Here is a 144179-nt window from a genome sequence, read left to right on the forward strand (position 1 = left end):
GTTAAATATTTCTGGCAAAGTATTTCATTGATGGTGCTATAAACTTAATATCTCCTTTACATCAGGAGTTAGATAAGAGATCTTTAATTTTGATTGAATAATTCATCATGGTAGAGAAGAAGTCCCAAAGGATCCAGAGAGCTGTGGCAGCAGGAACTCTGTTCACAATCATAAAATATTCTTGTCCATGTAGTACTGTTAGATCTTTCCCGCACTTCTTTGAAAACTTAATTCTTGTCCCAGCTTCACCAATGAGTTTTTATTCAGCTCTTTTTAAATGATGATGGTGTTTTGATTTTCTCTTTTTAATTGACAAGTTAAAATTGTATATACTTATGGTGTACAATATGATGTTTTGGTATATGTACATGTTGTGAAATGACTAAATGTTTTATTTATTTATTTATTTATTTATTTATTTATTTATTTATTTATTGAGATGGAGTCTTGCTCTGTAGCCCAGGCTAGAGTACAGTGGCGTGATCTTGGCTCACTGCAACCTCTGCCTCCCAGGTTCAAACAATTCTCCTGCTTCAGCCTCCTGAGTAGCTGGGATTACAGGTGTGCACCACCACACCCGGCTAATTTTTGTGTTTTTAGTAGAGATGGGGTTTTGGCATATTGGTCAGGCTGGTCCTGACCTCAGGTGATCCACCTGCCTTGGCCTCCCAAAGTGCTGGGATTACAGGCATAAGCCACCGCGCCCAGCCACTAAGCTTTTACCATATGCATTAGCTCACTTTTGTGTGTGTGTGTGTGTGTGTGTGTGTGTGTGTATCTGGTGAGAACACTTAATATCTACTCCCTTAGCAATATTCTTTTTTTTTTTTTCGAAGACAGGGTCTCACTCTGTAGCCCAGGCTGGAGTGCAGTGGTGAGATCCTGGTTCACTATAAACTTGACCTTCTGGGATCAAGGGATACTTTTACCTCAGCCTCCTGGGTACCTGTGACTACAGGTGCACGTCACCATGCCCAGCTAATTTTTAACTTTTTAGAAATAAAGACGGGATATTTCTATGTTGTTCAGACCGGTCTTGAACTGCTGGCTTCAAGTAATCCTCCCACCCCAGCCTCCCAAAGTGCTGGGATCATAGGTGTGAGCCACTGTGCCTGGCTGAGCAATTTTCAAGGATACAATACAGTATTGCTGTGTGTAGTGGCTTGTACCTGAAATTCTAGCACTTTAAGAGTCCAGATGGGCAGATAGCTTGAGCCCAGGAGTTTGAGACCAGCCTGGGGAACATGGTGAAACCTCATCTCCAAAACATTTTTTAAAATACAAAAGTTAGCTGGGCGCAGTGGCACATGCCTACAGTCCCAGCTACTCAGGAGGCTGAGGTGGGAGGATCACTTGAGTCAAGGAGGTCGGGGCTGCAGTGGGCTAGGATCACACCACTGTACTCCAGCCTGGGTGACAGAGCAAGACTCTGTTTCAAAACAGAATAAAAGAAACAAACAAACAAAAACCAAAAAAGATAGTATATAAACTGCAGTTACAAGATGTGCAGTAGATCTTTTGAACTTATTCCATCTAACTGAAATTTTGTGTCCTTTGACCAACATCTCCCCAATCCTCCCACCCGCAGCCACTGCTAACTACTGTTTTTCTCTTCGTTTTTATGAGATCAATTATTTTTTTACATTCCACATATAGTGGTATTATGCTGTATTTGTCTTTTTGTGCCTGACATATTTCAGTTAACATGATGTTCTCCAGGTTCATTCACATCACAAATGACAGGATTTTCTTCTTTCTTGAGACTGAATGGCATTCCACTGTGTATTATGCCACATTTTCTTTATTCATCTTCCACTGATGGACACTCAGGCTGATTCCATACCTTGGCTATCATGAATAGTGCTGCAATTAACATGGGAGTGCAGATATCTCTTTGACATACTGATTTCATTTCCTTTAGATATATACCCAGCAGTGGGATTGCTAGATCATATGGTAGTTCTATTTTTAAGTTTTGGAGGAATTCCTATACTGTTTTCCATAGTGGCTGTACTAATTTACATTCTCACCAACGGTGTACGCGGGTTCCCTTTTCCCCACATCTTTCCATCACTTGTGGTTCTAATTTGCATTTCTCTGTTGATTAGTCATGTTGAGCATTTTTTCATACACCTATTGGCCACGTATGTCTTCTTTTCAGAAATGTCGATTCAGATCCTTTGCCATTTTAAAATCAGATTGTTTACTTGTTATTGAGTTATTTGAGTTCCTGATATATTTTGGCTATTCATACCTTATCAGATGTATTGCTTGTCAATATATTCTCCCATTCTGCAGGTTGTCTCTTTGCTCTGTTGATTGTTTCCTTTGCTCTGAAAAGCTTTTTAGTTTGATGGAATCCTTTTTATCTATTTTTGCTTTTGTCGCCTGTGCGTTTGGGGTCACACCCAAAAACTTATTGCCTTGACTAGTGTCATGGAACTTTTCCCTATGTTTTCCTTCTGTAGTTTTATAGTTTCAGAACTTGTATTTTAAGTCTTTCTCCATTTGGAGTTTTTTTTTGGCATATAGTGTGAGATGAGAGTCTACTTTCATTCTTCTTCATTGGATATCCAGTTTTCCCAGTGCCATTTATCGAAGAGACTGTCCTTTTCCTACAGTGTGTTCCTGGCATCTTTGCCAAAAATCCATTGACCACAAATGTGTGGCTTTCTCTCTGGGCTCTCTGTCCAGTTTCATTGGTCTGTGCATCTGTTTTTATGCCAGTACCATGCTCTTTTGATTTTCATCAAGCAAACGTACTAATCTTTTCACAATACCAAAAGAATATTGTCATGATTGATACTAATTAAGGAAAAAATCTCAGGGGAACAAAATACATAACACGCAACGAGCTAGTATTTGACTTCTAATCTGTGAGTTCTCATTCACTTATGTGAGCTATTTTGCTTTTACCCAGTGTTCCTCATAAGAAGATTCCTAAATATTGTGAGCCTATTGCTTGAACGTTAAAAATATATAACAAAAATGCATTTATCTAAGCAAACTGCATTATTAATCAGCATCATTTTGTTTACTAATTTTTAACCTACTTCAGAAGCCATATAAAGAGTTCTTCAAGAAAATAAATCCTTAAGCTTTAAAGTTTTTATTCTACCACTAAGCAATGACAATTGATTTAACTTTTGTCACTTAAAAATACTGTAAACTTACTTACTTTATGTTCTAAATGTTGTCTATCTTCAATAAGTGGATAGAAAGTATGTACCACTCTGTTTTGAGTTTGGGTTTTGGGATAGGGACCTGAGTTTAAATCTTGGTTCTGCCCTTTGTTAGTTTCATGTCTTTGAGCAGATCTTGCAATCTCTCAAATCAGCTCTTTCTCCACGTATAAAAGACATGAGCAAATAGCTCATGACGTTTGTACCAAGGATTAAATGAGGGTTGTTTTGTGAAAAATGTGGCATGAGCGGTCTTCATCTCCACTGAGCAGAGTCTGTGTGTTCACGGCACTTTTGGATCTTTGGTTTTAGATGACGAAATAAGGCATGCACCCGTGTTTATGGGTTTGGATTATCGCATAAAGTGAATATGTGTGCATGCAAATTTCTAGATTTTATGACATCTTTCTTGGAGCACGGTGACAAATTTGGAATCATAAAGCTATTAAAGTTTTCTGTTCCATGGCATATATGGGGTTAATCTGGGGTTGACAGGAAAAGGCACCTGAGGTCCCTAGTTAGAGACTTACCCAAAGCTGACTCCAGGATAGACCAAGTGGCATTTCCAAATGTATTTGTTCAGAATCCTGGCGCCTGGGTCTAGCTGGTGAAATGCTAACCTGGCAGTCAGTAGCTGGTGCTCTTGCATGTTGTCTTGTGGGTTTTTTAAGATCTGGAAATTGAAAGCGTGTGATTTCAAAAAGAAGCCGCTAATCTCTGTAAGTGAAGAGATGTGTTTATTTTTCCTTTGACTCCCAGAACGCTGCCTGCCCCAGAAGCTCTGGTTACACAATTCCTACCTGACAGGTAAAGCTTCAGAAACTTCTGAGACTCGCAGAAGCGGCAGAAAAATCAAGTAGACTTGCCTTCCCCCAAGAGTCAGAAAGTTGTATAAACATCTTGGGCTGGGCTGATCCCATAGCCGATGGAACTGGTTTAACCAGGTGCTTCTGCCTGAATGCCAGTCTGGGAGAACAACACTGCCTTTGATCTCAGTGTGGCTTTGGGAACAATCTAGAAAGCTACTGTAGCCTTCAAGTGTTTGTTTTAAATTGCAGTACTTAAAGGTAACCAGGAACTGCATTTAAACCCAAGTACTCGTTTAAACCAGGGAAGTAACTGCCCTAGTATGACTTCTAAGCAATTTATCATCTAGCTACACTTGCTATCCATGTTGTCTGTGAGGAGTTGGAAATGCTTCATTCCCTGAATTTCTGGCTAAAGTCCTGCTCCTTCAGTGGGACAGTATCCCCTTAATATGTCTTGAGGACAAATGTTATTACCTTTAAGTTTCAAAAGTCTGAGGCTCGGGACAAGTTGTCATGGTTATGCAGAAGTTTAATGTAATCCTTACAGGAATGAAGTGGAAAAATCTTTGACTTTGAATGAAGAGATTAACTCAATTCTAGTGGCTGTTCTCCTTATAATTTGGGGCAGGTTATTTAAATTTCCTGTGCATGCGTATGTATCGTCTGTGTACATGTCTGTGTGTGTGCTTGTTTATTTATTTCACAGTGCTACCACACGTATCTTGGTATATCTTTTTTTTTTTTTTTTTGAGATGGAGTCTTGCTCTGTCGCCCAGGCTGGAGTGCAGTGGCGCGATCTCGGCTCACTGCAAACTCTTCCTCCTGGGTTCACGCCATTCTCCTGCCTCAGACTCCCGAGTAGCTGGGACTACAGGCGCCCACCACCATGCCCGGCTAATGTTTTCTATTTTTTAGTAGAGACGGGGTTTCACCGTGTTAGCCAGGATGGTCTCAATCTCCTGACCTTGTGATCCGCCCGCCTCGGCCTCCCAATGTGCTGGGATTACAGGTGTGAGCCACCGCGCCTGGCCGTATCTTGGTATATCTCACTTTACTGGGTGCTAACTGTTGTCCATGCTACACTGGACATCTCCTGTTTTCTCCTCCAGATCTACTCTCCACCCTTCCCTCCTGCCTTGTGCTCTGGGAGGCTGACTTTCATGGATGGCACTTTTATGGACACCTCTCACTTCTGGTTGCTCTTTGCCAATAGGAGAGACACAGAAGAAAGATGTGTAAGCTGAAGGAGGAGAGTGAGATTGAAGCATTTATCTCGCCAGCTTCTGCCCGGTGGGCTTGTCGTGGTTGGCTGAAGCCCTCTACCGAAGGCCACAGCTGTTGTAGAGTTGTGTTTTCCATATACTTATTCTTTTTGGGTTCTATGAAAGTTCCAGAAACTTCCATGTCACTTTGACCTTGTAGACCTGGGGGTAGAAATGGCTCTCTGCTGTAATAGCCTTAAGATAATGCATGTTCTCTTGAGTGGTTTATTTTAACTTGGCCCACAACCTGGCAAATTGTCCCTCTATGAAATGCCCCTCCATTAACCCACTTGAATGTGTCATCTGTGTCCTGCCAGCATCCTGAATGTCACACATGTGATCTTATTTAATTCTTACAGCAGCCAGGAAGAGTTTTGTATTATTACCACATAGCACACTTGAGAAAGCCTCAGGGATGTGAAACACCTTGCCTGAAGTGACATACTTTGTAAACGGGAGGGCAGGACTCCAAAGGAGGCCCTCTGACTCAGCTCTCCTGCCCCTTGCTATGCTGAACTCTGTTGGATTACCTCTGCGAGTCTCACACGTATGGATTCACAGCCCCCTTTTCATAAAAATACTTGGCAAACCTCTTGACTTTCTTGAAATGAAATTAACAAATTATACAATTTATCTAAACACCTAATTTCCAATAAAATACATATATTAAAAATAAAAGGACGGTTATTTATAATAAAATATAGTCATGAACTGCATAACGATGTCTTACTCAGTGACTGACTGTATATACGATGGTGGCCCCATAAGATTACGGAGCTGAAAAATCCCTAGTGACATTGTAGCCATTGTGCTGTTGCGGTGCAATTTCTATTTTCCATTTTTTTTGAGACAAGGTCTCGCTCTATCACTTAGGCTGAGGTGCAGTGGTGCAATCACAGCTCACTGCAACCTTGACCTCCTGAGCTAAAGCAATCTTCCCACCTCATCCTACCCCTCCTCCCCATTACCCCCCAATCCCACCCCACCGCCCCCACAGTGGGACTACAAGTGCATGCTGGCATGCCCAGCTGATTTTTAAAAAAAATCTTAGTGGAGATGAAGTCTCGCCATATTGCCCAGGCTGGCCTTGAACACCTGGGCTCAAAGCAGTCCTCCCGCCTCAGCCTCCCAAAGTGCTGGGATGCAATTACTTTTTAAAAAGTAAAATTTGGTATAGCCTAAGTGTACAGCGTTTACAAAGTCTGCAGTAGTGTACAGTAACGTCCTTGGCCTTCACATTCACTCACCAGTCACTCACTCACTCACTCGCCCAGAGCAACTTCCAGTCCTGCAAGCTCCATTTGTGGTAAGTGCCTAGACTGGTGTAGCATTTTTTATCTTTTTTACGGCATTTTTTACTTTGCCTTTTCTATGTTTAGATATGCCTAGATACACAAATACTTCCCACTGGGTTCCAGTTGCCTTTAGTATTCAGTACAGTAACACACTGCACAGGTTTGTAGTCTGGGAGCAAGAGGCTATCGCCTGTAGCCTAGGTGTGTAGTAGGCTATACCACTGAGGTTTGTGTAAGTCCATTCTACGACGTTCACACAGTGATGAAATCACCTAGTAATGCATTTCTCCGCATGTAGTCCTGTTATTAGGTGACACGTGACTATATGTATTTTGTATGTAAATAGTCATGACCACATGGTTAAGTTATAATGAAATCATCAGAGGCATGGACTTTCTTATCAGAGTGCATTAGTACTGGAGATATGTAAGGCAAAATGGTTTTTTTTTTTCTCTTTGTATATGACTTTTTTTTTTTTTTTTTTTTTTGAGAAGGAGTCTCGCTCTGTCGCCCAGGCTGGAGTGCAGTGGTGCGATCTCGGCTCACTGCAAGCTCCGCCTCCCAGGTTCACGCCATTCTCCTGCCTCAGATTCCCGAGTAGCTGGGACTACAGGTGCCTGCCACAATGCCCGGCTAATTTTTTTTTAATATATATTTTTAGTAGAGAAGGGGTTTCACCGTGTTAGCCAGGACAGTCTCGATCTCCTGACGTCATGATCCTCCCGCCTCGGCCTCCCAAAGTGCTGGGATTACAGGCATGAGCCACTGCGCCCGGCCTGTATATGACATTTTGAGATCAGGGCTAAATTAAGATAATCAGGTCAAATCACCGAGGTAGGTTAGATTTTTGCTCAAACATATTTACTCTCTTCCCTCCGCCTCCACGGCAGGTGTGTGCTTTTACTTTTCCACCTGTTGACTTCGGGCTTGGCGATGGGGCCTGCTTTGGCCGCTTGGGCTAACAGCAGACAAGACTGAAAGCAAGCTTGAAATGTGTGGTGCAGGGAGGCTCGCTTTCTTGTGCCTCTGCCACTGTCATGAGAAGAGCCTCTCCCAGGAATCTGCGGCCCCATCTGCCTGGGCCCCACAATGAGACACTTAGAACAGACCTGGACCCATCACAAGCAAGGGGCCAAGCCCAGTTAACCACACTTGAGGCAGGACTGCCCAGCTGAGCCCAGCCAAAACCAGCCAACCCCCAGCAAACCCACCGATGCATGGGAGAGAATGATTGTTGTTTTGCTTTGGAATGGCTTATGATGCAAAAATTGCTGACAGACAAAATGATCATGAATGTAGTGGCTACAGATGCAGATGATACAGGCAGATTGTACTGGGAATTCAGATACCATGGGCCCTGGTGCTATTGCCTATGTGATTTTTCCACGATAGTGAGCATTCTGGATAAAACACAGTGTCATTTCACCTTCATATACACAGTAGTTGCATTCCTGAAATATTCAGATATATTAAAACTGTACAAAAATAATTTGCTTTTGTACAGTGTAAATCAAAGTTAGAGTCTAGGCTGAAGTAATTATAACAGCTTTTTGATCTACGTAAATGTTTGTGCAGACAATAAAAGTATGTGGGACGTTAGATGGAACTGTCCTAACCATTACAGGTCACTCAGCACCCAGCTGCCCTCCAAATACCAGAACTGTCCCGCAATTCTTGTGAAAGCCAAAAACACCTCCACACATTTCCAAAATCCCACCAGGTGACCTTGGTAGAAACACTAGAAGTCTAAGTGGTCCCTTCCAGCTCAAGTATTCTCAGATTTAAAAAATCCGATTATAGTAGTAATTTAATCAATACATAGATAGTAAATATTATGTGCCAGTAATTTTTTTTTTTCTGAGACAGGATCTTGCTCTGTTTCACAGGCTGGAGTGGCATGAACACGGCTCACTGTAGCCTCAACCTCCTAGGCTCAAGTGACCTTGCCACTTCAGCCTCCCATGTAGCTGGGACCACAGGCACACATCACCACACCCAGCTAATTTTTTTTTTTTTTCATTTTTGGTAGAGATGAGTGACATCTCACTTTGTTGCCCAGGCTGGTCTCGAACTCCTGGGCTTAAGCAATCTTCCTGCCTCGGCCTCCCAAAGTACTGGGATTACTGTGAGCCACTAGCCAGTACTGTTGATATAAGAAAAATACACAACATTGCTGTCAAAGGGCTTACAGCGTAGAGGGGAGCGCAAGCCAGCAATTAGGCAATTATAATGTGGAGTGATAATTCATACCAGGAGTGTACATTCAGGATGCTGCAGGAGCACAGCCCAGGAGCATCTAACCCAATCTTGGGGCTCCGAGAAGTCTTCCCTCTCCTGGGAGACGAGTAGGTGTTAACCAAGCAAGCAGCGGTGAGAGGTGGAACAGAGGAGACGGAGCAGGCAGCACACTCCATCCCATATAGAAAGGGTCATTATAATGCATCTACTGAGACTGCAAAAGGAGCAGCAGCCTCAGACTTGGATAGATTTCAGTTCAAATTCTGGCTCAACTCTAATCCTGAGCCATTATAATGACTACACTTTATTAATTGCTTATTATGTTCCAGGCTCTGTGGGAAGTACTTTATATGAATTATTACCCTTAATCCTCCCAACAGTACCTTAAAAGGGTAGCTACTATGGTTATCATCCTTATGTTACAGAGTAAGAAACTGAGGCACAGAAAGAATAAGTAACTTGCCTAAGCTAAGGAGTGGTGGAGCTGCGATTAGAACCAAGACAAAAAAAAAACACAAAAAACAAACAAAGAATGAAGACAAGGTGACTTGAGAGCCAACATTCTTTACCACCACCCCACAAGGCAACCTTCTCTGATCCTACTGCCTCACTGAGATGAGTGCAGTCACAGCTCCTGTGAATTTATACATGGATGAAGTGGTTTCTGTATTTAAAACACCAGACACATTGGTAGAATTTTCAAAAAATAATATAGTTATTATCCAAGTTCTAATTCTTCCATTATTGGTATCTTAAAAAATGTTTACCTGTATTTTTAAAAATGTGGCTTCTGAAAAAATTGAAATTACATATGTGTTTCATATTATATTTCTTTTTCTAATTTTATAGATTTAGGGGGCACAAGTGCAGTTTTGTTACGTGGATATACTGTGTAGTGGTATAATTCTTCCCTTTTTAAGGGAGGAAAGTAATCATTTGGAGAGTATACAGTGTATATCATTTTAGTTACAAATCACACCTTTTTTGGCCTTAAAAAAAAAACCAAGCATATACTGGGTTGCACGTAACAGAAAACACAAAATACAAGTGACTTAAACAGACAAGGGTTTATTCTTTTTTTTTTGAGACAGAGTCTCGCTCTTTCGCCCAGGCTGGAGTGCAGTGGCACGATCTCAGCTCACTGCAAGCTCCACCTCCTGGGTTTGCGCCATTCTCCTGCCTCAGCCTCCCAAGTAGCTGGGACTACAGGTGCCCGCCACCGCACCTGGCTAATTTTTTGTATTTTTAGTAGAGACGGGGTTTCACGGTGTTAGCCAGGATGGTCTCGATCTCCTGACCTCGTGATCCTCAGCCTCACAAAGTGCTGGGATTACAGGTGTGAGCCACTGTGCCCGGCCTTTTTTTTTTTTTTTTTTTTTTTTTGAGATGGAGTCTTGCTTTGTCACCCAGGCTGGAGTGCAACGGTGCGAACTTGGCTCACTGCAAACTCCACCTCCCTGGTTCAAGCGATTTTCCTGCCTCAGCCTCCCTAGAAGCTGGGATTACAGGTGCCTGCCACCACACCCAGATAATTTTTGTATTTTTATTAGAGACAGAGTTTCACCATGTTGGCTAGGCTGGTCTCAAACTTCTAACTAGGCAGGTGATCCACCCACCTTGGCCTCCCAAAGTTCTGGGATTACAGGCGTGAGCCACCACGCCCGGCTGGACAAGGGTTTATTCTCATGTCAAAGAAGCCGAGTTAGGTAGTCCAGGTCCTCCTATCTTTTTGGCCTCTATCTCCAGGTGACCTTATGATCCAAGGTGGCTGCTAGAGCTTCAGTCCTCAGATCTGCATCCAAGCTGTAGGGAGGAGGAGAGGGGAAAGAACAAGGAGATAGACCTAGTCAATTCCTTTAAGGGGCTTCTCTAAAGTCCCATGCAGGACTTCTACTTACATCTGGGATTGTGACAGGGAGGCTCACAGCCTGTGACTGACTGATAAAGGCGTATAAAAGCCCCAGCCTCAAAGAAGGCAATATTGCAGTGCCCAGAGCCTCCTGTATGAGCAGGCTGAGGCTGGAAGCCACACCTTCAGCTAAAACCACCTCTTGCCTCTCTCTTGCCTCAGTGTCTAGAGGAACTCTAGAAGCTTCTAGAAGCCTTTAGCTTCTGGAGACCTCAGGCGTACCTTGGCTTGCGGCAGATAACTCCAATCTCTGCCCACCTCTGTCTTCATGTGGACTTTGTCTCTCTGTGTCCTTTCCTCTTTTTTATAAGGACACCAGTCATTGGATGTAGAATTCACCCTAATCCAGTGTGATCTCATCTCGAGCATTAACTGATTATTTCTGCAAACAGCCTACTGCCAAGTAAGGTCATATATGATGTTCTGAGTGAACATGAATGTTTAGGGAACAACCCACTACACATGGCATTCTACTTTTCAGCAGATATATTTTTCTTTTTTGAGACGGAGTCTTGCTCTGTTGCCCAGGCTGGAGTGCAGTGGTGTGATCTTGGCTCACTGCAACCTCTGCCTCCCTGGCTCAAGCAATTCTCCTGCCTCAGCCTCCAAGTAGCTGGGATTACAGGGGGCCTGCCACCACGCCCAGCTAAGTTTTATATTTTTAGTAGAGATAAGATTTCATCATGTTGGCCAGGCTGGCCTCAGACTCCTGACCTCAAGTGATCTGCCTGCCTCGGCCTCCCAAAGTGCTGGGATTACAGGCGCGAGCCATCGTACCAGCCAGATGTATTTATCTTGAGGTTTCATTTCTATGCGTTTATAAGAAGTAGTCACGTACATACACACACACACACACACACACACACACACACACACACATTCTCTCCTGCACTTCATTCCCAGCTTTCACGCCAGAGAGGCATCATATTCAGGCAGGAAGACAGGGGACAGGGCAGCTCCTTAAGATGTGGATGGAGGAAGTCCCAGGAGTTCCATGCCACGGGTCATTATTGGCTTCTGAAAGGCCCGTTCCATCGGGGCTCCTGTCCAGCACAGCAGAAATGACCAGTGAATCTCAATAGCTTATCAGAAAGCGTCCTTAGTTTCAGGGTGTTTGGTTCAGCAGTGTTGTCGCTGTTTTTCAAAGATCCAAGGAAGGCTACACAGAGTCCCTTTGTATCCAAGTCCTTTCCCAGCCAAGTTTTCACAGTTGAGACTTTTCAGGGCTGGGAGAAGGTTTGGTGAGCTTTACTCTCGGAAATTAGAGAGAGGAAGTCAAGGGAGTTGGGGGGCCATCTTAGCAGGGGTGCCAGGATCCAGAACTGGAAGGCAGAGGCTGCCGGGGCAGGGTCTCTGCAGGTTTTATTCTTGTTGCTGGTCTTCCCTGATTGCTTTCCCCTTAAAACAGAACAACAACAACAACAAAAAACAGTTGTGAATGCTTACTTTGGGGCAGCAAGACAAAAGAGCGCAAGAAGACCAGGTTCCTCCACAAAGGCCGGAGAGGATGGAGGGAGGAAAGATGGAGGGAGGAAAGCAGGCAGGTCTACAGGGAGTGTGGCAGGGACAAGGAAGGTCAGAGTGAGCTGATCTTGATTGGGAAAGGACTTCAAGGACAGATACATCCATCCAATATTATGGCTGCAGCCATAGGGCATTAATCAGCATTCTTGATTATGAGTGATAGAACCAACCCCATCTCAAACTGGCTTAAAGAGCCACTGAGGAATTTATGACTCGTGTAACTGAAAACTTCAGGCATGGCTGAATCTAGGTGCTCACATGGTGTCCTCACACCTTCCTGTCTCCCGGTTCTGCTTTTTTCTTATTGGGTTCCTTCTAAGGCAGGTGCTCCTCAAGGGGTGGGAAGCATTGCCACTGGCTCCTTGGTTGCCCTGGTGAAGAAGACTTATGCAATCAATTGTGTCACGGACCCCAATTCTTCACCATTTCCTGATCACATTCTTTGCCATGTAACTTTGCAATGCTTGGTCCATGTGACTTACTTGAGCCAAAGCAATGAGATGGAAGTGAGAGTGGTGTAATTCCAAGCCCAGGCCTCGCGGAACTTGTCTGCTTCTGCTAGTTCTCTTGTGCATCTGCCATCCCCAGGCTGTCCTGGTGGTTCCAGGAGAAGGAGAGACACACAGAGCACAGCTGAGTTATCCCGGCCCCAACGCATTTATGCCTAGTGTTCCATTATTGGAATGCTAAGCATGTGGGAGTTATTTATATCCTAATGCTCAAGGTCACCGCCAAGGTCTGATTGCAAAAATTCAAAAAATTGCAACTTCAGGCATAAATGGGTTAAGATGATCCCGGATGAGCCAACCACTAGACGTGTGACTCAGCCCAGGCAACACTGGAGAGCTGAACCCCTCGGACACATGAGGAATCAACATCTTGAATGCCACTGAGATTAAAACATGTAACCATGACACCTTCTTTCTCAGCCATCCCAGCAGAAGCTGCAAGCCACCTGCCCAAATCCAAGCCAGTCCCTGCCATTTTTTACACCTCTCACACTACATGGGCTAAAATCGGGAGGGTTGGCTTCCCAAAGGAAAACTGGGGTCCTGTTACCAGAAGATAGAGAAGATGGTCAGATCTCCACTACAGAACTCTCCTCTGGCTTCAGCCATTTTCTCTGAAGGAGGTTTGGGAATTGAAGGTTTTCAAAAGAGACTGATTTGTTCCATTAATGAAGCCAAGGAAGGAGACAAACCAGCCCTCTGAGAAAGCTCACCAGTTTGGGCCAGGCGCGGTGGCTCACGCCTGTAATCCCAGCACTTTGGGAGGCCGAGGCGGGTGGATCACAAGGTCAGGAGTTCGAGACCAGCCTGGCCAGCATGGTAAAAGCCCATCTCCACTAAAAAAAAAAAAAAAAATTAACTGGGCATGGTGGCATGTGCCTGTAATCCCAGCTACTTGGGAGGCTGAGGCAGGAGAACTGCCTAAACCTGGGAGGTGGCGGTTGCAGTGAGCCAATACTGCTCCACTGCACTCCAGACTGGGCGACAGAGTGAGACTCTGTTTCAAAAAAAATTTAAAAAAAGAAAGAAAGAAAGCTCACCAGTTTGACCAGACAATCGGCTGGGAGAGTAGCTGAGTTCCAGCAATCTTAGCAGCCTGGGATCATGCTCTGTGTGATAAGTGTCTCATGCATCCATGTGAAGAGACCACCAAACAGGCTTTATGTGAACAACAAGGCTGTTTCACCTGGGTGCAGGAGGGCTGAGTCTGAAAAGAGAGTCAGCCAAGGATGGTGGATTATTATTAGTTCTTATACGTTTTGGGATAGGAGGTGGAGTTAGGAGCAATGTGTTGCGGGCAGGGGGTGGATCTCACAAAGTACATTCTCAAGGGTGGGGAGAATTACAAAGAACCTTCTTAAGGGTGGGGTAGATTACAAAGTACATTGATCAGTTAGGGTGGGACAGAAACAAATTACAATTGTGGAATGTCATCAGTTAAGGCTATTTTCACTTTTGTGGATCCTCAGTTGCTTCAGGCGATCTGGATGTATACGTGCAGGGTGTAGGGGATATGATGGCTTAGCCTGGGCTCAGAGGCCTGACAATAAGTGTAATCTAGGTCTCTCCTGGTGCTTAGGCCTCGAGGGACCTATTTTCAGTTCTGTCTCTGGCTTCCTTTCAGAACCTTGCTGAATCTCTCAGTATGTTTCTACTCAAGCATTTTCCTGTGCAGACTAAAGACACTATCAGGAAATTAAATGAAACATGTATAACTTATTGGTCATATTCATAATCCCATCAGTAAATATTTAACACAGGCTATTTACCATATATATCTGAAAATAAGGTGAGTTTTTTTTTCTCCCCAAAATTATCCCTCTGCAAACAAAATGGCCTGATGTTTGAAACCTTCAGCAGCTCTCACATTTTGCAGTGCCCTCTCATTTACCTTATTTGGATCAACCTTTGTTGTATTTTTACTGTTTGGAGAAGCTTATCTGTAAAGGCTGCACATCTGTACTGGTTTTGGCTGCTTAGAGAGGTTGCCTCAAAGAATCAGCATTATTTAAAAGAGAAAGAGGAAATACGACTCAGTAACTCTGGTTTTACGAGTTACAAATTCACTTGCAAATTTTATAAACAAGTCTTTTAAGATCACAAATTTGTACATCTAAAACAAATTTGTAAATAAAAGTGCTAGAGTTCATGTGAGTAGGTAGTTAGGTCTTTTAGTTTTTATTCTGCCTAGGGCACTGTCTCAAGGGGTCCTGAGAATGTGTGCCCAGCTAGTTAGGTCTTGAGATAGTGTCCGAAAGTATCATCATCATAGCTGTAGAAAGTTTCCTATCTCAAAAGACCAGACATGTGCAGATAATATACACTGAAAAAGTGTGCTGGACAACTTGAAAAAGGGGACACTGGTACATCAAAGATACAGATGCTACTGGTGCAGATGGAGAATTTGAGTAAAACCATTACATGAAATATGAAAGAAAAACAGCCATGTTTTTACAGTAATAAACCATAGCACTCAATGTGTGAAGTTAACTAGGCACATGCCCCAATGGTTCTTTAAATAACATAAGAGACTATTTCATCTACAACCATAGACATGTGGCTGCGTCTTGATTACTGCACTATAAGACTTGAAATTGAGTAGGCTGATTCCTCCTGCTTCATTATTCTTTTTCCAAAATTGTTTTAGCTATTTTAGTTCCCTTGCCTTTCCATATAAATTTCAGAATATTGTCTAAATGTACAAAAAGAATCTGGCTGGGATTTTCATAGCAATTGTGCTACACCTGTATAAGCATTAAACCTGGGGAGAACTGATATCTTTACTATGTTGAGTCTTCTGATTTATGAGTGCAGTATGTTTCTGCATTTGTTTATTCTTTGATTTTTTTTTTTTTTTTTTTAAGACGGAGTCTCACTCTGTCACCCAGGCTGGAGTGCAGTGGCACAATCTCGGCTCACTGCAGGCTCCGCCTTCCAGGTTCACGCCATTCTCCTGCCTCAGCCTCCCGAGTAGCTGGGACTACAGGTGCCTGCCACCACGCCTGGCTAATTTTTTTGTTTTTGTATTTTTAGTATTTTTAGTAGAGACGGGGTTTCACGGTGTTAGCCAGGATGGTCTCGATCTCCTGACCTTGTGATCCACCTGCCTTGGCCTCCCAAAGTTCTGGGATTACAGGCGTGAGCCACCGTGCCCGGCTATTCTTTGATTTTTAAAAACCTTTAAAAATTGCTTATTTATTTTAGAGATGTCATCTCGCTTTGTTGCCCGGGCTGGTTTCGAACTCCTGGATTCAAGCAATCCTCCCTCCTTGGCCCCCCAAAGTGCTGGGATTACAGGTGTGAGCCACTGCACTCAGCCTTGATTTTTTTTAATCAAGCATTTTGGAGTTCTGTACATATTTCGTTAGATTTACACCTATTTCATTTATTTGAGTGATTGTAAGTGGTATTCTATTTTTTAGTGTTCTTGTGATCATTGCTAGTATTTAGAAATCCAGTTGATGTTTGTGTGTTTATCTCATATCCTGCAACCTTGCTGAACTCAGTTTAAACCGGAGGTGTTTTCCTGATAGATTCTTTCGGATTTTTAAAATGTGGACAATCATGTCATCTGCAAATCAGGACGGTTTTCTTTCTTTCTAATGTATAAATGTCAATGAGTATGCAACTATGATGTGCAACTTTCAGCGTTGTCCAAAAGTTACAGAGGATGATGCAGTGACTGTGACTTTGAAAAACAAAGAATGATCCTTAAATCACAGCTGCTGCAGCCATTTCAGCTATTTGGCAGAGGTGGTAATGCTGCCTTTTGGACCTACAATACAACCAAGTCTTTGTTCGAATCATCTCACTTCCTGGCTATATTCTTAAGAAAGGAGGGGGCTTCATGCGCTGAGCTCATGGCACAGGTCCCGCAAGTGACCTGCGAGCCCCACCGCTAGGGGCCGCTTAGGTGCAGCCCCCAGGTGGGCGGGGACTGCGTTTCGGGGCGTGGCCTCCGCCGCGGCAGCCCCCGCCCCAGCTCCTCCTAAGCGCCTGGGGGCGCTGTGGGTCGCTTTGGGTCGCGGGGGCGCTCTTTCTCAGCATTCTTGTTTCGTACTGAGGCTTTCGGGACGGCGGCGGGAAGATGGCGGCCTCCAGGAATGGGTTTGAAGCCGTGGAGGCAGAAGGCAGCGCAGGGTGCCGGGGAAGCTCGGGAATGGAGGTGGTGCTTCCTTTGGATCCTGCCGTCCCCGCCCCGCTGTGCCCTCACGGTGGGTCAGAGTCTGGGCTCAGCCTAACTGCCGGGCGCTGAGGGTGTGAGTTGGCTTGGAAGTGGCTTTTGGGGCTCCTGTATTTTTACCCGCCTCTTTCCCTCACCAGTGTGCTGCCTAGAAAATACTCCTTCCTCGGAACGCGGTGTTTTTCAACTTACTTGAGAAACATTCAGAGCAAGTCTCCACTCTTGTGGTTTTGGCTCCAGGACTATTTCATCTCTTTTTTGGGGGGAAGGGGCAGAAAAGTAGGCAAAGAGAAGAATGCATGGTATTGAATAGTTCTCGTTGACAAGTACTTGGGGATTTCATTTGTTGATTTGCTCTCCCTTCAAAAATAAAAAATTAGGGAGAAAAACAGTGTAATTCTTGCCTGCGAACTAGACTCAGTTTTTCTCTAACTTACAGAAAGTGGGCGTGTCCAGCTCAAAGCTCAGGTTTTCACTGCAAGGGTAACCGCGCAAGAGATGTCGAAGTCCTCAATTCTCTGAGTCCCTTCCTTGTTTTAGTCTCAGGTTTGTAATAGTCACAACGTAGACAGCAAATGTACCGACAATAGCATTTTCTTTCTGAAGAGACCAGTTTTCAAAAATTATTTATAAGTAGTCACTGCCGGAATGTTGTAACAGAGAGAAAAGAAACATTCATTAAACACAGAGAAGCCGGCGTGGTGGCGTGCACCTGTAGTTCCAGCACTTTGGGGGGCCGAGGCCGGCTGATCGCTTGAGCCCAGGAGTTTGAAACTAGCCCGGGCAAAAATGGTGACACTCCGTCTACAAAAAAACAAAAACAGCTGGGGACACGCAACTGTAGTCCCAGCTACTCGGGATGCTGAGGCGGGAGAATCGCTTGAGGCTAGGAAGCAGAGATCTCAGTGAGCCATGATTGTGCCACTGCGCTCCAGCCTGGGCGACAGAGGGAGACCCTGTCTCAAGAAAACAAAACAAAAAACCCTAACAAAACAAAAAACAACCAACCAAAGAGATGGATTTAATTATGATAAATTGTGCATAAAGCTCAAACAAATTTTATTTAAGGGTGGCGAAAACTAAGAACTTGACGTAGATGACCATTACTTGACACTTTTTTTTTTTTTTTCTATTCTGGAACTAGGACCCACTCTTCTGTTTGTAAAGGTGACCCAAGGGAAAGAAGAAACTCGGAGGTTTTATGCCTGTTCAGCCTGTAGAGATAGAAAAGACTGTAATTTTTTTCAGTGGGAAGATGAAAAGGTATATCAACTTTTTGGATATTTATTTTTTATTTTTGGTATATGTGACAATTTTGTTGAGAACGTGTAAACCAATAAAAATATGCGGTCTGAACATATAAGATAAATCTCTTAAGAGAGATGGAGATACTATGTTTGTTGGTTCAGAAAATGAGTTCATGTTTACTCTGATTACTGATATCTTAAACTACTGTCTCAAAGTCTTATTTCCCCATAAGACTCTCTGAGGTGGTAATATTGGGTGGGGCTGATCTTCTGGTGTTAGCTTGGGCTTCTGTAACAGAAGTACCATAGGCTGTGTGGCTTAAACGACAGACATCTGTTTCTTACAGTTCTGGAGACTGGGAAGTCCAGGATCAAGATGCTGGCAGATCTAGTGTCTGGTGTAGGTCCTGTCCTCTTCCTGATTTGCAGAGGGTCATCCTTTCTTTATATCCTCATTTCCCAGAGAGAGGAAGCAAGCACTGTCTGTCTTAGAAGGACACTAATCTCATTCCTGAGGGCTCTACCCTCTTGGCCTAATTACCTCTCAAAGGCCCCTCATTTAAATACCATCACATTGGGGTTAAGGCTTCAACATACGAATTTTAGGGGGCACAAACATTCAGTCGATAGCACCGTTGGCAGATACAGATTGCTTACTAAAGAGAAATCATGATCATTCCAGAAAGTGTTAAAAAACACTTTTTTTGAACATTTGCATTGAACATCCCTTATACAGCTATTAGATGACCAATGAAGGCACTTAGAGATATAGTCATGAGCTTGGTATCCTCTTGAACTCGGCTCCAGTTGAAGTTTCTGAAAACTTTGACCAGAGAATTTTCAGTTTTGTTAGGTTTATGGTAAAACAGTATTATATACCACTCTTCTGCAGACCCATTAAGGTGAACACTTGGTTTGTGTCCACCTTTTTGCTATTGTGGATGATGCTACAGTGAACATATGTTAATCTCTCAGTGCTTTAATATGCTGGATATTGCTTCAAGCTGCTCTAGAATTTTCCCAGTTTTCGCTGTTTTGTTTTCCCCTGAAATGAATGCCTGTTGAGTTGGTTGAATTTCTGACTTCTTGATGTCAGAATGTGATGCCAGTTCTTCTAGGATGATAGATATTTCACAGTTTATTCAATGGGTTTTGTACTCTCTTTCAGTTGTCAGGAGCTAGACTTGCTGCCCGAGAAGCTCATAACCGAAGATGTCAGCCTCCCCTGTCCCGAACGCAGTGTGTGGAAAGGTACTGATGCAGTGTCATTTTTCTTTATTAGTTTAGCTGTCATGTTTTTTTGTTATTGCCTTTTTCTATGCCTTTAAGTTTACTTTCATTTATTTATTTTTATTGTAGTTACATATATAATATAAAATTTGCCATTTTAATCATTTTCAAGTGTGCAATTCAGTGACATTAAGTACATTCATGTTGTTGTGTAACCATCGCCCCATTCACGAAACTTTTTCATCACTCCAAACAGAAACTGCCACCATTATGCTGTAACTCCTCATTCTACCTCCTCCCAAACCCTAGTAACCTCTGATTTATTTTTGTGTGTGTTTTTTTTTTTTTTTTTTTTGAGACAGGGTCTCACTCTGTGTTGCCCACGCTGAAGTGCAGTGGTGCTGTCACGACTCACTATAGCCTCAACCTCCTGGGCTCAACCAGTCCTCCACCTCAGCCTCATGAGTAGCTGGGACTTCAGGCACACGCCACTACACCCAGCTAATTTATTATTATTTTTTATAGAGATAAGGTCTTGCTATGTTGCCCAGAACTCCTGGTCTAGAACTCCTGGGCTCAAGGGATCCGCCCACCTCAGCCTCCCAAACTGTGAAGGTTACAGGCATGAGCCATTGTGCCCGACTATTTTTGTTGCTATGAATTTGACAATTCTGTGTACCTCATACAAGTGAGACTATACAATATTTGTCCTTTTGGGTCTGGCTTATTTTACTTAGCGTAATGTCTTCAAGGTTCATGCATGTGGTAGCATGTATCAGAACTGTATTCCTTTTTACAACTGAATAATATCCGTTGTCTGTCTATACCACAGTTTAAAAATCTGTTCATCTGTTGATGGACACTTGGGCTGTGTCTACTTTTTTGCTGTTGTGAATGATGCTACAGTGAACATTGATATACAAATATTAGTTTGAGACCCTGTCTTCAATTCTTTTGGGTATATACCTAGACGTGGAATTGTCAGTAATTCTGTGTTTAGTTTTTTGAGGAACCGCCAAACTGCTTTCCATAGTGGCTGCACCATTTTACATTCCCACTAGGAGTGTATATGCATTCCAATTTCTCCGCATCCTTGCCAACACTTATTATTTCTTGTTTTTCTGATTACAACCATCCTAGTAATTGTGAAGTGGTATGTCATTGCAGCTTTGATTTTTGTTTTTTATCAAATAACTAATGATGTGAATCATCATTTCATGTGCTTATTGGCTATTTATGTATGATCTTTGGAAAAATGTCTGTTTGAGTCCTTTATCTATTTTTAATTGGGTTATCTTTTTGTTGTTGAGTCACAGGAGTTCTTTATATGTTCTGGATATTACAACTTTGCCAAATATATGATTTGCAAATATTTTCTCCTATTCGGTAGGTTGTCTTTTGACTTTCTTGATGTCCTTTGAAGCACAAGAGTTTTAATTTTGATGAAGTTCAATTTATCAATTTTTTTTGTTGTTGCTTGTGCTTTTGGTGTATAGATCAGAACCCATTATCAAATCCATTGTTAAGATTTGCTGTGATGTTTCTTTTTTGAAATACTAAACCAAACTTGAAAAATCTCTAAACATCTATTTTTAAAAATCTGCATTGTTGAAATGTTTTATTGGGTGGATTAGAGTTGAGTCATAGATATAATTTTTTGACAAGCTTGTGAAAAGAATTTATCTCTTACCTGTGTCACTGACATTATACAGTATGTGCTGGGAGAAGCTCCTTAAAAAGCCTCTTGTCTAGGTTACTGATGACAAATAGGTTTTCACTTTTATGGCAGCTCCTTCATTTTACCTGGGCTGCTGTGTTCAGAAAGATTGTGAGGCCTCATTTAGACTAAGCACAGAGGAGTACTGGGGTGTATTTATAATATTTTTCCTGAGCTGTTTAGTAGTAGATTTTAAAGTCATTTGATACAGGAGGCATTTCTCAGGATAATTTGATTGTCCCTTAACTACAGTGGTTAGTCAGAGATGTCTGTGTATTTACTGTGTGGGAATTCAGTCATCACCCAAAACATCTTGAAAAGGGAATTAAAGGAAATTGAGGCCAGGCATGGTGGCTCATACCTGTAATTCCAGCACTTTGGGAGGCCGAGGTGGGTGGATCACTTGAGGTCAGGAGTTCGAGACCAGCCTGGCCAACATGGTGAAATCCCATCTCCACTAAAATTACAAAAATTAGCCAGGCGTAGTGGCAACACCTATAATCCCAGTTACTTGGGAGGCTGACACAGGAGAATCGCTCGAACCTGGGAGGCAGAGGTGAGCCAAGATCGTGCCACTACACTCCAGCCCAGGTGACAGAGTGAGATGCTGTCACAAAAAAAAAAAAAAAAAAGAAAGAAAGAAAAGAAAATGGAGCACTACTGTGAGGTAGGCACTGTGCTAGGTGTTTTACATGAGATATTATTTAGTCCTGCAGAGGTGGTTTACTTCAATGAGAAAACTGAAGCTTATAGGAGTTATACTTTATCATGTTCACATTATGAGAAGTACTAAGCTGTGACTCATCTTATGCCTGATTCTAAAAGATTGCTTTTAAATGTAAAAGCAGATAGTAATATATGACGCATAGTGATTTAATTCGAGGATACGTAAGGAGAGAAAAGGTAAAGACTTAATGTAGAGATTTGTCATAGTGATTATTGAGAGAAAATAGAGTATTGAAGACGGAGAAAGTAGAACCACATGGCCCGTGGTTTCTTCCTTTGAACTCATCACCTTGGTCATTTTGTATTATTTCCTTCTGGCTTTTTTTCCTATGCCAGGTTTGTGTGTAGCCATAATGTATACATAGTTTTGTATTCTGTCCTTAACACTTTTATCTGATAAGCATGTTTCTGTTAGAAGGATATTGGTGATTTAATTAAACTCTGTAAGAAAATCTAGGTGATCTTATTTCTATGCATAGTAAAATTTTAGTTTGGAGCTAAACCACTGTTCTTTTTTTTTTTTTTCACTCTCTCTCTTTTTTTTTTTTTTTTTTTTTTTTTTTTTTTTTTTTTTTTTAGCTACAGTTTCACTCTTGTCGCCCAGGCTAGAGGGCAGTGGCGCGATCTCGTCTCACTGCCACCTCCACGTCCTGGTTTCAAGTGATTCTCCTATCAAGCCTCTGAGTAGCTGGGATTACAGGCATCTGCCACCATGCCCAGCTAATTTTTGTGTTTTTAGTAGAGATGGGGTTTCACCATGTTGGCCAGGTTGGTGTCAAACTCCTGACCTCCAGTGGTCTGCCCATCTTGACCTCCCAAAGTGCTGGGATTACAGGCGTGAGCCACCATGCCAGGCCTAAACCACTGTTCTTATCTTTGTAGTGCCAGAGTATATTTTTTTGATGAAAAATTTTTTGAAATTCATATTTTATATTAATTAGAACACAAAAGCTGGGTAAAATATGAATTATTAAAGAATTTCCAAAAGGTTATTTTTTTGGGGGGGGCCATAATTTCATCTTTTATCTAGTGCTAATTCTTGCCAGCATGTCTCAATAAAATGCTTTTCAATATCTTAAACCATCTGTGACCCATTACCTTGGATTGTGTGGCCAGAAGTCTCCATCCAACCATCTGTCCACCTAGTCATTCATTCACTCATTCATTCATTCAGCAGGTATTTATTGAAGGCTCAAAAAGCATTTAAAATGCTAGTAATGGGGTTGAGATATAGAAATAAAGATAATTTAGTATAAAGTAAGGTGTGTTAAGTATCTACAGTATTCATAGAAAAGGCTAAGTGCTGGCCGGGCACGGTGGCTCACGCCTGTAATCCCAGCACTTTGGGAGGCCGAGGCGGGTGGATCACGAGGTCAGGAGATTGAGACCATCCTGGCTAACATGGTGAAACCCCGTCTCTACTAAAAATACAAATAAAATTAGCCGGGCGTGGTGGCGGGCGCCTGTAGTCCCGGCTTCTCGGGAGGCTGAGGCAGGAGAATGGCGTGAACCCGGGAGGCGGAGCTTGTAGCGAGCCGAGATTGCGCCACTGCACTCCAGCCTGGGCGAGAGAGCGAGACTCCGTCTCAAAGAAAAAAAAAAAAAAGAAAGAAAAGGCTAAGTGCTTTGGAAGTCAGAAGCGTTAGGGCGTAACTTGTGGCTTAGGTGATCAATACAGGGTAAGGAGAGGACATCTGAACAGGTTTTGGAAGATGGGTAGAAATTTAATATCATTGATTTCACTGTATCACTTTGTAATCAATGTTCCTATGCTTTATTATATGCTTTCTCTGGAGCAAACGGTTTGAAATCAGTCATTCTGAAAATATTCAGTGTCTTTAAGATAAAGAGTCCTATTATAATTTTGGCTTTTTAAAATCAAAGGCATAATAAATAACCTATTTTCTTTGTCTGTCTTCAGCTTGAGACTAGCAGTTCATTCTCATGTGTAAGTAGACCTAGGGATGATGTACTATTGCTTGAGAGTGTAATTATTTTCTAATGTGGATAATTTAATTTTGTATAACGCATTTATAAGTTAGCTTATTAAACAACTATTATATTTGAAAATATTAAACTGCATTTAAACTTTATACTGATTCTTAAAATTATACATATTCTATAAAGCAAATTTTTCATGTTTTTGTGCAGTTACAATAGCTTTTCGTTGACTAATTTATTTTTAAAATCATTTGTAAGGACTTATGGTAGCTAGCAAGATAAATTGACCTGTTAGCTGATTTTTATTATATAGGATTGGTAGCGCTGCACAGATTTCTAGGTTTACAGAGTAGGATTTGATTTTCATTTTTCTAATCTCACTCTTTGAAGCATGCTTTATGTTTCATATGTGTTCAGTTGACATATTTACATTTTGTGCCTGAGATTTGCTTTTTTTAAAATAGTTTTTAGCTGCCTGTTACGCTCTGAAATGTGTTATTATGTTTATTATATAGTATGTTTGCACCCTTATTGTGACCTATGAAGACTTAGGAAAGATATTTAAATGCTAAAATCAGCATTAATTTATGTGCATCCAAATAGTTTTGTTTCGTTGATATTTCATTTGGTTTTTTTTTTCAGATCTCATTTAAACTGAGATTTTCAAGGTCTGCTCTTAGAGAAATGCCATAAACATAATTTGTGTACTCCAGGAAAGGCAAATGGAACATCAAATGGAGATCAATAAAAATGACATTTCAAAATGCTAGCCTGCAATTTGTGAATCATGCTGAGCCATGCAGCAGAATGAATTTCTCTCCCCCTGGGGAATGTGTTGTAAATACGAATAAGGGGGGAAAGCTGAGTAATCTTGAGTGCTTCATATTCTCATGTTCTCTCTACCAACCTTTTAGAAGGCCATGTGTCTGAATGTTAAATTTAAGGCATGATAGTTGCTGATTATGTTGTGATTTTGAATAGAGAGAAATATGCACCAGATCTCAGTTTATCTTTTATCAAGAAAAGGTTAATAAACTAGCAGTGAAGCTTTCTGAAGGGCAGTTTGGAAATATTTAAAGGAAAGAGTTAATTGACAAGGCACAAAGATGTATCATGTAAGTGGAGGTTTATTTTGCAGTGTTCTTTTCCTTCTTTTAAAAATGATTAAACTCAGCTCCTTATGGTGAGTGAATCATCACCACATCAGCCCCTCATTGCTTTGAACTTTCTTCCCTTCCTAGTGATTTTGCAACTTCTGCCTTCAGCTAGTGTTACTCAGTGGGTGATAGGTAGTCCTTTTGACCATATTTGAGTAACAAAACCCGATACAACTTCCTCTACTTGTGGGATTTTCCTTTCTTAGGTCCTCAAAAGGCCTTAATTATTGTTGTTATTCTTTCAACCAGGTATATTTTTTCTTTCTTTTCTCTGTCTGTCTCTTTCTTTCTCTCTCTTTCACTCTTGCTGCCGCTCTTTCTTCCTTTCCTTTTCTTTCTTTCTCTTCTTTCCTTTCTTTTCTTTCTTTTTTTGGAGGCAGAGTTTCATCTGTTGCCCAGGCAGGAGTGCAGTGGTGCATTCATAGCTCATTGTAGCCTCCAACTTTTGGGATTAAGGGGTCTTCCTGGCTAATTTTGTTTGTTTGTTTGTTTGAGATGGAGTCTTCCTCTGTTGCCAAGGCTGGAGTGCAGTGGCGTGATCTTGGCTCGCTTCAACCTCCACTTCTGGGGTTCAAGCGACTCTCCTGCCTCAGCCTCCCAAGTAGCTGGGATTACAGGCGCCCGCCACCACGCCCAGCTAATTTTTGTATTTTTAATAGAGACAGGGTTTCACCATGTTGGCCAGGCTGGTCTTGAACTCCTGACCTCAAGTGATCTACCCGCCTCAGCCTCCCAAAGTGCTGGGATTACAGGTGTGTGCCACGGCGCCCGGCTGGCTAGTGTTTTAAAATATTTTTAGAGATGGGGGTTCTCAATATATGGCCCAAGCTGATCTGGAACTCCTGGAATCAAGTGATCCTCCTGCTTCAGCCACCCGGGTAGCTGGGATTACAGGTGTGAGCCACAGTACCTGGCCAAGGGATATTTACTTCTCTGATATCAAATGCATGTCCTGTTGCTCTGTTCTGGTGGCTGACTGAAAGTACATGATATGTTTCAGTAATGAATCATAGGGTGATGGCAATTAACTCTCCACCTGTAGTTCCAGCCATGCACAACACTTGCCTGAAGACATGACAGCTTCAAGAGCAAGGACCAAGTTTTCACGAGGTCTGAACTACATCTTGGCCTCTGTTTTGCTGACGGCAATTATAAATCATATCTCCATATTGTAGATGCTAAAATGTGAAAAAATATACACCTTAGAAATGATGAAATAGAGTGGTTGGATTTTGCTTTGTGATGCAGGCTGACAGGCTCTCTTTTTATTTATTTGTTTGTTTGTTTTTGAGGTAGGGTCTTGCTCTCTCACCCAGGTTGGAATTCAGTGGCATGATCATGGCTCACTGTACAAAGATGTACAACTATTACAATCTATTTCCAGAACATTTTCATCACCTCAAAAGGAAACCTCGTGCCTGTCAGCAGTTACTCCCATTTCCCCACTCCCCACCCCAGCTTCTAGCAACCACTATTCTACTTTCTGTCTCTATGGATTTGCCTATTCTAGATGTTTCATATAAACAGAATCATACAATAGCCACATATCATTTTTGATTTAACCTTTTTTTAATTAAAGACTTCTGTTTAAAAACCACTGAATTGTACACTTTATTTTTTTTATTTTTTTGAGACAGAGCCCCACTGTGTCACCCAGGCTGGAGTGCAGTGGCATCGTGATCTTGGCTCATCATAACCTTTGCCTCCCAGGTTCAAGAGATTCTCATGTCTCAGCCTCCCAAGTAGCTGGAATTACAGGGGCACGCCACCATGCCTGGCCAATTTTTGTATTTTTAGTAGAGATGGGGTTTTGCCGTATTGGTCAGGCTGGTCTTGAACTCCTGGCTTCAAGCGATCCACCCACCTTGGCCTCCCGAAGTGCTGGGATTACAGGCATGAACCGCTGCACCTGGCCTGAATTGTCCACTTTGAAAGGGTGAATTTTATGGTACCTGAATTGTATCTCAGTTTAAAAAATCTATATGTGGTAGTAGAATCAAGTTGTTCTATGACAGTGCATTTGCAAAGAATAATCAACACTCCTGTTTCCACCTCTGCATTTCTCCTTCCCCAGTAGCAACTATAGTCGCCTCTTAAGGCTAATTCTTTGCATCACATCAAAAGGCAGATAATGTTTGGTTGTTCCTTTTTGTGATATTAAGATTAATCACGTGTTCAGCTGTTAGCCAGCAATAAACCATCCATTACAAAGCTCCCCATCAGCCCTTTGTCTAATGATTTTAGCAGTAACTGATGATCATTGCCCAGAGGTTGTAAAAGGTTTTGGAATCTTGTCATTGTTTATGCATTCATTAGCTGTAATTCTTCTGTAAAAAAGAACTTTGTTTCATCAACTGTTAGCTTACTTTGTTACAGTTCATGTGGGAAAGAAAAGATAAATGTTTCATCCTTCCCCTCCTGTCCTTTTTAACTAGTTTTTAGAAAAATGATTTGGTACTGCAGCAACTTCCAAAGTTGATTAATCAGGATCATTGTTCTGTTGTGTTTTTTTTTTCATATCACTATGAAAACATGTATTTTTAAAATTTGGTGTTTTGTAGTTCTTTGAGATTATTACTCTTTATGATATAGCACTTTTGGAATTTGATTTAATTTTCACAATATGATGGGGGTTGTATGTAGGGTGACTGTAGAATTTAAATCCAGACCCAGATACTTCTTGAGACTGTAGGGGGAAGGAGGCAATAACCAGACAGAACTCCAGGATGGAAGATGTCAACTGGGACTGTCCTGGGCAACCAGGGATGTGTGGTTACCCTAGTGATATGGGGATCATTAGCGGAAAATTCCCTGACATTTTTACCTTTATTGAGGTATGATACTTTACATATCATAAATTGCACATATTTAAAATGTACCATTTGATGAATTTTGACATATACATCTGCCCGTGAAATCATCACCACAGTCAAGATAATGAACATACTATTACCTCCAGAAGTTTCTGCCTGCCCCAATATTCTATGTCCCTGCACCCCTAGGGTCCCCAGACATCCACTGATCTGCTTTCTGTCACTATAGATTAGTCGGCATTTTCTAGAAGTTTATATAAAGGTAATCATACAGTATGTACTGTTTTTTGTGTTTTTTTTTTTTTTTTTTTTTGAGACAGAGTCTCGCTCTGCTGCCAGGCTGGAGTGCAATGGTGCAATCTCAGTTCACTGCAATCTCCGCCTCCCAGGTTCAAGCGATTCTCCTGCCTCAGCCTCCCAAGTAGCTGGGACTACAGGTGCACACCACGCCTGGCTAATTTTTTTTTTTTTTTTGTATTTTAGTGGAGACGGGGTTTCACCATGTTGGCCAGGATGGTCTCTATCTCCTGACCTCATGATCTGCCTGCCTTGGCCTCCCAAAGTGCTGGGATTACAGGCATGAGCCACTGTGCCTGGCCAGTATGTACTGTTTTTTAAGGGCAGGTGCATTCATTTATTTAGCATAAATATTTTTGATATTTATCCATGTTGATGTGTTTGTCAACAGTTCATTCCTTTATTCACGAATAATGTTCCACTGTATGGATATTTCCATTCACCTGTTTGTAGTCATATAAGTTTCCTCCAGTTACTGTGTTGTAGAAAAAAGCTGCTATGAACATTTATGTATATGTCCTTGTATGGACTCATGGTTTTATTTCTCTTGGGTAAATACTAGGAATAGAGTAGCTGGATCATATGGTGGATATACGTTTAATTTTTCCAAAACTGCCAAACTTTTCCAAAGTGGCTGCACCGTTTTACATTCCTATCAGCAAGGTACGAGGAATCAGATTTTTTTCCTGTCTCCTACAACACTTGTTATTATCTGTCCTTTTAATTATAGCCATTGTGAAGTGATATTGTCTTGTGATTTTAATTCGTGTTTATGACATGGAGCATCTTTTTATGTGCTTATTGACTGTTTTTGTATTATCTTTGGAGAAATGTCTATTCAGTTCCTTTGCTATTTTTGAATTGGGCTAACTGTCTTTTTATTGTTGAGTTATTCCTTATACATTGTGGATACAGTTCCTTTACCTGGCATATAATTTGAAATATTTTCTGCCATTCTTGGGTCGTCTTTTCACTCTCTTTTTTTTTTTTTTGGCAGTGGTGCCATCTCGGCTCACTGCAACCTCTGCCTCCTGAGTTCAAGTGATTCTCGTGCCTCACCCTCCTGAGTGGCTGGGATTACAGGCGTGTGCCACCACACCCGGCTAATTTTTTTTTAGTAGAGATGGTGTTTCACCATGTTGGCCAGGCTGATCTCGAACTCCTGACTTCAAGGGCTCTGCCTGCCTCAGCCTCCCAAAGTACTGGGATTATAGGTGTGAGCCATTGTGCTGTCTTTTCACTTTCTTAATGGTATCCTTTGCTGTGCAAAAGTTTAAAATTTTTTATTAAGTTCAATTTATTTTTTGTCACTTAAGAGTATCTTTTGAAGAAAAAAATTTTAAGTCATGACAAAGTTCATTTTATTGATTCTTACACTTTGTGCTTAGTCTTATTTAAGAAATCTTTGCCAAACCCAGTCATTATTATTTTCTAATATGTTTTCTTTTAAAGTTTTCTAGTTTTAGTTCCTAGAGTTAGGTCTATGATCTATTCAGGGTTAGTTTTTTTATATGAAGTGAGGTAAGAGTCAAGGTTCATTGCTTTGCATATGGCTTTCAGACTTTTCTAGCACCTTATCTGCTGTGGGATTAGAGAGAAAAAAAATACTTTTCCAGCACCATTTGTTGATAATATTATCCTTTCCTCATTGAATTGATTTGGCACCTGCATTAGTTTTCCTGTTGCTGCTGGAACAACTTACCACAAGCTTAGTGGTTTACAATGACATAGATTTATTCTTCCAGTAATGGAGGCCCAACATCCAAAATCAACTAAAGCAAGTTAAAGTTAAGCTGTTGGTGGGGCTAGTTCCTTCTGAAGACTCTGAGAAGAGAATTTGTTTCTTGCTTTTTCCAGCGTCTGGGACCACCTACATCTTTGGCTGTGGCCCGTGCTCCGTTTTTATAGCACATCACTCCAGTCTCTGCTTCTGTCACCACATAATCTTCTCCCTCACTCCACTGCCTCTGGCTTATAAGAACCCTTGTAATTATGTTGAGTCTACCCAGATGACCCAGGATAACCTCCGCATCTTAAGATCCGTCACTTCATGACATCTGTAAATTCTCTTTGGTCCTATATGTGTATTCACAGGTTCCATATTCTCTTTGGTAGGATGTGGGGAGTGAGAGGGCATCATTCAGCCTACTGCAGCACCTTTCTCAAAAGTCAGTTAACTTTATATGTGTTTTTTTTTCTGGACTATTTTTTTCCCTTGACCTATAGGTATATCTTTACATAAATACCACATTGTCTTGATTACTGTGACTTTATAATGTCTTCTTGAAATTGGGTAGTGTAAGTCTTCTTTGTCCATTATTTTCAAAGTTGTTTCCGCTATTATAGGTCCTTTTTATTTTCATATGAATTTTTTGAATGAGGTTTTCAGTTTCTACAAAAAATCCTGCTGGGATTTTGATTGAGAGTGTGTTGATTTTATAGATACATTTGGGGAGAATTGACATCTTAATAGTATTGAGTTTTCTAGTCTGTGACTGTGGTGTATCTCTTCAGTTACTAAGTCATCTTTAATTTTTCTTGGTGATGTTTTGTAATTTTCAGTGCACTGCAGTTACACATCTTTTGTCAGATTTATCATGAAGTATTTCATGTATTTTAATGTGGTTTTAAATTGTATTGTTTTAAAATTTCAGTTTCTAATTGTCTATTGCTAGACTCTAACAATACAGTTGATTTTATATATTGATCTTTTATTTTGAAATCTTGATAAGCTTACTTACTAGTTCTAGCAGGCGTTTTGAAGATTTCCTTAGGATTTTGTACATGTGTGATCATGTTGTCTGTGAATAAAGAAGTTTTAATGTTTCCTTTCCAATTTATGTCTTGTTTTTTTATCTTGTCTTATCAAACTGGCTAGAAACCCTTAGTCAATGTCGAGTAGAAGGCTGAGAGCAGACATCTTTGCTTTGTCCCAGTCTTGGGGAAATGCATTCAGTCTTTCAGCTGTATGGTGTTAGCAATAGGTTTTTCTTTGATGCCCTTTATCAGATTGTAGAAGTTCCCTTCTATTCCTGGTTTTTTGAGAATCTCCCTCCCTCCCTCCCTTCCTCCCTTCCTCCCTCGCTCCTTCCCTCCTTCCTTCCGTTCCTTCCTTACTTGCTTCCTCCCCCCCCCCCCCAACCCTTCCTTCCTTTCTTTTCTTTCTTTTTCTCTGTCTTGCTCTGTCACCCAGATTGGAGTGCAGTGGGACGATCATGGCTCACTGTAGCCTCTACCTCCTTGGTTCAAGTGATCCTCCCACCTCAGCCTCCCCAGTAGCTGGGACTATAGGTGTGTACTACCACACCCAGCTAATTTTTTTACTTTTTGAAGAGATGAGGATCTTACTATGTTGCCCAGGCAGGTCTCAAACTCCTGGGCTCAAGCCGTCCTCCTGCCTCAGGCTTCCTAGAGTGCTGGGATTATAGGCATGAGCCACCATACCCAGCCTGAGAATCTTTATCATCAGTGGATGTTTGATTTTGTCAAGTGCGTTTTTGGGGGGCACCTAATGAAATTATCTTTTTTTCAAAAAAGCCTGTTAATATGAATTACATTGATTGAATTCAAACTTTTAAACAACCTTGCTTTGCTAGGATAAACTATATTTGGTCATGATGTAATAGCTTTTTATATATTGCTGGTTTTGATTTGCTTAAATTTTGTTAATAAATTTTGAGTTTGTGTTCATAAGGCATGTTTGTCTGTAGTTGTCTTGTAATTTTTTTTCCTGGTTTTGGTATTGGGATAATGGTGGCCTCATGAAATGAATTGGTAAGTGTTCTCTCTTCAGTTTTTTGAAAGAATTTGTGTAGAATTGGTATTGACCCAATGTCATCTTGCTTGTATTGTTTTCAGTGAGAAGCCTGATGTCATTTTTATCTTTATCTCTGTTCCTCTGTACAGAATCTATCTTTTTTTTTTTCCAAGACGGAGTCTCACTCTGTCTCCCAGGCTGGAGTGCAGTGGCACGATCTCTGCTCACTGCCACCTCTGCCTCCCAAGTTCAAGCAATTCTCCTACCTTGGCCTCCTGAGTAGCTGGGATCACAGGGACCCACCACCATGCCCAGCTAATTTTTGTATTTTTTGTAGAGATGGGGTTTTGCCATATTGGCCAGGCTGGTCTCGAACTCCTGACCTCAAGTGATCTGCCCACCTCAGCCTTCCAAAGTGTTGGGATTACAGGCTTGAGCCACCTTGCCCAGTCCACAATCTATCTTTTTTCCTCTGGTTTCTCTTTATCATTGCTTGTTTGTTTGTTGAGAGAAAGGATCTTGCTCTGTCACCCAGGCTGGAGTGCAGTGGTGCAATCACGGCTCACTGCAGCCTTGACCTCCCAGGCTCGAGCAGTCCCCCCACCTCAGCCTCCTGAGCAGCTGCAACTACAGGCGCTTGCCACCACACCTGGGTAATTTCTGTATTTTTTTGTAGAGACAGGGTCTTGCCATGTTTCCCATGCTGGTCTCGAACTCCTGGGCTCAAGCGATCCTCTCACCTTGGCCTCCCAAAGTGTTAGGATTACAGGTGTGACCCACTGCATCTGGACTATCATTGATTTTAAATCATTCTGGCCAGGTGCAGTGGCTCTTGCCTATAATCTCAAGACTTTTGGAGGCCAAAGCAAGTGGGTCACTTGAGCCCAGGAGTTCAGATCAGCCTGGACAGCATGGCAAAACCCTGTCTCTCTACAAAAAATACAAAAATTAACCAGGTGTGGTGGCAAGCACCTGTAGTTGTAGCTGCTGAGGAGGCTGAGGTGGGAGGACTGCTTGAGCCTGGGAGGTCAAGGCTGCAGTGAGCTGTGATCACACCAGTGTACTGCAGCCTGGGTGACAGAATGAGACTCTGTCTCAAAAAAATGAAAATAAATAAATAATTTTATTATGATGTGTCTTGTAATTTTCCTTCATGTTTCTTGTACTGTGGTTCTCTGAGCTTCTTGGATCTTTTGATGTAATTTTGAAAATTATCATTTATTATATTTTCAAAATCCACCCTCCCCTTTATTTTGAGGGCTTCATTTCCACATATTTAGGCCCCTCAGTTTTTCATTTTATATCATTCTGAGACCGTACCTTCAAGTTCACAAAGCTTTTCGCTTTAGCCCCTGAACTACTGTTATTCCCATGTAAGGTGTTTTTTTTTTAAAATAATTTTAACAAACCTTTGTAGATTTCATCTTTTCATATTTTCCTTTTTTTTTTTTTTTTTTTTTTGAGACAGAGTCTCGCTCTGTCACCAGGCTGGAGTGCAGTGGCGTGATCTCGGCTCACTGCAACCTCTGCCTCCTGGGTTCAAGTGATTCTCCTGCCTCAGCCTCCCGAGTAGCTGGGACTATAGGCGCATGCCACCGCGCCCAGCTAATTTTTGTATTTTTAGTAGAGACAGGGTTTCATCATGTTGGCCAGGATGGTCTCGATCTCTTGACCTCATGATCTGCCCACCTCGGCCTCCTGTAAGTGCTGGGATTACACGTGTGAGCCACTGCACCCGGCCAGATGTTTTTATATTTTCTATGTCTTTGCTTAACAGGCTCATGCTTTCCTGCACCTCTTGAACACATGGAATACAGTTACAATGAGTGGCTTTAATGTCTATACCAATATCATCCTATGTCATTTCTGGGTTTGTTTAGACTTTTTGATTTTGATTTTTTAATTTTTTATTTTTTTGAGACAAATTTTCACTCTGTCACTGAGGCTGGAGTGCAGTGGTGTGATCTCAGCTTACAGCAGCCTCCGCCCCTGTGTTCAAGTGATTCTCCTGCCTTGGCCTCCCAAGTAGCTGGAATTACAGGTGGGCTCCGCCATGCCTGGCTAATTTTTGTATTTTTAGTAGAGGCAGGGTTTCACCATGTTGGCCAGGCTGGTCTCAAACTCCTGACCTCAGGTGATCCACTGACCTCAGCCTCACAAAGCTCTGGGATTACAGATGTGAGCTACCACGCCTTGCTAATTTTTTTTTTTTTCTAATCATGAGTCATGTTGTTCTGTTTCTTTGCATACCTGGTAACATTTTATTGGATACTAGTAGTATGGGATTTACCTTGTTATATACTGGATATTTTTAATTCCTTTATGTATTTTTGATTTTGTTCTGGGACAGTTACTTGTTGTAGTGTTGATGTTCTTGAGCAGGATTTAGCAAACTACTACCTGTAGCCAACTCTGGCCATGGCTATTCACTTGGTTGGGTTTGCTTTTGTGGTATCACTACAGAATAGTTGTGACTGAGAGACTTTGTGGCCTGCCAAGCTCAAAATATTTATTATCTGATCCTTTACAGAAAGTTTGCTGACCCTGCTTTTGAAGACTTGTCTTTAAGCTTTTTAGGCAGGACTGAGCAACCTTTCGTGGTTCTAGGGCTAATTTTTCCTCCCTACTGAGGCAGTGCTCTTCTGAGTACTTGAGTACTTGTGTATTGTGAGGCATTTCCACTCTGGCTTGTTGGGAGACAAACCATTCTGGACCTGTGTGTATTTTCCAGTGATAATTCCACCTGCTTCTGGCCAGTGGTTCTTTCCCTTGCCTTGGGGAGTTTCTGCACGTGCACATGCTGCTCAGTACTCAGCTGAAGACTCGAGGGGAATTGTCAGCTAGTCTGGAGCGTTTTTTCTGTCTCTCTCAGTGTACAGCTTTCTGCTCTCCTGTCCTCCCTGGTTATTCGCCAGTACTCTTTCTGTGAATTCTGGCCACCTAGCCTCCTGGAGTGCTCAGCTCTGTCTCATCAATTCCTTGGGCTGTGTTTTGGTTCTCCATCCCTGTGCTGCCAGCTCTCCACAGGCAGGAAGCTGGGCAGCTGTACCACTCACCTCTGTTCCCTTCCCTCGGGGTTCACTGTTTTGGGCTGCTAGTTGTCCGATATCTTCAAACTGCTTTTTCATATATTTTGTCTTTTTAAAACTTCTTTTGAAGGCCCATGGTAAATCTGGTCTCTGTTACTCCATCATAGCTGTCTGCGGAAGCTGTCAACATTTTTTTCTTTTAGAGACAGAGCCTCACTCTGTTGCCTAGGCTGGAGTGTGGTGGCATAATCATAGCTCACTGCAGCCTTGAACTCCTGGGCTCAAGTGATCCTCCTGCCTCTGCCTCCTAAGTAGGTGGGACTACAGGCACGTACCACCACACCTGGCTAATTTTTAAAATTTTTTGTAGAGATGGAGTCTCAACTATGTTGCCCAGGCTGGTCTTGAGCTCCTGGCCTCAAGTGATCCTCCTGTCTTGGGCTCCCAAAGCACTGGGATTTCAGGCGTGAGCCACTGTTCCTGGCCTGTTCAACACTGTTAGTACTTAGTGATGAGAGGTAATAGTAGTAAATTCAGTGTTTCTGTTGCCGAAGAGTGTTTATTGGTTCTTTCACTTGCATTTCATTTCATAGGGCCCTTTCTTCTACTGGCATTCTCACTTTGAATTACTAAGAAGTTTCTTCTAATATCCCTCTATCTCCTTTTTCTTTCTAGTTTTAGATAAAGCTGTCAAAAGAACAGTTATCATAGAAATAGAAACATTTAAATTACCGGCACGATAGCTTATTTCTTGCTGCAACCATTCAGAATATCTATTTGTCACTGCCTTGGGTGCTTTGAAGTGAAACTGTGCTTAGATATAAAAAGTTTAAAACTCACTTTGATTACATGTTAAGTTCACAGTTTTTACACTGCAGTTCCTGAATTTAGTTCCATCAAAACTGTATGACTAGGCCACATGTGATGGCTCATGCCTGTAATCCCAGCACTTTGGGAAGCCAAGGCGGGCGGATCACCTGAGGTCAGGAGTTTGAGACCAGCCTGGCCAAAATGGTGAAACCCTGTCTCTACTAAAAATAGAAAAATTAGCTGGATGTGGTGGTGCGTGCATGTAGTCCCAGCTACTTGGGAGGCCCAGGCAGGAGAATCACTTGAACCCGAGAGGTGGAGGCTGCAGTGAGCCAAGATTGTGCCATGGCACTCTAGCCTGGGTGACTCCATCTCAAAAAAAAAAAAAAAAAGATATGACTCTTCCCAAACTATAAGGATTGTTTAGTGCACTATTTATTTTAACTTGCTTAGTTTTAGACATTTCTGACTCTCCATGTTCCTCAATCATATTATTTTTCTTTTGTTTTCTTACTGATATCATAGCTGGCATCACATGTACAAAACCAGCAGTTTTTAAACATACTGACCATGATTATTTTCTCTCTCCAATAATCTCTAATAAAATTAAAAAAGAAAGAAAAAAGAAATGGTGACTTTGAAATTGGATATAAGAGTGACTTGGAAGAAATCAAATGGGATATTCAGTGTAGTCTTTTTTAAGGCTTTGAATATTGTCTTGCTGTTTTGGAGGTGAGCTTATAACTCCATCAGTACTGCTAAGAACAGAGGAGCTTTGAGAAACATCTTTTCTTTTAGGAGGTAATTTTTCTTGCTAAGTATGTCATAAGAACTTGAAGAATGATCTTAGTTTCTCATTTTAAAATGACTCTCAAGTGAGCCAGACTGTTTAACAGATAAAAGTTAGACATGTGGATTTGTCAATAAATTTAAACTTGATAGTAGTTGTCATTACTACTAAGTTGTTTGAGTAATATATTATGTTCACATTTTAAATGGATATTGATCTTCATTCAGTGACTAAATTGGAGCGTCTCAATTCTTATGAAATTGCTGATCCTTTTCCTCTTTGTACGTATGCAGCCAGACATAAATTCTAGCCAACATTCCACAGATTTCTTCCTACCTTTCTTCTTTACGCAGTACTCTTTAGGAAGTAAGCATACTTTTTGGGTGCTAAAAATAGCAAAACACGTTGTGTTTACAACAATAAACTTAAAATATATTTCTTTGTGTTTTATTTTGTCTTGAAGGTACTTGAAGTTTATTGAGTTGCCCTTGACTCAGAGAAAGTTTTGTCAAACATGTCAGCAGTTGTTGTTACCAGATGACTGGGGGCAACATAGTGAGCATCAGGTTCTGGGTAATGTGTCTATCAGCCAGTTAAGAAGGCCCAGTCAACTCCTTTATCCACTGGAAAACAAGAAGACAAATGCCCAGTATCTGTTTGCTGATCGGAGCTGTCAGTTCTTGGTAGACTTACTTTCTGCCCTCGGATTCAGAAGAGTACTGTGTGTTGGAACACCAAGGTATGTCATATGATTTTTTAAAGAATTATCTTCTCACCACTATTGAAACTGTATGAAGATTTTATTAAGTAGTTACTTACTCTGTGCAAGGTATAGCATGAAGCTTTGAGTATTTAAAATGTAAAGCACGGTCCCTCTCTTAAGGAGTTTGCAAGCTGTATTCCATTTGAGAAAAATCTTCATAGATTTCTTTCTGATGCATGAGAGAAGATTCTTTCTGATTTAACTGCTAAATTGTTTATAATTTTAGACCTCTCTCTTTCAGATAAGTTCTGCTCTTAAAAAATATTTGCAAAATCGAAACCTTGATTATACCTGCCAAATTCTCTTCAATGTTTCATTGAAATATCATAAATACCAGAAGAACATTGATGGTTTTGTTGTTTGTTTATTGTCTATGACATTTGTAATATCTTATTACATTTGCTTTCACTAATTGCTTTAGGTTGCATGAGCTGATCAAGTTGACAGCATCAGGTGACAAGAAGTCTAACATTAAAAGCCTTTTATTGGATATTGATTTTCGGTAGGTTTACAAAATACAGTATTTCCTTTCATTGTCTCCTGTTTCTTTTTAATGTTTTTCTGTTTTTAGTTGTTTATACTCTGTTACAACTCTTTAGTTTACATCTAGAAGTAGTAATTTGTTATGAGGAAACTTTTTAGTCGAATAAATTCAACATGTAATCTGTATTTCAAACAGGGAGGCAGTTGATTTCTCCTTTTGCTGGTGGGCTTCCTAGATTTTCTCTATGAATGTGGCTAGTTCGTCTTTGGCTTATAATCTACAGATGAATCTCTATTGAGTGAGGTTTCTTCTCATATATTATGTTCAAAGATAATTCTAAACTGCCTCATACTTAATCAGACTTCCAGGATTTTGTTTCATTAGATCTTTGAAGTGTGAGAACTCAGACATTTCTTTTAGTATATTTTACTGGATGTTGTACATATTGTCTTTCACTGAACATAGCCTGGAGTGAAGGGCGTGCTAAGTAGGGGATAGACAGGTCCCAAAGCAGAGGAGTAGCTGACAGATAGACTTTGTGAGAGGGTCAGAATTAAATGGCATCTGATGATTTCTGAGTTGATGACACAGAGGGAGGAACACATCTTGAATCTCCCCTCGTGGTAGTTTTGAAGATACAGACCTTTAACTTATAACATGGATGGTAAATACATTGTCCACTGTGTCTATAATTCTGTACATTTGAAGTACTCTTCTCAGTTTCTGTAATTGTTTAATACCAGGAGTTCATGTAGAATTTATAAGATACTATGTTCTTAGTATTTTTAATGTGTTCTTGAAGGTGTTGAAGGAATCAGGCTTTGTGTTTCCTTTTATTTAGATCTGCTTCCTAAAAACAAAGCAGACAGATTTTTTTTTTTTCCTCTTAGACAGGGTCTCGCTCTGTCACCCAGGCTGGAGTGCATTGGCATGGTCATAGCCCGCTGTACCCGCAAACTCCTGGGGTCAGGCGATCCTCTAATCTCAGTCTCCCTAGTAGCTAGGACTACAGTTTAGCACTACCACACCCAGGTAATTTTAAAAAAAGAAAGTTTTGTAGATTTGGGGTCTGGAACTCCTGGCCTCAAGCAGTCCTCCTGCCTTGGCCTCCCAAATTGTTGGGATTACAGACGTGAGCCACCAAGCACCAAACAGATTTTTAAAGTGTAAAATGTCCCTTTAAAAAATGTAGTTTGGGTCAGGTGTGGTGGCTTATGCTTATAATCCTGGCACTTTGGGAGGCCAAAGCTGGCAGATCACTTGAGGTCAGGAGTGCAAGACCAGCCTAGCCAACATGGTGGAACCCCGTCCCTACTAAAAATAAAAAAAATTAGCTGGACGTGGTGGCTCATGCCTATAATCCCAGCTACTAGGGAGGCTGAGGCAGGAGAATCGCTTGAACCTAGGAGGTGGAGGTTGCAGTGAGCTGAGTTCACGTAACTGCACTCCAGCCTGGGTGACTGAGCAGGACTCAGTCTCAAAAAAGATAATAATCATAAAAGTGTAGCCTGGCCGGGTACAGTGGCCTATGCCTGTAATCCCAGCACTTTGGGAGGCTGAGGCAGGTGGATTACTTGAGTCAGGAGTTCAAAACCAGCCTGGGCAACATGGTGAAACCCCATTGCTACTAAAAATACAAAAATTAGCTGGGTGTGGTGGTACGTGCCTATAGTCCCAGCTACTCCGGAGGCTGAGGTCAGAGGATTGCTTGACCCCAGAAGGTAGAGGTTGTAGTGAGCCGAGATTGCGCCACTGCATTCCAGCCTGCGCAACAGAGTGAGACCCCTGTCTCAAAAAAATAAAATGGAGTTGTAGCTTTAATAATTTATTTGCCTTTAGATATCTGAGTCAACTCTAAGTTGTCTGACATACACAAGCACATTACTCAGAAATTACCTATACTGTCTTATTCCTTATGAATATGTCTGGCCTGGTAACCACTCATCCCTTGTTGACAGCACTAGCACACTTTACTAACATCTGCCTAACATGAGTGACCCTTGACAAATGATGATATAGACTTCTTAAAGATAAACTCAATTTATTTTTAACTGGATATAAGTCACTTAATAGTCACCATTTAAAAGTATATATTTCAGTGGTTTTTGTTGTTATCACTGTGTTGTGCCATCATCACCACTAGGTACTTCTAGAACATTTCTATCATACTGAAAAGAAACCTAGAGTTCGCTTCCCCTCACAAGCACTTTCTGCCTCTCTTTTCTGGAGTTGCCTGTTCTGCACATTTTATATAAATAGAATCATAAAATCTGTGACCTTTGTGGCTGGCTTCTTTCACTTAGCATCATGTTTTCAAGGCTCACCCATGCATGTAGCAGTACTTCATGCCTCTTATGGCTGGCTGTATGATACTCGATTGTATGGCTATGCATGGAGCTAGAAACTTCTTTTTTTAAATTCTGTGTTCCTTTCCTAAAGTATTAAATTATTCTAAATGCATTATTTTAAAGGTAGAAGTTTAACTTTTGGGTTCTTATAATGTATTATTAATAGGGGATATTTTTATTTGTTTGTTTGAGACAGAGTCTGGCTCTGTCACCCAGGCTGGAGTGCAGTGGTGCGATCTCAGCTCACTGTAACCACCGCCTCCTGGGCTCAAGTGATTCTCCTTCCTCAGCCTCCCCAGCAGCTGGGATTAGAGGCGTGCGCTGCCATGTGCAGCTAATTTTTGTATTTTTAGTAGAGAGGGGATTTCACCATGTTGGCCAGGCTGATCTGGAACTCCTGACCTCAAGTGATCTACTTCCCTCGGCCTCCCAAATTGCTGGAATTATAGGTGTGAAACACTGTGCCTGGTATAGCTGGTGTTTTTTGAGTGCCTGTTATATTTCAGGCCTTGCCCTGACTCATTCCTCACATTAGCCCTGTAAGATAGATGCTATCATCGTCCTCATTTTTCCAGATGAGAAAACTGAGGCATAAAGAGGTTAAATAGCTTGATCAAAATCACAGTTTATAAGTGGCCAAGCTAGAATTCAAGCCAAGGCAGTCTGGCTCCAAAAACTAAGCTATCCTTTGGAAATAACTTTGCTTTTGAACTTGTTTATATGCCTTTCTCATATAGTCAGTTTCTTTCTTGTCATCCTTCCATCTCTCCCTTTCTCCCTGTATCCTCCTGCCTTGTTCCACAAAGATTTTCAGATGAATCAAAACTGGTTTCTAGGTTATTTATATTTTTAGAATAAGGCACTCAGGATTTTTTTCTTTGGAGACCTGGAAATCCAATCACGTAAAAGAGAATTTATTGATTTACATTACTGAGGTCTGGGATATAGCAGGCTTTAGTCTAGTTGAGATAGTGAGCCTCACACAGTGTTGCTAGGGCTCCCTCTTTCTCTCTCCACCTCTCATTCTGTCTTTCTCTGTGTATTGATTTCATTCTGCAGACAGCTTCCTTCCTACTGCCAGGGACGTTGGTGGCAGCAGCTTTAAGCTTATCTAGTTTTCAGCTTAACTGCCCAGTGGAAAGAGGCAGTTCTTCCTGAGAACTCCAGCAGCAAAACTCCAGAGAGTGTTCTGATTAGCCTGGCTGGGGTCACTTGCCTGTTCCGGAGCCATCACTTTGGCCTGGCAGATGGGGTACTCCAGCCAGCCTCTGACCAATCACACAGAGTTGGTTCTCCACAGGAAACAGGTGTTCGACTTAAAAAGTAGGGATGTAGGTGCGGGAGAGACAAAAAACCAGATGTCCATAACTAAACTATTCAAGACAACGTATACAGTTGCCAGCAGCACTCATATTCCTAACTTTGGCACTTTTACTTCAGTGAAAATGGTACAATGTGATCTTTCTAATAGTATGGTTTTGAATTTACATTAAAAGTTATATAATGATTCTAAGTTATTAAAGGCAAGCTTTTTCAAGCTAGTTTTAGTGGACTTACTTACAAACAGAGACTAGGTGATATCATAGTGCGTCTTCTCAAAGAACTTGTTAAAATTGCAAGAATCCTTGGTTTACTTTGTTTTTAAAAAAGGAAAAATGATCTTTAATTCTGCCATCCAAAACATGGGTTTTGGCTTTTTAAACCTTTTTTATGCATATAAACATTTTAAAAAGTAGGTATATAACCTTGAAAACTTTTCCTGCTGGCGATATTTTAGGTATATTTCTTTTTGAGACAACATCTTGCTCTGTCACCTAAGCTGGAATGCAATAGTGTGATCTCAGCTCACTGCAGCCTCAACCTCCTGGGTTCAAGCGATCCTCCTACCTCAGTCTCTCCCAAGTAGCTGGGACCACAGGCGTGTGCCACCACACCCAGTTAATTTTTGTATTTCTTGTAGAGACGGGGTTTCACCCTGTTGCCCAAGATAGTCTTAAACTCCTGGGCTAATGCAGTGTGCCTGCCTCAGCCTCCCAAAGTGCTGGGATTACAGGGTGTGAGCCATCATGCCCAGCCCATTTCTTTTTTTAAAATTGAGATATATTTTACATACATAAAACAGTAGTTTTCAGTATATTCACACGGTTGCGTAGCCATCACCGCTATCTAATTCCACAACATTTTCATCACCTTCAGAAGAAGCACTCTCCTTGTGAGCAGTCCCTCCCCATTTATCATGCCCCCAGCCTTTGACAACCATGAATCTACTTTCTATCTTTATGGATATGCTTTGCCTATTCTAGATATTTTTTATATAAGTGGAATAATACTCTGTGTGGCCTTTTGTGTCAGACTTCTTTCACTTAGCATAAAGTTTTCGAGGTTCACCCATGTGGTAGCATGTATCAGTACTTCATTCCTTTTTTTGGCTGAATAATATTCTACTATACGGATATACCAAATTTTGTTTATCTTTTCATCTGTTGATGGACACTTGAGTTGCTTCCACTTTTTGGCTATTATGAATAATACTGCTATGAACATTTGTGTACAAATTCCATGTGAACATAGGTTTTCAGATCTCTTGGGTATTAGTTTGTTAGGGCTGCCATAACAAAATACCACAGACTATGTGGCTTAAACAACAGAAATTTATTCTCTCACAGTTCTGGAGGCTGGAAGTCCAAGATCAAGGTTTTAGCAGGTTTGGTTTCTCCTGAGGCCTCTCTCTTTGGCATGCAGATGGTCACTGTCTCCTCATAAGTTCTTCTCTTTGTGTGCGTATCCCTGGTTTCTTACTATGTCCAAATTTCCTCTTCTTTTAAGGATACCAGTCAGATTGGAGTAAGGCTCACACTAATGGCCTCATTGTAACTTAATTACCTCTTTAAAGGCTCTGTCTCCAAATAGCCACATTCTGAAGTACTGGTGATTAGGGCTTCAACATAAGGATTTTGGGGGTGAAACAGTTCAGCCCTTAAACCTAGAAGTGGAATTGCTAGGTCATGTGGTAACTATGTTTACCTTCTTGGGGAACAGCCAAACTATTTTCCAAAGTGGCTGCATCATATTTTATTCTCACCAGGAATATATGAGGTTTCTAATTTCTCCATGTCCTTGCCAATGTTTATTATCATCTGTCTTTTTGAAGTGGTATCTCCTTGAGGTTTTGTTTTGTATTCCATGATGGCTAGTAATGTTAAGCATCTTTTCATGTGCTTATAGGCCATTTGTTTATCTTATTGGAGAAATATCAATCCTTTCCCTAGTTTTTAATTAGTTATTTGTATTTTTGTTGAATTGTGAAAGTTCTTAATATATTCTGGATACTAGACCCTTATCAGATATATGATTTGCTAATATTTTCTCTCATCTTGTGGATTGTCTTTTCACTTGTGATGAAGTCCAGTTTTTCTTTTTTCTTCAGTTGCTTGTGTGTTAGGTGTCATATCTAAGAAAGTCTTGCCTAATCCAGTGAGTATCTATACCCATGTTTCCATCAAAGAGTTTTATAATTTTTGCTTTCACACTTAGGTCTTTAATCTATTTTGAGATTTTTTTTTTTTTTTGAGACGGAGTCTTGCTGTCACCCAGGCTGGAGTGCAGTGGCACATCTTGGCTCACTGCAACCTCCGCCTCCCAGCTTTGCACCATTCTCCTGTCTCAGCCTCCCGAGTAGCTGAAACTACAGGCGCCTGCCACCACGCCTGGCTAATTTTTTGTATTTTTAGTAGAGATGAGCTTTCACCGTGTTAGCCAGGATGGTCTCGATCTCCTGACCTCGTGATCTGCCCGCCTCGGCCTCCCAAAGTGCTGAGATTATAGGCATGAGCCACCGTGCCTGGCCTGCTAATTTTTATTTATTGTATGAGGTAGGGGTCTAACTGCTTGCATGTGGATGACTAGTTGCTCTAGCACCGTTTATTGAAAAGACTGTTCTTTTCCCATTGAATTGTCTTGGTACCATAATGAAAACAAAAGGACCACAAATATATAGGTTTACTTATGGACTTTAAATTCTGTTCCATTGATCTATGCCCATCCCTATGCCACTCTTACACAGTCATGATTACTGTTGCTGTGTGGTAAATTTTGAAAATGGGAAGTATGAGTCTTCCTATTTTGTTCTTTTTCAAGATTGTTTTGGCTGTTCTGGGTGTCTTGCGTTTCCATATGAATGTTAGGATCAGCTTATCAATTTCTACAAAAAAAGCCAGCTGAGATTTTTAAAGGGATTGCATTGAATTTGTAGATTAATTTGGGGAATATTGCCATCTTAATATTAAGTTGTCCAGTCCATGAACATGAGATGTCCTTCCATTTCTTTAGATCTTCAATTTCTTTAAATGATATTTTGTAGTTTTCAGTATGTAAGTTTTGTGCTTCTTTTATTAAATTTATCTCTAGATGTTTTATTATTTTTGGTGCTATTATAATTTAAATGGTTTTCTGAATTTTATTTTGTGGTGTTAACAGTACTCTGATTTACTTTAAAAAATTTTTCAAAAATACAGTTAACCCTTGAATAACATGGTTTTGGACTGCTGGGGTTCACTTACAAGTGGATTTTCTTGTGCCTCTGCCACCGCTCCTCTTCTTCCTCCTCCTAAGCCTGCTCGTTATGAAGATGAAGACCTTTACGGTGACCCACTTCCACTTAATGAATATTAAATAATATTGTCTCTTCCTTATGATTTTTTTTTAATAGAAACGGGACTTGCTGGTTGGTCAGGTTGGTCTTGAACTCCTGACCTCAAGCAATCCTCCCACCTCGACCTCCCAAATGACTTTCTTAATAACATTTTCTTTTCTCTAGCTAACTTTATAGTAAAAATGCTGTATATAAAACATACACAAAATATGTGTTAATTGACTGTTATCTGTAAGGCATCCAGTCATCATAGGCTATTAGTAGTTAAGTTTTGGGGGAGTTGATATGGTTTGGAGTTGATATCTCATGTTGAAGTGTGATTTCCAGTGTTGGAGGTGGGCCTAGTGGGAGGTGTTTGAATCATGGGGTTGATTCCCCATAAATGGCTTGATGCTGTCTTTGTGATAATAGAGGTAATAAGTGAGTTCTCATTTTATTAGTTCATGCAAGAGCTGGTTGTTTAAAGAGCTTGGCACCTGCTCCTCTCTTTCTTGCTCCTTCTCTTGCTGTATGACATGCCTGCTCCCCTTTCCTTTCCACCATAAGTAAAAACTTCCTAAGGCCTCACCAGAAGCCCAGCAGATGCTGGTGGTATGCTTGTACAGCCTGCAGAACTGTGATCCAAATAAACCTCTTTTCTTTATAAATTACCCAATCTCAGGTATTCTTTTATAGCAATGCAAAATGGACTGACACAGAAGGTAAAAGTTATATTTGGATTTTCTGCTGCGCCCCTAACCTCTGTGTTGTTCAAAGGTCAACTGTACATATAACATTTACCATAGTAGCCATCTTTAGATATACAACTTAGTAGTGTTAAGTAAATTCACGTTGTTTGTAACTGATCTCCAGAACTCTTCATCTTGCCTGATTTAATTTGAAAGATTTATATGGCCCCTTAGCTATTTCACCTTTAATTCCATGCCTTTTAGTTTTCCTCTTCTTGCACCTGTAGTTGTAATATCCTGGTCAGAGTAGGGGTTAGGGGATGTGGATAAAGTTATTTTATAATGTATGGAATATATTGATACTTTTTTTTCATGCTTATAAACTTTTGTGTGTGCCTTGCAAACAAAAACTGATGGTGTTTTATTGGGGATATCACAGCTCAGTTTTTCTGATAACGTAGTCTGTTATTGAGTCAGTTCTGTAGAAGGTCAACAGTAGTTCTTAAGAGAGCTGGTTTATTGAGACACATAAGTTGCTGGAATGCTCTGAGGCTGGTTACCTGTATTTACAGCATGACGGAGTGTGTGGTTGGTTCAGATTTCTCATAAAGACCACAGTTAAATCAGAAAAAAAATTCTGCATAGTATAGAGTGACAGTGAGTAGTTTTTTGGCACTTTGACTTTGGTTTCTTGGTGCCTTACAACAGGTTTATCCAAGGTTGGAGAACGGCCTCAAACTCCAGTGTTCTCTATAGATGTGCTATAAATATATTTTTTAGGGGGTAGGAGGTACGAAGTTCACATTTGCTAAGATGGATTTCTATATGCTCTAATTTTAGCATGAAAGATGTGAAACTCTATTTGGCAAACTATTATCCAAATAAAGTTATGTCAAAAAATGAATTTCTTAGGTTCATTTCATGAACTAATTTTATTCAGCTCTTGATTACATTTCCTGTGTGTAGAGCATGTTTCACACTTGGTAACTGACTCTCATTTAAAAAGAATGAATGGCCAGATGAATGGCCTTTTGAGCACTTTTCAAGTGCATGCATTTCTGATTGGTTTTGTTTGCCTTATTCAATGGAGAGAATAATTCTTTGTGGCCAATTTCATTTTAAGAGGGCAATGTTGAGTGATTTTTCATAATTTAAAATATGAATAATTATGCTCTCAAATTATGTATTTGATGGAAACTTAGAACTGAAATCTTGGCTTTTCTTTCTCTATTCCTCTGCAAACTGCTGCCCAGAATGTTTTGGACAGGTGTGCTGTGCTGAGTTTCATGTAAATCAAATTTCCTTTTTCTAATTTTTAAAAACGACTGTTGTATCTTTGTGAAGGAATGACAACAATAGGGATTATGTTAAAAAGGGATTGTATTTTCCTTTGGTCGTACTTATAAAGCAGTGCAAGAGAGAAGAAAACCCTCAAATGATATCATGTTTACACATGGCTGTACTAGTACTAATACACTTTTTTTAAAGGCAGTTATGTGAAATTTAGTTAAATAGGAAGACGTATTTGTTTAATGGTCATTTGACATTGCCTACAGTCAATTTTTGGAAAGTTCATTAGGTTACGGTATATAGTTTAAATATTTTCCAGTTATCTAAACCTTTTATTTCTTCAGTGCAAATTTATATTTTAGGAAATGTGCTAACAGTGTCTTAAATGACATTAAACAATATTGTCCCGAGAATGGTTGGCAGCTCTTTGTCCATCTCCACAGAACAAGAATAAATAGGCTTAGATTATTTCTGGTGAACATAAACATAATTCCCTAATATGAGAGGCATTAAGACATAAATATTTACAGCTGCTAATTATTAAAATAACAGTAACAGTACTTAACATTTTAGTATATGCTATGTAGCTGGCATTGTATTAAGTACTTTACGTACATCATCTTATTGTTATCCAGTCCTATGTGGTAGAAATTATTACTTTTACCATTTTACGGATGAAGAAACTGAGGCTCAGAAAGGTTAAATAACTTACTAAGGATACCCAGCTAGTAAGCGAGAGACACATAGTTTGAAACCAGACCATCTGACTATAGAGCCTGTGCTCTTAACCTCAGTTAATGGGAAGAGGATAAACCAGTGCTGTCCCTTACATTAAATATTCACCATGGATGATCAATCAGTTACAGACAGTAATGGGTAACTGAGTAGAAATACAAGCAAAGAAGTTGACAGTATCATGACTTGGTTCAAGAAGTCATAATAAGTAAGGATGTGTCTCAGATTTTTTTTCAGTCTTTTTACCAGGTTACAAATTCCTAAGGATGATGTGATTCATATGTAAATTATGTGTAATAAAATAGTTGAAGTTCAAAATCCTATTGAGATAACAAAGAGGTTTCTATATTATATGGAAAACTGAGAAATCAGCAACGCAGACATTAAGACCCAGATACATAAATGGGGAAAACATATGGACAGACGGTACAAATACAGTTAAGAAATATAGAAAGTTCCACCTTATAAGTAATCAAATGCAGATTTAAGTCATAATGTGATATGAGTTTTTCCTAGTAAATTAGCAGGAATTTATAAAATGTTAATACCCAAAGGTGGTACTCTCATTCACTGCCAATGGCTTTTTAAAATACTGTGTTACCATGGAATACTATGCAGCCATAAAAAATGATGAGTTCATGTCCTTTGTAGGGACATGGATGAAATTGGAAATCATCATTCTCAGTAAACTATCGCAAGGACAAAAAACCAAACACCGCATGTTCTCACTCATAGGTGGGAATTGAACAATGAGAACACATGGACACAGGAAGGGGAACATCACACTCTGGGGACTGTTGTGGGGTGGGGGGAGGGGGGAGGGATAGCATTAGGAGATATACCTAATGCTAAATGATGAGTTAATGGGTACAGCACACCAGCATGGCGCATGTATACATATGTAACTAACCTGCACATTGTGCACATGTACCCTAAAACTTAAAGTATAATAATAATAAAATAAAATAAATAAAATAAAATAAAATAAAATAAATAAAATAAAACACTGTGTTAGCAAAACAAAACAATTCAATCAGTAAATAAATATTCCTCTTTCCTGGCACTGATTTAGTAAATATGAAATGCATATACTTTCTCTATTATATTGAAAAGCATATTTTACTAAGCTAGCCTGCGTTAGACAAAAAAAAAATTTGTATTACTTTTTTTTTTTTTGAGACATGGTCTGGCTATAGCGTCCTGGCTGGAGTATAGTGGTGTGATCTTGGCTCACTGCATCCTCCGCCTCCTGGGCTCAAGCCATCCTCACACCTCAGCCTCCATAGTAGCTGGGACCGTAGGCATGCATCACCACGCCTGGCTAATTTTTGTATTTTTTGTAGAGGCGGGATTTTGCCATGTTGCCCAGGTTGGTCTCAAACTCGTTAGCTCAAGCAATCTGCCTGCCTCAGCCTCCCAAAGTGCTGCAATTACAGGTGTGAGCCACTGTGCCTGGCCTGTATTAAATACTTAAAAAAAAATCAGCTACAGAAGAAAATAAATGAACAGCTGTCGAGCAGAAATGATTTAGTATTCTCCTTAAAATTATTAACCATGAGGGATGTATCTTAATTGCCAACCCATTGCAAGCTTAAATTGCATAATCATCTGTCAGTAACCTGATTGTTTATGTATAACCTCCTGGTACATAGGAACATGTGTGTTTTATATATGAGTATTCTTTAGTTTTACTACTGGTTAATTAAACATGGGAAAATCACTTAAGTTTGTTATTTATTCACTGTTACAGATTCCCTGGAATTTTTGCAAATTATTCTTTATTTCAAAAAACTAAAAAATGAAATTTTTTAAAGGTGTGATTTTATTGTTTTAAAATTTAGTTTATATTTGTCTACTCTATAGCTGTGACTGGGCAAATAACTCTGTAATTATTTTACAGGTATTCACAGTTTTATATGGAAGATAGCTTTTGCCATTATAATATGTTTAACCATCATTTCTTTGATGGAAAGGTAAGAGCTGTGACCATTATCTCATTGTTCTCTTTTTATGGAATAGCAGATTTCAGAGTGCCTCCTTTGTTCTTTTTCTAAATTCCCTCAAGGTCAAATTGTGGCTGTTCTACCATTTACTGATATTTATTTTTGTTCTTTCACTGTTTATTGAGCACCTAGAGGTGATTTTATTATTCCCTTGTTAAGACTTCTCACTACTTTTTGGATGAAGGCCCACATTCTTAGAAGGCCCATGGGGCTCTGTGTGATCTGACCCCGATTTCCACTCTAGCCTCCCCTCTCCCTGTTTCCCCTTTGCTGTCTGTGCTCAGGGCACAGGGCTTTCATCTGGAACTGGTCAGACGCCTTTCCACCGCAGGGAAGGTCCATGCTGTTCCTGCTGGTTTCTGCTGTCTTTTGCCTTGATAACTTCCACTCATGTTTTAGAACTTTGTTCCAAATCACTTCTTCCAGCCTCCCCCGACCCCTACTCCCCAAAGGGTCAAGTTTTCCTTTGTAGACTTACCACACTGTAATTAAATGCATGTGTCAGGGCTGGGAGTGTATGGAAAATCTCTATTCCTTCCTCTCACTTTTTCTGTGAACCTCAAACTGCTCTAAAAAATAAAAGTTCTTTAAAAAAAAAAAAGGACTGCAGTTTAAAAAAGCTTCTTTCAATATGAGGTTAATAATGTCACTAAGAATAACAGCATAGTAGAGCTGAAACATTTAGTTTGAGCTCTTTGTCAGGCCTATTATAAAATAAAATCTGTAACCAACCAAGTAATCATGCTGGCCAAAAATATTGTGAAATTATCAAGACACCTTGAAGCATACCCATAAATATATGCATATATATCAATTTTGTAAAAATTCTGAACCATGCTTACTATGTATTGTGCTTTGAGATATTAACTAATGATAGGAGGATGAAAACCAAGCAAGACTTTAAAAGTCAGCGTTCAGGAAATGAAAACAAATGTTAAATTGTTGGTTGGGATTGAAAAATGAGTCCCCTGATTTAGTAAGTATAGCACTCCTTCCATTTGAATCAATTTAGCATTGGGATATATATTAATATTTTTCAGCTGTGAAGCCATTAAAACAAGGTATTGAAATAAACAGCAGTTATAATTAGATATATTTCAGCTGTTTCCCAAAGCGTTTATGTGGTTGCTAATCACGAAGAATTGAGAACTGTTGAGGTGAATGTGAAGGAAAGTGGGAGTTGAAAGTCACTTGCCAGTGGATGATGAGGGACTTCGCAGCTGGGACAGTGGCAGTGAGAAAAGGAGAGAAAAGAACTGGGTTGTCTAGGCATTCACGGAAGCAGTGAGAAGACTGTACTGAGGGAGAAGTCCAAGCTGACTTGGTAGAATGGCCTGGATTTGTATTTTTTCTTCTAAACAGAGGGAAGTGAAGTTTGGAAAGGTTGAGTTTGTGGGGCTGGTAGGATATTGATGTAGGGGTATCCCCCTTGAAACCACAGGACCTTGATGTCAGGTGGGGTCACGGCTGTGTCATAGTAAATGAGGAAGTAATCGAGTTTGAATCACTACTTGATCCTACACTAGTGAGTTAGGGTTTTCTTGTTTTTTGTCTGTTTTAATACCATACTATGGTTTTGCTTTTTATTTTGAACAATGAAGACAAAATAAGGATAAAATTAAATACCTAAAAGTTGGCTAGCAATTTTTTATATTTTTAAAGAGTAACAGGTAATTAGCCTTTTTCTTCGAAACTCTTTGTAGCTTATAGAAAGTGTACAGCATTACCTTATAAGTTTCTACAATAATGGTTGGAATAAGCTGCCAAGATTGAGCCCCACTTTATCTTCCCTGAAGAAAAGAGTCGTCCAGCTCAGGCTTTCCTTACTCTATATTTCAGCAGCAGCCTCTAAATAGCACTGCAGCTGTAGAGATTGATCTGCAGAAACCCATTGTTTTAATGATTTTACTATCTGCCCTTTTTCTACCTACTCCCAGAGTCAAGTTTTTCAATAGAGATTTACCATCCACTAATCAATCACTAAGTATTTAAGTGTCGGCTCAGTGCCTTTGAGGCTGTCCAGGGTGCTTAGGAGAATAGAATACTCTGCTAGTGCACCTCAGCACTTTACAGTCCACTAGATTCAAAAGCTGGAGTTCCCCGCATAGGATTTCTCATTGCAAATCATATAGTCTTTAAAAAATGTCATCTGCCTTAATGGCAAAGTCAGTTAAAGTATGTAGAGAGGATGGCTAATTAAATTGCCGGGCACTTTTTAAATGATAACTGAGATAAAGGAAAGAGTCAAATTACTGTCAACATTGTAAGCAAGTATCTATTTCCCATAGGAGGTCAACATTAAGACCATCAGCAGCTTGTGTTGGGCTATGATGCCATTGATTCTTACCTGGAAAAAAAATCCTTTCAAAATGTTTTTAAAGTTAGGTTAGGAGTTAGACATCATTTACTTGTATAATTTCTTTTTTCCACTTTTAACTCTAAGGAGTTTGAAGATTTCAATATCATCATCTGTGCTTTCAGTCCTTGTTCTTGTAAGCAGGTTAAGGAAGTGCCAGACAGCACTTGAAAAATGATTAACCTTCTTGACAAGTCATCCTCTGCTGTAGGAGTTCCAGTAGGAAATTAATGAAGACTCTCCTAGGGAGAAAGGTTTTCCTCTTATCAGTGGGGTCTTCTAAATGGATTTAGCGGTAGAACAAAATATATTTTATTATAAAATACATATAGGCTTGTTAAAGTTTAAAATGCCATTCAATTTTAAAATCTCATGTCATTTTGTATACTGTGTTGACTTATTTTTGTAGATGAGTACAGTCAGCCCTCCCCACTTGTGGGTTCTGCATCTGTGGATTCAACCAACTGGAGATCAAAAATATTTAGGAAAAAAAGGATGGTGGTGACTGTACTGAGCATGTACACTTTTTTCTTGTCATTATTCCCTAAACCATAGAGTCTAAGAACTATTTATGTATCATTTACATTGTATTAGGTATTATAAGTAACCTAGAGATTATTTAAACTATATAGGAGGATGTGCATAGGTTATGTGCAATACTACAACATTTTATATCAGGGACTCTAGCACCTGCAGATTTTGGTATATGCAGGGGTCCTGGAACCAATCCCTCAGGGATACTGAGGGGACTGTACTTGAAAGCTACTTGCAAGTCAGTTGACTGGAGATACTGTTATATGGTATCTCTTAATAACTTCACTTATAGCAAAAACCATTAAATGTCCCTGTTAATGTTTACTTTGCAATTACTAAAAAAGCTTAAACTAACCTTTGGGAAAATGTGTTAATAGCATGGTTTCATGGACCAGATGCGCTTTGTCGTTTGTGAACTTTCATTTTTTATTTACTTACAGTGCATGTTCAAATATGTCTGCCCAATACTCAAAAACATATGCATGTTTAACTGCTAATTTGTAGCTGTTATTAAACTGAACTCATGGCATTGGACAAACCAGATAGGAAAACAATGTTTTCGTCGTCTTTGTGTCCCTAGTGCTTAGCACCATCCTGGCTTCTGTTTGTTAAATTGAATTTAACATTTTAGATAGTTTTCATGGGTAATGAGTTTCTTTTAGGACACTAAATTTAGCCTTTTAATTTAACCATTTGAAATGTGTAGTCTTCTGATAGTGATGGTGTTTGAATTTGCAATTTTAAAAACCTGCTTATCAAAGAACCCAAAGATAAAATCTTATAGGGGCAAAGAGAGGCTTCAGAATGTCACCGAGGGATGCTGCGGTGGCAAGATGACTTGGTAAAGTTTCCAGTACTAAGAGAGAGACTGAGTCTAATGCATTCTCCTCCAAATAGGATGAAGTGCCTCTCTCTAGTCCTAATTTAGAAATGAATTTTTATTTGTTCCAGACTGCCCTTGAAGTATGCAGAGCATTTTTACAGGAAGATAAAGGCGAAGGAATCATTATGGTGACGGATCCTCCGTTTGGTGGCTTGGTTGAACCTCTGGCTATTACATTCAAGAAGTTAATTGCTATGTGGAAAGAAGGTCAAAGCCAAGGTGTATAATTTATTACTGCAAAATAAATACATATCTATGTATCTACTTCCTGTCAAATATTAGCTGAGCTCAGTGAATCAGAGCAGTGATAGAATATACATGTCTTGAGTTCTCTTTTTAAAAACAGGCTTATTTGATGTTGCAGCAAACTTCATTATCATGATATACTTTGTATTATTCTAATCATGTGGATTTTTTTAATGGCTTATAGGTAAAATACTATGTTTTTGATGGGGATAATGGGACATTATGCAGAACAGCAGTGAACTGCTGTCATTCTATTCAGTAAATATTTACCGAGTGGCCACTGTGTGCCAGGCACTGTTTAGGTACTAGGAATAGATTTTTGAACAAAGCCGACACATACCTCTGCCCTGTGGATCATACATTCCCTGTTCCTAAAGCCTGGCCCAGAACACTAAGAGGGCACTCAACCTGAGGTCCAGGGCTCTACGCTTTGCCAGGATATGAGTTTGGAGGTTAGACATCCCATAGGCTGATTGTGGTTATCAGTGACACAGATTCCCAGCCCTATAGGTAGGCTAGTGGCTGGGGGTTATTATTCAGTTTAAGTGACTTAGCCGTGTACGGTCTTCAGGCAGGTACTGCTTCTTTTTTTTTTTTGAGACAGAGTCTCACTCTGTCACCCAGTCTGGAGTGCAGTGGTACAATCTCGGCTCACTGCAACCTCTGCTTCCCAGGTTCAAGCGATTCTTCTGCCTTAGCCTCCTGAGTAGCTGGGACTACAAACATGTGCCACCATGCCCACCTAATTTTTTTTCCCCTGTATTTTTAGTAGAGACAGGGTTTTGCCATGTTGGCCAGGCTGGTCTTGAACTCATGGCCTCAAGTGATCTGCCTGCCTCAGCCTCTCAAAGTGCTGGATTACAGGCGTGACTTAGGACTTCAAAGTATTTTATATAATTATCTAATTAGTTGGTACATTCATTTTTTAGAAACATTTTCTAGCTCGCAAGTTGATAAATTTGTTAAGAGTGTCAGGAATTTTGTGATCATGCTTCTCCACTAATAGTGCTTTGAGGGACAATGCAAATGAAACATAAAACGTGACTCATATTGTTAAGTATTTCACTTATTTGCTGTTTTTAAGTCCACTAATTAGAGTGGATAAAGTCAATGTCATTGGGGAAGCAATAAAGAGCTTTGTGGGCTTGAATTCCTGTTCTGCCACTTATTAGCTGCATTGGACTTGATAGCTTATGGCTTCAGTTTCCCTATCTGTAAAATGGGATAACATCTAATTCTAGGGATTATTGTAAGGAGACAGTACATAGAATGTACTTATTATAGCTTAGTGTAAGCACTATGATTAGGCTTGCCTCTGATTAAGGCTTTTCAGCCTGTTGGAGTTTTAGCTGTAATAGTGCTATAATGAATACTAGCCTATACTAGGTGCTTTGTAAGTAATAGCTGTGTTCCCTGTCTCTCACAAACACTAATTTTGGTAAAACTGTTTTGAAGAATCTTCCATGATGCAGACAAGGTTGATTCATCCCTGAAAACTAAGATAATGAGTTGTGGCAGAGCTGGGATTCACACCGAAGACCTACTGCCTTCTAGTCCAGAGGTCCTTCCACTGCATCATGACTACCTTTGTACCTCAAAAGTGGCACTCCTTTTCTATTTTCAACTTTTTAGGTAACATCTTTGCCTTACCTAGACAATAGTAATATACATATAAGGGTTACTTTTACATACTCTTAGTAGCTATATTTCGATATAAAGGAATATGTCCACTGACCTTTGGGAATAGACAGGTTTGAAATGGCACTCTGGTAAATATTTTCTGTTTTTGTATGAGAGTTAAATGTGTTGAATCATTGCAATTTCTTATGCTAGCGGAAGTTTTTCTACTGTAGCCTTCTATTTTTTCTTTAATTTACTATTATTTTTTCCTTTTTGTGATCCATTAGATGACAAAGAACTACCCATTTTCTGGATTTTCCCGTATTTTTTTGAATCCCGAATTTGTCAGTTTTTTCCAAGCTTCCAGATGCTGGATTACCAGGTAGAGTACATATTCTGTTTTCTGGCATGGTTGGGGAATGGAGATTCTACTTGAATAGATATAAGACTATTCATTGATTTTAGTAAAATACAATGAGCTGTATTAAACACTAATATTATACCATATATAGCTCAGTCCAGTGTTTCCTAAATATCAGTAATCCCTAGAGTGCATGTTGAAAATACAGATTGAGTACCAAAATAAACCCACTAAATCAGAATTAGAGGACAAAGCCCCAAGAAAAAATATCTCACCAAGCTCCTTGGGTGACTCTAAGTGTGCTAGGGTTTAGAGCGGCTGATTTAGTCTTTCATCATCACTAGGAGATTTTGCAGCCCCCCCCACCCCTGGTTCATCATTATGAACGTTGGTTTCCTCTTTTCAGGGCATATAGAAAAGTAAATCACCTTTGTGGTTGGTGAAATGCCATGCACACTTTACTGCATCACTCTTGGGATGTCAGGAGTGTCAGAGAAGGCAGAGATGGCTCTGTGTGAATGTGTTGATTCCGGGAGGAAGTTACTGGAGTGAGTAACTTCACAGCAATGACTATGGAATTTTCCCCCTGCCTGAAATGAGAATGAGGCTGCTGTCCACAGCAGCTCCACCTGGTCTTTTAAGTTCATTCTGCTTTAAACTCCACTTTCCTGTATTTTCTTCCCTTGTGTTTGAAGTTAACCCTGTTGTCACCATCACTGTGTATGGTCTTCAGGCAGGTACTGCTTCTTTTTTTTTTTTGAGACAGAGTCTCACTCTGTCACCCAGTCTGGAGTGCAGTGGTACAATCTCGGCTCACTGCAACCTCTGCTTCCCAGGTTCAAGTGATTCTTCTGCCTTAGCCTCCTGAGTAGCTGGGACTACAAACATGTGCCACCATGCCCACCTAATTTTTTTTCCCCTGTATTTTTAGTAGAGACAGGGTTTTGCCATGTTGGCCAGGCTGGTCTTGAACTCATGGCCTCAAGTGATCTGCCTGCCTCAGCCTCTCAAAGTGCTGCATTACAGCCGTGAGCCATTGCACCCAGCCTGCTTCCTCTTTTTGTAAGAGTTTTCTATTTCAGTTTTCTGAATAATCGACTAGCCCCTGATTAAGGCAGAGTTTTAGCTGTAAATGTCTTCACTAGCTGTTGCAAGCTAGCACTTGGTTCTAATCTTTCTAATCCTGAAGGCATATACCATTATGAAAATTATTTTAAAATTCTGAAAGAAACAGTGTTACCAAAAATGAGAGTAAAAGACTCTACTTGTGATTCCACCCAAACAGCAGACACTGTACTTTCAGTGTTCACTTTTAATCTTTTTTTAAGAGTAGTTTTTACAGGTTTGTAATCATAGAAGACAATTTTGAATTCTGCTTTCTTCATTATAAGTATACATTTTTAAACATAGCTACACAATCTTTATGCTTTAATAAATAAATTATTTCATTTACAGGCTATTCCCTTCTTTTTGGACTATAGGTTGTTTTTACCTTTTAAGGTAATATAAATAACACTGCTGTAAACACCTTTTATGCATATAATTTTTTCATGTTTTATATAACTTGCTTAAAATAGATTTCCAAAACTGAGATTACTTTATCAAATATAATGGACTTTTTTATGGCTGTTAAGTAGCATTAACAGGTTTTGTTCTAAAAGTGTGTAGCACAAGCCATTTTATACTTGACTTCTTGAGCTCTGCTTTGAGCAAAATTTATATCATAAGTCTTCTCAAAGCTCATTTAACTCGTTTTTGGGGCATCAAGTTTTCTGTTTCTTGTCTGAGGGATGCTTCTAGTATTGACATTTGCAATACAGAGATAGCTGACATACTCTAAAGATGTTAACTACGTAAACGGGTTCTAGTTTTCAGCAGCGTCTTCCGCCTTTGGCAATGGATGGTCATCTAGTGCAATGTTTGGCACACAGTAGGTGCCATGTATATGTCAAATGGATAACTGAGTGAAATAGCATGAACCCTGGAGTCAAAAAGGATCTGAGTTTTAATCCTGGTGCTGGCACTTACTTAACCCCTCTGAAGCTTATCTTACCTGTTAAATGAATATGGCAATATATCTGTCTTTTAAGGTTTTAAGGATTTTATGAAATAATATCTGGAAAGGCTTAGCCCTGTCCTTAACACACAGCAAGTATTAAGTTTAGGTTCTTGCTGTCGGCATTGTCATCACCATCACTGTCATTGTCATCATTCAGATAGTCCCAAGGTAGGGGTAAAACTCTCCCTCAGGTCCTTTTTTGATACATCTGAGAGATTAAAATTGCATAATTGTATAAATTGGGGCAAAAGTAATAGCAGTTTTTGCCATTCATTTTAATTCATTCATTCCTTTTAATGGCAAAAACCGCAATTACTTTTGCACCAACCTAATAATTCGTGCCCTTAGAAAACTGTTACATCCATATTTAGAGAGGAGTTTTTTTTTTTTTTTCACTATGGGCAAGAGTTTGAAATGGTGAGAGGACAAAAGAAGACAGATCCAGAATACAGCAGATGAGAGAGGCAATTTTGGAGTAACCAGCTGTCACTTGTTAGGCAGTCTGCGTTACTAGGAAAGAACTTTTGGAAATATTAGGGTTACAGTTTTGAGAAATAGTTGCAAGGTCCAAGTGTGGACAATAATTATGCACTTCAGTGTATTGATGAAGAAAGGTTCTGATTAGGTCATATGTGTCTGACAGGCTAAAAAGCAGTCTTCTCAATAAAGAGAAAGCCAACCTTTGGGAAAAAAAATGAGAACAAAGTCTAAAAGCAAATTTGTTTTTCCTAATTCCTGCTAAAGGGAAGAACAGTACTGTCCATTACATGCTTATGTTGGAGAAACTGTGCCATATCTCCTCATGTATTTATAAACATTATTTGATTACGTTCTTGGACAATTTTTCTATTTTTTGAAAATTTCTCTGGACCTATTATTCCTTTCTGAGCATTTTGCTTTCCTCTTTTTCTTTTGTTACTTTAACTTCATTAAAAAATTTTTTTTAAATAGTGATGGGATCTCTCTATGTTGCCCAGGCTGGTCTCGAACTCCTGGGCTGAAGCGAGCCTCTCACCTCAGCCTCCCAAAGTGCTGGGATTACAGGTGTGAGCCACCATGCCTGGCCTAACTTCATTTTGTGGTACTTTTTTTTCTTGCATATTAGCCTTCATTGAATGAAAACTTTGAGTCCCCTCTCCTCCTTCACAGATCTTTTCCCATAGACCTTGATTAGGCCTTTTTTTTTTGGACATCACCTGAGATGATTATAAGCCCCCAAACCACAATGCAGTAAAAAACCCCAAATCACTAAATCCCTTCTTTGGAAATACTTCCCAGGTAAGAGGAAGGCAGAAATGCTGCAAATCTTCATAAAACATAAATTGTGTAGACTCTTCAGTGATCAAGCACTTGATGAATACAGAATAAAACAGTCATCAAAGACCTAGAAAACCAAGAGTTTTATTAACAACAGATTAGAAAGGAAGGATGTGATGATGAAAAGAAACTCTGATTTCGAGTCAGAAGTCTGAGTCCTGGCACTGCCTTTTAGAGACCACTTAATCTTAGGAGAAGTCACTTTATCTCTCCAGGTTCTGTTTCCTTACCTATAAAATAAAATGATTGAACCAGAAAAGAGATGGCAGATAAGTTTCTCTTTTGGTACTAAGCCTGATAAATTGCTAGTGATTTTCTGGAGAATTTGTTGAGAACACCAGGCTTGGTAGCAAAGAGTAATGTGATTAGTGGTGTCCACCATGGGGGTGGGGTCAGGGAGTGGTGGTGTTCATGTCCTGAATTTTCTGTGTCTGAATTAGATGATCTCACCTCCTTTCCACCTGAGACGTTCTGCTCTCTCTTGTACGTACTTAATATGGGACACTTGTTTGGGGTGTTAAAAATATAGCTCTTTGCTTTTGTCAAAGCTATCCTTTTTAAACATCAGCCTGTTAGGACACTATGTTTTTCAAGATTAGTTTCACAGTCAGAAATGAAGATATTTTGGCAGCAATTTCTGGAAAATTATTGCAAATTAAAAGATGGCTACCAAAATTCTTAAAATTTAATCTGTAATAAACATAAAACATGTAGTGGGCTTGAAGTAAAAAGGGGTATAAGATGTCCACATGTTAATTTCAAATGAGAGCTTATGGGATATGGGTATTATGATAGACTTTGCTGCTGTGGTAGAAGCTGGTTGCTGGAGCAGAAGAAGGTACTGGGGACTTTTTGTGTGTGCTGAAATCCAATAGAACACAATCCTTAGGGAGTTACAGAAATGCAAGTACTCTGTCTTATTTAATCTTTCTTTCCTGGCCTGATACCTGGAACATAGAAGACACAAAATAAATGTTGACATGGATGTCTCGGTCTCCATTTAACTAGTCTCAGTCTCATGTTACAGAAGACATTTGCGTATAGATAAAATTAAAAATTGGGAATTGCAGAGATTTTGTGCTTTCCCTCATTTCTATACAGTACTTCATCACATTAAATCAGTTCCATGGGAGAAATGTTCTATTTGAAAATGCCTCTCATCATCATTGTGAGTGAAGTGTCAGGGATAATGATGGGAAAATGGTGTATCAGCTCTACTACTAGTGATAGGCAATTTGCAAAATTGTGTTTGCTTTACAGCACTTCCATAGGAGGTTTATTTGTGTGGCTGAAGCTATGAAATATGGATATATGTTAGAGGTACATTAATTTACTCTAGCAGCATGCATTTTACATACCATATGTTTATAGTTAATTAGCACAACAAACCCGCATTTAAAAATAATAATAATCTCAATTAGGTTATGCAAAATCAAGCAATCAACCACCTTCCTGACACATACATTCGCTGACTCCTTGGGTAACCATAAAGAAATTGTTCTTTTTTTTCCCTCTCTTCCATCTGCTACCTAGTATATTGCATAGAATATTCCATGTACTAGAAATCTTTCTAAAATATTATTCTCCAACATTTGAAAAGCTTCATATGAATCTCTTGGGAAGAATTTTTTTCTTATGACACTCATAAATGCTCAAAATATCTTTGTTGAGTTTAATAAGGTACCGTATATTTATTGAGTACGCAGAGGAGTGCATTAGGGGAAACATTATGAATTTAAATGATTTTAAAAGAAAATGACTTATGGTACTATTTTAAGGTGATTTTGTAGTAAAATCTATTTTTGTATCCTAGCCTCTAATAGATAACATATTCATAGAATTTTCAAAGTTAGAAAGAAACAGGTAACGTAGGCTGACTTCCCAACATAATAATCCTCTCCACTAAATTCATGACCAGCCGTCATCCAGCTTCACTTGAATGCTTCCAGTGAGCAGAGGACTACAGCCTTAGAAAGCAATGCAATTTATTTAATAGCTCTAATCGTTAGAAAATTTTCTCATATGGAGATAAAATATGCTCCCCATTAACTTCCAACCATTGGTCCTAGTTCTGTTCTCTGAAGCAATAAAGGATAAGTCCAATTGCTATTCCATATGACACACCTTCAGTTATAGAATAGCTATCAGATCCTCCCAGTCATCTCTTTTCTGGATAAACATCCCCAATTTGTTAAGCTATAAATTGTGTTCATTCCCATTATTTTTCAAAGAAATGAACTAGTTTTATCAACGTCTCTCCTGAAATGTAGTGACTGAACACGGGGCTTCAAATGTGATCTAACCTGAAAGTTTCCTTGTCGTGATACTGTACTTCCAAATAGGCCAACTGTGAGTCCGTGCCAGCTTTTACACAGTTATGCTGGACTTCAAACTCACCATACCGACAGCCAGAAACCCTTAGGGGCTTTTCCACAGTGTCCCTTGGGTCTCCTCATCCTGTGCTACAGTGTACTTAGTTTTTCCCACTGCTGAAGCTTAGCCTTAAACTAGACAGGGCTGGAGAACAAGCCTAGGAATCTTCCCTTAAAGGCCTCTCTTTCCCTTGTCCTCAATTTCTTACATTTTTGTGATTCACTTTTTAAATAGCTAGCTTACAAGCCAGTTTTGTTGTAAGTTCTTTTGTATTCTTGTTTATTATAGAAACAATTCAGTACATAACTTATTTGAATGTCAGGCTTACCTGTACTGACCTCATAAAAAACCTCATGGTATTCTCGTGGATAATCTAAAGCAGTGGTTCTCAAACTTTAATGTGCCAGGAGGGCTTGTGAAAACACAGATTGCTGGGCTCTACTCCCCGAGTTTCTGTTTTATTAGGCCCTAGGTGAGGTGAGAATTTGCAGTCCTAATGAGATCCCAGGTGACACTGATATTGCTGATCCAGACACCACACTTTGAGAGCTACTGATGTAAAGAAAGGTGGATTTAGTGGCCAGGTGGATTCATAGCAGTCTTAAAACCAAATTGAGAATGCTTGTGGATAATAGGTTGGAGGAGGAGACTGAAGTAAGAAGCTAATAGAAGTCATGCTTGTTCACTTCGGTTTGCTTTCAAGATAATCTGCTGAAACTAAAAGTTGAGTTAAGGACCTTGAGGAGAGAGGTACATGTTTGAAATAGTCACTGTGGGGAGAACAACAATAATTGTGAACCTGTGTCTTCATCTCCATTTTTTACCTTATGCCAGGCCTTGAATAGTGTTTTACAAACATTATCTCATTTAACCTTCACAGCAACTTTAAGTATCGGTACCCTGTTCTTAAACGTAAGATGATACAGAGCAAATTTCACACACAAAATGGGAAACCCTGACCAAATGAGCACACATCTTCAAAGGCTGAATTTTTTAATGCCAAAAGCTAAGTTCTTGAATACATAATAGACTTTCTTGTAAAGTCTGTTGTATTAGATAAAAGATTAGAGTTGTTCCTTTAATACTAGACAATGTGAATTTGTCATAACAAATCTCTTTAATAATGAAATTTTACTGCTACAGAAGCTGTTGGTTAATAAGTAAACTCTTGCTCTTAAGAATTTCTTGTTAAATACTATCTAAGAGAGATGGCTGTGCTTTAGTCAGGAGTAGGCCACGGCAGCTTTCCAGCCGCAGCATGACTCAGCGGGTTTGGAGCACATGTGCACAACTCTGCACGTTATGTAACCACACCGCAGGTGCATTAGGTGATCACTCGTGAGCTCGTGCTTGGCTTGGAGCCACTGTTGTCTGTAAAAGGTATAATTACGCTGCTAACGCTGTACATATGGCCTGTGCCTAGGTTGGCTCATGCCCGGGCTCACTTGCACCCAGAGAGAGAGTAAAGCCATGTTGAAACTGTCTACAATTCCTCGAGTCTTTTTCCAGTTACCCGCCACTGGTCTACCCACTCCCCTTGGTCCTCTGTTTGGGCTGAAACCTGACACTTGGTGTGACAATTGACATCACGAACAGGATACTGAGGAGAGTGAGCCTTCATTCCCTGGTGATTCTGGGTCAGCCATGTGGCCACAACATGGGTTGTGGTGCCCAGTATCAGCTGTGCTGCTTGGATGGGCTCCAATGGAAACCTGGGCAGCAGTAAATGGGTCCCCCACAAGCATGGAGAAGGTACTGAAGCAGCTAGAAATGCAGAGCACTGAGAAGGAATGAGCTTTTGCCAGCACAGTTGGATGGGCATTTTTGACTGTGCTACGAGAAGTACACACCCAGTCCCTGAGGGATGCAGTACAGATAATGGCCCACCAGGTACAGATGGGGCACCTGGAGGCCTGGCTACACAGCTCAGAAAAAGAGTTAGAAGCTGCCATGAATGGGGACCTCCAGGCACAGGCGGGGCACCTGGAGGCCCGGCTACAGAGCTTGGAAAAGGAATTAGAGGCTGCTCTGGATGCAGACCTGGGTCTGTTGTCTTGGCCAGAGACCGCCACCTGGTCTGATACCAAGGAGGCTGTTGGCGGGATCAAGGGGTCCGTGCCACGAAGAAGGGAAAGATGCCCCACCTGCAGGGGTGCCCCCAATGGGAGAAAAGGGGGTCCCAATGAGTGACATGCTCACAGATGTGGATAGATTTGATTTTGGCCAGGGTCGACCAGGAGAAAATTGATAAGCAGCCCAGTGAACTTTGTGGAGACAGTTGTTTCCAGAGCAACAATTCCACAAAATACCCAAGCAGGAGAAGAATGTTTCTGCGCGACCTGGTCCCACCCTGGCACTCCAGCCTAAAGACTATGTGCTGCAGCCAGGTGGGGTTGTAAAGTCTTTTCTGTTTGATGAGGGAACTGGCCGAGGTTTCCCTCCCGAGGAGGCCACATGTGAAATTAGCAATCCACTGGTCTCCCACCAATGTACAGCAAGTGCTGGTGCTGGTAGACACCAGCGCAGATACATTCTGGGGTTGGATATTTTACATGACTTGGCAGCTGTGCCATCTGTCACGGACTTGATGGACCACTTGATGGAACTGGGACAGTATCACTGTATAGTGGACTTGGCTAATGCATTCTTTTCCAGAGAGCCAGGAAGAGTTTGCCTTCACGGGAGGATGACAATGGACTTTCACAGTGTTGCCGCAGGGCTTTTTGCATAGCCGCACCATTAGCCATGGTCTTGTTAATGATATTATGCTAACCTCTGATTCTCTTGCAGATTTAGAAGTGGCAACACTCCCCTTGCCTAGAATTAAGATGGTGCGGCTGAGACCGCCTTCCTTGCAGCCAAGTGGGCCATTTAGCGGGCATAAGCCCTATAGGTAGTTGACCGGGGCACCCATTTGAGCTGCATGTGCTTGTGACTACAGATAGTTTTGGCTGGGGCCAATAGCAGTGCATAGAGCACTTGAGAACACCCGTGGGCTTTTGGTCCCAGCTGTGGAAGGGAGCTGAGCCCCGTTGTTCGTTGATAAAGAAGCAGTTCATAACTCATATGCTGCCCTTCAGATTCATGAGAGCATGGCAGGACAGGCTACAGACATTGTGCCTATGACTTGTCTGATAGTGTGATGGATGTGTTCATGGATAACAATCCCCCAAACTGGGACAGTGCAGGCATCCACTTTGGCAAAGTGGGGCACCTACTTGGAGCAGCAGAGTATGCTGAGTACAAGTCCCTTAGCAGCAGAGTTGCAAGAGGTCTTGGGACCTGTAGTCCTAATGCAAGATAAGGCCATGGTGCCTAAGGCCATGGTGCCTGAAGCAACCCTACACCTTGAGCCATTGCTGTTTAAGGAAGGGCATCCCCCCATTCCTGATGGGGGGGCATGATACACAGATGGGTCTAGCCAAGGTGCTACTGCTGCCTAGACTGCTGTTGCAGTCCAACCTAGTACTGATACCATATGGTTTGAAACCGGGCATGGGCAAAGTAGCCAATGGGCTGAACTTAGAGCATTGTGGATGGTGATCACCAAGGAGGTGACCCCTATGGTAATCTGTACTGATACCTGGGTGGTCTATCAAGGGTTAACCTTGTGGTTAACTACCTAGAAGTTACCAAGGTGACTAGTTGGTCACCAGCCCCTGTGGGGCCAGGCCATGTGGCAAGACCCTATAGGAGGAAGGATGACCTCCTCCAACCAAGTATGGGGACAAAAGGTAATCTGTTGTTGCCTGTCCCAATGCCTTTAAAGGTAGGGAACAAAAACCTGGCTTAATGTATAAAGCAACATTGGGGTAACGTCACCATGAGGTGGTTGCCTGCCATAACCTGGAGCTGTTGCTTTCTGTGTTGTTGTGTGTTATGAATTCAGGGCTCCACCCTATGGGGCACGTGTCCCTGCCCAGAGGACACCCTTGGCCAAGGAGGTGGAGTGTAAGAGAGATGGCTGCGCTTTAGTCAGGAGTAGGCCGAGGTGGCTTTCTGGCACAGCGTGACTTAGCAGGTTTGGAGCACAGTCGTACAACTCCACACGTTATGTAACCATGCCATGTGAGGCTCATTAGGTGATCACCCACATGAGCTCATGCTTGGCCTGGAGCCATTGTTGTCTGTAAAAGGTATAATTACCTGCTAACGCTGTACATATGGCCTGCACCCATGTGGGCTTGCACCCACAGCTTGCGCCCAGTCTTGCTCATGCCCAGAGAGAGAGTAAAAGCCATGTTGAAACTGTCTATGATCCTTGAGTGTTATTCCAGCTACCCACCACTGGTCCACCCACTCCCCTCAGTCCTCAGCTTGGACTGGAACCTGACACTTGGGATGACAAATACTTTTAACTCATATATTGGCATCAGTTTGTTCATTTATTGGTTAAAGAATCTTAATGTTGACTAATTTGAGTAAATTTTCTTTCTGCTCTAATTTTTAACTTTCTAGGTAGATTATGATAATCATGCACTTTATAAACACGGAAAGACAGGTCGAAAACAGTCTCCCGTGCGTATTTTCACCAACATTCCGCCAGACAAAATAATCCTTCCTACTGAAGAAGGGTACAGGTAAGATCACAGTGGAACTTTGAAGTACACAAGTCACTGAAAATAAAGTTACATATATCCATCAGTCAAATGCTTTCAGTATTGAATCATGTTATTCTTCTGTTACTTTTAAATTAGGTCCATAATTTCATACTTAATTGAATTCAGATTGCACCCAGTTTTTGTAATGAGTGCTTTGTGAAGTTTTATCTACTCTGTAAATCTCAATAAATGTATGCAGCTGATTTCTCTGTCCTTTACTTTGTAGATTTTGCTCTCTGTGTCAACGGTATGTTTCTCTAGAGAATCAACACTGTGAGCACTGTAATTCTTGCACATCCAAGGTATGGTGTTCTTATAGAATGTATTTTTATTTAGATATATTCATTTTATTTTAGTTTACTAGTTTTATTACTTTTTCAGTGTTATTTTGTTAATAGGATTTGTATTAATATGTATTATCATTTATTAATTATGCTATAATACAATATTTTAAATTATAGAGTACAACAGGCTTTTAAAAATACTTAACTGCCTTCATTATCACGAACTCATCTTCAAATGGTACTGTGTGACTGCTAAAATTATCAGCGTCTCAAATAAGGCATTAAATGAATGCTCAATTATGTGTATGTTGAGGACAAAATTATGGTGTTTCAAATAAGGCATTGACGTATTGGGTACCATCATCATTCTGATGAAATAATTAATAACATATACTGTGCACGTTTAATATGCCAGACACTTTCCTAAGAGCTTTACATGGATTAACTCATTTAATCCTCACAACAGCCTTATTAGGTGCAGTTACTCCTTGATTTTTTACAGATGAAGGACTGCAAAGGGACATCCTCCTATTTATTTATGTATTTAGGTATTATTTTTTCTTAATAGACTTGGTTCTTTAAAGCAGTTTTAGGTTCACAGCAAAATCGAGCAGAAGGTACAGAGATTCCCCCTATGTCCCCTGCCCCGACACATGCACATTCTCCCCAACTAGCAGCATCTTCCACCAGAGGGGTGCATTTGTTACAACTGATGGGCCTGCGTTGACACATCGTTAACACCCTGAGCCCATAGTTGACATTAGGTTCACTCTTGGTGTTTTACATTCTATGGGTTTGAAAAATGTATAATGACATGTTTTCACCATTACAGTGTCATACAGAGTGGTTTCACTGTTTTCACTAAAAATATTTTGTGTTCCACCTATTCATCCTTCTTCCTGAAGGGCATCTCTGGCTACTACTATCTTTTTACTGTCTCTATAGTTTTTCCTTTTCCAGAATATCACACAGTTGGAATCATATAGTATATAGCCTTTCAGATTGGCTTCTTTCACTTAGTAACAGGCATTAAAGGTTCCTTCATGTCTTTTCATGGTTTGATAGCTCATTTTATGTTAGCTCTGAATGATATTCCTTTGATGCACCACAACTTGTTTACTCATTCACCTACTAAAGGACATCTTGGTTGTTTCCAAGTTTTGGCAATTATAAATAAACCACCAAATTTTTTAGGAAGGCAGGTGACCCTTAAGTTGTTTTGTTTATTTTAACTAAATCTGGTCAGAAAGGGCCTGTGAAGTTTAGTTTGGCTCATAAACACAAATTATTCTCCAAAGAAGAGGCTACATTTATATAAACATTAGAAAAGAAAGTACATTTTTCATGATTATATAATGGTATTACTGGTTATACTTGTTTTTAACAATGTTAATACATCTGATTGTTTATATTTAGTTTTTATTAGTTGAGACATGATGTGTATTCTTCATTTTAAAACAATTATGCCCAGACTGTATAGTTTAAAGTTGAGGAAAATGGACTTATTATTTAGAGATGCACACAAAGGTGGTAAAAGGAAGCAAGAGCTAGGAAATGGCAATCACACAAACTAAAGAGGTGTTATTTGGAGGGGAAGGGAGGGATGCTGTGACTTAGTAGGGGCATGGGGCAGTTTCCAGAGGGCTGGTGGTATTTTTTCTTGACCTGGTGGGTTTTATCCGTGTTTGCTTTACAATACTCATTAAATTGGATATATTTTATGCACTTTTCTAGATATTTTTATTTCATAGTTTTAAAATTAATCAAACAGTAACCTGTAATCTATCTTTCTAAATTATGTAAAGTTCTCAAATATGAATTTCATTAAGGATTATGCAGTATAGACACACAAAATTATGAATCATTAATTCTCTTGAAATTTTCATTTGAGTCCTTCTTTGTGCAGATTGGGTTGCTTGAACTGGAGTGGATTTTCAAGATCATTTAGATAAATCTCCTAGTTTTACAGTTAAGGAAATTGAGGCCCATCAAGGAGGCATTTGAGTTGAGTGGAGAAATGCATAAATTAAAATCAAAGTATCTAATTGTGAAGCCCAGAAAAGGCAGAAATAAAGAGTGAATAATTTACACAGATTTTAATAAGACATTTTAATTTTTAATTGTAGAACTTGATTTTTAATAACAAATTAATTATAATTTAAAAATTGTTTTTTTTTTTTGGTAGGATGGCAGGAAATGGAACCATTGCTTTCTCTGTAAAAAGTGTGTAAAGCCTTGTAAGTATTGAGACTTAGTGTTTGAGATCCTATGAACACATTTTAGAGTTTTTCTCCATCTAAATATATTTTTCATTGGATTTATAAACAAAAAAATAATCAGTGTAGAGACTTGTAATTTATTTGCTTTTTAATTTTATAGTTATCAGCATGTATGTTCTGCCTTGTTCCGCCTTGCATGAGAGATGATTGCTAACCTGTTTCAGTGTGGCGTTTGGTTTGACTTATTTTAATAAGGCATTGTGTCACTCAGCCAGCCTCCATTGTGACAGTAGCTGTCAGCTCATAACTCATTGGAGAAGGGCTGAATTTGTTGCATGTAACAGAAAGAAGTTAGCTAGTTTATGTGGAATTCCAACCTCTTCTCCCTGGTCTCTTTAGCCAAACTAAAACTAGCTGTACAAACTGGCCACAATACTTCAAGTAAACACTGTTCGTATATCCTACCTTAAAAGTTAATAAGATGAAAAATTACGTTACATGAACTTCTTTTAAAACTTAATTTTTATTTTACAGCCTGGATCCACTGTAGCATTTGCAATCACTGTGCTGTTCCAGATCATTCTTGCGAGGGCCCCAAAGATGGCTGCTTTATTTGTGGTGAATTGGATCATAAACGCAGTACTTGTCCTAACATTGCTACATCTAAGAGAGCTAACAAGTCAGTCGAATACTTTACTAGAAAAATGTATTCCATCTGTGTTTTATACAGGATAATCCACAAAAGCATGGAACATTCAGAGGATCTTGAAGTGCCAAGTTAATTGTCACTTTCACTATTAAGTACTGGCTGCATAGATGGATGGAGGGAGGAGAGGAAGATGATTCAAAGAGCTTGCTTTCAAAGAGCTTACAGTTCTACAGCTTAGAGATGAAAATAACCAAAATATGAGGTAGAAAGTGGTTAATTTTACCTCTCCTTGGCTTTACGTCTCATGTGTAAAGTTATAGGGGGTGACAGTTCATGCTTTATTGAAGGACATGATATTTACGTCAGGCTTTGAGGGACAGATCAGATATAGACACATGATGGCAGGAAAGGCTGGAGAAGGCATTTCAGATTGAATAGCAACTAATTCCACAGTAGGAAAATTGTGAGAAAGCTATTTCTTTGTATCAAATTTTAAGAAAAATATTTAGACATGCTTAATGCTTAAATATTTGAAATTTTTATTACTTTTTTTCCTGTGATTATTTTCACATCTCTCACCAATATTTGATTGGAGCTATGGATTACAACTCAGAGTATGGGGATACCAATGACAATAGCTTATTTAGAAGAGGCACTGCTTCTGGAATAGTTATCCCCAAAACAAAACAAAAAGAGAAAAACATTGCTATTTTAACCAAGCTAATTTGAATGATTATACTTTTTTCCTAACTAAAAGGGATGATAGTGATTAAGTCCTCTTCCTTTATTGCTAAGAAAACTAATGTTACACAGTTATTAATTGGAGATTACCAGATAGCTAAATTTGACATTATATGAAATTATATGACATTATATGAAATTATATGAAAATTCAGATTGGGCTACCATATGACTATGACTTGTAATTTTAAAAAAATGATTAGTATTAGAAGTATCTGATAGCTTAATAATTATTTATGATAATATTAGAATTCTTTCCCGTTTGTTTTATTTATTTGTGGTCAGTGAAAATTTTTTTTTCCATTGTGGTCTAGCCACTTGAATTCTGGCTGCTATTACAACTGCCTCGTTCCTACATTTACTCTACTTTAAATAATTATTTCCACTGAGTAATCCAGGATAAAGTAGAGTTTTAAAAACTTAAAGAAGCTTATTGAAGAATCTTTTTTTTTTTTTTTTTTAAGACGGAGTCTCGCTCTGTCGCCCAGGCTGGAGTGCAGTGGCGTGATCTCGGCTCACTGTAAGCTCCGCCTCCCGGGTTCATGCCGTTCTCCTGCCTCAGCCTCCCTAGTAGCTGGGACTACAGGCGCCCGCCACCATGCCCGGCTTATTTTTTGTATTTTTTAGTAGAGACGGGGTTTCACCGTGTTAGCCAGGATGGTCTTGATCTCCTGACCTCGTGATCCGCCCGCCTCGGCCTCCCAAAGTGCTGGGATTACGGGCGTGAACCACCGCGCCCAGCCTGAAGAATCTTATAAAATATTTTCCTTAGAATAAACCTTCAAAAATTGAATACAACTTCATAATCATATTAGTCTGGGATTGCTGTACCATTGTCAGTGTGATTCTGGGTGGTAGTCAGTAACATGCTCAGCCTTTAATTCTGTGAACTTACATGGAAACTGAATTTGCATTTTGATACTCTATTGTAGGCCCTTCATTGCTTCCTAAATAGCCTCAGCTAGTCTGTTTGGCACTAATATACTATTTCATTAGGGGAAATCATCTAGTATCTTTCAGGACTAGATCTTATCAAGTTTAATTCCAAGAGCAAATCCTGTGAGATGTGGATGCCTGATAATTCTTAAATAATATTACTTTTTTTCTCAGAGAAGACACTTAAACTCCTGTTAATAGTTACTGCTTTCAAAAAAAAATAATGAAATTGACAAAGCAAAATTATTTTTTTCTTTACAATAGTGAAAAATAACAGCCTTTTTAGCATACGTGACATAAAAGGTCTTTCCAGCTCATGCTTTTTACAGCTGTCTTATATTAATTTGTTTTTCCTTGGTGTTAATTTTTCTTTAGTTGCTAACTGGAATGATGCTGGCTCCCTCTTGTGGTTAAAGCTCATTTTATCAGTTACATAAATACCTACAATTTAAAGGACAAATACTAGGTCAATTTAATTTTAAGACAAAATAAAACTGACTTATAGTCAGTTCATCATCATTAAAAAACTTTATCTCTGGAAAGTTTTGTATATTCATATTACAAATGAATATTTTCAAATATTTTCCTCCTGTTTTTGTTTACCGTACCGTTAGTGAAAGTTCATTCATTTTTAGTCCTGCTTATAAGTGGATGAGCCAAAGAGAAACTTAAATTTTGTGTACAGGCACACATGGCTTCATTGACTTTGCCATTAGAGATTATACTATATTTCATTAAGTTTGCTAAATCATCACTTATCAAGAAATTATCCTACTTTTAAAAAAGTGGGGAAATAGATTTATATAGTATGCATGAATCAGTATAATACTGTAAAGATGACTTTTTTGGTTTTAGTTTTCAATCCTACTCCTTCTGTAGACTGTTCTGTTTTGAACTGATAAGGTATCCCTAGTCCATAGTGCAAAATCTAAATATGAAAAAATTTAAAGTTGTCAAGCAAAATTCTGCGTAATAGTCATGTGGAACTAATAATAGCTAATACTTATTGAGTGATTATTATATGGTTAGCAGTTTGCATATATAAATAATTTAAAGTAGAATATATAGTAGAGCACAGATCCTGGAATCAAGCTGGTTCTGCAAGTTCCTCATGGGGTGTTCATTGATTTCATAGCATTTTCACCTAAAAAAGTAGGGATAGAGAGGGGGTGACTAATCCCCCTTATCTCGGTCTCCCAGCTCCTTGAAGTCAAAGATGATGCCCATTCATTTTTGTATTCTCAGCAGGTAACATATGCTGAGTAAACAAAAAGTGAGGCATAAATTGAACCCATTAGGGAATACATTGTTTATGAAGCTCTTTTCCCAGGTTTATTCCTGACAAGATCAAGAATAAGCTTTTCCTATGGAGAAGCTTATGAGAGGTGAACCTAACAATTGATATTGCTGGGTAATCAGGGGAGGAGTCCTGGTTTGGCATTGTTGTAGCTCTGGCCCCTTCCTTGGTTCTCAATATGTTGAGTGTCATGGCATGATTCTGCTAGCTTGGAGAAGTGAATGGATGGGCCAGTAATTTTCTCAGCTGCAGGTCGCCTGTAACTTAGTGTGGAGAACACCAGAAACAAAGAATCTGTTTTGTCTGGTGTGGTTCAGTGTTTTCAGAGGGTGAGTTCCAGCTTGTTTATTTTGAAGCTAATCTTCAAGATAAGGACCACAAAATGCTGATAACCCTGCGTGGCACTTGTCAGGACTTTTAGATCCGCTGAGGAAAGGAAAATCTGTACGACTTAGGAAACAGGCCCTTTCAAGGCTTCTCGGTTTTTTCCATTGTGCTGTTTCATTTTTCTGTCTCTGCTGACTGCCCCATGTATCAGCTCCTCTCCAAAAAAAACGGAATTCAAGGATTTGGAGATTGAAGTGCTGAGTTGAGCAATACAGATGTACAAAAAACTTTTTTAAAAAGTCTAATCTCACTAGCTTTGCATTTACCTCTGTGGTGTGTTTGCCCCGGACAGCTTGTTCTAAATCCATAGTAACCATCTTTTAAAGAATTTTTTTTTCTCAAACATTTTGCTTGGTTAGGCCTCTGACTCTTCCCTTGTTGTTATGGTTAGGAGACTGAGGATTTATGCTTGCAATACAGTAGATTCTTTCCCTTCTTCTATTTTCTTATTTGGTTAGCTAGTTAATTAAACTTCAACATAATTACATAATTCACTGTGCTCATTCTGTGAAATAATTTAGCACCTTGTTTTCCAGAGCTGTCAGAAAGCAGAAGCAAAGAAAAAGTAATAAGATGAAAATGGAGACCACGAAAGGACAATCCATGAATCATACATCTGCTACAAGGAGAAAGAAAAGGAGGGAAAGAGCCCATCAATATCTTGGCTCTTAAATGTCCAGTGACTGGAGAATAAGAAAGATTTATGGTCCAACCTTTGATGCCATTTTCTGAAAGTGCCACACTGGACTTAAATTCAGCTGCTTCCCGAGGTGTGCACCTTTCTGAACTAGATAACAGGCAGGTGGCGTTTGCTGGCTTACAGTCCCTTATCTGCCTCTCTGGAGACTTGGGGAGTTGTTCCATCTTCAGCCGGTTTACTAGTTCTTTCAGCATTCATTTTTCCTCACTTTAAGTCTCTCCCAGTCACATTGTTCTATTTTTATTTTTTTATTTTTTTTGAGACGGAGTCTTGCTCTGTCTCCCAGGCTAGAGTGCAATGGCACAGCCTCAGCTCACTGCAACCTCTGCCTCCCGGGTTCAAGCAGTTCTCCTGCCTTAGCCTCCTGAGTAGCTGGAATTATAGGCACATGCCACCACGACTGGCTAATTTTTGTATTTTTAGTAGAGACGGGGTTTCACCATGTTGGCCAGGCTGGTCTCGAACTCCTGGCCTCAAGTGATTTGCCTGCCTTGGCCTCCCAAAGTGCTGGGATTACAGGCATGAGCCACCTCACCCAGCTCCGGTCACATTATTCTAGCCTTTTTATCCAAAAAATGGGCAGACAGCATTCTTTTGCAGAAGATGTCAGAAGAAAATGAAAGTGAAAACCTATGCAGTTTGTTTACCGTGAACATAAAAGTATGTTAATTTAAATAGGAAAATATTTTATGTTAAATATGAAACAATAGTTTAAACCCCACTTGAAAAGAAAAGTATAGCGTACAATTATTTTTAGACTGAATTTGAAGATGATGGAAAGGGTTTTTACAAAGGCACCGTTTAGATATACAGATTGTAATTATAATTACATTATTATTAAATATTTATTCTCCAAGTACTTTTTGCAGTTGTCCTCTGACGGTCTAGAATCACTTAAATGCTTGTTGAATGAGTGAGATGTTTAGAACTACGACTTGCTCTGTCATTCCAGTGTCTTTTAACCTATGCAGTAAGATTCTGTCTTTGTAAAAGTAGTTCGTAGCAGAAGCCAGGATAGTTTGGTAATTAAACGCCCAAACTAAACTCCTTATTCCTACCCTTAATATTTCCTGGCTGTATGATCTTGGCCAGGTCACTCTCTAAAAGCCCCGGTTTCTTCATTATTATCATTATTATAATGGGGAGAATAACAGCTATACCTGAGGTTTGTTTTGTGATTAAATTAAATGAGACCCAAGTGCTTGGCTCTCAGTTCTCCTCTGTCATTGGTGTGTTAGGTTAACAATGAAGATTGTTACTGGGTCTAATGGTAATTATCTTTTGGCCTGATAACAAAGCATTGAAGGCAGTAATTTGAACTCCCAGAACAAACAGTTCATCTCCCCATTTCTCTGCTAGTTATTGTCTCCTTAAGACTCAATTGTTTTGAATGACTTATATTTGCATAATGACTTTTCTCTTGTTTCCAAACAACTGCTGTAGAGCAGATTTGAAGGCATCTTTGTTTGGGGTTAGGTAGAGCCCTGTAAGTAAGGGTGGAGGAACTGCACTCTATCTGGTATTTAAATTCCAGGTAAGTTAGGACTGATTCCTGGTGTAGAATGCTCAAGTGTGGCCCAGATCAGTGTGGCAGTGGTGTACATCAGTTGACATCAAAAGATGAGTTATACCCCTGGACTTCATAAGCATCAGAAAGCTCTTCTCCCCTTTGTTACATGGAGGGCTATGATAGGAGGGGCACATTTGGAGGTGACTGGGTGAGATATGAAGTTTGTAAAACCGTTGTGAGAGTTCCCCTCTCTGATTCAAGCAAGGATAGGGACATTGCCTGACTTTATGGTGTTCACCATTCCATGATAAAATCTATTGAAATCTCCTCTGAAACTAAGACACCTGAGGGACTATGACTACTGAAAAATTGAGTTCTGAAGGCCAACAGTTGTTCTCATCACTATATTGCCTTAATTTTAAGATACCATCAATTATAAAATACACCATTGATTTTATCATAGCTTTTCAGGGGGAGAAGAGAAATAATACTTCATTAATTAATTTTTAGATTATCTGATTTCAGAAATACTGAAATGCAAAAAAAAAAAAATCTTAGAATTGAGGAAATAGTTATAATCAGGAATAATGTACTTATTTATTTTGAGACAGAGTCTTGCTCTGTTGGACAGGCTGGAATGCAGTGGCGGGATCTCCGCTCACCGCAACCTCTGCCTCCTGGGTTCAAGCGATTCTCGTGCCTCAGCCTCCCGAGTAGCTGGGATTATGGGTGTGTGCCACCACACCCGGCTAATTTTTGTATTTTTGTAGAGACTGGGTTTCGCCACGTTGGCCAGGCGAGTCTCGAACTCCTCATCTCAGGTGATCTGCCCGCCTCAGCTTCCCAAAGTGCTGGGATTACAGACGTGAGCCACCACACCCAGCCAGGAATAATGTACTTTAAAACTTTATTACTGTCTTAGAAAGTTAAAAATAGGAAATTTGGTGATTTTACACTTACATTCAATTAATACTAATTTTAAGGACTTAATCTCTATTCCTTTTTCAGAGAATAAACTAATTGGTAGCCTGTAAAAATGTGTCTCTGGGAGGTAGAATGTGAAGCGGGATGAGGTCATTTGTTCTTAATAGAAATCTGAACATCTTAACATTAAGATACCTTCTCAAAATAGCAATAGAAGAAAATCCCTGAAATTTGACAGATAACATTTTCTAAGCTTTTTAAAAGGACATTTTAAATAAATAGAGCTAAATTTCATTCTTATATTATGAAATTTAATGAGAAACAAAGTCTTTTTGTAGGCTGGATTTCATGTTTTTTCCTAATTAGTCCAGTACCTAGACTAGTTTATCACTCCATATGCCCCATTCTTTTCGTCCGATACTGTTCTTTCTGCTTGGAATATGTCCCTCCATGTGGCCACTCCGTTCTCTTTTGGGAATCTTCCACGAGTCCCTGATACTGAAACCTTCTTTGGCCCCTTGGTGTTTGATGCCACATTTAAGGCCTTTCACATATTATTCTGTGATTATTTTTACTGATTTTATTTCCCTCAAAGATTTAGGTCTCTTAATGTCAGCACCCATTTCGTCTGCTCTCGTGTATCTTGTGCCTTTTTGGTGCTCAATAAAAATTTGATGTAAGCATGGAATTTTCTAGAGGCTTTGAAGTGGTAGGCATGCCTGAAATACGGACTGGACCCACTCTATTATGTTTCTTCTAGGGACTGAAAAGGGAAACAGATTTGTATTAGGAGGCACTTAGAGTCAATATGAGGACCACCCTAACACTGAAATTTTAAATGTGGGGATGTGCTGCGTGAAGATTAGTAGCCTTGTAGCAGGATGAGCCGTGGACAAAACCCCACAGACACCAAGATAGTGAAGGAAGTAGCTTTTAATCAGTTGGAAGCATCGGCAGTCTAGTGTCTTAAAATCCGAGTTTGTTGAGTGCACAATTTCTGTCCCGTTTAAGGGCTCACAAAACTAAAGATTTTACATGACAGGGCCGTGATCGATTGAGCAATCTACGGGGTATGTGACAGGGGCTGCATGCACCGGTAATCAGAGTGAAACAATGGAACGAGAAGTTTTACATGTCCGTCCATACAATGTCTGGAATCTACGGATAACATCGGTTGCTAGGTCATGGGTTGAATTTTAACTATCAGGCTAAGGTCAGGCAGGCCCAGGCCTGGTTTTGGGTCTAGTGCCTGGCACCTGGCTGCCTGCCTTTGGTTTTGCTTCCTTGTTTCTTCTTAAAACAGGTACTGAGCATAAAACAATATAGAACAATACGGGGGGATCTCTTTCTCTCTTCTCTCAGCTTTATCTGCAAGACCCCTTCAAAGTAATCTGCAAAATACTAGGCATCTGGGAGAAGTTTGACTAATCTTGAAATATAAAATCACAACCTACAAAGGGTCCTGGTCAGCTGCCACTGCCTTCACAATGTCCCTGTTGGTCTCTCCACTGGAGGAGTACATCTGTTGCCAGAGAAATAAAAATGTCAGTGTTTGTGTGTTGTTTTTATACTTCTTTTATGGTACTTAAATCATGCCCTGTATAAGAATGACTTTATATACTTGTTTAGCCCTGTACAGATTAGAAGCTCGTTGATGGCAGTGCCTGTGGACATCATTGTGTTTGCTTACTAGGCACGTGCCTTTTCTACGGTGATAGAGATTACCAGCCGCATCACCTGTGACCTCAGTTAATGGGAAGCAGGCAGCCAGGCTAACACATTTCTTCACCATCTAGGTAGTAGGTGCTCATAAATACCAACTGAGTGAATGGAAATGCCATTTAATATACCGCTTTATGCCTCACACCCTAACTATACTATGTAAGAAGCAGATACACTTCGAGCTCTCTAGGTAGAACAGCTTCCACAAAATCTAAAGGAAAATCCAGCTTTACTTATTTGATGTGATTTTAGTTGGACCATGAGGACCTGGGTTGAAATTAAGGGTCAACTAAGAAGGTCATTGCAATAAAGTAAAGGTAAGATCTCTGCTATTTGATTTCAGGCAATTTAGTATAAATGTTAACTCAGCAAGATGAGGCTATAATAGCACCAACATTGAGCAACAAGATCTCAGAGCCCTGAGAGGCTGAGTTTTATCCCAATTGTCTTTGGCGGAACAGTTAGTTACAAGATCCCTGGTTTAACTGCTTGATACCACTGGATACTAGAAGAGGTGAAACAGCCGGTAATCTCTAAGATGGTAGGCCTGAAGAGATGGGTCAGTTTCTTCATCTGCAAGTGTGGAGAGGAGGAGTGGAAGAACACTAGAGGAAGTCAGCCCAAACATTCCACATGCTTAAAGAAGACAGGCCAGGTGCGGTGGCTCACACCTGTAATCCCAGCACTTTGGGAGGCCAAGGGTGGGGGGTGGGTGTGAAGGGTGTGGATCACCTGAGGTCAGGAGTTCGAGCCCAGCCTGGCCAACATGGTGAAACCCCGTTTCTTCTAAAAATACAAAGCCGGGGATGGTGGCGGGTGCCTGTAATCCCAGTTAGCTACTCGGGGCAGGATAATCACTTGAACCCGGGAGGCAGAGGTTGCAGTGAGCCGAGATCACGCCATTGCACTCCAGCCTGGGCTACAAGAGCGAGACTGTCTCAAACAAACAAAAAAACCAGAGGAAAACAAAGGTTGCTGCCTGTTAACTGTACAGTTAATACATGAGCCAGGTAAATCAAGGAAAAATAAAAGCATCTCTAACCCTACCACCCAGAGATAATCACTATTATAACTTCCCTGTCTGCTGTTCCAAAGATAGGTTCTTGCATAAATAGGCTTACAGACACATGCAAAAATTTCCCTCAAGAAAATGGAATTTTAAGTACATACTGTTTTATGGCCCATGCTTTTTCATAAGTATATTGTGAACATCGATTTATGTCTGCATAATATTCTTCAGGATAGATATATTTTTTAAAAATCTATGATGGGACATCTAGGTTGTTTGCATTTTTTCACTTTTGTAAATAACCTTATAATGAACATGCTTAAGTAAATATTTATTTCTCCTGCCCTTGCCTCCTTAAAAAGCACTGATAGCCGATCCCTGAGCCTTCTTCCCTTTTTCTCTTTATTCTGCAGTATTTTCCTAAGGATGGGGGAGGCAAAAAACGGAGTAGGTAAAGCTAAAATCTTTATGGGGCAGTGGGAAAAAGAAAAGGCTGGAAACACGATGTGTTAATATTTCTTGTCTTACGGCTACTTTGGATCATTTCCAAGAACAATTCCTGCCCCCTACTGCCTACCAACACACATGAGGGTCTATAGCAAGCTTGTCTAACTCGCAGCCTGTGGCCCAGGAGGGCTTTGAATGCAGCCCAACACAAATTCATAAACTTTCTTAAAACATTGTGAGATTTTTTGTGTGATTTTTTTTTTAGCTCATCAGCTGTCATTACTATTAATGTATTTAATGTGTAGCCCAAGACGATTCTAATGTGGGAAAACAAAAGATTGGACACCCCTGGTCTATAGCAGCATAAAACTCTGCTGTTTCCTGCCCACATCTGGAACTCCACACCTATGCTGTTTCCTTTGCTGTAAGGCTTAGAAAATTTATATTCTGTGAAGACTTAATGTGCAGGTGGTTATACTCTGTCCTTTGCAGTACGGTGTTTATGCCTCTGGGAACAGTGATTTTCACGTGCTGTATGGGTGTTTGTATTCAGGTAAGTTACAGGAAAATGGACATTCAATTTCCGTAAGAATGTTAACGTGCATAGATACTAGACCCCCACCAGGTGATCCATTATAACTGCCCCAAAACACTAACACCTGAAAATGCATTTTGTGAAAAACAAAGGCAAATGCATTTTTACCTTAGAAATGTTGATTCTGGAAGAGTTGGGGGGCACTTGGTAAGTTGTTTGTGGCAAAGGCAAGGGTTGCAAAGCCCGTGACAGGAAGCAGGGTAGGTATAAAGTCAAGGATTAAGAACAGTACTTGGCACAAAATAGTTACTTGATGCTGAATGAATTAGTCTCCCTCCGTCATCTACTTCCCAGGGGCTAGATCCAGACAGAGGTCAAGAAGATGGGGCCTGTTGAAAGTTAAAGGACCTGCCGTCTCTTTCTTCTTTGAACAAGTGAAAGGTAGTAAAAAGTAGATGGCTTTCTACCATAGGTTTTAAGTTTAAGAACCCTAGGATGGTACTGTCACATTCTCTTAGGGAGGTCATAGCTGTGGGAACTGTCAACAGGTTGACTCATTTAAATATGTCCTACATAAAGCAACATCAGATGAGTTCTGATTTACAAGTCTGCCAGGCTGGCCTGTGAGCCTCTGGGCAGAGTTCCCGTCCCATGCATTGCTGTAGCCTCAGTTCCTCCACATAGTAAATGCCCAAGTACCTATAGAAGAAATCGTGTGTGAGCCCACACTCTTTTTTTATATTTTAGAGACGGAGTCTGGCTCTGTTGCCCAGGCTGGAGTGCAGTGGCGCAATCTCGGCTCACTGCAAGCTCCGGCTCACTGCAAGCTCCGGCTCACTGCAAGCCCCGGCTCACTGCAAGCTCCGGCTCACTGCAAGCTCCGCCTCCCTGCAAGCTCCGCCTCCCGGGTTCACGCCATTCTCCTGCCTCAGCCTCCCCAGTAGATGGGACTACAGGTGCCCGCCACCACGCCCGGCTACTTTTTTGTATTTTTTAGTAGAGACGGGGTTTCACCGTGTTAGCCAGGATGGGCTCTATCTCCTGTCCTTGTGATCCGTCCGCCACGGCCTCCCAAAGTGCTGGGATTACAGGCGTGAGCCACCGCGCCCGGCCCTGAGCCCACACTCTTTATTCGTTATGACGGGGCTGCAACTACCAATAAGTTGTGAGGGTTAAATGGGATGAGATGTCACAGTATTATTTGCCTGTTAGGGAGGTTTTAGGGCAGGCGCCTCTTCTCTCTTCAAGTTGGAATCACCCAAAGAGTTTTAGTAAATACTGGGCCCATCCAGGGTTAATTTTCTTCTAATTGGTTTGGGGTGCTGCTTGGACAGGGGGACTTTTAAAATTCTATACTGACCCACCAGGACTGACAATGAGAACTACTTGCTTAGTAACTGTTAGAGGAGGCTCCAGCTGATCAGGACCTAAAGTTCATATTCTTTTTCATCTCCCCGTTGTCGCTGAAGCCTACCCCATAAACCCCTACCGTCCCTTTGCCCACAGCAGAGAATTTCCGGGAAAACGGGAAAGGTATGCAAGCATGCCCACACACGTGCACACACGGGTTCCCAAAATACCTGCGTGTGGCCGCAGGGGCCCGCCCCGCCCTTCTCGGGCCCTTTCAGGTCTCGGCGCCCAGCGATCCCACCAGCACCTGGGTCCGGCGCGCGGCTCCCTCCCTCTCCGCGCCCCTCGGGGCTCCCTGCCCCGCCCGCGTGCCCCACCCTTCCTCGCTCTGCCCCATCGCTGCTCCCTGCCCCGCCCACGGGCCCCATCCTACCCCCACCTCGATCCGCCCCTCGCTCCTCCCTGCCCCGCCCAGCGCGCCCCGTCCCTGTCCGCCCCGTCTGGCTCTCAGCACCCCCAAGACCGCTGCGCGCCCCGCCCATCCTCCTCCTCTCGCGAGGCAGTCCCGACGCCGGAAGTGCCTGGAGCGCGCGACGGCGGCGGGGCGGGGCGGCCTGGAGGCTGTGGCGCGCGGCCGGCAGAGGGAGGGGAGAGGCCACTGGGGCCGTGTTAGTCTGCCGGTGGGGACTCCTGCAGGTACAGGCGCGGTCGGGGCTCCTCGTGGAGAGCCGGGGGCTCCTGCCGGCCTCTGACTGGGGTGTCGTTGCAGGGCCGTCCCCATGTTGCGTTTTCCGACCTGTTTCCCGTCCTTCCGGGTGGTGGGAGAGAAGCAGCTCCCGCAGGAGATTATTTTCCTGGTCTGGTCGCCCAAGCGGGATCTCATTGCTTTGGCCAACACAGCTGGCGAGGTGAGTGAGCCGGCGGGAGCCCGCCTGTGCTGGGTCTGCTCCCGGGGGGCCCAAGAACACCGAGCCCGAGCCTGTTCATTCGGGCCACAGGCGGCCGGAGCCTCAGTTTCCCCTTCTGCAGACATGGCTGGCCACCTGCTACCCCTTCCCTGCCTCCCAGGACGGCAGTAAGCTTTAAGTATATATGCGAAAGGTGATGTCTGTGCTATTTTCGGTACTTTTATGGCTAAAGTAACAGTTTTCACACAGCTTAACACCTTCACGCAATCCTGCTTCCCCAAGTCTTCTTCACTCATTGGTTTATTAGTTAAATGAACTTTTTAAAAAAGCCCACGATGTGCCGCTCATGAGCTAGACATAGTGGTAGATGCAGGGACCCTGCCCTAAGTTTGCTTACAGTTTTAATAGCAGAAGGAAGAGTTATTGTCAAACTTCAGCTGCAAATGTGCGTGCATGTAGCTGCCACACAGGATATATTTAAGAACCTGGCTTCTCTTGTCCACGTTTTATACTACGGGTTGGATAACCACCTTCCACTAAAAATACCTTTAAATTGGACAAGGCAGGCATGCATTGGATTCCAGACAGAACGTGCGTGGGTGTTATCAGCATTTCTTGTTCACATAAAACTTCATCGAGTATAAACCAGTTGTACCCAACTTTCTGCTGAGAGTTATTACCTGCCAGCCATTTTGTAAGGAAACCTTCACCTGTGCATCTTTCCGCCTCTGGCTTGAGAGTTATCTGGCCATGTGAGAGTTGTATAGAGCCAAATTTGGAAACTAGGTGATAAGGAAATCTTAGCACCCTGCAGACTGTAGTCTGCACCATGTTATCTACCATGATCCAGTCGCCAGGGTATTGATGTCTAATTTTTCAGGGCCCTCCAGGAAATCTAGCTAGTCTCCCTCCGCTGCCGGGATGCTTTGAAACTCTGTTGTGGCTCTAGAGAGCAGCAGGTGGTACCGTCACAGAAGTAGGAGGGAAGGTAGATGGGAGGCACATCCGTGCAATCAGATGGGTAGGCGTGATAGAGGGCACTGTTACATCCATTTTCTCAGTGAAGGAAGAAGCAAGGGCATTGTTTATGGGTGAAGATGGAGAAGAATATATTGGAAGTTTGAGGAGAAAGAAGAGGTATGAAAAAGCTAACAAAGCAGGTGGACTTGGGAAACCTAATAGGATTGCCAGTCAGTGTTAAGACCCACACGAGATCGGTGTTATTATTTGAGAGACACTGGTTGAATAAGGTTGTATGTGTCTCTCTCCGTTCTGTTTGGCTGTGTGGGTGCAGGCATGGTTGGGTTTAACCAGGATTGTCGTTTTGCAAGTATGACAAAGCAAGGCAAAGATGAAAGAGAGTTGAAGTTACGTGCAAGAGGAGTGATTGTGTTTCTGAACTTTGGGTTCTAACCTGATGAAGGAGGGAAGTGAAGGCATGTGTGGGGAGAGGGACAGTGAACAGGTGGTAGAATCAATAGACTGTATCCTGGTGAGGTCAAAGAATTGGAGTTGAGTGTTGTAGAGATGACCTGGAAAGAGGGGTGGTGGATGGAAAGTGGGAAGTTTAAAATGGAGATTTTGGTGGCCCTGCAGTTGTTGGTAATGACCAGGCCGGAGGTGTGACCCTGGGAGTGGCTGAGTGCAGTAGAAGATGTGATCACTAGAGGAGATGTAATTGAGAGCTGAAAAGCCAGGACATCATAGCTCTTGAAATCACCAAAAATGATGATGAGTGTGTTGTTAGAAGGCATGAGCGAGCCAGGTATCCAGATCTTTAAGGAAAGAGGGGAATGGCCTAGGGGTCTGTAGAGGACTGCAATTAAGACGGATAGCGAGTGGTATGGTCTGATTGCATGTGATTCAAAGTTAGGAGATTTACAAGAAGAGAAGAAATGGCATCAAGCATCAAGGAAGACACTTACTTCATCTCCTGTACAGGGGCTGTGGGATACAAAATGGCCACCACCTAGCAAGGCTGCAGGGAAGAATTGTCCTCAGGTGAGAGGCACATTTCAGAGAAAAGTATGAAGATATTAATTTCATGATGACACCTGACCATGAGCTGCAGAAAGCACAGAGGAAGGGTTTCAGAAGTAAGGTATGGCAGGAGTGGTTTCAGAAAAGAGAGGGTCAAGTCCAGGGGATGTTGTAACCAGGAGTGAAGGGTGCTGTGAGCTGTGAGATAAGGCAGGGTCATGGTGGCTTAGCTGAGTGTGGAAATGGGGAGGGGTCTTGGAGGAGCATGTGCAGTGGTGAGGCCTTTTCTTCCTTACTGTCAATGGTTGTATAGAAGCTGCAACGGGGCAGTCGTAGAGCTCTTGGGCAACATCTTGACCTTCCAAGGTGGGAATTTACTGATGTGGAAATGGAGATTTAGAATGGTTAAGTGATATGTCTAAGATCCATGGCTAGTGAGTGACGCAGCTGAAACTAGGTGCCACGTGGACTAATTCCAAGCTTAGTATAATTTGACTGTATTACAGCTAGCTACCTTTTTAGTGGTGTTTGTGTTCTTTTATTTCTTTTTTGGTTGTCACCTTGGACAGCTGCCTTCTTTATAAAAGGTAAGTCTCCCGTTGACATAAAAGATTAGGTACAGGGTTAAATTAGACCTTGTTTCACCCATTTATTTTAAAATACCTTGTGTTCATTCAGACACTGTTGTCTTTTTCTATTCTTCTGATAGCTAAGTATATATGAGAGATGGTCATTTAAAAATTTTTTTAGTAGGGATCTAGGTTTATTTTATTTTTGGAAATGAATTTTTAATTTCCTGCCATTATATCTGCTTTGTCTTAGGTTTTACTTCATCGACTGGCAAGTTTTCATCGAGTTTGGAGTTTTCCACCAAATGAAAATACAGGAAAGGAGGTGACGTGTCTGGCATGGAGACCAGATGGCAAACGTAATGATAATATTACAAAAAAATATGTTTTTATTTTCACAAAGAGTATTCTGTAAAGCCCATTTTCAGAAAGGATTTATTGTTCTTAGTATACATTAGAATTATAAATATCGGTTTGGGAACTTTTTAAAAAAATGCCTTAAAATATTTTTATAGAACTCAGATTAATTCTGCTATCTTGTTTCTTGGCAAAGATATCTCTTAAATAAAATCTGGCTTCTCGGCAAAGATAACTCCGAAGTGAAATCTGATGGAATACACAAAATGTTTTGGTTTTGTTCTTTCCACTGTCATCTTGTCCTGTATTATTTGGCCCAAGCACCACTTGCCACTCGCCAGTGAGTTAGTTCAAAGCCATCATGGCCTTTTTCTTTCACAATATATTTTAGCATGAAATGTGTGGCTCATATTCCCTTGGTGCGTGTGTGTTTGCCTCACCTGGGGGACTATCACCTTTGACCCCATACCTTCCATTTCTCTGTGTGATCTTTCTTCTGGTACCCTCTTACGTTAAAGCCTGTTATGGCTCTGGTGACTGAACTCTCCTTTTCCATGTAATGTTTTTACAATGACAGTCCGTATTGGAACTGTTGTACACATACAATCAGCACAGTAAAATGCTGTAAACCCTACAGCTTAAAGTTCATTTGTATCATTGGTACTTTAAGAAAAAAGTGACTTGTTTTTGTAAAATATGTGTTGTTCTTTGCTTAATTTTTCTGTAGATAAATATAAAGTATTTAAAAATTTTATTGGTGCTTTAAGAAAAAAAGTGAATTGTTTTTGTAACATATATGCTCCTCATTGCTTTTTCTTTCCCCCGCCCCAAGACAGTGTCTCACTCTGTCGCCCAGGCTGGAGTGCAGTGCAGTGGTGCAATCTCGGCTCACTGCAACCTTGGGCTCACTGAAACCTTCACCTCCCGGGTTCAAGCAATTCTTCTCCCTCAGCCTCCTGAGTAACTAAGACTACAGGCGTGCACCTTCATCCCTGGCTAATTTTTGTGTTTTTTGGTAGAGAAAAGGTTTCACTGTTTTGGCCAGGCTGGTCTCGAACGCCTGGCCTCAAGTGATTCGCCCACCTTGGCCTACTACAGTGTGGGGATTACAGGCGTGAACCACTGCACATGGCCTTCATTGCTTAATTTTGTCCCTACATAAATATAAATAAGTACTTAAAAATTCCCTAGGTGGGGCATGGTGGCTCACGCCTGTAATCCCAGCACTTTGGGAGGCTGAGGTAGGTGAATCATGAGGTCAGGAGTTCAAGACCAGCCTGGCCAATATGGTGAAACCCCATCTCTACTAAAAATACAAAAATTAGCCAGGCGTGGTGGTGGGCACCTGTAATCCCAGCTTCTCAGGAGGCTGAGGCAGAGAATTGCTTGAACCGGGGAGGTGGAGTTTGCAGTGAGCCAATATCGCACCACTGCACTCCAGTGTGGGCTACAAGAGTGAGACTCCATCTCAAAAAAAAATCCCTGAAAGCAGATAACTTAGAGATGACAGTTGTTTCTGTTTTGGTGAACATCTTTTCCAATATTTCCCGATAAAATACATACATGTAGAGATCTATATATAATTTTATCAAAAGACAGTTATTTGGTGCATACCATTTTGTTGTATAGCTTTTTCTTTTTTTTCCCCCCACTCACTTTTTCCCATGTCAGTGTGGATAGATTGACCACATTAATGTTAATTGCGTACTAACCCACTATATTTATATATTGTAATTTACTAAACCTGTTCCCCTTTGGTGGATATTTAGATGGTTTTCAGTTTTTGGCTTTGATAAGCAATGCTGTGTAAACATTCTGAACACTGGGAAGAACTTTGCCAGTAGCTCCTTAGATTAACACCCAAAATGGAATTTCTGGAAATGTCTTAAACATTCTATGCTCATTCTGTAGTCATTTTGCTTGGAGTATATGTAGAATATGTGTAAGATTAGAGGACTTTTATAAGTAAAGTTATGAGATCTTGCACTAAATCATTCAAAAACATGGAATCTCAAAGATAAATCACAAGTGTGCGTTAAAATGTTTATAAGTAGTTGTATTATTCATTTTTTAAAAGTCTCATGTTTTTGGACAGTAAAATATGTTTTTTGTTAGATAATGATCATTTCAAGTTTTAAATTGTTTTTAAGTAAGAAGGCTGGGATTGGTTCACATCTGGCAAAGTTGCATGTGATGGTGATATGCAGTGAAACTCACTGCTCTCTTTGGAAATTCTTAAATTCTTAAATTGCACGTTAGGAAGAAATAATGACTTGTGTGGAGAAACCATACTAGAAAATTCAGCCACACTCAAAGGAAGATTTATGTGTGTTTAATGGCCTCGTTTCCCACCATGGTTTAGAAACATAAAAGAGGAATAAAAAGCATTCCAAGAACAAAGCAGATGGAATCATTGCTTACCTTTTAGACATGTGATAACATATAATTGTTTATTTGTTGAAGCCTCTTTTGTATTTTCTGCTTGACAACAGGGTTTCAAGTCTGGAAACTTTGATGTGTAAGACGTTAAGTGTGCTACGTGAGAAAGTAGTAGATCTCCTATAAAGTTTGAGCACTTGAAAATAAGCTTAGTTAATGTAACTACAATATATGCAAATATTTCTTTTTTTAGTTTTTAAAATATTGAAGGATGTTTAGGTCAAAAATTGCCATGATGAAGATGCACTTAAAAGAGTAAAACTGGGCAATAAGGGAAATACCCATTTATTTTTCTCAATTGTTACACTAATTTATTCTGATTGTTTTTTCTTGTTTTAGTTTTGGCCTTTGCTCTTGCTGATACCAAGAAAATTGTTTTGTGTGATGTAGAAAAACCTGAGAGCTTACACTCTTTTTCTGTGGAGGCTCCAGTTTCCTGTATGCATTGGATGGAAGTGACAGTAGAAAGCAGGTAATTAGAAAAACTTATGTAGTCATAGGGTATTCATGAGATTTTTATTTTTTTGAAATGGAAACTTAGGAGTATCTGAGTATTGGGTGTATGTGCGTTGTATTTAAATTTTGGTTTCAGTTTATCAAGATGAAATTTTTTAATGCTTTCTTAGATTTTTTTTTTTCCTTCCGATAAACATCTATAGGCATACCTCAGAGATATTGTGGGCTTGGTTCCAGACCACTGCAATAAAGTGAACATTGCAATAAAAGCAAGTCATTTGAATTTCTTTGTTTCTCAGTGCATGTAAAAGTTATGTTTATACTATGCTATAGTACATTTAAATGTGCAATGACATCATGTCTAAAAAAATTAAGCATGTAACTTAATTAAAATATACTTTATTGCTAAAAAATGCTAACGATCATCTGAGCTTTTAGTGAGTTGTGATCTCACTGAAAGTGGAGGATTTTGCCTCGGTGCTGAATAGCTGCTGACTGATCAGGGTGGTGGCAGCCGAAGGTTAAGGTGGCTGTGGCAATTTCTTAACATCAACAACAGTGGAATTTGTCACATCAGTTGACTCTTTCTTTCAAGAAAGATTTCTTTGTAGCATGAGATGCTATTTGATAGCATTTTACCCAAGGTAGAACTTCTTTCAAAATTAGAGTCAGCTCTCTCCAACTCTACTGCTGCTTTATCAACTAAGTTTATGGAATATTCTAAATCCTTTGTCATGTCAACATTGCTCATAGCATGTTTACCAGGACTAAATTCCATCTCAACAAAGCACTTTCTTTGCTCATCCCTAAGAAGCAACTCCTTATCTGTTCAAGTTTCGTCATGAGATTGCAGCAGTTCAGTCCCATCTTCAGGCTCCACTTCTAATTCTAGTTCTCTTGCTATTTCCACCAGATCTGCAGTTACTTCCTCCAGTGAAGTGTTGAACCCCTCAAAGTCATCCATGAGGGTTGGAATCAACTTCTTCCAAACTCCTGTTAATGTTGATATTTTGACTTCTTCCCATGAATTGTGAATGTTCTTAATGACATCCAGAATGGTGAATCCTTTCTAGAAGGTTTTCAGTTTGCTTTGCCCAGATCCATCAGAGCGATCGCTGTGTCAGCTCTAGCTTTATGAAATGTTTTTCTGAAATAACAAGACTTGAAAGATGGCCAGGCACAGCAGCTCATGCCTGTAATCCCAGCACTTTGGGAGGCCAAGGTGGGCAGGAGCTCAGGAGTTCAAGACGAGCCTGGGCAACATGGTGAAACCCTATCTTAAAAATTAGCCAGGCGTGGTAGCTATAGTCCCAGCTGCTCAGGAGGCTGAGGTGGGAGGATCACCTGACCCTAAGGAGGTTGAGGCCGCAGTGAGCCGTAACTGGACCACTGCGCTCCAACCTGGGTGACAGAGTGACCTGTCTCAAAAAAAAAAAAGACTTGACAGTTGAAATTACCATTTGACCCATATGATGCAGAATGGATTTGTGTGTTAACAGGCATGAAAACAACATTAATCTTATGCATCTCTATCAGAGCTCTTGGGTGACCAGTCATGAATGAGCAATAATATTTTGAAAGGAACCTTTTTTCAGAGCTGTAGGCCTCAACAGTGGATTAAAACATTTAGTGAACCGTGCTGTAAACAGATATGCTGTCATTTAGGCTTTGTTGTTCCATTTATAGAACACAGATGGGATAGATTTAGCATAATTGTTAAGGGCTGTAGGATTTTCAGAACAGTAAATGAGTTTTGGATTCAACTTAAAGTTACCAGCTATGTTAACCCCTAAAAAGAGAATCAGCTTATCCTTTGAAGCTTTGAAGCCATGCATTGACTCCTCTCTAGCTATGAAAGTCTTAGATGGTGCTATATTTCACTGGCTTTAAAATACATACATACATATACATATATATATCTCTTTATGTATATATGTTTTAATAAATAAATAGAAAATCCTCGATGGCATCTTCCAATAAAAGGCTGTTCTTCTCCATTGAAAATCTGTTGTTGAGTGTAACCACTTTCTTCAGTGATTTAGCTGGAAGTTCTGTATAACTTGTTGCGGCTTCCTCTCAGCACTTTCATAGAATTGAAGAGAGTTGGGGCCTTACTCTAGATTAGGCTTTGGCTTAACAGAATGTTGTGGCTGGTTTGATCTGTCCAGATCACTAAAACCTTCTCCATATCAGCAGTAAGGCTGTTTCACATTTTTATTATTTTTGTATTTACTGGAGTAGCACTTTTAATTTCCTTTAAGAACTTTTCCTTTGAATTCACAACTTGGAGGACTGGCAAAAGAAGCCTAGCTTTTGGCCTAATCTTGGTTTTCAACGTGCCTTCCTCTCTAAGCCTAATTATTTCTAGCTTTTGATTTAAAGTGAGACAGTTGAACACTTAGAGGTCATTGTAGGGATATTAACTGGTCTGGTTTCAATATTGTTGTGTCTCAAGGAATAGGGAGGCCTGTGCAAAGGAAGGGAGAGGGAATGGCCAGTAAATAGAGCAGTTAGAACACTCACATTTCTCCATTTTTTAAAATTTATTTTTATTTATTTATTATTTATTTTTGAGACGGAGTTTCGCTCTTATTGCCCAGGCTGGAGTGCAGTGGCGCCATCTTGGCTCACCTCCCAGGTTGATTCTCCTGCCTTAGCCTCGAGAGTAGCTGGGATTACAGGCATGCGCCACCACGCCCAGCTAATTTTGTATTTTTAGTAGAGATGGGGTTTCTCCGTGTTGGTCAGACTGGTCTTGAACTCCCGACCTCAGGTAACCCACCCGCTTCGGCCTCCCAAAGTGCTGGGATTACAGGCATAAGCCTCAGAGCCTGGCCTTATTTATTTATTTTTTGAGACACAGTTATCATTCTGTCACCCAGGCCAGAGTGCAGTGGTACAATCTCAGCTCACTGTAGCCTCTGCCTGCAGGGTTCAAGTGATTCTCCTGCCTCAGCCTCCCGAGAAACTGGAATTACAGGTGTGTGCCACCATGCCCAGCTAATTTTTATATTTTTAGTAGAGACGGGGTTTCACCCTGTTGGCCAGGCTGGTCTCAAACTCCTCTCAAGTGATTTGCCCTCCTCGGCCTCCCAAAGCTCTGGGATTGTAGACGTGAGCCACCATACCCAGCCGAAGCTCACCATTTTATATGGCCATGGTTTGTGGCACCCCTAAACAATTATAATAGTAACATCAAAGATTACTGACCTCAAATCACCATAACAAATAATATAATAATGAAAAAAATTGCGGTATTGCAAATATTTCAAAATGTGACACAGAAGTACAACGTGAGCACATGGCTGCTGGAAAAAGGACTCCAATAGATTTGCTTGGCTGATAGACTTGCTTGACACAGGGTTGCCACAAACTTGATTTGTGAAAAATGCAGTATCTGGGAAGCAGGATGAAGGGAAGCACAATTGAAGGAGGTATGCCTGTATTTTCTTGTTGAAGCAGTAAACCTGAATAGCTAAGAGTTTTCTCCTCTTTCTAGTCATTTCATACTCCAAAAATAGTTACTGAGGCACAAAAAACAAAGCTCCAGACGAGATAAATGGTGAAATGGAAAACAACCTCAATTTGCCAATCAGTAATTTTAAAGTTTTATTAATTAATACATATATTAATTTCCATTTCATGATTTATATCATCTGGAACTTTTTTTTGTGTCTCAGTAAGTATTCTTAGAGTATGAAAAATGCTAAGTTGAGCATTCTGTTCTAATGCTGGACAGGTTTTTTCTTTGTCCATGGTCCTGATAATTTCCTTGTTTCATAAAAATAATTCTGCATTAGTGTGTATAGTCAAGTAATACACCAGGGTTGCAGTGAAGAAGGCTGGAGGAATCAGTGGGTTTGGCTAATACTGAAAACAAAAATTGTTTTTCTTTTTTGGGGAAATATGCTAATTTTCTTTCCATTAACTTTTCCTTTCTAATTAAGTTATACTAAGGTAATATCAAATGAATTTGTAAATCCTGAATATTAATTGCCAGCTTTCCTAAGGGAAGCCTGAAAGAATTGGATGACAAGGGTTTGACCTGGGGTTTGAAATTCACTGTAGATAAACCAGAGTGATAAATCCATCATCAGATAATGAAGGATTACAAATCGTTATGTGAATATGTAGAATGTTAGAGGGTCAGAGCATATCATGTAATTCCTATTCCAGCCTGGTTATCTGCTGTGTGTATTCCCAACATACTTTCTACTAACAGTTTAGAAGTGTTATGTGGCGATTCCAGGGTCTCTCAAGACAGCTCCTTTTTATTAAAGTAGGAAAAAATACTTGCTAAGTCACCACTTTTTTACTTGCTTACTCATTTATTTCCAACCTTATTTGGAGTTAGAATTGAGAAGGAAAAGGGGGTAAATAAGACTATTTCAAAAGGCATGGTGTAGTCTCAAATACCTGTTGGATTATCAAATCCACAAGTGTGTATAAGTCATAGAACCAATAACTAAATCACACAGTAGGCCATGCATAGTGGTTCATGCCTATAATCCTAGCACTTTGGGAGGCTGAGGCAGGAGGAAGGAGTTTCAGACCAGTCTGGGCAACATAGTGAGACCCCCATCTCTACAAAAAAAAATGTATATATTAGCTGGGTGTGGTGGCTTGCACCTGTAGTCCCAGCTACTCAGGAGGCTGGGGCAGGATGATGGCTTTAGCTCAGAAGGTGAAGGCTGCAGTGAACCATGATCACACCACTGCACTCCGGCCTGGGTGAGACCCTGTCTCATAAATAAAAGATAGTGCTACTCTTAGTAGTCATATGTTTGGTGTGAGTTCTTAAATGAGAGTTAAGAAATCATAAATTCTCAGTATCTGAGTACATATGAATGCATTTCATATGCTAAGAAAAGTGTTTATTAATATCATTTCTCTAAATGTAACGTGTGCAGGCTGATGTTTTTTTTCCCCTAAAATAACAAAGAAATTCCTACTTTTCAATTTCCCATTTGGGACTGTTAAACTGACTACAACTGTAGAGTATTTGTGTCATCTATTTACTTGATAATGTTGTAAAACTGGGTATCTTTTTTAAAAATTAGCATTTTTAATGGTAAGAGAAGTAAAATCTTTGGTGTTTTTATAATGCTTTTATTTTTTCCTTTTTAGTGTTCTCACATCATTTTATAATGCTGAGGATGAATCAAATCTTCTCTTACCTAAACTACCTACACTGCCAAAAAAGTATGTATCACTGATTTCTTTGAAATTAATCTTGCAGATTTCTCTTTCTTCTGCTTTTAACACTGTGACAATTTTCTCATGTGTTTTAAAATATGTATTTTTACTAAGAGTATTTTTTACCTTAATCTCTGTTTCCTTCTAGCTATAGCAACACCTCAAAAATATTTAGGTAAGATACGCCTTTTCTTGTTTTCAAGTAAGATAATCTGCTATTATTTGGAAGACAGAATTGAAAGATGACCCAATTTACTTCTATATTTTAGTGAAGAAAATTCTGATGAAATTATTAAGCTCTTGGGAGACGTCAGGTAAATCTTACAGATAAATAAGTCTAATTTCTTAAAGTTATTTCATATTTGAGGCAGTTTTCAGAAGCTTTAAGAGCAAATCCTTTATTTGCCATTTTATTTCATTGTTTTTTGTTTTTATTTTCTTTTTGAGATAGAGTCTCTGTCACCCAGGCTGGAGTGCAGTGTCGTGATATTGGCTCACTACAACCTCTACTTCCTGGGCACAAGCGATTCTCCTGTCTCAGCCTCCTCCGAGTAGCTGGGGCTACAGGCACGCGCCACCACACCCAGCTAATTTTTGTTTTTTTGTTTGTTTGTTTTTGTTTTTTTTTGAGACGGAGTCTCACTCAGTTGCCAGGCTGGAGTACAGTGGCGTGATCTTGGCTCACTGCAACCTCCGCCTTCCTGGTTCAAGTGATTCTTCTGCCTCAGCCTCCCGAGTAGCTGGGACTACAGGCACCCGCCACCAGGCCTGTCTAATTTTTTTATTTTTAGTAGGGATGGGGTTTCACCATGTTGGCCAGGATGGTCTCGATCTCTTGACCTCGTGATCCACCAGCCTTGGCCTCCGATAGCGCTGGGATTACAGGCGTGAGCCACCGCACCTGGCCTAATTTTTGTATTTTTAGTAGAGACGGGGTTTCACCATGTTGGCCAGGCTGGTCTCAGACTCCCAACCTCAGATGATCCACCCGCCTTGGCCTCCCAAAGTGTTGGGATTACAGGCATGAGCCACCGCACCTGGCCTTATCGTTGACATTAATACCTTCAAACAATATATAGACCTTAATATCTATTATTGTTTTTATTGTGTGGCCTTTCGTTTTATGAAGTTTTAATAATAATATGATGTACATATGTTTATTTTAATAAGTTAAAGGATGTAAGTACTAGAGTTTCTAAAATTTTAAGTATTCATGTTTTTTAAGCCCATTTAATATATTTAGCATCATAACCGTGATAAAACTGATGGCACTTTGTATTAGTTGGTAAAAGGATTGTTTTGTTATTGAGAGTGTATAAATATAGTTGTTATTAAAATAATGTATTCTTATTTTACTGTAAGCTGATTTTTTTTTAGGCTAGAGGAAATTTGTGTTCTTTGAAAAAAGGAATAAGCCTGATGTGACTGAATATTGAGTGTTAGTGGATTTGATGTCTCACTTCCCTCTGCAGGGGAGCTTTAGCATGTAGATTATATGAAAGCAGTAATAATTTATATCTCGCTTTAACAATGCAATCATCTGTGTTGTTGATTGGTTCTCAGCTTGTTGCATTGTTTTTAATTAGGCTTAATATTCTTGTCCTTGGAGGAAGCTCTGGATTTATTGAGCTTTATGCTTATGGAATGTTTAAAATTGCTCGAGTCACAGGGGTAAGATTTCTTTAACATTTTCTCTTCCTAAATTATTTCTCTTAGAATATACTAGGTACTTATGGAAAAAGAATAAAACACTAGGTTTTTTTTCAGTTTTGATTTTTGGAATTATTCTTAAATGTTCAGAGACTAATTTTCTTACTAAGATAACATAATTGTGATATGTCTATAAAGATTGGGAGCTATTTGTGGAATTAGTCAAGTTTTTTTTTCTTTTTCTTTAACAGAAAGATTAGTATGATACACTTGATTATGATTTGATGTTTTTCTAGTGTGAGATGTAAAAGAGCTTCAATTTGTGATTGGAATGTAAATCTTCAGAAGCATTCTTAAGTCCAGTACTGACTGTACTATAGTTGCTACGTCTCAGTCTTCTCCATAGCTTTTTCATCCGACTCTTACACTCGCAAAAGGGGTAGAAAATATTGTAGGCTCTGTGGAATATGTTGGTTCTGCAGCACTTGATTTGAGACTTGGGTAGGGGTGAGGGAACCAGGTTATTTTTGTGGCCTTGTAACTAGAAAGGTCCATGCAGGCAGACACCTACCTTCATCTGCTACATGTGTGTGGCTGGAGCTGGGAATTTATGTTTCTGCTTTTTAAAGCTCTGAGTTTTTGCTTTCTGCATGATAATCAGCTTCAACCTAGCAGTGATACTAAATATACTAAGGGGTTTGACTCTTTTACAGATTGCTGGTACTTGTCTTGCATTATGTTTATCAAGTGATTTGAAATCATTATCAGTGGTCACAGAAGTCTCTACCAGTGGTGCTTCAGAAGTTTCATACTTTCAGGTGAGTATTGGAACTTGATAACGGTAGAGAGTAAATATGTATTTAACAGGTTTTGTATAGGTTTTTATCCACATCTCACTGTATTGTAATGATCATTAAAATAATGCAAAAAAATCGACTTGGAATTTCTACATCCTAATATACTGAGTGTTATTATAGTGAATACCATATTATTCTTCCCATGCTCCAATACAGTTTTCATAAAAAGTGTTTTGGTGGTCTATTAATGACCATATTAATTTGTTGCTATTCCAGTTTGACTTTGTACCAAGTGTTTGCTTAGGACTCTGTCGCTGATAATAACAAAGGTTAATATTTATTGATTGTTTAATATGTGCCATATACTGAATGCTTCAGAACAGTTGATTTGAATCTTCACAGCATCATAATAGGCAGATACTGTTATTATCCCCATTTTATAGGTAAGTACATGGACACACAAATACTTCAGAACTTGCTTGATGTCACAGGATGGGAAAGTGATGCTAGACAATCTGGCTGCATAATCTGTGCTCTTAACTAGCACATTGCATCTTGTGTAAAATGATCACTTAATATTGGGAAAATGCTTTATTGCGTGCTGTCTGCATTGTAGATTAAGGAAGCTAACTGGGCTCCCATAGAGTATTTAGATCATAGCCTTGCCAAGAAATCGAAAATTTTCATCTTAAATATCCCAGCCACTTAAGTATGTGTGAACTCTCAAACAAAAGTAGAACAAAAAAGATGCAAGATGCAATGTGTGTGATGTCTTCCAACATTCTCTTTGTATTCAGAGCAGCAGAGAACTCTTGGTTTACTGTTCACTATGGTAATGGTTGTTCATATTTGCTCATCATCTTAAGGTTATGTGAAACTATGATCACCAGGATTGCATTTGGATTATAATAAAATGATTCACTACTACTGTGAAGTTGGTAACAGATCATTTTTAATGACAAATTTATTAAGATACAATTCATATACCATTGATAGATATTTTCCCAATATTTATCAGTAGCCTTTAATTCCTTATACTTCCTTTAAGTTTTTACATATATTTGTGATTTAAACATTTCTTTGTAATACTGTTTCAAAATAGGTTATATTACATTTATTCTATCTACACAGAAGGGGTTGATAACCCAGAGAGAGTGAGTTGTATATGGTTATGTGTAGATTAGGAGATCCTAAGGCTATGTGCTGTTTCCAAACCGTTCTGCTCAAAGAGGGCACAATTCTGACATAGTCTTTCTGATACGTAGTTTGACCTACAGTCTAAATTACAGACTTTGCAGCAAGTGCATCTGATGATGACTCACTTTACTCTTTTGATTTTACAGCTTGAAACTAATCTGTTGTACTCTTTCTTACCTGAAGTAACTCGGATGGCCAGAAAGTTTACTCATATTTCAGCTCTGTTACAGGTATTTATTTAGAGCTTGTTTTATGTGAATATTTATTATCGGCTTCTAAAGTTCTGTAAATAAAAAGCTTCAAAATTTTGTTTTGTAAAGCTATCTGAAGTAGAGGTATCTAGTCTGATAGATGATCTTATAAGGTCCATTAAAGCAGGAAAAGGACATTTAATTGAGAACCTACTTCCACCGCACCCTATTTTCCACCTCCGAAAGAGTTTAAATCTTTTAAAATACTCCCATAAATAAAATACCATTTACATTATAAAGTATTGTGGGAAAAACAGTCTTCACATGAGTTTACATTTGTTCATAATAAACCCACCCCAAATTACCTCCCAATTCTGTAGGTTGGTGATTTAGGCTGAGCTTAGCCAAGATGTTTGGGTGACCTGGAGAAGGTTCAGCTGATCTTGACTAGACTTGGTCATGCCAGCTGATATGTGTCCCTTGGCTCTGATTCCTTGTCTCTACTCCACATCCTTCATACTCCAGCAAGCCAGCACAGGCTTGTCCACATGGTGGTGGTAACGGGGCATCGAGGGTGCAAGTGGAAGTGTACAAAGACTTTTGAGGCCCTGGAGTCAACAGTGTTATTTCTGCTGCATTCCGTTAGTCAAAGCGAGACTCAAGGGCTGAAGAAATGGACTCTGCCTCTGACTGGAGGGGCTACAAAAGATTGTGGCCATGTTTTTCATTCTACCACAGTCATTAATTTATTTGATATTAAAGGTTTCTAGAGATCAGTATCTTTTTAAAATTGAATAATTGACCAAACCAGTATTTTGACAGTTAGTGTAGATAAGACATATCTTATATAAAAAGCTTGGAGATTTTTGTTTCACCAGATAAAAATTTAAGAATGTTTTATTATGAAATTCTAAGAATCAATGGAATGTTTCGTAGTTAAGTGATGACCAAGCTGTTGTCTTTTTCTCCATCTTAACTGAGTTAAAAGAGTGATTGAGGCTGGGCACAGTGGCGCACACCTATAATCCCAGCACTTTGGGAGGCTGAGGCAGGTGGATCACTTGAGGCCTGGAGTTCGAGACCAGCCTGGCCAACATGGTAAAGCCCCGTCTCTACTAAAAATACAAAAATTAGCTGGGCATGGTGACGCACGCATATAATCCCAGCTACTTGGGAGGCTGAGGCAGGAGAATCGCTTGAACCTGGGAGGCAGAGGTTGCAGTGAGCCAAGATGGCGTCACTGCACTCCAGCCTGGACGACAGAGCAAGACTCTGTCTCGATAAATAAATAATAAAAATAAAACAGTGATTGAAAGTAAATTCTAGATTTCTTTGAGACACTTGATCATAAGCACATATTATTTAGATAGCAAGTTGGTTTAAATATTTTTTACCATTTCAATTTTTCTTTTTTGCTAATAGTATATAAATTTGTCACTAACATGTATGTGTGAAGCATGGGAAGAAATACTAATGCAGATGGATTCTCGTCTCACCAAGTTTGTGCAGGTAAAGCAGCTGAAGTTTCCCATGGAGAGAGTTAAAGAATGCATGATGTATGTCTTTACCTTGAGGTACATGAGAAAAATCAGTTTGATTCATAAAAGGCTAAGATCATAATTTCTTTCAAATGGCTTCGTCTAACTTCAAACTGCTTCCTCAGATTTGCAAAAAGGGCTCTTTTCCCATTGATACAACTTAAGTGGGGACAGGATTGTGAAGTGGAGCTGGTGGGGCTTTGGCAATAAGGGCAGGTGTTAGAACAGGTGATTGGCTATCTTCTAGTCACTGATGTTCAGATGATCACTTTATGTATTTGATGGAAGTCTAAGGCAAGGAAAGGGAGTCATGCTCCTATAATTTTGAATAAATATGCTTATAATTTAAGAAATACATATATCACAATTTTTTTTTCACTTTTTTCCAGGAAAAGAACACAACCACATCAGTGCAAGATGAGTTCATGCACTTGCTATTATGGGGGAAAGCAAGGTAATAAACTCAGATTAGGTGCTCCTGTTTTTGCTTCTTTTTTAACAGTAATTATTTATTTGAAAAGTAGCTTATAGTCATAGTATGTGATTTTTTAATTGATACATAATATTTTAATTGATACATAATGTGTTACATATATATGGGGTATATGTGATGTTACATGCGTAGAATTTTTTGTGGGGCTATTTCTTTATTTTGTTTATTGTTTGTGCTTCGAAATTTAAAAGTTGTAAGTGATGCATTCAGATTTCCAATAGAGAACTGACTAAAAATACTTTGTTTTTCATTGTAGTGCTGAACTTCAGACTCTCTTGATGAATCAGTTAACAGTAAAGGTGCAGTTAATGTATCTATGTATTCAAATGGCTATGAACACATTCTTAATTTTTTTTTCGAGTGGCATATAATATCCTGATTGTATGCTAAATATATTTTCCTTTTTTAATTAGGGCTTGAAAAAGCTTGGCCAGTCTATAGAGTCATCATACTCCAGTATACAAAAATTGGTCATAAGTCATTTACAGAGGTATGAAGGTGACGTAGAATTTTTTGGTATTGTATCCACACATACCTGGCGTTGGCCTTCTTTCCGCCGCCTTTTCTTCATCTGGCATTCTCTTTTTAAGCCTTTTCTAGCTAAAATTGTTGCATGGCATTTGAGAAGAATCTTCCTATACCCAAGATTGAAAGAGTCAATAATAATTCTGCTTTATGAAGTAATTTTCCAACATCTTTTCACCAGGCTAGACTCTATCTGGGTTTTTTTCTTAATCAGCTAAACATGAAGTATATTTTGAAATAAGGCATATATCTTTTTTTTTGAGCAGTGAGATTAACATTTTACAGTTTACCAAGAATATTGTATATTTATTTATTTAATATCTTGGCAAGGTGTTGGTGATTTTACACAAGAGGATACAGAAGTTCAGAATCGGTTATATGGCTGGCCCAAAGTTACTAAGTGTCGGAGCCAAGACTTCATCCTAGATTTTCAAATCTCATGCTTTTTCTATCCATAGCTACTTCATTGAAGCAGTTTACAAGTGGATGCTGAGCATTTGATTTATTTTGTTTGATTTTTGTTTTTTTGTTTTTTCGAGATGGAGTCTTGCCGAGGCTGGAGTGCAGTGATGTGATCTCGGCTCACTGCAACCTCCGCCTCCCGGGTTCAAGCGATTCTCCTGCCTCAGCCTCTCAAGTAGCTGGGATTACAGGCGCGAACCACTACGCCTGGCTAATTTTTGTATTTTTAGTAGAGATGGGGTTTCACCGTGTTGGCCAGACTGGCCTCAAGCTCCTGACCGCAAGTGATCCACCTGCCTCGGCCTCCCAAAGTGCTGGGATTACAGGCATGAGCCACCACACCTGGTGGTGTTTGGTTTAAATTTTGGTATATTCCTTTATGCTGAGTCCCTGGCCCTAACTACATCACCCCTCCCTTGGACCACTGTAGCACCCTCTGGACTAGTTGGGCTCTTTCAGTACACACTGTCCTTTGAATGTATTTTCCCCAGTAGAGCTAAACATATTTCTTTCTTAAAAACTTCTAATGCCTTCCCTTAGAATGGAGACCTTTGTGTGGCCTTTAGCATACCTGCCTCTCTGCCTCGCCCACACTGATGGCCATTTAGTTTCTCCAACTTGACATTTTGTCTCCTGCCTAGGGCTTTTGTATATTCCTCTTGTCCCAGCTTGTTCTTCACATGCATTCTTCAGCTCTCAGCTCATTCATTCCTTCAGAAAAGCCTTTCTGAATCCCAGATTAGCTCAGGTTCTTCTGTTATACCTGCACCCCATGTGTTTCCTTCAAGGCATTTATAGTAGTTGGAATGGTGCACTGTATGACTATGCGATCATGACTGTCTTCCCTGTTATACTGTCAATGCCATGAGACCCTTTGATTGTGTTCACCGTTATGTCCCCAGTATATAGCACGGTACCTGACCCAAAATGGGAACTTAAGAAATATTTATTGAACATTGACTGTGTAGTAGTTGGGTGAACAAGATGGCTATACGACTGTCTTAAAAGGGTCAGGACTAACTGTGGAACACAATTTGATCATCTTACAAAATTTGATCTTGTCATTTGTTTATCTCTGTAGTCACATTGACCAGATGGTTCTGCTGCAGTTTTTAGGAACAGTTTTGAGAAATAATTATTTCTCATGGAAACAAAATGAAAGTTACCTTCAGTTTTTATTTCTGAAAATTTAGAAATATTCAGGCAAGTTAGTCACTTGATGATCGTCATGATACTAATTTATTTCTGCTCTGTTTGGATAGTGGCTCGGAGTCTTTATTATACCATTTGAGTGAATTGAAAGGAATGGCTTCATGGAAGCAAAAATATGAACCTCTTGGACTAGATGCTGCAGGAATCGAAGGTAGTGATTTAATTTCTCAGTGAAATACATTAAACACGGTTTACTTATTTGACAAATGACGTTTATTTATTTTTTCCCTTTAGAAGCTATAACTGCTGTGGGTTCTTTTATACTCAAGGCAAATGAACTTCTTCAGTAAGTATTGGGAGTACCTGGAATCACTGACCTAAGAATATGTCACTTTTGACCTAAATAAGAACCTAGCAAGCTGTTATGATTCTCTTAAAATCAGTTTTTAAATTTTTATCACAATTATGCCTTTATATGGTTCCGAAAAGCCAACAGCACAGAGATTTTATAAAGTAAAGCTGTATTTTCCTGTCCTGGTCATCCTTACCTCAGGTCTTCTCGCCAGAGGGAATCATTTTAACTCTTTAACTACTTCTATTTTTAGTTCTTCTATGGGTTACCTCCATATTTCTAAATTGTATGACTATGCCACATTTCTTTTGTCAATTTTTAGAAGTTATTCTCTTTGTTTTGTTTTTCTTAGACTGTTAGGCTTGCTTGTTTTCTTGCATTGTCTGTTTTTTCTGCATCCTTCTGTCCTTTCCCTTCTGAAGGGTGGTGTAGTACCTCTGGAGTCCCCTGTTCCAGATGCCTTCCTTAGCCTCCCACCCCTCTGCTTCAGCCTGCAGCTGTGGTCCAGTTCTCCTGCATGGCTACCACCTGGGCATTTTCTTCATTACTCTCCTGGGTTAGACCCAGAACTGCCAGGATTGCCTTTGTTTCTTGGCTTATTTAATCATTTTGCTGGAAAACATCCTCTAGTAACTTTCTCAAAAAGCAGACATAGAAGGTAAACTTTATCTCCTTTTGTGTTTTTTCTCCTACCCTCACACTTAATTGACAGCTGGCTTTAGGATTCCCTGAGGGTTATTGGTTTTCACATAGAACTTCAAAAGCAGAGTTCCATAGGATTCTGTGCTTTTTGTTGCTGATGGAAGGTCTGGTGCTTCTAATTCTTAGCCCTTTATAGTTTTTTTTTTTTTCGTTTTGAAAAAGCTGTAAAAGCATTACTCTTTATTCTTGATATGTTGAAATTTCATAACAGTGTTTTTGGGTGTGGGCCTTTTAATTCATTGTGCTATAATAAGCCATTTTAACCTGAATTCTCTTGTATTATTCTTTTAATAATTTACTCCTCCCTCTTTTATTTACTTTATTATTATTTATTTATTTTTGCGATGGGGTCTCTCTATGTTGCCCAGGCTGGACTTGAGCTCCTGGGCTCAAGTGATCCTCTTGCCTCAGCCTCCTGAGGAGCTGGGACTACAGGAGTATGCCATTACGCCAAGCTTTCTCTTTGTTTTAAACTAGATTTTTGTTCTAGAAATCTGTTTGGTCAGATATTAGAATTTGTGGTGGATTGATTTCTGTGTCTTTTCTTTTTCTCTTACATTTTTCATATCTTTGTCTTTTTGATTTTCTGAGAGTTTTTTGATTATTGTCAAATGTCAGTAAACATTTGTTGAGCACTTAACTATGTTTTAAATACAGTGATAAGTAATGTTGAGAAAAACCAAGCAAGAAACAAGGACCTAGGGCATGATAAGGTAGGGGATTCAACTTTATATAGGTGGTCAGGGAGGCCTCACTGAGAAGGTGAAGTTGGAAGGAGACGGAAGGGAGCAAGCCCTGTTGATATTTGGGGGTGGAAGGGGCAGCAAGTGTGAAGGCCCTGAGTTTGGAGCATGCCTGGCATGTTGCAGGGACAAGGGCACTATAGCTGAAGCAGATTGAATGAGAGTAAGGTAGGAGGTGGATTGACAGGTGATAGAGGATGGCCAGGTTGCATAGAGCCTGTGGGCAGTTGTTAGGACTTTGGCCTTTACTCTGGATGTAAAGAGAAGCCCTTGGGGATTTGGGAGTAGTGGAGAGGATATGATTTAGGCTTCAGAAAGATCCCTCTTGCTGCTCAGAGTTGAGAATAGCTCATAGATAGGCAAGGACAGAAGCCAAAAGAGAAATGGTGGTCAGAATCTGAAGTGGTCAGGATTGGGATATATTTTGAGAATGTAATTAACAAGATTTTCTCAATGCTTATCTGTAGATGGTGATAATAAGGGAGTCATAGATAATTATGAGTTTAGGGCCTTGGTACTTGAAAGAGTAGAATTGATATTTACTGAAAGGGGGAACAAATGTGAGGGCAGGTTTAGGGAGGGGGAGTGTAGAGTAAGATCAAGAGTTTGGTTTGGACATACTAGATTGTTCTTTAGACTTACTATTTTGAAGTAATTTTACATAAAAATTACAAGAATAATAGAGACAACTCTGCTAGTACTCCTTTACTTGATTCATCATTTAAAAATATTATACTGTATTTATCATATAATTTATCTTTTCTGAAACATGTGAGAGTATGTTGTTTGTATCAGGTGCCTTTTACCTGGAATACTTTAGTGCGTATTTTCTAAGAATAAAATTATTTTCTTACATAACCACAGTACAGTTAACAAATTTAGGAATTTTAACATTAATACAGTATATTAACCTACAGTTCAATTCCCCTTTAGCAATTATCCCAATATGTCCAGTATGATAAGATGCAGTTCGGGATCACGTATTTGTTTTAGTTGCTGTATCTCTTTAATTTTGAGCAGTTTCTTAAATTTTCTTGGTCTTTTATAAAAGTTGACATTTCTTTAAGAAGCACATCATGTATGTATGTATATGTATGTCTGTGTATCTTTTTTTATGTTTCTCATTTTAGGGTTATCTGATTTTTTTTTAATGATTATATTTAGGTTATGCATCCCTGGCCAGAAATACTACATAATTGGTATGTCCTTCTCAAGTTGTCACATCCAGCAGCACACACAGTGTCCGTCATCCACCCCTCTCAGTGATGTTAATTTCGGCCACCCTGTCAGTGTGTTAGATGTATGGAATTTGAAATGCCCATTAGATCTGCAGGTGGAGCTGTCCAGCACAGTGTTAGTTATGTGAGACTAGCGTTCAAGGGAGGGGTCCAGGCTGGAAATGTGCATTTGGGAGCCATCAGCACATTGGTGTTATTTAAAGCCATGGGACTGGATGAGGTAATGAGTGTGCACAGAGAACAGGAGTGACCTGATTTAAGAATGGGGACGATGAAGAACTAGCAAAGGAAATGGGAGAGACAGAACAACCAGAGGAGTAGGCGTCCTGCAGGCTGAGCGAAGAAGGCATTACAAGAAGGAATGAGGGATTGGTTGACAGATGCTAAGTCAAGCAAGGGAAACACCAAGAATAGAATAGAGTCTTAGAATATTATTAGGATAGTGACCTTGATAAGAGCCACCTTAGGGAGTGATGGGAGCTGGTACGATACAGAATAAGAGCAGATGCAGAGAAGACAGCAAGTATAGCCTCTTGAGGAGTTTTGCTGTAAAGGGAATGGCCAGTAGATGGAAGCAGAATTGTTGGGTTTTTTTCTTCTTTTTATCTTGGGAAGAACTGGAGCATGTTTATGTATGGATGGAATGATCTAGAAGGTAAAAAATTGAGATGAGAGAGGAGAGGCTGTAAAGAGTGTGAGAGAGGTGGGACCTAGTGCAGAAGGGAAAGGGTTGGAAAAGCAGAGGTAGGAGCTCATCAGTTGTAGGAGGAAAGGCTGAGAGAGGAGGGTCACAGAGGCCAGTGTATGAGCAGGTGGGAGATAGGGGACGTTCCCTTCAAGGTGCTTTTATTATCTTAACAAGACATCTGTCATCAGCTGAGAGTAAGGATGGGGAGGCGGTGTTGGAGGTTTAAGAATACAAGGAGAGCTGTGAAGCAGCTGTCTAGGCCAGCAGGAGATCGAGTGCACTAATGGAACAGGAGGGCTCTGGGAGTGGGAAAGTGAGGCCAGCCAGCATGGCTGCAGGTCTGCTGCAGGAGTGGGGCACAGAGCAGGGGAGCAGTTAGATTTACCAGACTTCATGAGTAAAATGAAGCAAGAGGAGCAAGGGAATTGAAGCAAGGACCAGGTTAAAATGATGGCCGTTGAATCTGAACTACTTTAGGAAGGAAGTGAGGACATGTAGGGGCTGAGAGATGGTGAAAGGTAGTAGAACTAGTAGATGATGCGTCCTGGTGGGAGGAAGGTGGGGGCCCTGGAGAGAGGCTGGACAGATAGGAGGGGGTGTTTGGTCAGTGGGATGCTTGAAATTGAGACTTAGAAGGGTTGCAGCTGGTGATGACAGGCTCTGGGGTGTGAACTTTGGAGTAAATGTCTAAGGTCGGGTTGGAGGACAGGATCATTAAACTGAACCATTCTCTTCAATTTCTTATTATAGCAGTTCTTTCTTTTAATTTCTCAAAGTGTTCTCCTGTTTCTTTAATCCTCGTTCAAAACTTTGCTTTCGTTTTGTGGATGTGACATCTCACATCTTTCTGAGGATATTAATTAGATTGCTGTTCCCTGAATTATCTTCCCTTGATGGGTCACTTTTCTGTTTATCTTAGTCTCTCCTTGCAAGGTTTCTTTAAATACCAGATGCTTGGTTGCTTACTCATGTTTATTCAGGAGGCAATTTAAAGTTGCTTGGAATCTGTGTAGGTTGGGGCAGCAGGGAGCAGGTGCCAGAGTGTGTGGAGCTTTGCTTCAGGCTACTGGTGCCCACGTGAAAGTGCCTTAGCTCTTCCCACTTTACTCAGTTTCTCTGAGGAATCCTCTGTTTGTTTTTGACTGGAGGGTAGCCCCCTAGGCATTCTTCATGTTTTGGAGGAAAGAACGTATTGACCACTCTGTGTTATATTTTCAGTTTGTCCCCCTGTGTCCAGCCCCACACATCACCCTGAGGTCTTCTGTTAGACCTGACATTGCTAAGGTCTGAGCATCCCTGGGCTTCTCCAAGGCGGAGGCTCCTTCCCAGCTGCCCTCTCCGTGCACTGCCTGGCACAGGGCCTACGCTCTTAAGCCGCATCAGTCACTTTTGCTGTTGAGCTGCATCAGTCTTCTGTCACTTTTGACATTTCTGAAATTTAATTTCTTTTCTATTGTTCTTTTTGTTTTTGTGAGTTTCTAACACATGTACCCCTCTCCATCCACAGCCATTTTAATGGTATTTTAGAAGGTAGAGGCTGTAGATGTGTGTGCTCAGAAGACAAAAAAAAAACATGAAGAGAAATGGCATTGCTTTTCCTGTATTTCGAAGTATTTTTTGGTTCACCGTATTTGCAGAGAGCAGATATAAAATACTATGCTTTCTATGATCACTTCTCAGTATGAATGAAAGGTAGTTTAACTTATTGTTCTTTCAGGTAAGTAGAATTATTACAGGTTCCAGATGGAGAAACTGAGGCATTGAGCATTTTGATGTTGGTCTGGTGGCCTGGGGTAGGGTTGAACATATTGACTGCACAAAGGAACTTTTTTTCTTTCTCTTATCATTGCTGCAAGAGGGTTTTGATTACATTGCTTAGTAACATAAGAGATGTTTCAGTCTTTTATTCCAAGCGTTTTACTTTGTACCAAAATGTTAATGATACTGACCTACCTCTTCACTGGTATTATGAAACTTAATGCTTGGAAAGGGCTTTGAGATCTGGGAATGAAAAGCACAGGTTTTTGCCTAGAGTAATTATCGTATACATGTGAGCTTAAAGAGATTGTTTAAAAAGTGATAACCCATGTCTGTATTCAGAAACAGTTTTATCAAAATGAAGATGACTTCCATTTATAACACTTAATTTTGGTGGGGTACATTTGTGTAAAGCCAAGGGAAATTCAACTTTTGAGATCTCAATTGTTAGGATAAAAAATCAGCTTCCAAAAATAATGGTCCATTGATATCAGAGGTAATGACATAGCACAAATTTGTAATAATGGTTTTCTGTTGAAGTTGATGTTTTTTCTTCTTACTGACCAATGAGTATTTTCTTTTAAAATGAGAATAATGCTGAAAACTGTTTTTTCTGATTTCTTTTATTTGCAAAGTTAGAAAAGAAGTTCATGCTTTACTGAGTCATAAGAAAGACTATTACACAGTTTGTGGCAAGGCTGTTGTAACCAGTTGGAATCTAAGTTATTTGCTTTATTTTTATAATCAGTATTTTCTTTTTTGAAATTTTATTTTTAGGTAGGCGTTTGATTTGTAATATCTGCTGTTCTAAAGACTTAAATGTCACCCAGATAGGATAAAATAGAACAGTAAGGATTATGATATTTCCTGACAGTTGAGCAGGATGTATGAATCCCCCACATACTAATCTTATTTCTGATTTTTTTGTTTTTATCTCTTTAGAGTTATAGATAGTAGTATGAAAAACTTCAAAGCATTTTTTCGGTGGCTTTATGTGGGTAAGTTAATTGAGTGAAGCATTTTTATTTTAACACTTTAAAAAAATTATAGGAGTATTATCTTAGACTGTTTCAATAAATCTAGTACAATTTCAAATACTTGGAGAGAACTATATAATGATCCCTGTTGTACCTTTCACCTAGCTTCAGCAGTTATCAACACATGGGCAGTCTTACTTTATTCATACACCCAGCTCACCACAGAAATATTTATGAATTTTTTATTAGTATTTAATAAATATACATATTTTTGGAGTACTCATGATAATCTAATACATTCATATAATTTGTAAAGATCAAATCAGTATAATTGGGATATGTATCACCTTAAACATTTTTCCTTGTGCTAGAAACATTCCTCACAGAACTGTTAAAGCTAACTTGTAGTCTGTTATCCCTGTCGCTCACTGATAGTTCACATTTTTTTACTTTATAATGTCTCCTTAGGTTAAAATAACATTTAAAAAAATTTTTGTAAGTATCAGGCACTGTTAGGTGCTAGATTTTAAAAGTAAAAAAGAAAAAAAAATAAGAGTCTCTGTCCTTGGGTAGCTTATCTTCTGTGTGATTATTTCGTCTTCTGTCTTTAGATCTCTGCTGTCCACTGTGGTAGCCACTAGCAACATGTGGCTATTTAAGTGGATTGAAATCCTATAAAACTGTATATTTGGTTCCTTAGCCATACTGTCCACATTTGAGGTTCTCAGCAGCCACAAATGGTTAGTGGCCTCACAGAAGTAGAACATTTCCATTACCACTTCTATTGTGTATTGATGCTCCAGCTAAATAGAATGCAGACCACTTACAGCCTGTCTTTGTGTCTTCACAATGTCTTTGCATTTGGGCAGGTAGTTAGTAAGTATTTGCTGACTTGATATTAAATGTTTTGTATTCACTCTGCAGTATATGCATATTTTATTTAGGTTCATTTATATTGCTATTTTTGTGAACTCTCAATATCCTTAAAATAATCCAGCATCTATTTCCCTCCAACAAATGCAAAATTTAGTGTTAATGTAATTTATCTCACACTTGTTGAAACTCTAAAGAGTAAAATAGAATGAAAATTACCTGTAATGTGCTGATATCCTTTAAACAAATGTCCAGATCTTCAATTCTAATATTGTAAAAACAGACTATATTTTTCAACCTAACATAATTGCTTTTGTTTAAAAACTGAATGTGATCTGCCTATGTTGATACTTGAAATTTTTTGATATTTCTGAAAACTGTACCAATACTAACCAGAATGAGGAACCAGAGAGCTTATCAGGCTGGCCTGTTTAAGATCCATGTTGTTAATTGGAATAAATTACAATATTAAAACTGAATGAGACCTTAGAAGACTTTTTTTTTGCAGAGGTAGTTTGGTTTTACTTATAATTATTGGAGGTAATTTAGGCAGTGTCTATCCTTACTACACATTCTAACTGTAGTAAGAATCAGGATTGTCCTTACTACACATTCTAACTGTAGTAAGAATCTAACTGTAGTAAGAATCCTTACTACATATCCTAACTGTAGTAAGAATCCTTACTACATATTCTAACTGTAGTAAGAATCAGAACTGTAGCACTGTGGTACTCTTATTCAAGATTAGGAGAGAAATGGCTTACCGCTCGGTCCTTCTCATTAGGGCAGGACATTGTAGAAAGCACACTGGATTGGAGAAGTGGAGATCTACTTGTAATCCTGGCTCTGTCCCCAATAGATACCTGTATAACCTTGGTTTTCTTCTTTGTAAAATGTAATCTCCATGAAGGCAGGGGTATCTTTTATACTGATATATCGCTAGCACTTAGGGTATGCTCAATAAGTAGTTTTTTTGGATGGATAAGAATGAGTGGAACTAGATTTTAGCTCCCCTTTCAGATAACTTAGATGCTTAAATTAATTAAAAAACAGTTATGTATTTGCAAAAGTACTTCTGACTTGCTTGTTACTGACCAAATGCAATTAAGAACCATGTTCAAATACCATGCAGAGGCATATAAAACATACTTTGTCTTGACTTAGGTGGAACGTAATACAAAACACATAGTACTGATGAGGACAATCCTGTGAAAGGACAGAGAGAGTCAACCACAGATACTAGATCAAAGAAAAGTACATAAATATACTGTAAGCGCGTAACAGAAAAGACCAAGGGAAATAAACAGATTTCTTTGGTATCATAAGGCTTTGGAGGAAAGAATGGCTTGCAGATTTTAAGAGCAGAAACATCACCAGGTTAAAAGGAGGGATCCTTACACACGTAGTCTTTGCACAGACAGCAGTTAGATTTGTCTGGCGTGGCAACAGGTTGAATTGAAGAGGAAAAAGAATAGTTTAGAATGGTTAGACCAACAATTTTGAACCTGAAAATATGAATCAAATTTAAGTTCTGGCACCCCTTAGTTTTTGGAAGAAAAATGTTTTTGTTGGTGAAAAGCTGTGTCAAATTGAAGATTTAGTTCAGTCAGACACCTTGTCTTTGAAATGTATTTATAATTAAAATTATGTTTGTAGTTTGCTTTTAAAGATAGTTTTTTAACTTTGTATTTCCAGCAATGTTGAGAATGACAGAAGACCATGTGCTTCCCGAGCTGAATAAGGTAGTATGTACTAGTGCATTTTCACAGTGTTCACATTGTCCTGCTTGAACTCAGCTGTGCTGGTCATTTTGGTACTCTTATTCAGTTATTAGTTAACAGGATGTCAGGATGTAGACGTTAGATCCCTTAAGCACCACCTTTTTAAAAAAGAAATTTGCATGTTTTGTGTATTGTTTCATCTCATAGAATACCTTTATTATGACTATCTAAATTTATAGTTTTCATGTTTGGATAAGGTTTTATAATCCATGTAAGACAGCATCCTTGTATTCCTTACTTTGACTTCCTTAAATTTTAAATGCTTCTTATTTTCCTTGGAAATCACGTGCTTAGATATTAGTCCCTGTGTTGATGTCTGGTAAGCAACAGTTTCTTTCTAAAGAAAGAAAAGAAGGATTCCTGTAAGGACTGTGACAAGCAGTGATGGAATCTCCTTCCAGGGAAGTCTTAGGGAATAGGGCAGAATTTCCACTTGATTCCTGCAGCTCACTCTTCTTCACCCCTGCTAAAACTGTTGATAGGTTAGGTAGTTTTGAGCCTGAAAAAATGGACAGCATTAAAATTAGCCTCATGAACTAGATGAGAAAGGGCTCCTCCACTCTCTACAACTCGTTTGCTAAGTCGATCTTTTGCGCTGTGGGTGACTGGCCTTGCAAACCAGGAAAGTTTCACAATAGTTGTTTTTCTGACATCACTGTTAGCTTTATTTTGGGAGTAAAATATGTCAGTTGTTGGAAGGGATCCTAAGGTATAATTTTCTGAGGGCTGAAGAACTAAATTGGGATAAATTCAGGTCACTGCAAGAAGCAGGAGCCTACGCTGAAGCAGACAGCACTGTTTGCCTGCAGCCCTTAACTAAGGGTGACACATCTTATCTGGGGTCCAGTTCCCATTCCCAAGGGAGGGACCTCAGCACATGTGGTCTTAGCACAGGCCTGAAATAATAAACAACCTTAGGCCATAAAGAGTTCTGTAGCTATTGGATTAACTGATTGGAAGATGAGTTCACATGTTTAATTATATTCTCGGAACCCCAGGCGTTCATATTTTCACAGTCACATAATCTATATTTGTTTGAAAGAACTTTGCCAGTTTTCCCATGGCTTTTAGTAGATAGTAAAAATGTCACATTTATAATTATGTACCATTTCTTTTATTGAGCAGCTTTCTTTTATCTTGATTTTTCTTTTTGTTCCTTTTGTTGATAGATGACTCAGAAAGATATCACATTTGTTGCTGAATTTCTTACTGAACATTTCAATGAGGTAAGAAGTTGATATTTCTGTAATGCAGTTTAAAAAAAAAATTACAGTAAACCTGGATAATGACAAGACATAATTAAATTTAACCCAATTTAATTGAAGTCCATAGCAATTACTTTTTTAAAACTGTTGAATTAATTATGTTTATAAACATAGTCAATAAACCAGACTTTTGTTTGTGTGTCTTATAATCTATAAAAGAAAATAATAACTGCCACTCACAGCTCTCTTGAAAAGGAAGGTTTTGGGTTTAAATTTAAGATATTTTTCTTCGTGAGTTGACTTAAGAATTAAACTATGTTTATTTTTTTCCAGGCTCCAGACCTTTATAATCGAAAAGGAAAATACTTTAACGTTGAAAGAGTTGGTCAGGTATGGGCTTTGAACTCATTTTAAAACCTTAGCAGTATTCATCTTTGTTATCCAAAGTCTCTGGAAAGAATTACAATACCAAGTAATACAGGAGCTCTGCCCTTTTAGTAAAATTAACAAAGAGCAGCAGTTTTTAAACATTTTGATCTGAGAACCCTTTTACATTCTTAAAAATTATTGAGGACTAAAAATACAAAAATTAGCTGGGTGTGGTGGTGGGCACCTGTAATCCCAGCTACTTGGGAGGCTGAGGCAGGAAAATCACTTGAACCCAGGAGACAGAGGTTTCAGTGAGCCAAGATCAAGCCACTGCACTTCACCCAGGGCGACAGAACAAGACTCTGTCTCAAAAAAGAAAAAAAAAAATTACTGAGGACTAGAAAAGAGCTTTTGTTTATGTGAGTTGTTATTTATTGCTGATAGGCATTATTAGGTATTAAAAATTAAACATAATAAAAAATTATTCCTTAATTCACTCAAAAATAGAATATACCAGCCAGGCATTGTGGCTCACGCCTATAATCCCAGCTACTTGAGAGGCTGAGGCATGAGAATTGCTTGAACCCAGGAGGCGGAGGTTGCAGTGAGCCAAGATTGCATCACTGCACTCCAGCCTGGGTGACAGAGGGAGACTCAGTCTCAAAAGAAAAAGAAGAAAAAAAAAAAGAATATACCCATTACTATTACATGTTAATATAAATATTTTTAGTGAAAAATAATGAAATTTTACAAAATAATTTAGTTAAGAGTGGTAACGTTTCATATTGCAAACCTCTTTGATGTCCAGCCTAATAGAAAACAGCTGGATTCTCATATCTGCTGCTACATTCAGTCTGTTACGATATGTTGTTTCTGTAGTATCAGCACATATGAAAAAAGTCTGGCCTCACACAGGTGTGTATATGAAAAGGGAGAAGTATTCTATTAGCTTTTTCAGATAATTGTGACTTTGCTTTATTATATCAAATGTGGACAAGTGATAATATCTTAAAGGTTTGTTTCAGTGTGGAATCTAAAATTGCATCAGTGAACGTTTTTTACATTAAAATTCATTCATCTTCCTTGCACTTTGAACGGATCTTTTGTCCACGCATAATTTTGTAACATCCTGCTTTGGTCATTTGGGAAGTATTGGTTCCCTGAGTCATCCAGCTGTTCTAAATGCTGCCACCTTTTATCAAACTATAAGTTAGATTTCATTAATAGCACCACCAATTTAATCAGAAAAGTCTTCGTGTTGTGAAGCACACAGGGGCAGATGCAGGTTTTCCAAAAAAAATTTTTTTTTTTTTTTTTGAGACAGGATATTTCCTCTGAGTAGTACAGTGGTGCAATCACAGCTCACTGCAGCCTCCACCCCTCGGACTCGCCTCTTGTAGCTGGGGCTACAAGCACACACCACCATGCCTGGCTAATTTTTGTCTTTATTTTGTGGAGACCCGCCATGTTGCCCAGGCTGGTCTTGAGCTCCTGGGCTCAAGTGATACACCTGCCATGGCCTCCTAAAGTGCGGGGATTACAGGCATGAACCACCGTGCCCAGCCTATTTTTGCTTTTAACATAAGTGCTTTTCCTCAAGATAACCATCATACTTTGTGTAGCAAAAGTGCCTATGTATAACTCTCAATTCTGTCACACAGAATATTAGAGATTTGTACTCAAGGGTTGAAAATAAAGTTAATAATTTAATGACTTTGTTAAAGATAAATGAAACTATGAGTATGTGGCAGAAAAAGAATACAGTGACTGCTGGTATGATTTGGGACCACTACCTTGACTCTTGGCTGAGACACTTACAGCTTTCCCCACCATCAGTACAAATGTTAGCATAGTGTAAAGGGGAGGTGACAGCTACATTATTATAAAACTAGTATTGACTTTGTGGATCCCCAAAAGCATCTTGGGGGTTCCCAGGGGCTCGTGGACCTCACTTGAAGAACAATTGCCATAGAGTATATTGACAGTACATTGACAATGGATACTTATGAAACTAATTTATAACTTGCATATGTAAAATTAAAATATGCTCATGAAAAAGAAACACAATTTAAGTTCGATTTGTGGTCTCTACATCTACAACATAATAATCTTTTAATACTTTGCAGTTTGTTTAGTTGCTTGACTAAACAAACTACCAACTGTTCGGCAGTTTCTTTAACTTTTAAGATAGTAGCTAGCTAACATTTATGGAGGGCTTAATTCTGCCACATACACATAGCAGATTTTGGCTACCTCACTTAGAATGATAGTAATGCACTTTCAGAGGACTTGGCAATAAAACAAAGTAACTTATTAAGTTAAAAAAGTGTTAAAAATAACAGATTTTAGGCCCTAAGTCTTTGATTTACTAAACTTAACTTTTTTTTGTCTTTTACTTTTTTTCTTTTTCCATTTTCCCTTCCAGGTATGAATAAACTTAAATTTCTAATTCTGTATTTCTAGTACTTGAAAGATGAAGATGATGATCTTGTGTCACCCCCTAACACAGAAGGAAATCAGTGGTATGACTTTCTTCAAAATAGCAGCCACCTTAAAGGTATTTCATGAACCAACCAGATTTTGGCCATTTTTGTTTTTATTTAGGACTAGGTCTTGAATAGTTCTGCTAACAGTTGTGCTGAAAACTTGCTGAACACTTACCTAAGTTTATTAGACTTATATTTATTTGATTATAGGAACAGCAAAATAACCAATAGTGTATGACATCACCATGATAGATAGAAGACACTCTGAAGTTAACTACGCTGTAGGAAGATTGCTTATTCCTAAGTGTTCTTATATAAGTGTTTTGCACCCTGTAAAAAATAGGATTTTGAGGGGAAACTATAGAGCCAAATAGTGAGAAAAGTCTTTTTTGCCAATTCCAATTTATTATCTTCTAAAAGCACAGGGTTGCTCAACTGTATTCTCCTCGGGTTGTAGTTTTGTGTGTGTGCATGTGTACTTGTTACACCTTTCATTTTCTAGAATGTCAGAATGTTAATACAGTAAAGCTATCCAGCATTATTAGGGATGCAGCACATAATAACAACCATTAAATATGCCAGCACATCTTACCATTTTAGATGAAAATATTTTAAAGCTCGTATTTCTTTGATGTCTGAAAGAATAATCTGACCAGATTTAGCAATTGCTTAGATCTTTAAGGTAGTGGGTGTTTAGTCTAACTAAACATTTATGGGGTGCTTAGTCTGCCATATACACACAATACCTGCTTTAATCCTCACAAGATTCTATGGGTAGGTACTTGGTATCCCCATTTACTAATGAGGAAACAGAAGGTTAGAGAAACCCAGGATCACACAAGCTGGTTAGTGATGGAGCTAGGATTCTGTTAATGTGAAAGCCTGAGGTTTTAACTAGACTGGCAGTACAGGTTGAGCATCTTAATCCAAAAATCTGAAATCTGAAAATGCTCCAAAATCTAAAACTTTTTGAGCACCGACATGACACCACTAGTGGAAAATTCCATACCTGACCTCATATGATGGGTCCCAGTCAAAATGCAGTCAAGACTTTGTTTCAAGCACAAAATTATTAAATATATTGTATAAGATGTACATGAAGCATAAATGAATTTCGTGTTTAGACTTGAGTTCCATCCCCAAGATATCCCATTATGTATATGCACATTCCAAAAAAATCCCAAACACTTACAGACCCAAGCATTTTGGGTAAGTGAAACTCAACCTGTAGCAATTTCTGCCACTTCTATTTGGTTGCTGCTTCTATGAATGAATGAATGAGGGAGAGAATTCTTTGATGCCAAGAACTTTGCATATAGTCCAAATTCTTTTTCAAGGCAGAACCTATTATGTATTGCCAGAGAGTCTTGAGGTCAGTAAGGAGATGCATTGGTGCAAGTTGGCTATTGAATGGAGGGAGGATAAAGGTACAGGAGACGCTACTTATCTACTGTATTTAATCAGGATGCCCAGGGAATAAGGCAGGATGTCTGGAGAGGGTCAGTGGCAGTGCGTCAAGAGTAGTGGCACCTGGACCCTGTTGCTATTTTGGCTATTATTGATCCAGGGAACTTTGCCAGGCTAAAAATAGGTCCTATCCTCTTTTATTTGCTCCACATCTTACGTGTTTGAATAAGAAAGGCCTGATCTTAGCTACAGACCTAATGGAACTCACTATTGAGTTCCATAATGAATTCTAGTGAGGAAATACCAGTGAAACTAGTAAGCTTCATTTTTTTTTTCATCTGTAAATTGGAGAATATGGTGTTTACTTCATATGGCTATTGTAAGCAATAAAAAAAAAAGGTATTTTAAACACCTAGCATAGCAGGTGTTAGTGCTAAATTATATATTACTTTCTCCTGATAAAGTAACCTTTTAAAAAGTAAAGAGCTTATTTATATAGAGCTAGTTTCCAGTCTCTTGTTTTAGAGACTTAAAAAACAGTACTGGACTGCTGTTGTTGTTTCACTGTGGCAAAGAATAGAAGAATGAACTTTATTTCATCATATATTTGATGGTTCCCAAATCATTCCTTGCTTCTTATAGCCAGCAGAAACCTACAGTTGGATTTTGGTGAGTCTAAGTTTGTAGTAAGTGAGATTGTTTTTAGTGAGCTGTCAGTGGGGGTTGATGAAAGGCAGAAGACCATGGTCGTTTATAATGAGTTTGTGTGAAAATCCAATGAAGTGGTCAGTGAAAATTCTACCTCGAGATAAACTGTGCAGACTGGCTCTAACAGTAGATTATTTTCTTCTAATTATAAGTTTGCTATAGCTTCTTTTATTTTTGTTTCTGTTTTTGTTTGAAACCAGAAAGTCCTTTGCTGTTTCCTTATTATCCTCGAAAATCATTGCATTTTGTGAAAAGGCGGATGGAGAATATTATTGATCAGTGTTTGCAAAAGCCAGCAGTAAGTTTGAAAGAAATGCATGTCTTTGTGTAGGAGCAATAGTGTCTACAGTATGTGGCTCACTTATGTAAATGATCTTAATTTTTAGAATGAACTATGAAAATGTTGATATTCAACTGTTTTTGATTAACAAAAGTAACAATTTCATATGGTTCAACCTAATACTCCAACTTAAGTTTCTTACACACGTGTGTGTGTGTGTGTGTGTGTATAAAGATTACTAAAGGTGTTGGCATCTTGAGTATTTTATTTGTTCCCAGAAGAAATTCATTGTAAACAGTCTTAGTTACAGAGCTGATGTGTCTCTGTTTACTACTGAAGGATGTGAATGAATGGTTGTTATGAGACCAGAGGGAGGTGGTCTTAAACCTGCCATGTGCTTAGCACCAAGGTCCTTTTCAGCTCAGAATTTTCTCTTTTTCCTTACTGTTACAATTGTCATTAAAGTTTCTTATGTACAAGGTTTGGTGATGTAGGCGATTTTTTTACTACATTCGAACAGTGATGGTCAGTCACTTTCTGTAGAGTATCTGTGTGCATATTAATGCTCTAATTATATTTTAAAATCTTATTTTATATAGGATGTAATTGGAAAATCGATGAATCAAGCAATCTGTATTCCATTGTATAGAGATACCAGAAGGTAATTCTGTTTACCTATTGGGTGGTGTAATTCCGCAGCCAATTTAAATTTTTCTCATTTCTTTTTCCCTTTTATTTTAGTGAGGATTCTACACGTAGATTGTTCAAATTTCCTTTTCTGTAAGCATATATTTCTTCCCTATCTTGAGTGAACAATACAGTTTTGTTTTATCCATCAATAGTTAAAAAATATTATGACAATTTTTTTTCTTAGGTGGAATAATAAAACTTCAAATCTACATTATCTTCTTTTTACTATTCTAGAAGATTCACTTTATAAAATGTGCATCTTAAGGAGACATACTGATATTTCTCAGTAAGTATTAATCTGAAGTTTGAATCAAAGAGATAAGATTTTATTATTTGTAAGAATGAAGCATACAGCCTTCCAGCATTTCAGATTTTAAACTACTTTGTGACTTTTAGATGTGTCATTTAATTGTTAGTTTTCATGTCATTAAAAGGGTAACACTGGATTAGGAAGTTATATGATCTTGTTTTAGATTATTTAATTTTTATTGGCATATAATCATTGTAGGACTTTTTTTAGAGTTAGGAAAAATATGACAGCTCAGGATATTATACTTCATTTTTTAGAAGTTAAAAACTTCCGAAAAACTAAAAGTTAAAGAAGTTTTAACTTTTTAGAAGTTAAAAACTTCTAAAAGTGGCTGCCTTATAGAAATGATTTTTGCCTAGTGTTAAGTATGCTTTTCATTAAACAAGAGGCCTTGCCTAACAGAGACTTACTTTGAAATTGAAAGTAGAAGGTCTGAAAAATAAATCATATTTAGAACGCCATTGGTAGCTTAAAAATGGTTTTAAACCTGAATTTGAAGAAAATGTTGAGACCATGATGTAACCAAAAAGAAATAATTGGGTTATTTCTATTCCAAATGTCTTTGGTGACTGTGTGATTTTAAACCAAATTGGTTTATCTATCTAGGCGTTTAAACCAGTTCTCAGTGTTCTAAAGAAGTACATGTACCGACCCTGACAATCATGTTCTTTTAAGCCTTTAGATTATTGACTATCCAGGTTGTTCCACAGAGTCTCTTTTTTTCCCCCTTCTTTCTTGAAGATCTGTGAGTAATGGACTAATTGCTATTAAATTTGGGAGCTTTACATATGCCACAACAGAAAAAGTCAGAAGAAGGTAAGTCTTGAATCTTGTTTGGATGAAATGTAGATACATGTGATATGTGTATATGTTTAGGAATAGGATCAGACTCAGTTACGGTGGTAATATAGGTAAAAGGGCTTTGCCACTTCCCACATCAAGGGCAGGATTCTTTGTATATTTATACATAGAGAATGATTTGACTTGTGATTGAATAGAACCTTACTGCCCTGCAGTTTATGTCATATGGTTTCCTATAATTAATACTCCTGAGCTCCCTGTTGACAAAGAAAGTAATGTGGTTCCCATGGGCAGATGGCCTGCAGGGCTGAAGTTCTTGTTATGACCAAAAAAAATTATGAGGTGATGCCATTCTTAGTGATGGGAGATTTTCTTAGGATTCAAAATGGTAACAGTACCTAAGCCATCCCTGAGGCTTCGCAAGGAAAAGAAGTGACTAATCATAGGCTGATCTTTTTCTCACTTTTTTCCTCACATAAAATAAGTTTTTTTATGATAAAGTCTTTGGAGTTGCTGTGCCTATTTTTCATGTGTAGTATCTTATTTTTATTTCTCAGTCTAGTCAACTCTGCTGAATGTGTATATAAGGTGTCATTCATAGAATTTCCACAGGCTTAAGGCCTAACCATTGATGGCCAGGGGCTTTCTAGAACTGAAACAACTTCACAGATTTTTGGGGGTCATGATTACCCATTTTTAAGATTTGGTTATATATGTGAATAATCAGTACAAAAAGTAACTGATTTTAATACAAACCAATGATACATTTTAAATGTTATTGTACAGAATGTCACTTAACTTTTAAATTTTTTTCTGCTTGCTGCCAGTATAACATGCATACAGTATTTTCTCAGTAGTCACGATCATCTTTGATATAACAAAACTTATTTTAATTCTAGCATCTACAGTTGTTTAGATGCACAGTTTTATGATGATGAAACTGTAACAGTAGTTCTTAAAGACACTGTAGGACGTGAAGGAAGAGATAGACTCTTGGTCCAGCTGCCTTTGTCTTTAGTATATAACAGTGAAGATTCTGCAGAATATCAGTTCACTGGGACTTATTCTACAAGGTAACTAGTAACATTGTCTTTCTGATATTTCAGTTAAATGTTTTTTTAATGCACATTATAAATTTCAACCTTTTAGGTATGCTAGATAATGGTTATTTCGTTACTAGAGATAACCACAGAGGTAGCTGAGCAGAAATGCTCCAATCTTTCATTCAAAATATGCTGGCCTTAATAGCTTTTTTTGTCCCTTTGCTTTACTAGTAAATCAGGAAGTATTTGCTGGAATCAAGGTGGGGAATTATTTGGAGTGGAGAATGGGACTTCTTTTAGTTACATTTTTAAGGATAGCATTAACCCTGGGTGGTTGGAATTAGTTATTTTTTATTTGCCTTCAGTATTTTCCTTCCAGAATTAAGACCTCAGTACCCATGTAGGAAGTATACTGTCAATTCCAAGAGATGGCTTTAATTGACTGAGACTTAAGTAAGCAGATCTCTAATTTAAAAATGTATCCATTTGCTTTCTTTGAAAGGGAGTCAGAAACCTTGCTAAGATGATATTCTGCCTATTTGGAATTACAGTATTTCTTTTCCTTTTTTTTTTGAAACAGGGCCTCTCTCTGTCACCCAGGTTGGAGTGCAGTGACGCAATCATAGCTCACTGCAGCCTCCAACTCATGGGCTCAAGTGACCCTCCTGCCTCAGCCTCTCATAGCTGGGACTACAGGCATGTGCCACCTTGCCTGACTAATTTTATTTTTTTACAGAGATAGAGTCTTACTATGTTGCCTAGGCTGGCCTTGAACTCCTGGACTCAAGCAATCCTCCCACCTTGGCCTCGCAAAGTGCTGAGATTCCAGGCATGAGCCACTGTGCCTAGCCAGAATATAGAATATGGAATTTTTATAGAATATTATATCACAGCTTTTTTTCTAACACAACAGTTGCTAAAATTATATTGGAAATAGAAGTATGAGTAGAAGTCAAAACCATAATTGACCCTAATACCACCTGTAGTAAACTAGGGAGGAGAAGATCCCCTTTTCATTCCTGAGTTGGTTTTTTTCCCTCTTTAGGCTAGATGAACAGTGTAGTGCTATTCCCACCCGTACCATGCATTTTGAGAAGCACTGGAGATTACTGGAAAGTATGAAAGCACAGTATGTTGCTGGGAATGGTTTTCGAAAAGTGTCCTGTGTGGTAAGTGTTTAGAGATCGTTCAGCAACTAAGAAATTACAAGAAGTAACGTTGCTTCTTTGGAACCTTCATCAAATACATGATATATAAGGTCCTTTTGTGCAAATATTTTTACTGTGATTTATAGCTTGTATTGATTATGATCATGTGGTGGCCTTAGCTATTTAGTTCTCGTTCTGATAAAGCTTACTAAGTAGTTAATAATAATACTAGATTTTAATCTCACAAAATTGCCACTGTTGTTATGTGGAGATCTTTTTATACAAAATGAAGGCTGAATTTATTGATTTTGTTGTAAATTGATGGGAATATAACTTTCCTATAAAACCATTCTTTGATTCAGACTTCTGATTTCTAATTCTTTATATATGATAAGCCATTAATTTAAAAATGCTTTTATGGCCTTTTCTTTTTTAGTTAAGCTCAAATCTTCGTCATGTGAGAGTATTTGAAATGGACATAGATGATGAATGGGAGCTCGATGAGTCTTCAGATGAAGAGGAGGAGGCCAGTAATAAGCCTGTAAAAATAAAGGAAGAAGTGTTGTCGGAGTCAGAGGCAGAGAACCAACAAGCTGGTGCTGCCGCTTTAGCTCCAGAGATAGTCATTAAAGTGGAAAAACTTGACCCTGAGCTAGACTCCTAATCTAGCTTGCCATTATTGTGTGTGTAATTATGGCCAAAAGGACATAGGAGATGGACTAAGATGTCTTGGACCACCTTTAATTTTCTTTGTGTAACAAAGAAATAAACAGTAAATTTTATTTTTTCATATTCTGCTTCATCTTCTCTTAGTGATATAGTCACTATGATAGACTTTATTTTTTCTAAGCTTTCTCTTTAATGCTATGTGCAGAACTAGTGTTTAAAGAAAACAGGGCCAGGCATGGTGGCTCATGCTGGTAATCTCAGCACTTTGGGAGTCTGAGGTGGGTGGCTCACCTGAAGTCAGGAGTTCAAGACCAGCCTGGCCAACATGGCAAAACCCCGTCTCTACTAAAAATACAAAAATGAGCTGGGCGTGGTGCATGCCCCTATAATTCCAGCCACTTGGGAGGCTGAGGCATGAGAATCGCTTAAACCTGGGAGCCAGAGGTTTCAGTGGGCTGAGATTGCGCCATTGCACTCCATCCAGCCTGCGTGATGGAGTGAGACTCTGTCTCAAAAAAGAAAGAAAGAAGGTGAACAAATTGAATATGAAGAAAAAGTCTAATCTTTTCTGTCAGAAGGGTAGGTATCAGGAATTGTTCCTGTATCATTGAAATAGTCGCTCATCACTGGAAATTTTAATGCATTTAGTATTTTAAAACTATAGACAACATTCCTATTTTTCCATCTCCCCTTCTAGTTCATTTTGGGTCGCCAGAATGATTTTAAAATTATGTTTTCAGAATATATTATACTGATTTACTGAAATGCTAAGCCAAAGGATGGATCCTGTCTTTTATGGTTTAAATAACATAAACACTGCTTGATACCTACATGGTTATCTTTTCTCATTCTGTCCCTGCATTTGAGCTCTGAGTTATTTGAATCAGCAGTGCTTAGATGTGCCCTTTTGCCTTTTCAGACTTGGTTAAGGACATATAGTAGCTGTCTGTTTGGTTGACTCCTTGAGAGTGTGAGAAATATGGGTCAACTAAATGTTATCTGGCATTAGTGCAGATAAGCTACTGTTGATTTCCTAATGCTCATTCATTCCTAAAGTACAATAGTATTCTCGTGTGACTTTCAAAGAAATTAATTTAATATATGAATTCCACTATCACTTCATCGATAATCACTTTTTAAAGCTTAAATATCTTTAGGCAGGAGGATATACTATAACCAGGTGAATGGGTAACTGCAGGGTTGCTGTGTCATTTGTCTATTTAATAGGTAGCTGTCTCTCTAGGTACTCCAGGGTACCTCTGTGAATGGAAGCCACTGTTGGGTGACATAGCATTTAGGACTGTGATCAGGAGGCTGACTATACTGATCTGTAGCCTTGCATATGATAGGCCTTAAACTCTATTAACAAATTTACGTAAATGTTTACTGACAGTTGGGCATTGTTCCTGGGGTAGTGCAGAATGTCTTGAATTAGCTTTTGTGAGCAAGAAAGGTGAACTGTGAGATGACATTACTGAAAAATTATAGGTTGTGGGTATATAGAGCATTTTTAGAAAGAATGCATTGTGCAGATTTACCATATAACATTTAAAGAGCTTTATTGGATTTTAGGAACCAATAATTAATAGCCTGTTCTTAGAAAGAACAACAGTTTCACCAGTTCTTTATTAGTTAGTAATTTGTCCTTTGTGACCTCACTGTTAGATTTATAAAGATTTTTTGATACATACACATTTGCTTTCTATGGTTCCAGCGTAGACATAAAATATGGGAGAATTGGTTTTTCAGTAATGGTTTTAATATGTATAGCAAGTAGGAACTAGAATTGTATTAAAGTGAAAAAGTTTAAATTGACATCTGAATCTCTTTTTAAGTTTTAATAAGATGCATAGAGCAGAGAATTTTATTGTATTTTTAGATATATGCTATAATTCTTGACACCACTAGACATTTTGCTTTTTTAAAAGAAAAATTTAATTTTTAATTTTTGTGGGTACATAGTAGGTATATGTATTTATGGGGTACATGAGATTTTGGTAGAGCATACAATATAGACACTTTGCTTTTAATATGTAGAGCAATTTGGTCATTATACACTGGCTACTTTTAGTATGTTTAGCTGCAGATGCTGAATTTGAGCTTTGAATTTAGTGAGGAGCAAGTGAAGGGTGGGAATGTGAGGACCCTGGGAAGAGGAGCCTCCAGGTCCTGGCTCTTGTGGACCGTGGCACCTTGTCTCCATAAAGTGGGGTAATTGAGTGCCTCTCTCAGGGTTTGAGGACTAATGAGGGTTACTTACAGAACACTGTGGTTAGCGCATGTGAGATACCCAATAAAGACTAGCACTTCTATTTACAATATTCTATTCTGCTTTTTGCTGACATAAATTGTGTTGATTTTTTTAGAAACTTAACTAGCCTTTTTTTTTTTTTTTTTCTGGCCAGACTTGATAGAACTATAATAGTAGTCTTTCTAATTCTCTGGCTTAGTAGGGTTTTTTGTTGTTGTTGTGTTCTTGATTTTTTTCCAATGTAAAAATTGTACACTTAGCAAAATGCTAAAATATTCTGTCTTCTTAATTTGGAACATTTGAATGTAAATGTGAAGAAAACTATTATGATATAGCCTTGAGTTTATGATGCCATAACTAGGGGAATTTATATATATCGAAGTTGATCTAAATATTTTCCCATTCTTGAGGGAAGTCCAGCAAGCAGACATGCGCTAAACACTTCTTTCTAAAGGATGCTATAATTGAAATCATGGGTTGCATTTCACCAGGAGCAAATCAGTTTCTTTGACACCTCTTTAAGTTGCAATGTTGTGGTGATTATCTACAGACTGTTTACATTTGCTAGAAGCTACAGTTGACTATCCAGCATAATATTTTTAGTCTTCACTGAGCCCAAGGAGATAGTACTTAGGATTTTATGAATTTAAGGTCACTAAAACCTTATAATATGAGAGCAAATAACATATTAGCATAGAAATGATCTCTTATGAGGAATATTCAGTTCAGAAACTCGATTATTAAATGGGTCTGGGAAATGATTTGTTAATATGGTTGATAGCCAGTGTTTACTTTCCACTTTTTTTCTTGTTCTGAGGAAATGAAAATTTCTAGAACAGGATTTCTCATGAAGCACACAGTAGTAAATCAGAAGTGCCAAGGCCAGTGATTAAAAATGTATGGATTTTACCCTAAGCCTACTCAATCAGAAGCTGAGGGTGAGGCCAAGACTACATTTTTAACCAACTCACTTGATCATTCTTAAACCCACTGAGGTTGAGAACCATTATTTTTCTATGAAAGCTGTGTTTTAGAAATTAGATGGTTATAATTTCTTAGTTGTAGGTTCATAAGCTGTTCCCTTGGATGCAATGAAAATTGATGTATTTTTTTTCTTTAAAAATGACCCTAACTGGTGGTTAATTACACATGCAAGTTGCTCACACTTCAATAAATCTGTTTAAATGATGGTGAGCATAATTGTACCCCAACTCCCTCTCTGCACTGCAGCATTGTAGCAATGGATCCCTTAGGGCCACATTTCAGCCCTAACAAGATTATGTTCAGCCAAGTGGGAGATAGTTGGGTATGTATGGGCTTTGCTGGTAATCAGCCATTCTAGTTCATAAATGTCACCTTTCCTCTGGTGTGTGCAGTCAGACTGAACTCACTGCTCAGGATATGAGGTGTAATGTGTAGTTATCACGGTACAGATGATAAATCTGTCCCACAACATGACTATAAGTGAAACTTACGTTTACTGGCTTATTATGTTTTAAGCAGTAAAACAAGACAAGTTTGTTGTTTGTGCTTCCTGCCATCAGATTTATGACTGAAAACTTTAGGGACTGTTTTTCTTCATTTCTGCATTCCTGATTCCTGTTACAGAGTGAATATTATTCTTTCAAGTGATATTTCTGTCCACTGTTCAGATAGTAAAACTGGGTGGAGCCCAAACTGGAGGAGTGGCCAGCTTGCTATAAATGATCCTCGTGATTGTCAGCATTTTCATGATACTGCAAAACTTTCTAACCTTGAGAATATGTTACTTCCCTTTTTCCTTTCCGCCGCTTACTTTGTCCTGCCAAATTGTTGCAGGAAGAGAGATTCAAGGATTAAAAATATTTATGGGCCTGGCAGGTAGCTCATGCCTATAATCCCAACACTTTGGGAAGCCGAGGTGAGTGGATTGCTTGAGCTCAGGAGTTTCGGCAACATGGCAAACCCCGTGTCTATAAAATACAAAAATTAGCTGGGCGTGGTGGTGCATGCCTATAGTCCCAGCTACTCAGGAGGCAGAGGTGCAAGGGATTGAGCCTGGGAGGTGGAGGCTGTGGTGAGCTCTGATTGTGTCACTGCACTCCAGCCTGGGTGACAGAGACCTTGTCTCAAATAAATTATATGTATGATATATATATGTGTGTGTGTGTGTGTGTGTATATATATATGTATACATATATATATATCTCCTTGTTCTCTTGGGATGGAAGGTTAATATCTAGCGGCAGAGTGTGGATAGCAAAGGGGCTGGCTGAGACCATTGTTCTGGGGCCCTGCAAGGTGTAGGGCCCATTTTCTCCACTGGAGAAGGAGGAGACTACATGGCCCAGGTGGCAGGACACCCAAGTGACCAGTTCAATGGACACCTTTCAGGCTGGTGTAGTCAGGCATATCAGATGCTGCGGAGAAACAGCGAGATGGAAAATTGCCCATTACCTCTGAAAAGCTGCATGTCAGTTGTGACCCTGATAGAAACTTGGAGGCGTGTTGAGGACAGGAGCCCTATTGAAATGGGTGTAGAATGGATGTGAGGTGAGTCAGTGGAGGCCAAGTGGAGGCAACTCTGGAGGATTTTGCTGTGAGGGGCACAGAGATGGAGTGGTGGCAGGGGAGGGAAATGGCACCAGAGAACTTTTTTTAGAAAGATGGATGATACTAGGCATCTTTATTCGTCAATATGAGTGATCCACCAAAGAAGGAGAAATTGACCATTCTAGAGTAAAAGGAGATGCGCTGGAAGAAATCCTTGAGAAGGCTAAAAGGGCTAGGGCCCAGTGACCATTGCAGGGATCGAGCGTAGGGTGGAACATGACTTTCTTCCACCCTAATGGGAGTCTGTGGGGACAGGTGCTGGTGGGTGCAGCACCGCGTGGCAGGTGTAGCATTTTTCCCTCAGAGAGAAGTGTTCAGGTCTTTATAGAGAGTGATGAGGAGAGGAGAGGTAGAAAATAGGTGTCTCAGATTGGAAAGTGAGAGAATTATGGAGTTTTAGAATCAGAGGGATAGAAAGAAAGAGGCTATGACCAGAGAAGAGACATTGGCAGTCTTAGGGAGGTGGTGAAGTCTCTGATGACAGGCATAACCATGGCAGTTGGCAGCTGCTATTGGTGTGAAGGAGAAAGTCACTGGAGCCAAGTAGATTCCAGAGCTGAGTGGCTGGGGTTTTGGATGGCTCATCTGTGTGGCTGGTAAAGTTGCAAAAGCAGATGGAGATGGTAACAGTGAGTTGGGTCCTGAGGTCACCCGTGAATGAGGAGGTATCAGTGGGGGATTGAGAGCGGAAGGAAAAACTGTGCTTCTGAGACTCTTGCTACCTTGGAAGACCCAGAGGAGGGTCAGGCACCTACCTAGTCAGTTAGTAGCAAGGCTGGGATCTAAGCCCAGGGGGACTGGACTGCCCTGGAGGAGCTCCTAACAGACACCTGTGGTTAGAAAGGACATGAGAACAGGATAAAAAGACTAAGCCAACCTGCAAGCATGGCCACTGCCTTTGAATCCCTGTCTATTGTAGGTTAGTGCTCCTCACACCTGGGAGGTAAGATTAAGGGCTCTAATGGTGGTGGACTTTTTAATTTAATTTAATTTTATTTTATTTTATTTTAGACACGATCTTGCTCTGTTACCCAGGCTTCAGGCTGAAGTGTAGTGGCATAAACACGGCTCACTGCAGACTTGACCTCCTGGGCTCAAGCAATCCTCCCGAGTAGCTCAGATTAACAGCACATGCCACCATGCCTGGCTAATTTTTTTTTTTGTAATGACGGGGTCTTGCCATGTTACCCAGATTGGTTTTGAAACCCTGGGCTCAAGCAGTCCTCCCACCTCAGCCTCCCAAAGTGCTTGGACTACAGGTGTGAGCCACCTCACCTGGCCTTCTTTCTTCTTTTCTTTTTAACCCCAAGGCAGGGAGAAGTGGTCATTTCCGATTATTTTAAATCTGGAACCAGTAGCAATCCCCAGGTGTTTTAGGAAGGGGGTCTTTGTGGTTGCTGTCCTGCCTAATTTTGTCTTTAGTGCACTGTTGGTTACAGACACAATTATGTGTGTGGCACAGGGAGGAGAGAGCCCAAGATGACTGCGTGGAGAGTGGACCTGAGCAAGCCCCTGCTCAAAGTCCAGGTCAGGAGGCTGGGTGAGGCGGGATGAACTGAACAGTCAGTTTCCTGCTCTGTGAAGGTGCAGTCCAGGGCCTTCCTAGCTCTGGGCCAATGTGGTCCATATCGCCAAACCTTTCCTGGGTGGTCTGAAGATTTTCTTAAGGGGAACTAACTGCCCAGTCCAGGCACCTCTGGCCATTTGGGGAATGAGGCAGGCAAGTCTCGGCTTGGCCTCAGTTCCCAGGCCCCTAGGAATTGGCACTGGGCTTCAGCTCGCTACTTAGCAGGTCCAGTAGGGCCTAGACCCAGCTGGACCTGGGAGCCTCTGGAGCTGCCAAATTGTACATGAAATTCCTGTGTGCTTGGCCGGACAAGAGGTTCATGATCGAAGGGTTACTACCTGCACCTGCCTCCGCCCCTCCCCCAAATTCTTCCTGTCTGCATTTGGCTTTTTAAGGTTCTCCTATGCAGAATTGGTTGTGGAAGAGAAATAGCATGGGAGAGATTGCAAGGTGCTTTTTATATACATTCTCACAGAATTCTCTAAACAACTAACTCTGCAATAAAGGGATTGCTCATCTTATTTTACAGAAAAGTTGAGAGAGATTTGGTTTGACGTGTCCCAAATCACGCAGCTAGTAGGCGGAACGGCCTGGATGCAAAACAGGTGGTCTGACTCCAGATAAGAATAATTGCTAACATGATTATTTAGTAAGAGTCAGAAATCATGCCAAGAACATTCCATGGATACTTACCTAAACATCATCACAGTCCTACAAGGTAAGTGCTATTATTATTAGCATCATTTCACAGATGAAGAACTTGAGGCCAAGAGATGTTTACTAAGTTGTCCACAGGAATTACACGGGCAGCAGGGTGGGACTGGGATGGGAAACCAGGCAGTCTGGCCACAGGACCCATTCCTTCAGCCACTGCACATGTTTCCTTTCTGGGGCCTGGATCCTTTGGCCCCTCCTGCCTTGCCCATGGCTGCACTCACAGAGCTCGGTCTTCCTGCAGTGGCACAACTACTTGAGTGTCTGTGTGGCACAGGCCAGCAAGGATGGCCAGGCTTGCATTCGTGATGAGCTTTGTTTTTCTCAGAGGTCCTTCATTCATAGCCACCATCAGCCCTGCGGAAACAGGCTGTGAGGAATGATGTCTGGTAGACCTTGGACCAGAACCTGGGCTTCTGACCCCGTAGTTTAGTGTGCTTTCCTCCAAGACAGTGCTTGTACAAAGCCAGTGTTACTTATGCATCTTTGTCATCTTAAGAGAGTTTTTTTTTTTAAGACAGAGTCTCACTTTGTCACCCAGGCTGGAGTGCAGTGGCACAATCTCGGCTCACTACAACATCTGCCTCCTGGGTTCAAGGGATTCTTGTGCCTCAGTCTCCCAAGTAGCTGGGATTACAGGTGCCTGCGACCACACCCAGCTAATTTTTGTATTTTTGTTAGAGATGGGGTTTCACTGTATTGGCCAGGCTGGACACCTTAAGAGATCTCTTGTGTGTCTTCGGGCTTCGCGGAGACAGAGCTGTACTCTCCCCAGAGAGGCTACCAGCTTACCAGGCTAAAAGAAGGGAGATTTCCCACTCCGTGTGTGTGTGTGTGTGTGTGTGTGTGTGTGTGTGTGTGTGTGTGTGTGTGTATTAGGGTCTTACTCTGTTACCCAGGCATGATCACAGCTCACTGCAGCATCCACCTCAGCCTCCTGAGTAGCTGGGACTACAGGTGTGTGTCACTATGTCCGGCTAATTAAAAAAAAAAAATTTGTAGAGATAGGGTCTTGCTTGTTACCTAGGATGGTCTTGAACTCATGGACTCAAGCAATCCTCCCCCCTTGGCCTCCCAAAGTGCTGGGATTACAAGTGAGAGCCACCACACCCAGCCTCCTACTGTATTTTTGCCATGTTTTCTGTCCCCTTTCCCAATTTTTCGGGATGATTTTGCATTTTGTTGGTCTACAGACTTCCATTGGGTAAAGCGTTCAGGGGAGATGGTGTGCTTGGGGAGAGAGAGAGAAATTATCTCAAGAATGAATACATGGGTGAAACAGATGGCAAATTTGTCTTTTGCAATAGAGAAACTATTAAAAAATCAGAGAATGCTAAGTCCTGAACACTTTGAGGAATACTGTATGACTCTCTGAAATACCAGCAAAGCACACATTTGGTCCATTAATTGGGATCTAGGAACTATGATAATGCAGTGTCAAGAAAATAAGTGTTTTTATACCAAATAGAGCATCACAAGCCAAATATCCTATTTATCCATCCAAGATATAAAAGGGACTTGATGGGGTGAGACAGTCTTGGGATGGAATAGGAAATGTAATAATTTAGTTTCCATTTGGGAGATGGAAATTGAAGGAGCAAATTTGCAAGTCAACTTAGCAATGCGGTTAAAACATGAGCCTTAGATCTTTCAAGTTTCTAGTCCAGTACTTTTCACTCCCTATAAAGTGTCAAAGTTATTGCAAGGGCCCATTTATGTTTAATTAAATGTAATGCTAATCTACAACTAGATTTGCTCTGGTCTAGGCAATTGGCAAGTGATACAGACTACCTAGTCCATTGCATTTCCAGAAGCCGAGGGATGGCTGATGGCTTACTGCCAGAAAGTGGTTGAGTAGATGACATTATGCAAATCTTTACAAAAGAAAAGATTCACGTTCTCTGGGTTGAAACAAGACAGAAGTGTATGAAATGTGTCCACCTAAACTAGAATAAAGATTTGTCATTGCCTTCCTTCTGTCTGCCCTAGAGTCCAATTCAAATGCTTTTCCACAGCCTCCCTTCACTCCTCCAACCACCTCCCGACTTCAGCCCCTGACTAGCTGTCATCTGTGCCTCAATGGAGTTCTCACGTAACCCACGTGTTCACTGAGTCCTGACCATGGTGAGGTCCTTGACTGAATACACTCCAGGTTTACTGCTTGTTTAGCTGCTCCCACCCCACCACCCATAAGGAAGAAAGCATTATTGATCCTTTTGTGCAGAGGAGGACAAGGAGGCACAGAGAAGTTAGGTATCTTGCCCAAGGTCACACAGCTAGGGAGGAGTGGGGTCCAAATTCTCAGTCATATGCTGTACATTTCTGACATCTACCACCTGCTCCCTTTAATTATAGATAATGCACATTTCCCTTTTGGCAGGTGAACTCCTTAAGTTGAGGGCAGGCACCCCAAGGTGCCTGGTTATGGATCCTCGCTAACATCTCTGCCCTATGGGCAGCCCTGCTCCTGAAATTGATGAGGTGTGTATACCCTGCATCCTGTTTGGAGGCTCTAGTGCCCCCTGCTGCCTAAGAAATCTACCTTTATCCCCCAGCCGGCTAATGCCACAGCCTCCCCAGCCCTTAGCGTCAGGTCAGCAGAGCTGAGCCACCCAAGGTAGGAGAGAACTGCTCCCCACAGCTTTGACCACATGGGATTCTGAGGGTACTTTGTGGGAGAAGCTGGTGGCAGGTTTCAAAGTGGTGGAAGTGGAGAATGCCTCAATCTAGGAAGCCCAGGCAAAGCACAGGCTTCCTGGCTGAGTCTGGGGGTTGCCGGGCATTACTCCGCCAGACCCAGTGGTACGGGTCTGGGCATGGATCTAGGAAGGTGTACATCCCAAAGGGAGGCAGTCTGGGAGGCTCCCCATCAGGAGACTGGGATTCCAGAGGTCTTGGCTTGCAAAGTTGGAGGGTGGTTGGAACCTTCTGCAGAGGGCAGCATTTTGCTTGTTTGTGCTGTTCATTGTAGGGCCAGCTTCTTGGATGGCAGATCTGTACAGTCATGCAGGGCCCCGGGCTTTGAGGGCCCATGTCTGAGGGCCTGTATTAGTCCCTACATACCCGAGACTGGGCAATTTACAAAAGAAAGAGGTTTAATTGGACTTACAGTTCCACATGGTTGGGGAGATCTCACAATCATGGCAGAAGGCAGGAGGAGCAAGTCACATCTTACATGGGTGGTGGAAGGCAAAAAAAAAAAAAAAAGAGATTGTGCAGAGAAACTCTCGTTTTTTAAAACCATCAGATTCTCATGAGACCCATTCACTATCATGAGAACAGCACAGGGAAGACCCGCCTCCATGATTCAGTCATCTTCCCCCGGGTCCCTCCCACAACACATGGGAATTATGGGAGCCACAAGATGAGATTTGGGTAGGGACACAGAGCCAAACCATAGCAGGGCCTATGCTTGGTTAAATGCTCTTTGGAAATAAATGAAGACCAAGTGAGAATAGGCCAGGGCTCTTTATTCAGGGCTTGCTGTATAGCAAGAGACAGCCACCACCATTTGCATTTGGCAGAGACTCAAAGGCAAGCAGAGGAGTGGGGAAGCTTTACAGGGGAAGGGGAAAGGCTTCGGATGTGCCCTGATGGGAGGCTGTTTGCCTGGGGAAGCTGGAGGCTTCTAACTAGAAGTGGGGCCTCTTATATAATTGTTTCAGGGTGTGTAATTGGCTTTTTTTCAAGTTGGTCTTAAGTTGAAAGCAGGGACAAAATTTAGGGAAGGCTGGGTGCCGTGACTCATGCTTGTAATCCCAATACTTTGAGAGGCTGAGGCAGGAGGATCATTTGAGGCCAGCAGTTCGTGACCAGCCTAGTCAACATAGACTGTATCTCTACAAAAAGTTGAAAACATTAGCCGAGTGTGGTGGCACGTGCCAATAGTCCCAGGTACTCAGTGATCACACAACCTGCACTCTAGCCTGGGCGACAGAGAGAGACTTTGTGTAAAATAAAATAAAGGAAGCTGTCAGTTTTTGGTTTTTTGTTTTTGTTTTTTTGAGACAGAGTTTCGCTCTTGTCCCACAGGCTGGAGTGCAATGGTGGGATCTCGCCTCACTGCAACCTCCGCCTCCCGGGTTCAAGCGATTCTCCTGCCTCAGCCTCCCAAGTAGTTGGGATTACAGGTGCCTGCCACCACGACTGGCTAATTTTTGTATTTTTAGTAGAGATGGGGTTTTGCTATGTTGGCCAGGCTGGTCTTGAACTCCTGACCTCAGGTATTCCGCCCGCCTCGGCCTCCCAAAGTGCTGTGATTACAGACGTGAGCCACCGCGCCTGACGAAGCTCTCAGTTGTTAAAGTCATGGATGTTATGGGTTGATCATTACAGAAGCCGTTTAGCTTCCTAGGGTGTTACTAGAGGTAACAGTCTGACTTCCTAAAGAATGACATATAGCAGGCTGGCTTCCTGGGCTGATTACTGTAGATAAAGCATTGGTTTCCTGGGCAAGTTGTGAATCAAACCTCTGTTTTTACATAAGATCTGACCATTGTCCATTTGTATACTCAGTGTATACTCAGTATCACTCTGCTGTCACTGTCTTGAAATTCTAAACAAGAGGCCCTGCATTTTCATTTTAAGCTGGGCCCTGTGAATGACAGCCATTCCTGGGCTGACCTTGGCACTGATAAACAAGGAAACTTCCCTGACACTGTGGCTTTGGGCAGACGCCTGATCCGCCTGCAGTTCTCAAGCTTTTACTTAGAATGGGAGATTATTTGTCACCAAGTACCGAGGGCCTCCTAGCTGCACCCAGATGCACCTCCAGGGCAGACAGGGGCTGTATTTCCTCCATCTGGGCATGGCCAGGGCCTTCTGGGCAGTGTGGGGACTCAGAGAGTGCAGGTTGAAGCCAACATCTATCTTGGGCCAAATCGCACTAATTCAGATCTGATTCATTTTACATAGGGAAGTTTTGATTTATTTTTGAAAAAGTAAAAAAGGATTTGCTAATCAGATGTACTGTGCGAAAAGTTTTCAGGGACGAGCAATATTTAATGTCAAGAGCAAAACTTTCCAGGACCTGCAGAGCACCGTGTGACACAAACCTCACCTCTTAAGTATAAAAATCTAATTTCAGTGCATTCTTTGCTGTTAATGAAGTGGCTCTTCAGCCCTCTACTTGGAAACTTAGCCTGGTCAAGGCACCCCGAAATACTCAAAAGCAAGAAAACCAAATCCTTCTATGGTGATTTGCTAATTGGGGTCCCTGCAAAAAGCAGCAGAGCTTTTGCAGCCCTCAGACTGAAGTGCTTCTGTTTTTCTCGTTGCTTCCCTAGGCTTCCCAAGTCAATCTAGCACGTGTGGGTGCCCAGCCTTCCCTGCAGCACTTGCTCCCTCCCTTCCCTCCTCTGGGCCAGTCCCTTGGCCAGTGCATGCCACCTCCCCGCTCTAAGGCTACTGCTCTACCCCACACCCCAGCCCCAACCAAAAGCTCTGGAGACAGACGCAGCAGGTTCTGGGGCCACTTAGCAGCTGTGAGACCTTAACCAGGCTGCTTAATGTCTCTGAGTCTGATTTTCCTCATCTGTGAGATGGCGACAGTGATCCTACCCTGTGTAGCATCCAGGTGAGAGTGAAATGAGATGATAATGAGATAACGAGATCATGTTTGTGTAATATGTGCTGGCCCAGATTCACATTCAGGAACTCAGCTGATGCTCTCACTCGCTTACCTAGTTAGCTCCACATAGGCATCCTCACATCCCATTGCTTTGGTTAAGTTTTTCTGGTCAAAGCAAGTTTCCGTCTTGAACTATCATCTCTGCCATCAGCTCTCGCTTTGCATCCCCTCCAAACTCTCAAAGGATGAACAATTTTCTCCATGGAGTGTATTCAAGAGAATATTCCCCAGGGGTCATTGGCAGCTGCCAAGGATGTCTTTCCCCAACTTTTGGAAAAACAGTAATATTGGCTGGTGTAAGTGTGTGGTCTCCCAAGGTGGCTGTTTGCAAGGGGAAGGGCTCACTGGCAGGCACAGTTCTGAAGGAGTGTTTTGGATGAAGTCCCTTTGCTGTCTAGTGGCAGCTGTAAGGCAGAGTGTTGGGGAATGGCCATGGGCACAATAGATGGTGCCAAGCACTAACCAGCAGCCATGTGCACTGCACCTCTCTCTGCCCCCTGGTGTCTTTCCTGCCGGGAAGCGTCATGCTGCCATCAGTTTGAAGACCCTTGCACCTGGCTGGCACCCATATGGGTGATGCATGGGACAATGCGGTTACACCACTTTGGCAAACACTTGGTGCTCACCTTGGTTGACAGTGGCCAGAGAAAAAACAATAAGTGCTCACTAAATGCTTTTGCCTGGCATAAGCCACTGCACCTGGCCCTGGAATGTAATTTTTTAATAGTAGCTGTATTTAATGACTGAGTTGCAAAATACCTGAAAATTTAAAAAGTGACTCTAGGAGGTTGGGCACGGTGGCTCACGCCTGTCATCCCAGCAGTTTGGGAGGCTGAGGCAGGTGGATCATATGAGGCCAAAAGTTCGAGACCAGCCTGGCCAACATGGTGAAACACCATCTCTATGAAAAATACAAAAAATTAGCTGGGCATGGTGGTGGGTGCCTGTAATCCCAGCTACTGAGAGGCTGAGGCAGGAGAATCGCTTGAAATCGAGGCAGAGGTTGCAGTGAGTAAAGATTGCACCATTGTACTCCAGCCTGGGCAACAAGAGCAAAACTCAATATCAAAAACAAAAAGAAAAAAGTGACTCTAGGAGCCAAAACAGGACAGCTTCACTTTCCTACTGGAACTTAAGCCCTTCAGTTCTGGAGATTTTTTTTTATTATTATTATTTTCTTCTTTGTTTTCTCTGCTCTTTGGAATTTGTGTGAACTGATTGTCTTTTTAAATAATCTTTTCTCTCCTATTTTTGCTCTATTTGCCTTTTCATTATATTTTCTGAAAGATTTCCTCACCTTTTGTCTTCTAACCCTTTAATTTTCATTTGTTCTAGCATATTTTAATTTTCTAGCTTTTCCTTGTTCCTTGATTACCATTACTATTTTCCTCTTCTTGTAGATCTTGTTCTTGTTTCATGGATACAATATCTTGTCTCATATTCCTAAAAATATGGGGGATTGGTTTGTGTGTGTGCTGTGTTTAGTTTTTATTTTCATTCATCGCCAGGTTCCTCCAAGTTGTTTTGCTTTTCATGTAAGAAATTTACTTCAGATATCTAGTGATATTTGCTCATTTTTAAGAGGCAAGTACAACGAATCTGACTGGGATATTCTTTGCATGCAAAGAGGCTTGTTGTCTTTGGGCCTCACTGTAGCATAATCTGGCTGGACCATTATTGTTGGGAAAGTCCTTTATCAGTTAGCTATTGCTGTGTAACAAACAGCTCCAAGCCTTAGTGGGTCCAAACAAGAACTGCTTATTATTTCTTAAGTCTGTAGGTAGGTTGGGTGGCTTGTGACCTGGCCCACACATGTCTAATTTCAGCTTGGCTCATTCATGTGTTGGCTATCAGGTGCCGGCTAGCTGGGGCCTGGGTGTTCTAGGATGGCCTTGCCTAGGACATCTTGGCTTTGTTCTATTTGGCCTTGTGGATTTATGTACTTTAAAAAAATCCTCATACCCTCATTTTAGTGAGATTTTACACAAGGTAGAGGTAAATACGTATGCCTAATCTGCCATTACAATTAACTAGAAGTCTTGCAATTACTTTTTTTTTTTTTTCTTATTACAACAAGCAGGGAGGAACTGGCTGGTTGAAGAAATTAAAAGGAGAACTGTGTGGTTGGAGGCAGAAGTGTGGGAGGAGAGTGGTATGTGATGAGGTAGGCAAGGGGTAGATCATGCAGCACTTTGCAGCCAGGTAGAGGATTTTGTATTTTCCTTTTTTTTTTTTGAGACAGAGTCTTGCTCTGTCACCCAGCTGGAGTGCAGTGGCACGATCTCGGCTCACCGCAACCTCTGCCTCCTGGGCTCAAGCTATTCTCCTGCCTCAGCCTCCCGAGTAGCTGGGATTACAGGCACACACCACCGTGCCTGGCTAATTTTTGCATTTTTAGTAAAGGTGGGGTTTTGCCATTTTGGCCAGGCTGGTCTTAAACTCCCGACCTCAGTTGATCCACCCGCCTCGGCCTCCCAAAGTGGTGGGATTACCAGTGTGAGCCACCATGCCTGGCCTGTAGTTTCCTTTAAGGGCATTAGAAAGCTATTGAAGCAGTTTATGAGGAGCAGAGAGATGATCAGATCAGCATTCTCTAGAGACCTCTGGGCCTGCTGTGAAGACTAAACTGGGAGAGTCATGAGTAGATATGGAGACACCCGTTAGAAGCTATTGTAAGAGTCTAGCCAACAGATGGTGGCTTGGTCTCAGGTGAAGGAGGGAGCAGAATTGAACAGGGGATTGGGTAAGGAGGTTGGGGGAGAGAGATTTCTATGGCTCACAGGTTGGGAGAGGTTGGCAGGATAGTGGACAGAGATTTGTTTTGTTTAGTAATGGGGATGGGGACAGAAAAATATCCAGCTTGAATGTGGACACATTGAATTGGAGGTGGCTTTGATATATCCAAGGGTAGGCGTCTGCTCTATGGGGGCACAATAAGACGGATCTAAATTGGAATCTAAATTTGGAAATCAGCCTGAATGTGATGAGGTCTCCTGACGAGAGAGCAGAGAGTAGTAAGAGAACACAGGGCCTTTGTAGAACTGACCATGGGCCTCCCAGGTGCAGGACTCTGGAAAAGGAATGAGCCCTGGAGAGAAAACCCAGAAGGGGCAGCTGGGGAGGGAGGAGGAAGCCTGGAGCATGGGTGTCAGAGAAGCCGGACACAGGGTTTTCAACAAGACCCTGAGAGGCCCAGCAAGATGGGAGAGAAAACTCCCCAGTGGGTAATCCCATCGGGCTGGTTGTGGCTCATCATTTAAACCCAAGTCTCTGCCTCTAGCCATGATATGACTGTCAAGCTCACCCTCCCAAGTCGCAGTATTTCTATGTCAGCCTGCACCTTGCTTTCATGTGCCTCAGGCTCTTCTGGGTCATTAAGACTTACCAGCACCAACTGCGTGCAGACACTGCAGCCTTCATTATGCCATCATTGTGCTGCTGCTGACACTATTTTGGGACTGTGTCTCCTGTGACAGTCACAGTGCCAGGCACTTTGTGAACACCGTCTTGATGCCTTGCTTCAATACTATGATCACCATTTCACAGCTGAGTAAACTGAGGCTGAGTGGAAAACTGACTTGCCCAACGTCACACGACTGGTGAGAGGTTCTGCGGGATCCCTAGACATCCGAACAACCTGAGTGTCCTTTTTAATACCACATTGCCATTAGTGATGACAATGGAGTCTCACTCCAGCGGAGTATCTCAGTATTGCTGCATTGATCGCAGTGCCTAATATTTTCTGTCCAGCTTTTAGAGGAAATGTCTCATGCTTTGCATTCTCAGGCCTGCTGAAACTCTGCAGGGGTTTGTCACAAGGCTAAGCAGTCATGGGTCTTTGGGTTTTGAGGCTGAGCTAAAGAGAACCTTTGACTCTCCCTTTCCTTCCACTTCCTTTCCCAGCTATAGTCACAAGATTCTCATTGTACATTCCCCTCCCACCCCCCAAAAAAGCTGAATAAAAACAGTAGGCCTCAGGGCCGGGTGCAGTGGCTCATTCCTGTAATCCCAGCACTTTGGGAGGCCAAAGTGAGTGGATCACCTGAGGTCAGGAGTTCAAGACCAGCCTGGCCAACATGCTGAAACCCCATCTCTACTAAAAATACAAAAATTAGCTGGGTGTGGTGGCAGGTGTCTGTAGTTCTAGCTACTTGGGAGGATAAGCCACAAGAATCACTTGAACCTGGGAGGCGGAGGTTGCAGTGAGCCCAGCTCGCGTCACTGCACTCCAGCCTGGGGGACACAGCAAGACTCTGTCTCCAAACAAACAAACACACACAGTAGGCCTCAGGCTTGCTTTTGAAATCCCACCACCTGTGAGGCTGTGGTGCCAGGGCTGCTGCGGACCCCAGCTGCTCAGATGTGAGGCCTGGCCTCTCTCCTACTTCCTGTGAGATTTTGGGTATATCGCGAAGCCTCTGCTGCTTCAACCGTGAACGGGGAAGACCAATGGATGGAATCTCATGGGTTTTTGGAGAATTACATGACATAGTGGATGTAAAAGCTTTACATAACAGATGAAGGCTCCTGGCATTCACAGAGAAAGCGCTTGGCAGTGTCAACAGCCACTGCTCCCACTTTGGGCAAGAGAATGGGCTGAGAACCCTGGCTCTAGACTGCCAGGGGTCGATTCTCCTCTATCACACAATGCCTGGGGCCTAGAGCAAGTTACTTGATTTTTCCATGCCTCAGTTTCCCCGTATGTACACTAAGGATTATAATGCTACCTGCTGCAGAAGTTTGTTGTGAATATTGAATGAGTTAAGAGATGTGATGTGCTTGTGACAGTGCTGGCATTTGCAAGACACCCCTGCGTTCGCTGTTGCTTCTATGGCAATGATATGGTTATTCTGTGCACAGGGCTTTCCTGTAGGTAGCACTCCTCTGAGTGCTGTACAGAATTAGTGGCCCTTACCTTCCCTCTCCCCAAAACTGAGCAGCTAAGATCAGATCAAGATAGGAAAGCTGTGATAGAGATGAAATGAAGGCACATGGCTAAGTCTTTTTTTATTACTTCTGTGAGGGCATAAGTACATTTAGCCAGGAGCTGTGTGATATTTATACACCTCCAAGCTAGAACTGGGTCTTCTTCCTTTCATAATTAACATTTAATTTTTTCCTAATTTTCAAAGTGATAAATATTTGTGGTAGAAAATGTGAAAAATACAGAAAAGCAAAGAACAAAATCACTCACAATCCCATTAGTTCGAGAGAACACATTTGGCTGTGTATCTGTCCAGTTTTTGTCATGTACTTATAAATATTTTAGCAACATTGAGATTATATAATACATATTATTTTGTAAGTTGCTCTTCTACTTAACAGTATATTGAAGGCTGGGAGTGGTGGCTCACGCCTGTAATCCCAGCACTTTGGGAGGCCGAGGTGGGAGGATCACTTGAGGTCAGGAGTTTGAGACCAGCCTGGCCAAAATGGTGAAACCTTGTCTCTACTAAAAATACAAAAATTAGCCAGGTGTGGTAGCAGGTGCCTGTAGTCCCAGCTACTCAGGAGGCAGAGGCTGGAGAATCACTTGAACCCAGGAGATGGAGGTTGCAGTGAGCCAGGATAGCACCACTGCACTCCAGCCTGGGCGACAGAGTGAGACTCCATCTCAAAACAAAACAAAACAAAACCAAAAAAAAACCAAATAAACCCATAAAACAAAACAAACAAACAAGCAAAAACCCAGTATATTGTGATGTGATTTTCAGGGGACTCTTAGATATCTCTGTACCTCTTGTTTTTAGAGCAAAGTTTTGCCCTCTTGCTCAAGGTTTCTCAATCTGAAGTTATTATTATAATGTTTTTACTGTTAAACTTCTTTTTCAAATAAAAGTTATTTTATTTTAGCTTCGGGAGGAAACTGTGAAGGATTGTTACCTGGGTATATTGTGTGATGGTGGGGATTGGACTCCTAGTGTACCCATCAATCAAATAGCGAACATCGTACCCTTGAACTTTTCAAACCTCACTGCCTCCCACTCCTCTCTTTTGAAGACCCCAGCGTCTATTATTTCCACCCTTGTGTCCATGCATACCTATTGTTTAGGTCCCACTTATAAGTGAGAACGTGTGGTATTTGATTTTCTGTTTCTGAGTTATTTCACTTAGAATAATGGCCTTCAGCCCCAGCCAAGTTGCTGCAAAGGACATGATTTCATTTTTTTTTTTTTTGAGACGGAGTCTGGCTCTGTCGCCCAAGCTGGAGTGCAGTGGTGCAATCTCGGCTCACTGCAAACTCTGCCTCCCGGGTTCACGCCATTCTCCTCCCTCAGCCTCCTGAGTAGCTGGGACTACAGGTGCCCACCACCGCACCGGCTAATTTTTTGTATTTTTAGTAGAGACGGGGTTTCACCGTGTTAGCCAGGATGGTCTTGATCTCCTGACCTGGTGATCCGCCCGCCTTGGCCTCCCAAAGTGCTGGGATTACAGGCATGAGCCACCACGCCCAGCCATGATTTCATTTTTTATGGCTGTGTAGTATTCTGTGTGTGTGTGTGTGTGTATATATATATATATATATGTCACATTTTCTTTATCCAGTCAATCACTGATGGACATGTAGGTTGGTTCCATGATTTTGCTATTGTGAATAGTGCATAAACATACAAGTGCAGGTATCTTTTGGTATAATGATTTCTTTTCCTTTAGGTAGATACTCAGTGGTGGCATTGCTGGGTTGTTCTATTTTTAGTTCTTTGAGGAATCTCCATACTGTCAAACTTAAGTTATTTATGGCCTCCTTTACAGGAAACAGTTCATAGGCCCCCAAGAATCTTCCATCAGTGAACATTTGGAACATCCTCAGGCCCCAGTTTGAGAAACAGTGCATTGGATAGGTTGCTAGATGGATACCAAATGAATAAATATGGGCAGTAGGCACCTGCCTTGGCAGAGACTTCTTTGGGTCTATGAAAGTCTTCCTTTATGTTGGATGAGGCTCATAACAGTGATTGATATCTGCAGGTGCAGGCATGGTCTGGACCAACAACAGCCAGCCACATGCTGTTCCTGCTATTTGCCATCTGCACTGTGTTTTGACTCCTATTTCAACTCCTATTTGCAGTACCATAGCTGTTTCCAGCTACCAATGACTCTAGTCATCAGCCAGGCTACTCAGCCAACCTGAAAATATGCCAGATTGTCCATACATTTCCAATCCACCATGATTTTAAAAATACTCATCCTGTATTTCTATTAAAATCATAGAGTTTTAAAATCTTTTTATCGAAGGATTACATACACTAAGAAAAGGAAGCAAATTGTCACAATATAGTTTGATAAATGATCATAAAGTGAAAACACCCAGGTGATCAATGCTCAGGTCAAGAAACAGAATATTATCAGGATCCCAGAAGCCCACTTTATGCCCCCCACTCAAAAGATAACTGCTATGCTGACCATATCTTACTTTCATCTGGCTTTGAACTTCCTATAAGTAGACTTATCCGCACTGTACATGTATTTTTGTGTTTATGTGTTTACTTTCTTTCTCAACATTATCTTTGTAAGATCCATCTGTGTTGTGTGTAACAACAATCTGTTTATTCTAATTCCCTTATCATATTCCATTGTCTGAATATGCCACAATTTACTTATCTATTCTGTTGATGGGTATTGGGTTGTTTTCATTATTAGGTTATTAGGAATAAACTGCTATGACATTCTTCTACCTTTATTTTGGTTCATATGTGTAAGTGTTTCTGTTGAGTATATACCTAGGAGTGGGTCATAAGGTGTATGACAACAGTTTTTTTCAAAATGATTGCGCCATTTACACTCCCACCAGCAGTGTCTGAGTGTTTCAGTTGCACTGTCTATTTGCCAAGACTTGGTATTACCTGTCTGTTTCATGTTAGCCATTCTCTTTGGTGTGCAGTGGGTTGACATTGTGGTTTTACTTGCATTTGCGTATGACTTATGAAGTTGAGCATGTTTTCATATGTTTATTGGCCATTTGTAAATCCTTTTTTGTGAAGAGCCTATTTAAGGGTCTTGCCTGGGGAAGTAGGAAGAGGATGAAGGCTAGAGATAGGCAAAGGTAAACCAGGGAGAACTTTGGGATTCACCATTTTACTGAAAACTTTCGGTACCTGCAAGCAATGATTCTGGAGTCACTGTGATGTTATTCTGGGATGTCCATAGCTGAAAAATCCCTTTGTATGACAAGATGCCTGCAGGGAGGCTCTCTATTGCTCAGGTATGCTGGAACAAGTAAGGAATATGTTAGGGAGTGTGTCCCAGCCTGGCTCACAGAAAGGCTATTGCTTTTCCTAGGCCGTTTGAGTTCCTAACTCCCACCACCAGTTTTAGTAGACCTTAACCTTGCAATCAAGTTGTAGATTATAGTACTATTGAACCTATATGAGTCAGCCCCTGAGGGCCAAGTTCACATATTTGATTAGAGGCAAGTCTCATTTAAGTACATTTTCTCCCCGTGTGATGTTTATGAAAATGATGAAATTCATAGCATTTTTCTACTTCTCTGTATTTCAGATCAACCACATAATTTCCCCCTTTTGAAGCCTGCTGCAATGTAAATGGAAAAGCTCATGATTTGGGCTCAGACTATACCAGTTTAACTCCCAGTGCTAAATTTAACTAGTTGTGTGATTTTGAGCAAGTCACTTTACCTTTTTGAGACTTAATCTGCTTGCCTATAAAATGGGTACATCTACCTTACAAGGATAGGATTCAGATAATTGATGCAAAAGCAAACTGTAAACCTTAGGTTACTGGACAAATCAATATTATTATTTATGTTAGTTTGGGACCTATAGAAGGAGATCTTGGAAAATTGTAGGGCTGGGAGCCAGAGGCCATGGAAGATAGGGAAGGAGGTGAAAGTGGGAAAAATTACACCCTGGAAACCCAGTGACCAAGTCTCAACTCCTGGCTGGCTTGCATCAAAAGCTGGAGCCTGAGCGTCTGTTACAAGTGAAGGAGCCAATGCAGAAATTCCTCTGACCACTAGAGGGAGCCATACCTTAGGTTGGGCATCAGATGGGCCTCTATTATCTTTAGCAAAGATCCCCATGGTGCCTGCCACTTTGATTTCACATCTGTAGGTCTGAAAAAAGCACTAAGCTTGACACTACTTCTCTTGATTTTAAAAAATTATCTTCTTCCTCAACATAACCACCACTACCATCATCATCCTAGTCTTTGCCCATCTGTCCATTAGTCTTGTTATCTCTTTGCCCTCTTTTAGGAGTGAAACAATTGCCTTTAAAATCACAATTTATAATGAGAAACGTAATTTTCTAACAATCCAGAGCCTGTGTCTACCCACCAGGATCTCTTTTCTCTTTAGTGCAATTACATGAAGTGCCAACTTTTAAATCACAAGTTGGCTGGCCGCCTACGTCCATCAGAGGACAGGCCTGCCTTGGAGGGGAGCCATGTGGCCAGGGCTGTGCAAAGCCCTTCCATTGTTGCGTTTGATTTCTTCAGAAGGGGAACACCAAGGCCATGTGAGGGTCAAGCCTGAGAAAGAATGTTTATTTTTGGAGTTTCCGATAAGACCAAAAACAGACAGAAAAAAAGAAAAAGTTGAACATTCAGCACATTCATTTTACTGATACTAATGCTGCTAACTTCTCTGGGAAAATTCAACTTAGACAACTCCGCGGTGATAAGAAAGCAGTGTCCCCACACATTTTCTCAATTCCTGGAGGAGGGCACGGCAGAGGATGTTGCGTGTTTCTCCTAGAGGAAAAAGCTCAATCCTAGAGTCAGCTGGGTCAGCCTGAAACCTCCCCTCCCGTGGGGTTCACTCCCACCTCTGCCTGACACTCAGGTGGAGCTCTGCTAGGAAGCTGGTGGGGTCCTGGTGCCTGCTTCACTCCCTGGACTTCCTGGCCCTCTGCCTGGGCTCCCACAAGCTATGAGGGAGTACTTGGGGGTCAGGAGCCTCAAGAGCATCCTGGAAAGTTTAGAAAATTTCACTTTTCAGGCCGGGCACAGTGGCTCACGCCTGTAATCCCAGCACATTGGGAGGATCACCTGGGGTCAGGAGTTCAAGATCAGCCCGGCCAACATGATGAAACCCCAATTCTATTAAAAATATAAAAATTAGCTGGGCGTGGTGGCAGGTGCCTGTAATCCCAGCCACTCAGAGGTTGGGGCAGGAGAATCACTTGAATCCAGGAGGCGGAGGTTGCAGTGAACCAAGATCATGCCACTGCACTCCAGCCTGGGTGACAGAGTCAGTGAGACTTTGCCTCAAAAAATAAAAATAAAAAAGAAAGAAAAAGAAAATTTCACTTTTCTTTCATATATTCAGGCATTGCTTTAAAGATAATTAGCATTATCATTTCTGTCACTTTAAGGGTAATATTAAGAGAAATAAAACTCAGGGGGTTTGGCTGATTTCTGCTCATTGTTTCTTTTATTCAGCCAATATTCCTGGGGCATGTACCATGAACCAGGCTCTGTGCCAGCTCCCGCAGATGCAAGATGAAGACCTTGCCCTTGCCCTTGAGTGGATGGAGAGGACACAGATGGACAAGCACCTAGATGAGATGAGAGGTGTAGGGGTTAGGCTTAGCTCTGCCTGTGGGAACCTGGGCAGGCTTCATCAGGAGGTGGCGCTCAAGTTCAACTGAAAATATGGGTAAGTCATTCCCTAGACTGACAAAGTAGGAAAGGGCATTTCAGACAAAAGCACAGCGTGTGCAAAAGCTTGGAGGTGTCAATGATTGGGTCACCTCCTCCAACTTGTAAGTCAGGTTGAGTGTGGTTGGGGTGTTCTCTGGAGAGGAACAAGAAGTCTGGCTAGAGAGGTGGGCAGAGATCATGGAGAGATGATGTGCCATATTAGGAAGTTAGGGTGTCATTTATTCATTCAACAAACACT

The 144179-nt window shown here is 40.3% G+C and overlaps 2 protein-coding genes across 9 annotated transcripts; both read left to right on the forward strand.

Annotated features, from left to right (window-relative positions):
• Positions 1-16778: 16778 nt before the first annotated feature.
• ZCCHC4 (zinc finger CCHC-type containing 4) lies at positions 16779-73789 on the forward strand. Of its 3 annotated transcripts, none has more exons than XM_517131.6 (13): positions 16779-16942; positions 18056-18174; positions 19327-19409; positions 36889-37164; positions 37610-37690; positions 49265-49337; positions 53209-53359; positions 55294-55388; positions 65575-65696; positions 65944-66019; positions 68187-68238; positions 68755-68899; positions 72767-73789. In XM_517131.6, exons 1-13 carry the CDS (start codon positions 16816-16818, stop codon positions 72900-72902), a joined length of 1536 nt encoding a protein of 511 aa, XP_517131.2. In that variant the 5' UTR covers positions 16779-16815; the 3' UTR covers positions 72903-73789. The 3 variants fall into 3 exon arrangements, with proteins under 3 accessions (XP_517131.2, XP_063665509.1, XP_016806908.1); XM_063809439.1 differs by having other exon boundaries at positions 68755-68838; XM_016951419.3 differs by lacking the exon at positions 37610-37690 and having other exon boundaries at positions 16781-16942.
• Positions 73790-80891: 7102 nt separating this feature from the next.
• ANAPC4 (anaphase promoting complex subunit 4) lies at positions 80892-120686 on the forward strand. Of its 6 annotated transcripts, none has more exons than XM_001165393.5 (29): positions 80892-81123; positions 81197-81335; positions 84138-84243; positions 87020-87152; positions 92264-92338; positions 92481-92507; positions 92602-92646; positions 93919-94003; positions 94696-94800; positions 96123-96206; positions 97590-97676; positions 98095-98159; positions 98455-98497; positions 98612-98688; positions 100448-100548; positions 100632-100683; positions 106761-106816; positions 109364-109410; positions 110619-110675; positions 110988-111044; positions 113487-113580; positions 115825-115922; positions 116504-116565; positions 116646-116684; positions 116779-116880; positions 117646-117720; positions 118605-118778; positions 119794-119917; positions 120333-120686. In XM_001165393.5, exons 2-29 carry the CDS (start codon positions 81207-81209, stop codon positions 120558-120560), a joined length of 2427 nt encoding a protein of 808 aa, XP_001165393.1. In that variant the 5' UTR covers positions 80892-81123; positions 81197-81206; the 3' UTR covers positions 120561-120686. The 6 variants fall into 6 exon arrangements, with proteins under 6 accessions (XP_001165393.1, XP_009445720.1, XP_054538788.1 ...); XM_009447445.4 differs by having other exon boundaries at positions 80982-81123; positions 109364-109413; XM_009447446.4 differs by having other exon boundaries at positions 81011-81123; positions 84138-84209; positions 109364-109413.
• Positions 120687-144179: the final 23493 nt, after the last annotated feature.

This window comes from Pan troglodytes, chromosome 3 (genome assembly GCF_028858775.2).
Source record: "Pan troglodytes isolate AG18354 chromosome 3, NHGRI_mPanTro3-v2.0_pri, whole genome shotgun sequence".
Classification (NCBI taxonomy): domain Eukaryota; kingdom Metazoa; phylum Chordata; class Mammalia; order Primates; family Hominidae; genus Pan; species Pan troglodytes.

Coding starts and splice junctions, on each gene's coding strand:
- ZCCHC4 (XM_517131.6), top strand. CDS start 16,816: ATGGCGGCCTCCAGGAATGGGTTTGAAGCCGTGGAGGCAGAAGGCAGC. Junction 18,175..19,326: donor TTCAGTGGGAAGATGAAAAG/GTATATCAACTT, acceptor ACTCTCTTTCAG/TTGTCAGGAGCTAGACTTGC. Junction 53,360..55,293: donor GAAAGAAGGTCAAAGCCAAG/GTGTATAATTTA, acceptor GTGATCCATTAG/ATGACAAAGAACTACCCATT.
- ANAPC4 (XM_009447445.4), top strand. CDS start 81,207: ATGTTGCGTTTTCCGACCTGTTTCCCGTCCTTCCGGGTGGTGGGAGAG. Junction 87,153..92,263: donor GAAGTGACAGTAGAAAGCAG/GTAATTAGAAAA, acceptor TTTCCTTTTTAG/TGTTCTCACATCATTTTATA. Junction 94,801..96,122: donor CAGAAGTTTCATACTTTCAG/GTGAGTATTGGA, acceptor TTGATTTTACAG/CTTGAAACTAATCTGTTGTA.